This window comes from Schistocerca americana, chromosome 5, assembly GCF_021461395.2.
Source record: "Schistocerca americana isolate TAMUIC-IGC-003095 chromosome 5, iqSchAmer2.1, whole genome shotgun sequence".
Lineage (NCBI taxonomy): Eukaryota > Metazoa > Arthropoda > Insecta > Orthoptera > Acrididae > Schistocerca > Schistocerca americana.
The window spans coordinates 8,692,660-8,836,838 of NC_060123.1; positions in this window are offsets into that span (position 1 = coordinate 8,692,660).

Consider the following 144,179-nt stretch of genomic DNA (forward strand, 5'->3'; position numbering starts at 1 on the left):
CATTACTCGATTTAGAAGGAATAGTCTTAGAACACATAGTATTTCATAGCGACGCAATTTCCGTGTGAATTCGTCAATGAGTGGGAGTGAGGGATGTAGTAAAGAAGGATTAGTGGATCGGAAATGTGATTATCGTATCCCAAAAAAAGATCCTGTTGTTTCCATAGAAACGTTACTCGATTTAGAAGGAAATGTCTTAGAACACATAGTATTTCATTGCGACGCAAGTTCCGTGGATATTCGACAATGAGTGGGAGTGAGGGATGCAGTAAAGAAGGATTAGTGGATCGGAAATGAGATTGTCGAATCCCAAAAGAAAATCCTGTCGTTTCCATAGAAACGTTACTCGATTTAGAAGGAAATGTCTTAGAACACATAGTATGTCATAGCAACGCAATTTCCGTGTGAATTCGTCAATGAGTGGGAGTGAGGGATGCAGTATAGAAGGATTAGTGGATCGGAAATGAGATTGTCGTATCCCAAAAGAAAATCCTGTAGTTTCCATAGAGACGTTACTCGAATTAGAAGGAAATGTCTTAGAACACATAGTATTTCATAGCGACGCATGTTCCGTGTGAATTCGTCAATGAGTGGGAGTGAGGGATGCTGTAAAGAAGGATTAGTGGATCGGAAATGAGATTGTCGTATCCCAAAAGAATATCCTGTCGTTTCCATAGAAACGTTAGTCGATTTAGAAGGAAATGTCTTAGAACACATAGTATTTCATAGCGACGCAATTTCCGTGTGCATTCGTCATTGAGTGGGAGTGAGGGATGCAGTAAAGAAGGATTAGTGGATCGGAAAGGTGGTTGTCGCATCCCAAAAGAAAATCCAGTCGTTTCCATAGAAACGTTACTCGATTTAGAAGGAAATGTCTTAGAACACATAGTATTTCATAGCGACGCACTTTCCGTGTGAATTCATCAATGAGTGGGAGTGAGGGATGCAGTCAAGAAGGATTAGTGGATCGGAAATGTGATTGTCGTATCCCAAAAGAAAATCCTGTCGTTTCCATAGAAACATTACTCGATTTAGAACACATAGTATTTCATAGCGACGCAATTTCCGTGTGAATTCGTCAATGAGTGGGAGTGAGGGATGCAGTAAAGATGGATTAGTGGATCGGAAATGAGATTGTCGTATCGCAAAAGAAAATCCTGTCGTTTCCATAGAAACGTTACTCGATTGAGAAGGAAATGTCTTAGAACACATAGTATTTCATAGCGACGCAATTTTAGTGTGAATTCGTCAATGAGTGGGAGTGAGGGATGCAGTAAAGAAAGATTAGTGGAACGGAAATGAGATTGTCGTATCCCAAAAGAAAATCCTGTCGTTTCCATAGAAACGTTACTCGATTGAGAAGGAAATGTCTTAGAACACATAGTATTTCATAGCGACGCAATTTCCGTGTGAATTCGTCAATGAGTGGGAGTGAGGGATGCAGTATAGAAGGATTAGTGGATGGGAAATGAGATTGTCGTATCCCAAAAGAAAATCCTGTAGTTTCCATAGAAACGTTACTCGATTTAGAAGGAAATGTCTTAGAACCCATAGTATTTCATAGCGACGCAATTTCCGTGTGAATTCGTCAATGAGTGGGAGTGAGGGATGCAGTAAAGAAGGATTAGTGGATCGGAAATGAGATTGTCGTATCCCAAAAGAATATCCTGTCGTTTCCATAGAAACGTTACTCGATTTAGAAGGAAATGTCTTAGCACACATAGTATTTCATAGCGACGGAATTTCCGTGTGAATTCGTCAATGAGTGGGAGTGAGGGATGCAGTAAAGAAGGATTAGTGGATCGGAAATGAGATTGTTGTGTCCCAAAAGAAAATCCTGTCGTTTCCATAGAAACGTTACTCGATTTAGAAGGAAATGTCTTAGAACACATACTATTTCATAGCGACGCAATTTCCGTGTGCATTCGTCAATGAGTGGGAGTGAGGGATGCAGTAAAGAAGGATTAGTGGATCGGAAATGAGATTGTCGTATCCCAAAAGAAAATCCTGTCGTTTCCATAGAAACGTGACTCGATTTAGAAGGAAATGTCTTAGAACACATAGTATTACATAGCGACGCAATTTCCATGTGAATTCAGCAATGAGTGGGAGTGAGGGATGCAGTAATGAAAGATTAGTGGGTCGGAAATGAGATTGTCGTATCCCAAAAGAAAATCCTGTCGTTTCCATAGAAACGTTACTCGATTTAGAAGGAGAAGTCATAGAACCCATAGTATTTCTTAGCGACGCAATTTCCGTGTTAATTCGTCAATGTGAGGGAGCTAGGGAAGCAATATAGAAGGATTAGTGCATCGAGAAGGAGATAATCGTATCGCAAAAGAAAAGCCAGTCGTTTCCATAGAGACGATACTCGATTTAGAATGAGAAGTCATAGAACCCATAGTATTTCATTGCGACGCAATTGCTGTGTTAATTCGTCAATGTGTGGGAGTGAGGGATGCAGTAAAGAAGGATTAGTGGATCGGAAATGTTATTGTCGTATCCCAAAAGAAAATCCTGTCGTTTCCATAGAAACGTTACTCGATTCAGAAGGAAATGCCTTAGAACACATAGTATTTCATAGCGACGCAATTTCCGTGTGAATTCGTCAATGAGTGTGAGTGAGGGACGCAGTAAAGAAGGATTAGTGGATCGGAAATGAGATTGTCGTATCCCAAAAAAAAATTATGTCGTTTCCATAGAAACGTTACTCGATTTAGAAGGAAATGTCTTAGAACACATGGTATTTCATAGCGACGCAATTTCCGTGTGAATTCATCAATGAGTGGGAGTGAGGGATGCAGTCAAGAAGGATTAGTGGATCGTAAATGTGATGTCGTATCCCAAAAGAAAATCCTGTCGTTTCCATAGGAAAGCTACTCGATGTAGATGGAAATGTCTTAGAACACATAGTATTTCATAGCGACGCAATTTCCGTGTGAATTCGTCAATGAGTGGGAGTAAGGGATGCAGTAAAGAAGGATTAGTGGATCGGAAATGAGATTGTCGTATCCCAAAAGAAAATCCTGTCGTTTTCATAGAAACGTTAATCGATTTAGAAGGAAATGTCTTAGAACACATAGTATTTCATACCGACGCAATTTCCGTGTGAATTCGTCAATGTGTGGTAGTGAGGGATGCAGTAAAGAAGGATTAGTGGATCGGAAATGTGATTGTCGCATCCCAAAAGAAAATCCTGTCGTTTCCATAGTAACGTTACTCGATTTAGAAGGAAATGTCTCAGAACACATAGTATTTCATAGCGACGCAATTTCCGTGTGAATTCATCAATGAGTGGGAGTGAGGGATGCAGTCAAGAAGGATTAGTGGATCGGAAATGTGATTGTCGTATCCCAAAAGAAAATCCTGTCGCTTCCATAGAAACATTACTCGATTTAGAAGGAATAGTCTTAGAACACATAGTATTTCATAGTATTTCATAGCGACGCAATTTCCATGTGAATTCAGCAATGAGTGGGAGTGAGGGATGCAGTAAAGAAGGATTAGTGGGTCGGAAATGAGATTGTCGTATCCCAAAAGAAAATCCTGTCGTTTCCATAGAAACGTTACTCGATTTAGAAGGAGAAGTCATAGAACCCATAGAATTTCATAGCGACGCAATTTCCGTGTTAATTCGTCAATGTGAGGGAGCTAGGGAAGCAATATAGAAGGATTAGTGCATCGAGAAGGAGATACTCGTATCGCAAAAGAAAAGCCAGTCGTTTCCATAGAAACAATACTCGATTTAGAAGGAGAAGTCATAGAACCCATAGTATTTCATTGCGACGCAATTGCTGTGTTAATTCGTCAATGTGTGGGAGTGAGGGATGCAGTAAAGAAGGATTAGTGGATCGGAAATGTTATTGTCGTATCCCAAAAGAAAATCCTGTCGTTTCCATAGAAACGTTACTCGATTCAGAAGGAAATGTCTTAGAACACATAGTATTTCATAGCGACGCAATTTCCGTGTGAATTCGTCAATGAGTGGGAGTGAGGGACGCAGTAAAGAAGGATTAGTGGATCGGAAATGAGATTGTCGTATCCCAAAAAAAAATCCTGTCATTTCCATAGAAACTTTACTCGATTTAGAAGGAAATGTCTTAGAACACATAGTATTTCATAGCGACGCAATTTCCGTGTGAATTCATCAATGAGTGGGAGTGAGGGATGCAGTCAAGAAGGATTAGTGGATCGTAAATGTGATTGTGGTATCCCAAAAGAAAATCCTGTCGTTTCCATAGAAACGTTACTCGATTTAGAAGGAAATGTCTTAGAACACATAGTATTTCATAGCGACGGAATTTCCGTGTGAATTCGTCAATGAGTGGGAGTGAGGGATGCAGTAAAGAAGGATTAGTGGATCGGAAATGAGATTGTCGTATCCCAAAAGAAAATCCTGTCGTTTCCATAGAAACGTTACTCGATTTAGAAGGAAATGTCTTAGAACACATAGTATTTCATAGCGACGCAATTTCCGTGTGAAATCGTCAATGAGTGGGAGTGAGGGATGCAGTAAAGAAGGATTAGTGGTTCGGAAAAGAGATTGTCGTATCCCAAAAGAAAATTCTGTCGTTTCCATAGAAACGTTACTCGGTTTAGAAGGAAATGTCTTAGAACACATAGTATTTCATACCGACGCTATTTCCGTGTGAATTCGTCAATGAGTGGAAGTGAGGGATGCAGTATAGAAGGATTAGTGGATCGGAAATGAGATTGTCGTATCCCAAAAGAAAATCCTAACGTTTCCATAGAAACGTTACTCGATAAAGAAGGAGAAGTCATAGTACCCATAGTATTTCATAGCGACGCAATTTCCGTGTTAATTCGTCAATGTGAGGGAGCTAGGGATGCAATAAAGAAGGAATAGTGCATCGAGAAGGAGATACTCGTATCGCAAAAGAAAAGCCAGTCGTTTCCATAGAAACGATACTCGATTTAGAAGGAGAAGTCATAGAACCCATAGTATTTCATTGCGACGCAATTGCTGTGTTAAGTCGTCAATGTGTGGGAGTGAGGGATGCAGTAAAGAAGGAATAGTGGATCGGATATGCGATTGTCGTATCCCAAAAGAAAATCCTGTCGTTTCCACAGAAACGTTACTCGATTTAGAAGGAAATGTCTTAGAACACATAGTATTTCATAAAGGCGCAATTTCCGTATGAATTCGTCAATGAGTGGGAGTGAGGGATGCAGTAAAGAAGGATTAGTGGATCGGAAATGAGATTGTCGTATCCCAAAAGAAAAACCTGTCGTTTCCATAGAAACGTTACTCGATTTAGAAGGAAATGTCTTAGAACAGATAGTATTTCATAGCGACGCAATTTCCGTGTGAATTCGTCAATGAGTGGGAGTGTAGGATGCAGTAAGGAAGGATTAGTGTATCGGAAATGAGATTGTCGTATCCCAAGAGAAAATCCTGTCGTTTCCATAGAAACGTTACTCGATTTAGAAGGAAATGTCTTAGAACACATAGTATTTCATAGCGACGCAATTCGTTAATGAGTGGGAGTGAGGGATGCAGTAAAGAAGGATTAGTGGATCAGAAATGTGATTGTCGTTTCCCAAAAGAAAATCCTGTCGTTTCCATAGAAAAGTTACTCGATTTAGAAGGAAATGTCTTAGAACACATAGTATTTAATAGCGACGCAATTTCCGTGTGAATTCGTCAATGAGTGGGAGTGAGGGATGCAGTAAAGAAGGATTAGTGGATCAGAAATGAGATTGTCGTATCCCAAAAGAAAATCCTGTCGTTTCCATAGAAACGTTACTCGATTTAGAAGGAAATGTCTTAGAACCCATAGTATTTCATAGCGACGCAATTTGCGTGTTAATTCGTCAATATGAGGGAGCTGGGATGCAATAAAGAAGGAATAGTGCATCGAGAAGGAGATACTCGTATCGCAAACGAAAAGCCAGTCGTTTCCATAGAAACGATACTCGATTTAGAAGGAGAAGTCATAGAACCCATAGTATTTGATTGCGACGCAATTGCTGTGTTAATTCGTCATTGTGTGGGAGTGAGGGATGCAGTAAAGAAGGAATAGTGGATCGGATATGTGATTGTCGTATCCCAAAATAAAATCCTGTCGTTTACATAGAAACGTTACTCGATTTAGAAGGAAACGTCTTAGAACACATAGTATTTCATAGCGACGCAATTTCCGTGTGAATTCGTCAATGAGTGGGAGTGAGGGATGCAGTAAAGAAGGATTAGTGGATAAGAAATGAGATTGTCGTATCCCAAAAGAAAATCCTGTCGTTTCCATAGAAACGTTACTCGATTTAGAAGGAGAAGTCATAGTACCCATAGTATTTCATAGCGACGCAATTTCCGTGTTAATTCGTCAATGTGAGGGAGCTAGGGATGCAATAAAGAAGGAATAGTGCATCGAGAAGGAGATACTCGTATCGCAAATAAATATGCCAGTCGTTTCCATAGAAACGATACTCGATTTAGAAGGAGAAGTCATAGAACCCATAGTATTTCATTGCGACGCAATTGCTGTGTTAATTCGTCAATGTGTGGGAGTGAGGGATGCAGTAAAGAAGGAATAGTGGATCGGAAATGTGATTGTCGTATCCCAAAAGGAAATCCTATCGTTTCCATAGAAACGTTACTCGATTTAGAAGGAAACGTCTTAGAACACATAGTATTTCATAGCGACGCAATTTCCGTGTGAATTCGGCAATGTGAGCGAGCTAGGGATGCAATAAAGAAGGAATAGTGCATGGAGAAGGAGATACTCGTATCGCAAAAGAAAAGCCTGTCGTTTCCATAGAAACGATACTCGATTTAGAAGGAGAAGTAATAGAACCCATAGTATTTCATTGCGACGCAATTGCTGTGTTAATTCGTCAATGTGTGGGAGTGAGGGATGCAGTATGGAAGGATTAGTGTATCCGATATAAGATTGTCGTATCCCAAAAGAAAATCCTGTTGTTTCCATAGAAAGGAAGGAAATGTCTTAGAACACGTAGTATTTCATAGCGACGCTATTTCCGTGTGAATTCGTCAATGAGTGGGAGTGAGGGATGCAGTAAAGAAGGATTAGTGGATCGGAAATGAGATTGTCGTATCCCAAAAGAAAATCCTGTCGATTCCATAGAAACGTTACTCGATTTAGAAGGAAATGTCTTAGAACACATAGTATTTCATAGCGACGAAATTTCCGTGTGAATTCGTCAATGAGTGGGAGTGAGGGATGCAGTAAAGAAGGATTAGTGGATCGGAAATGAGATTGTCGTATCCCAAAAGAAAATCCTGTCGCTTCCATAGAAACGTTACTCGATTTAGAAGGAAATGTCGTAGAACACATAGTATTTCATAGCGACGCAATTTCCGTGTGAATTCGTCAATAAGTGGGAGTGTGGGATGCAGCAAAGAAGGATTAGTGGATCGGAAATGAGATTGTCGTATCCCAAAAGAAAATCCTGTCGTTTCCATAGAGACGTTACTCGATTTAGAAGGAAATGTCTTAGAACACTTAGTATTTCATAGCGACGCAATTTCCGTGTGAATTCGTCAATGAGTGGGAGTGAGGGATGCAGTAAAGAAGGATTAGTGAATCGGAAATGAGATTGTCGTATCCCAAAAGAAAATCCTGTCGTTTCCATTTAAACGTTACTCGATTTAGAAGGAAATGTCTTAGAACACATAGTATTTCATAGCGACGCAATTTCCGTGTGAATTCGTCAATAAGTGGGAGTGAGGGATGCAGTATGGAAGGAGTAGTGGATCAGAAATGAGATTGTCGTATCCCAAAAGAAAATCCTGTCGTTTCCATAGAAACGTTACTTGATTTAGAAGGAAATGTCTTAGAACCCATAGTATTTCATAGCGACGCAATTTGCGTGTTAATTCGTCAGTATGAGGAAGCTGGGATGCAATAAAGATGGAATAGTGCATCGAGAAGGAGATACTCGTATCGCAAAAGAAAAGCCAGTCGTTTCCATAGAAACGATACTCGATTTAGAAGGAGAAGTCATAGAACCCGTAGTATTTCATTGCGACGCAATTGCTGTGTTAATTCGTCAATGTGTGGGAGTGAGGGATGCAGTAAAGAAGGAATAGTGGATCGGAAATGTGATTGTCGTATCCCAAAAGAAAATCCTATCGTTTCCATAGAAACGTTACTCGATTTAGAAGGAAACGTCTTAGAACACATAGTATTTCATAGCGACGCAATTTGAGTGTGAATTCGGCAATGAGTGGGAGTGAGGGATGCAGTATAGAAGGAGTAGTGGATCGGAAATGAGATTGTCGTATCCCAAAAGAAAATCCTAACGTTTCCATAGAAACGTTACTCGATAAAGAAGGAAATGTCTTAGAACACATAGTATTTCATAGCGACTCAATTTCTGTGTTAATTCGTCAATGTGAGCGAGATAGGGATGCAATAAAGAAGGAATAGTGCATGGAGAAGGAGATACTCGTATCGCAAAAGAAAAGCCTGTCGTTTCCGTAGAAACGATACTCGATTTAGAAGGAGAAGTAATAGAACCCATAGAATTTCATTGCGACGCAATTGCTGTGTTAATTCGTCAATGTGTGGGAGTGAGGGATGCAGTATGGAAGGATTAGTGTATCCGATATGTGATTGTCGTATCCCAAAAGAAAATCCTGTTGTTTCCATAGAAACGTTACTCGATTTAGAAGGAAATGTCTTAGAACACGTAGTATTTCATAGCGAAGCTATTTCCGTGTGAATTCGTCAATGAGTGGGAGTGAGGGATGCAGTAAAGAAGGATTAGTGGATCGGAAATGAGATTGTCGTATCCCAAAAGAAAATCCTGTCGATTCCATAGAAACGTTACTCGATGTAGAAGGAAATGTCTTAGAACACATAGTATTTCATAGCGACGCAATTTCCGTGTGAATTCGTCAATGAGTGGGAGTGAGGGATGCAGTAAAGAAGGATTAGTGGATAAGAAATGAGATTGTCGTATCCCAAAAGAAAATCCTGTCGTTTCCATAGAAACGTTACTCGATTTAGAAGGAGAAGTCATAGTACCCATAGTATTTCATAGCGACGCAATTTCCGTGTTAATTCGTCAATGTGAGGGAGCTAGGGATGCAATAAAGAAGGATTAGTGGATCGGAAATGAGATTGTCGTATCCCAAAAGAAAATCCTGTCGTTTCCATAGAGACGTTACTCGATTTAGAAGGAAATGTCTTAGAACACTTAGTATTTCATAGCGACGCAATTTCCGTGTGAATTCGTCAATGAGTGGGAGTGAGGGATGCAGTAAAGAAGGATTAGTGGATCGGAAATGAGATTGTCGTATCCCAAAAGCAAATCCTGTCGTTTCCATTTAAACGTTACTCGATTTAGAAGGAAATGTCTTAGAACACATAGTGTTTCATAGCGACGCAATTTCCGTGTGAATTCGTCAATGAGTGGGAGTGAGGGATGCAGTAAAGAAGGATTAGTAGATCGGAAATGAGATTGTCGTATCCCAAAAGAAAATCCTGTCGTTTCCATAGAAACGTTACTCGATTTAGAAGGAATTGTCTTAGAACACATAGTATTTCATAGCGACGCAATTTCCGTGTGAATTCATCAATGAGTGACAGTGAGGGATGCAGTAAAGAAGGATTAGTGGATCGGATATGCGATTGTCGTATCCCAAAAGAAAATCCTGTCGTTTCCATATAAACGTTACTCGATTTAAAAGGAAATGTCTTAGAACACATAGTATTTCATAGCGACGCAATTGCTGTGTTAATTCGTCAATGTGTGGGAGTGAGGGATGCAGTAAAGAAGTAATAGTGGATCGGAAATGTGATTGTCGTATCCCAAAAGAAAATCCTATCGTTTCCATAGAAACGTTACTCGATTTAGAAGGAAACGTCTTAGAACACATAGTATTTCATAGCGACGCAATTTTCGTGTGAATTCGGCAATGAGTGGGAGTGAGGGATGCAGTATAGAAAGATTAGTGGATCGGAAATGAGATTGTCGTATACCAAAAGAAAATCCTAACGTTTCCATAGAAACGTTACTCGATAAAGAAGGAAATGTCTTAGAACCCATAGTATTTCATAGCGACTCAATTTCTGTGTTAATTCGTCAATTTGAGGGAGCTAGGGATGCAATAAAGAAGGAATAGTGCATGGAGAAGGAGATACTCGTATCGCAAAAGAAAAGCCTGTCGTTTCCATAGAAACGATACTCGATTTAGAAGGAGAAGTAATAGAACCCATAGTATTTCATTGCGACGCAATTGCTGTGTTAATTCGTCAATGTGTGGGAGTGAGGGATGCAGTATGGAAGGATTAGTGTATCCGATATGTGACTGTCGTATCCCAAAAGAAAATCCTGTCGTTTCCATAGAAACGTTACTCGATTTAGAAGGAAATGTCTCAGAACACGTAGTATTTCATAGCGACGCTATTTCCGTGTGAATTCGTCAATGAGTGGGAGTGAGGGATGCAGTAAAGAAGGATTAGTGGATCGGAAATTGGATTGTCGTATCCCAAAAGAAAATCCTGTCGATTCCATAGAGACGTTACTCGATTTAGAAGGAAATGTCTTAGAACACATAGTATTTGATAGCCACGAAACTTCCGTGTGAATTCGTCAATGAGTGGGAGTGAGGGATGCAGTAAAGAAGGATTAGTGGATCGGAAATGAGATTTTCGTATCCCAAAAGAAAATCCTGTCGCTTCCATAGAAACGTTACTCGATTTAGAAGGAAATGTCTTAGAACACATAGTATTTCATAGCGACGCAATTTCCGTGTGAATTCGTCAATGAGTGGCAGTGAGGGATGCAGTAAAGAAGGATTAGTAGATCAGAAATGAGATTGTCGTATCCCAAAAGAAAATCCTGTCGTTTCCATAGAAACGTTACTCGATTTAGAAGGAATTGTCTTAGAACACATAGTATTTCATAGCGACGCAATTTCCGTGTGAATTCATCAATGAGTGACAGTGAGGGATGCAGTAAATAATGATTAGTGGATCGGGTATGCGATTGTCGTATCCCAAAAGAAAATCCTGTCGTTTCCATAGAAACGTTAATCGATTTAGAAGGAAATGTCTTAGAACACATAGTATTTCATAGCGACGCAATTTCCGTGGGAATTCGTCAATGAGTGGGAGTGAGGGATGCAGTAAAGAAGGATTAGTGGATCGGAAATGAGTATGTCGTATCCCAAAAGTAAATCCTGTCGTTTTCATAGAAACGTTACTCGATTTAGAAGGAAATGTCTTAGAACACATAGTATTTCATAACGGCGCAATTTCCGTATGAATTCGTCAATGAGTGGGAGTGAGGGATGCGGTAAAGAAGGATTAGTGGATCGGAAATGAGATTGTCGTATCCCAAAAGAAAAACCTGTCGTTTCCATAGAAACGTTACTCGATTTAGAAGGAAATGTCTTAGAACAGATAGTATTTCATAGCGACGCAATTTCCGTGTGTATTCGTCAATGAGTGGGAGTGCAGGATGCAGTAAAGAAGGATTAGTGTATCGGAAATGAGATTGTCGTATCCCAAGAGAAAATCCTGTCGTTTCCATAGAAGCGTTACTCGATTTAGAAGGAAATGTCTTAGAACACATAGTATTTCATAGCGACGCAATTTCCGTGTGAATTCGTCAATGAGTGGGAGTGAGGGATGCAGTAAAGAAGGATTAGTGGATCAGAAATGTGATTGTCGTTTCCCAAAAGAAAATCCTGTCGTTTCCATAGAAAAGTTACTCGATTTAGAAGGAAATGTCTTAGAACACATAGTATTTCATAGCGACGCCATTTCCGTGTGAATTCGTCAATGAGTGGGAGTGAGGGATGCAGTAAAGAAGGATTAGTGGATCAGAAATGAGATTGTCGTATCCCAAAAGAAAATCCTGTCGTTTCCATAGAAACGATACTCGATTTAGAAGGAGAAGTCATAGAACACATAGTATTTCATTGCGACGCAATTGCTGTGTTAATTCGTCATTGTGTGGGAGTGAGGGATGCAGTAAAGAAGGAATAGTGGATCGGAAATGTGATTGTCGTATCCCAAAAGAAAATCCTTTCATTCCCATAGAAACGTTACTCGATTTAGAAGGAAACGTCTTAGAACACATAGTATTTCATAGCGACGCAATTTCCGTGTGAATTCGTCAATGAGTGGGAGTGAGGGATGCAGTATAGAAGGATTAGTGGATCGGAAATGAGATTGTCGTATCCCAAAAGAAAATCCTGTAGTTTCCATAGAAACGTTACTCGATTTAGAAGGAAATGTCTTAGAACCCATAGTATTTCATAGCGACGCAATTTCCGTGTGAATTCGTCAATGAGTGGGAGTGAGGGATGCAGTAAAGAAGGATTAGTGGATCGGAAATGAGATTGTCGTATCCCAAAAGAATATCCTGTCGTTTCCATAGAAACGTTACTCGATTTAGAAGGAAATGTCTTAGCACACATAGTATTTCATAGCGACGGAATTTCCGTGTGAATTCGTCAATGAGTGGGAGTGAGGGATGCAGTAAAGAAGGATTAGTGGATCGGAAATGAGATTGTTGTGTCCCAAAAGAAAATCCTGTCGTTTCCATAGAAACGTTACTCGATTTAGAAGGAAATGTCTTAGAACACATAGTATTTCATAGCGACGCAATTTCCATGTGAATTCAGCAATGAGTGGGAGTGAGGGATGCAGTAAAGAAGGATTAGTGGGTCGGAAATGAGATTGTCGTATCCCAAAAGAAAATCCTGTCGTTTCCATAGAAACGTTACTCGATTTAGAAGGAGAATAGTGCATCGAGATGGAGATACTCGTATCGCAAATAAATATGCCAGTCGTTTCCATAGAAACGATACTCGATTTAGAAGGAGAAGTCATAGAACCCATAGTATTTCATTGCGACGCAATTGCTGTGTTAATTCGTCAATGTGTGGGAGTGAGGGATGCAGTAAAGAAGGAATAGTGGATCGGAAATGTGATTGTCGTATCCCAAAAGGAAATCCTATCGTTTCCATAGAAACGTTACTCGATTTAGAAGGAAACGTCTTAGAACACATAGTATTTCATAGCGACGCAATTTCCGTGTGAATTCGGCAATGTGAGCGAGCTAGGGATGCAATAAAGAAGGAGTAGTGCATGGAGAAGGAGATACTCGTATCGCAAAAGAAAAGCCTGTCGTTTCCATAGAAACGATACTCGATTTAGAAGGAGAAGTAATAGAACCCATAGTATTTCATTGCGACGCAATTGCTGTGTTAATTCGTCAATGTGTGGGAGTGAGGGATGCAGTATGGAAGGATTAGTGTATCCGATATAAGATTGTCGTATCCCAAAAGAAAATCCTGTTGTTTCCATAGAAAGGAAGGAAATGTCTTAGAACACGTAGTATTTCATAGCGACGCTATTTCCGTGTGAATTCGTCAATGAGTGGGAGTGAGGGATGCAGTAAAGAAGGATTAGTGGATCGGAAATGAGATTGTCGTATCCCAAAAGAAAATCCTGTCGATTCCATAGAAACGTTACTCGATTTAGAAGGAAATGTCTTAGAACACATAGTATTTCATAGCGACGAAATTTCCGTGTGAATTCGTCAATGAGTGGGAGTGAGGGATGCAGTAAAGAAGGATTAGTGGATCGGAAATGAGATTGTCGTATCCCAAAAGAAAATCCTGTCGCTTCCATAGAAACGTTACTCGATTTAGAAGGAAATGTCGTAGAACACATAGTATTTCATAGCGACGCAATTTCCGTGTGAATTCGTCAATAAGTGGGAGTGTGGGATGCAGTAAAGAAGGATTAGTGGATCGGAAATGAGATTGTCGTATCCCAAAAGAAAATCCTGTCGTTTCCATAGAGACGTTACTCGATTTAGAAGGAAATGTCTTAGAACACTTAGTATTTCATAGCGACGCAATTTCCGTGTGAATTCGTCAATGAGTGGGAGTGAGGGATGCAGTAAAGAAGGATTAGTGAATCGGAAATGAGATTGTCGTATCCCAAAAGAAAATCCTGTCGTTTCCATTTAAACGTTACTCGATTTAGAAGGAAATGTCTTAGAACACATAGTATTTCATAGCGACGCAATTTCCGTGTGAATTCGTCAATAAGTGGGAGTGAGGGATGCAGTAAAGAAGGATTAGTAGATCGGAAATGAGATTGTCGTATCCCAAAAGAAAATCCTGTCGTTTCCATAGAAACGTTACTCGATTTAGAAGGAATTGTCTTAGAACACATAGTATTTCATAGCGACGCAATTTCCGTGTGAATTCATCAATGAATGACAGTGAGGGATGCAGTAAAGAAGGATTAGTGGATCGGATATGCGATTGTCGTTTCCCAAAAGAAAATCCTGTCATTTCCATAGAAAAGTTACTCGATTTAGAAGGAAATGTCTTAGAACACATAGTATTTAATAGCGACGCAATTTCCGTGTGAATTCGTCAATGAGAGGGAGTGAGGGATGCAGTAAAGAAGGATCAGTGGATCAGAAATGAGATTGTCGTATCCCAAAAGAAAATCCTGTCGTTTCCATAGAAACGTTACTTGATTTAGAAGGAAATGTCTTAGAACCCATAGTATTTCATAGCGACGCAATTTGCGTGTTAATTCGTCAGTATGAGGAAGCTGGGATGCAATAAAGATGGAATAGTGCATCGAGAAGGAGATACTCGTATCGCAAAAGAAAAGCCAGTCGTTTCCATAGAAACGATACTCGATTTAGAAGGAGAAGTCATAGAACCCGTAGTATTTCATTGCGACGCAATTGCTGTGTTAATTCGTCAATGTGTGGGAGTGAGGGATGCAGTAAAGAAGGAATAGTGGATCGGAAATGTGATTGTCGTATCCCAAAAGAAAATCCTATCGTTTCCATAGAAACGTTACTCGATTTAGAAGGAAACGTCTTAGAACACATAGTATTTCATAGCGACGCAATTTGAGTGTGAATTCGGCAATGAGTGGGAGTGAGGGATGCAGTATAGAAGGAGTAGTGGATCGGAAATGAGATTGTCGTATCCCAAAAGAAAATCCTAACGTTTCCATAGAAACGTTACTCGATAAAGAAGGAAATGTCTTAGAACACATAGTATTTCATAGCGACTCAATTTCTGTGTTAATTCGTCAATGTGAGCGAGATAGGGATGCAACAAAGAAGGAATAGTGCATGGAGAAGGAGATACTCGTATCGCAAAAGAAAAGCCTGTCGTTTCCATAGAAACGATACTCGATTTAGAAGGAGAAGTAATAGAACCCATAGAATTTCATTGCGACGCAATTGCTGTGTTAATTCGTCAATGTGTGGGAGTGAGGGATGCAGTATGGAAGGATTAGTGTATCCGATATGTGATTGTCGTATCCCAAAAGAAAATCCTGTTGTTTCCATAGAAACGTTACTCGATTTAGAAGGAAATGTCTTAGAACACGTAGTATTTCATAGCGAAGCTATTTCCGTGTGAATTCGTCAATGAGTGGGAGTGAGGGATGCAGTAAAGAAGGATTAGTGGATCGGAAATGAGATTGTCGTATCCCAGAAGAAAATCCTGTCGATTCCATAGAAACGTTACTCGATGTAGAAGGAAATGTCTTAGAACACATTGTATTTCATAGCGACGAAATTTCCGTGTGAATTCGTCAATGAGTGGGAGTGAGGGATGCAGTAAAGAAGGATTAGTGGATCGGAAATGAGATTGTCGTATCCCAAAAGAAAATCCTGTCGCTTCCATAGAAACGTTACTCAATTTAGAAGGAAATGTCGTAGAACACATAGTATTTCATAGCGACGCAATTTCCGTGTGAATTCGTCAATGAGTGGGAGTGTGGGATGCAGTAAAGAAGGATTAGTGGATCGGAAATGAGATTGTCGTATCCCAAAAGAAAATCCTGTCGTTTCCATAGAGACGTTACTCGATTTAGAAGGAAATGTCTTAGAACACTTAGTATTTCATAGCGACGCAATTTCCGTGTGAATTCGTCAATGAGTGGGAGTGAGGGATGCAGTAAAGGAGGATTAGTGGATCGGAAATGAGATTGTCGTATCCCAAAAGCAAATCCTGTCGTTTCCATTTAAACGTTACTCGATTTAGAAGGAAATGTCTTAGAACACATAGTGTTTCATAGCGACGCAATTTCCGTGTGAATTCGTCAATGAGTGGGAGTGAGGGATGCAGTAAAGAAGGATTAGTAGATCGGAAATGAGATTGTCGTATCCCAAAAGAAAATCCTGTCGTTTCCATAGAAACGTTACTCGATTTAGAAGGAATTGTCTTAGAACACATAGTATTTCATAGCGACGCAATTTCCGTGTGAATTCATCAATGAGTGACAGTGAGGGATGCAGTAAAGAAGGATTAGTGGATCGGATATGCGATTGTCGTATCCCAAAAGAAAATCCTGTAGTTTCCATATAAACGTTACTCGATTTAGAAGGAAATGTCTTAGAACACATAGTATTTCATAGCGACGCAATTGCTGTGTTAATTCGTCAATGTGTGGGAGTGAGGGATGCAGTAAAGAAGTAATAGTGGATCGGAAATGTGATTGTCGTATCCCAAAAGAAAATCCTATCGTTTCCATAGAAACGTTACTCGATTTAGAAGGAAACGTCTTAGAACACATAGTATTTCATAGCGACGCAATTTTCGTGTGAATTCGGCAATGAGTGGGAGTGAGGGATGCAGTATAGAAAGATTAGTGGATCGGAAATGAGATTGTCGTATACCAAAAGAAAATCCTAACGTTTCCATAGAAACGTTACTCGATAAAGAAGGAAATGTCTTAGAACCCATAGTATTTCATAGCGACTCAATTTCTGTGTTAATTCGTCAATGTGAGGGAGCTAGGGATGCAATAAAGAAGGAATAGTGCATGGAGAAGGAGATACTCGTATCGCAAAAGAAAAGCCTGTCGTTTCCATAGAAACGATACTCGATTTAGAAGGAGAAGTAATAGAACCCATAGTATTTCATTGCGACGCAATTGCTGTGTTAATTCGTCAATGTGTGGGAGTGAGGGATGCAGTATGGAAGGATTAGTGTATCCGATATGTGACTGTCGTATCCCAAAAGAAAATCCTGTCGTTTCCATAGAAACGTTACTCGATTTAGAAGGAAATGTCTCAGAACACGTAGAATTTCATAGCGACGCTATTTCCGTGTGAATTCGTCAATGAGTGGGAGTGAGGGATGCAGTAAAGAAGGATTAGTGGATCGGAAATTGGATTGTCGTATCCCAAAAGAAAATCCTGTCGATTCCATAGAGACGTTACTCGATTTAGAAGGAAATGTCTTAGAACACATAGTATTTGATAGCCACGAAACTTCCGTGTGAATTCATCAATGAGTGGGAGTGAGGGATGCAGTAAAGAAGGATTAGTGGATCGGAAATGAGATTGTCGTATCCCAAAAGAAAATCCTGTCGCTTCCATAGAAACGTTACTCGATTTAGAAGGAAATGTCTTAGAACACATAGTATTTCATAGCGACGCAATTTCCGTGTGAATTCGTCAATGAGTGGCAGTGAGGGATGCAGTAAAGAAGGATTAGTAGATCAGAAATGAGATTGTCGTATCCCAAAAGAAAATCCTGTCGTTTCCATAGAAACGTTACTCGATTTAGAAGGAATTGTCTTAGAACACATAGTACTTCATAGCGACGCAATTTCCGTGTGAATTCATCAATGAGTGACAGTGAGGGATGCAGTAAATAATGATTAGTGGATCGGGTATGCGATTGTCGTATCCCAAAAGAAAATCCTGTCGTTTCCATAGAAACGTTACTCGATTTAGAAGGAAATGTCTTAGAACACATAGTATTTCATAGCGACGCAATTTCCGTGGGAATTCGTCAATGAGTGGGAGTGAGGGATGCAGTAAAGAAGGATTAGTGGATCGGAAATGAGTATGTCGTATCCCAAAAGTAAATCCTGTCGTTTTCATGGAAACGTTACTCGATTTAGAAGGAAATGTCTTAGAACACATAGTATTTCATAACGGCGCAATTTCCGTATGAATTCGTCAATGAGTGGGAGTGAGGGATGCAGTAAAGAAGGATTAGTGGATCGGAAATGAGATTGTCGTATCCCAAAAGAAAAACCTGTCGTTTCCATAGAAACGTTACTCGATTTAGAAGGAAATGTCTTAGAACAGATAGTATTTCATAGCGACGCAATTTCCGTGTGAATTCGTCAATGAGTGGGAGTGCAGGATGCAGTAAAGAAGGATTAGTGTATCGGAAATGAGATTGTCGTATCCCAAGAGAAAATCCTGTCGTTTCCATAGAAGCGTTACTCGATTTAGAAGGAAATGTCTTAGAACACATAGTATTTCATAGCGACGCAATTTCCGTGTGAATTCGTCAATGAGTGGGAGTGAGGGATGCAGTAAAGAAGGATTAGTGGATCAGAAATGTGATTGTCGTTTCCCAAAAGAAAATCCTGTCGTTTCCATAGAAAAGTTACTCGATTTAGAAGGAAATGTCTTAGAACACATAGTATTTCATAGCGACGCCATTTCCGTGTGAATTCGTCAATGAGTAGGAGTGAGGGATGCAGTAAAGAAGGATTAGTGGATCAGAAATGAGATTGTCGTATCCCAAAAGAAAATCCTGTCGTTTCCATAGAAACGATACTCGATTTAGAAGGAGAAGTCATAGAACACATAGTATTTCATTGCGACGCAATTGCTGTGTTAATTCGTCATTGTGTGGGAGTGAGGGATGCAGTAAAGAAGGAATAGTGGATCGGAAATGTGATTGTCGTATCCCAAAAGAAAATCCTTTCATTCCCATAGAAACGTTACTCGATTTAGAAGGAAACGTCTTAGAACACATAGTATTTCATAGCGACGCAATTTCCGTGTGAATTCGTCAATGAGTGGGAGTGAGGGATGCAGTAAAGAAGGATTAGTGGATCAGAAATGAGATTGTCGTATCCCAAAGAAAATCCTGTCGTTTCCATAGAAACGTTACTCGATTTAGAAGGAGAAGTCATAGTACCCATAGTATTTCATAGCGACGCAATTTCCGTGTTAATTCGTCAATGTGAGGGAGCTAGGGATGCAATAAAGAAGGAATAGTGCACCGAGAAGGAGATACTCGTATCGCAAAAGAAAAGCCAGTCGTTTCCATAGAAACGATACTCGATTTTGAAGGAGAAGTCATAGAACCCATAGTATTTCATTGCGACGCAATTGCTGTGTTAATTCGTCAATGTGTGGGAGTGAGGGATGCAGTAAAGAAGGAATAGTGGATCGGAAATGTGATTGTCGTATCCCAAAAGAAAATCCTATCGTTTCCATAGAAACGTTACTCGATTTAGAAGGAAACGTCTTAGAACACATAGTATTTCATAGCGACGCAATTTCCGTGTGAATTCGGCAATGAGTGATAGTGAGGGATGCAGTATAGAAGGATTAGTGGATCGGAAACGAGATTGTCGTATCCCAAAAGAAAATCCTAACGTTTCCATAGAAACGTTACTCGATAAAGAAGGAAATGTCTTAGAACCCATAGTATTTCATAGCGACTCAATTTCTGTGTTAATTCGTCAATGTGAGGGAGCTAGGGATGCAATAAAGAAGGAATAGAGCATGGAGAAGGAGTTACTCGTATCGCAAAAGAAAAGCCTGTCGTTTCCATAGAAACGATACTCGATTTAGAAGGAGAAGTAATAGAACCCATAGTATTTCATTGCGACGCAATTGCTGTGTTAATTCATCAATGTGTGGGAGTGAGGGATGCAGTATGGTAGGATTAGTGTATCGGATATGTGATTGTCGTATCCCAAAAGAAAATCCTGTCGTTTCCATAGAAACGTTACTCGATTTAGAAGAAAATGTCTTAGAACACATAGTATTTCATAGCGACGCAATTTCCGTGTGAATTCATCAATGAGTGACAGTGAGGGATGCAGTAAAGAAGGAGTAGTGGATCGGATATGCGATTGTCGTATCCCAAAAGAAAATCCTGTCGTTTCCATAGAAACGTTACTCGATTTAGAAGGAAATGTCTTAGAACACATAGTATTTCATAGCGACGCAATTTCCGTGGGAATTCGTCAATGAGTGGGAGTGAGGGATGCAGTAAAGAAGGATTAGTGGATCGGAAATGAGATTGTCGTATCCCAAAAGAAAATCCTGTCGTTTCCATAGAAACGTTACTCGATTTAGAAGGAAATGTCTTAGAACACATAGTATTTCATAACGGCGCAATTTCCGTATGAATTCGTCAATGAGTGGGAGTGAGGGATGCAGTAAAGAAGGATTAGTGGATCGGAAAAGAGATTGTCGTATCCCAAAAGAAAATCCTGTCGTTTCCATAGAAACGTTACTCGATTTAGAAGGAAATGTCTTAGAACAGATAGTATTTCATAGCGACGCAATTTCCGTGTGAATTCGTCAATGAGTGGGAGTGAGGGATGCAGTAAGGAAGGATTAGTGGATCAGAAATGTGATTGTCGTTTCCCAAAAGAAAATCCTGTCGTTTCCATAGAAACGTTACTCGATTTAGAAGGAAATGTCTTAGAACCCATAGTATATCATAGCGACGCAATTTCCGTGTTAATTCGTCAATGTGAGGGAGCTGGGATGCAATAAAGAAGGAATAGTGCATCGAGAAGGAGATACTCGTATCGCAAAAGAAAAGCCAGTCGTTTCCATAGAAACGATACTCGATTTAGAAGGAGAAGTCATAGAACCCATAGTATTTCATTGCGACGCAATTGCTGTGTTATTTCGTCAATGTGTGGGAGTGAGGGATGCAGTAAAGAAGGAATAGTGGATCGGAAATGTGATGGTCGTATCCCAAAAGAAAATCCTGTCGTTCCCATAGAAACGTTACTCGATTTAGAAGGAAACGTCTTAGAACACATAGTATTTCATAGCGACGCAATTTCCGTGTAAATTCGTCAATGAGTGGGATTGAGGGATGCAGTAAAGAAGGATTAGTAGATCGGAAATGTGATTGTCGTATCCCAAATGAAAATCCTGTCGTTTCCATAGAAACGTTACTCGATTTAGAAGGAGAAGTCATAGAACCCATAGTATTTCATAGCGACTCAATTTCTGTGTTAATTCGTCAATGTGAGGGAGCTAGGGATGCAATAAAGAAGGAATAGTGCAAGGAGAAGGAGATACTCGTATCGCAAAAGAAAAGCCTGTCGTTTCCATAGAAACGATACTCGATTTAGAAGGAGAAGTAATAGAACCCATAGTATTTCATTGCGACGCAATTGCTGTGTTAATTCGTCAATGTGTGGGAGTGAGGGATGCAGTATGGAAGGATTAGTGTATCGGATGTGTGATTGTCGTATCCCAAAAGAAAATCCTGTCGTTTCCATAGAAACGTTACTCGATTTAGTAGAAATGTCTTAGAACACATAGTATTTCATAGCGACGCAATTTCCGTGTGAATTCGTCAATGAGTGGGAGTGAGGGATGCAGTATAGAAGGATTAGTGGATCGGAAATGAGATTGTCGTATCCCAAAAGAAAATCCTAACGTATCCATAGAAACGTTACTCGATATAGAAGGAAATGTCTTAGAACCCATAGTATTTCATAGCGACGCAATTTTCGTGTGAATTCGTCAATGTGTGGGAGTGAGGGATGCAGTAAAGAAGGATTAGTGGATCGGAAATGTGATTGTCGTATCCCAAAAAGAAAATCCTGTCGTTTCCATAGAAACGTTACTCGATTTAGAAGGAAATGTCTTAGAACACATAGTATTTCATAGCGACGAAATTTCCGTGTGAATTCCTCAATGAGTGGGAGTGAGGGATGCAGTAAAGAAGGATTAGTGGATCGGAAATGGGATTGTCGCATCCCAAAAGAAAATCCTGCCGTTTCCATAGAAACTTTACTCGATATAGAAGGAAATGTCTTAGAACACATAGTATTTCATAGCGACGAAATTTCCGTGTGAATTCCTCAATGAGTGGGAGTGAGGGATGCAGTAAAGAAGGATTAGTGGATCGGAAATGTGATTGTCGTATCCCAAAAGAAAATCCTGTCGTTTCCATAGAAAAGTTACTCGATTTAGAAGGAAATGTCTTAGAACACATAGTATTTCATAGCGACGAAATTTCCGTGTGAATTCGTCAATGAGTGGGAGTGAGGGATGCAGTAAAGAAGGCTTAGTGGCTCGGAAATTGGATTGTCGTATCCCAAAAGAAAATACTGTCGTTTCCATAGAAACGTTACTCGATTTAGAAGGAAATGTCTTAGAACACATTGTATTTCATAGCGACGAAATTTCCGTGTGAATTCGTCAATGAGTGGGAGTGAGGGATGCAGTATAGAAGGATTAGTGGATCGGAAATGAGATTGTCGTATCCCAAAAGAAAATCCTAACGTTTCCATAGAAACGTTACTCGATATAGAAGGAAATGTCTTAGAACCCATAGTATTTCATAGCGACGCAATTTTCGTGTGAATTCGTCAATGTGTGGGAGTGACGGATGCAGTAAAGAAGGTTTAGTGGATCGGAAATGTGATTGTCGTATCCCAAAAGAAAATCTTCTCGTTTCCATAGAAACGTAACTCGATTTAGAAGGAGAAGTCATAGATCCCATAGTATTTCATAGCGACTCAATTTCTGTGTTAATTCGTCAATTTGAGGGAGCTAGGGATGCAATAAAAAAGGAATAGTGCATGGAGAAGGAGATACTCGTATCGCAAAAGAAAAGCCTGTCGTTTCCATAGAAACGATACTCGATTTAGAAGGAGAAGTCATAGAACCCATAGTATTTCATTGCGACGCAATTGCTGTGTTAATTCGTCAATGTGTGGGAGTGATCGATGCAGTATGGTAGGATTAGTGTATCGGAAATGTGATTGTCGTATCCCAAAAGAAAATCCTGTCGTTTCCATAGAAACGTTACTCGATTTAGAAGAAAATGTCTTAGAACACATAGTATATCATAGCGACGCAATTTCCGTGTGAATTCGCCGATAAGTGGGAGTGAGGGATGCAGTATAGAAGGATTAGTGGATCGGAAATGAGATTGTCGTATCCCAAAAGAAAATCCTAACGTTCCCATAGAAACGTTACTCGATAAAGAAGGAAATGTCTTAGAACCCATAGTATTTCATAGCGACTAAATTTCTGTGTTAATTCGTCAATGTGAGGGAGCTAGGGATGCAATAAAGAAGGAATAGTTCATGGAGAAGGAGATACTCGTATCGCAAAAGAAAAGCCTGTCTTTTCCATAGAAACGATACTCGATTTAGAAGGAGAAGTAATAGAACCCATAGTATTTCATTGCGACGCAATTGCTGTGTTAATTCGTCAATGTGTGGGAGTGAGGGATGCAGTATGGAAGGATTAGTGTATCGGATATGTGATTGACGTATCCCAAAAGACAATCCTGTCGTTTCCATAGAAACGTTACTCGATTTAGAAGGAAATGTCTTAGAACACATAGTATTTCATAGCGACGCAATTTCCGTGTGAATTCGTCAATGAGTGGGAGTGAGGGATGCAGTAAAGAAGGATTAGTAGTTCGGAAATGAGATTGTCGTATCCCAAAAGAAAATCCTGTCGTTTCCATAGAAACGTTACTCGATTTAGAAGGAATTGTCTTAGAACACATAGTATTTCATAGCGACGCAACTTCCGTGTGAATTCATCAATGAGTGACAGTGAGGGATGCAGTAAAGAAGGATTAGTGGATCGGATATGCGATTGTCGAATCCCAAAAGAAAATCCTGTCGTTTCCATAGAAACGTTACTCGATTTAGAAGGAATTGTCTTAGAACACATAGTATTTCATAGCGACGCAATTTCCGTGTTAATTCGTCAATGTGAGGGAGCTGGGATGCAATAATGAAGGAATAGTGCATCGAGAAGGAGATACTCGTATCGCAAAAGAAAAGCCAGACGTTTCCATAGAAACGATACTCGATTTAGAAGGAGAAGTCATAGAACCCATAGTATTTCATTGCGACGCAATTGCTGTGTTAATTCGTCAATGTGTGGGAGTGAGGGATGCAGTAAAGAAGGAATAGTGGATCGGAAATGTGATTGTCGTATCCCAAAAGAAAATCCTGTCGTTTCCATAGAAACGTTACTCGATTTAGAAGGAAACGTCTTAGAACATGTAGTATTTCATTGCGACGCAATTTCCGTGTGAATTCGTCAATGAGTGGGAGTGAGGGATGCAGTAAAGAAGGATTAGTGGATCGGAAATGTGATTGTCGTATCCCAAAAGAAAATCCTGTCGTTTCCATAGAAACGTTACTCGATTTAGAAGGAAATGTCTTAGAACCCATAGTATTTCATAGCGACGCAATTTCCGTGTTAATCCGTCAATGTGAGGGAGCTGGGTTGCAATAAAGAAGGAATAGTGCATCGAGAAGGAGATACTCGTATCGCAAAAGAAAAGCCAGTCGTTTCCATAGAAACGATACTCGTTTTAGAAGGAGAAGTCATAGAACCCATAGTATTTCATTGCGACGCAATTGCTGTGTTAATTCGTCGATGTGTGGGAGTGAGGGATGCAGTACAGAAGGAATAGTGGATCGGAAATGTGATTGTCGTATCCCAAAAGAAAATCCTGTCGTTTCCATAGAAACGTTACTCGATTTTGAAGGTAATGTCTTAGAACACATAGTATTTCATAGCGGCGCAATGTCCGTATGAATTCGTCAATGAGTGGGAGTAAGGGATGCAGTAAAGAAGGATTAGTGGATCGGAAATGAGATTGTCGTATCCCAAAAGAAAATCCTGTCGTTTCCATAGAAATGTTACTCGATTTAGAAGGAAATGTCTTAGAACACATAGTATTTCATAGCGACGCAATTTCCGTGTGAATTCGTCAATGAGTGGGAGTGAGGGATGCAGTAAAGAAGGATTAGTGGATCGGAAATGAGATTGTCGCATCCCAAAAGAAAATCCTGTCGTTTCCATAGAAACTTTACTCGATATAGAAGGAAATGTCTTAGAACACATAGTATTTCATAGCGACGAAATTTCCGTGTGAATTCCTCAATGAGTGGGAGTGAGGGATGCAGTAAAGAAGGATTAGTGGATCGGAAATGTGATTGTCGTATCCCAAAAGAAAATCCTGTCGTTTCCATAGAAAAGTTACTCGATTTAGAAGGAAATGTCTTAGAACACATAGTATTTCATAGCGACGAAATTTCCGTGTGAATTCGTCAATGAGTGGGAGTGAGGGATGCAGTAAAGAAGGCTTAGTGGCTCGGAAATTGGATTGTCGTATCCCAAAAGAAAATACTGTCGTTTCCATAGAAACGTTACTTGATTTAGAAGGAAATGTCTTAGAACACATTGTATTTCATAGCGACGAAATTTCCGTGTGAATTCGTCAATGAGTGGGAGTGAGGGATGCAGTATAGAAGGATTAGTGGATCGGAAATGAGATTGTCGTATCCCAAAAGAAAATCCTAACGTTTCCATAGAAACGTTACCCGATATAGAAGGAAATGTCTTAGAACCCATAGTATTTCATAGCGACGCAATTTTCGTGTGAATTCGTCAATGTGTGGGAGTGAGGGATGCAGTAAAGAAGGTTTAGTGGATCGGAAATGTGATTGTCGTATCCCAAAAGAAAATCTTCTCTTTTCCATAGAAACGTAACTCGATTTAGAAGGAGAAGTCATAGATCCCATAGTATTTCATAGCGACTCAATTTCTGTGTTAATTCGTCAATTTGAGGGAGCTAGGGATGCAATAAAAAAGGAATAGTGCATGGAGAAGGAGATACTCGTATCGCAAAAGAAAAGCCTGTCGTTTCCATAGAAACGATACTCGATTTAGAAGGAGAAGTCATAGAACCCATAGTATTTCATTGCGACGCAATTGCTGTGTTAATTCGTCAATGTGTGGGAGTGATCGATGCAGTATGGTAGGATTAGTGTATCGGAAATGTGATTGTCGTATCCCAAAAGAAAATCCTGTCGTTTCCATAGAAACGTTACTCGATTTAGAAGAAAATGTCTTAGAACACATAGTATATCATAGCGACGCAATTTCCGTGTGAATTCGCCGATAAGTGGGAGTGAGGGATGCAGTATAGAAGGATTAGTGGATCGGAAATGAGATTGTCGTATCCCAAAAGAAAATCCTAACGTTCCCATGGAGACGTTACTCGATAAAGAAGGAAATGTCTTAGAACCCATAGTATTTCATAGCGACTAAATTTCTGTGTTAATTCGTCAATGTGAGGGAGCTAGGGATGCAATAAAGAAGGAATAGTTCATGGAGAAGGAGATACTCGTATCGCAAAAGAAAAGCCTGTCCTTTCCATAGAAACGATACTCGATTTAGAAGGAGAAGTAATAGAACCCATAGTATTTCATTGCGACGCAATTGCTGTGTTAATTCGTCAATGTGTGGGAGTGAGGGATGCAGTATGGAAGGATTAGTGTATCGGATATGTGATTGACGTATCCCAAAAGACAATCCTGTCGTTTCCATAGAAACGTTACTCGATTTAGAAGGAAATGTCTTAGAACACATAGTATTTCATAGCGACGCAATTTCCGTGTGAATTCGTCAATGAGTGGGAGTGAGGGTTGCAGTAAAGAAGGATTAGTGGATCGGAAATTGGAATGTCGTATCGCAAAAGAAAATCCTGCCGTTTCCATAGAAACGTTACTCGATTTAGAAGGAAATGTCTTAGAACACATAGTATTTCATAGCGACGCAATTTCCGTGTGAATTCGTCAATGAGTGGGAGTGAGGGATGCAGTAAAGAAGGATTAGTAGTTCGGAAATGAGATTGTCGTATCCCAAAAGAAAATCCTGTCGTTTCCATAGAAACGTTACTCGATTTAGAAGGAATTGTCTTAGAACACATAGTATTTCATAGCGACGCAACTTCCGTGTGAATTCATCAATGAGTGACAGTGAGGGATGCAGTAAAGAAGGATTAGTGGATCGGATATGCGATTGTCGAATCCCAAAAGAAAATCCTGTCGTTTCCATAGAAACGTTACTCGATTTAGAAGGAATTGTCTTAGAACACATAGTATTTCATAGCGACGCAATTTCCGTGTTAATTCGTCAATGTGAGGGAGCTGGGATGCAATAATGAAGGAATAGTGCATCGAGAAGGAGATACTCGTATCGCAAAAGAAAAGCCAGACGTTTCCATAGAAACGATACTCGATTTAGAAGGAGAAGTCATAGAACCCATAGTATTTCATTGCGACGCAATTGCTGTGTTAATTCGTCAATGTGTGGGAGTGAGGGATGCAGTAAAGAAGGAATAGTGGATCGGAAATGTGATTGTCGTATCCCAAAAGAAAATCCTGTCGTTTCCATAGAAACGTTACTCGATTTAGAAGGAAACGTCTTAGAACATGTAGTATTTCATAGCGACGCAATTTCCGTGTGAATTCGTCAATGAGTGGGAGTGAGGGATGCAGTAAAGAAGGATTAGTGGATCGGAAATGCGATTGTCGTATCCCAAAAGAAAATCCTGTCGTTTCCATAGAAACGTTACTCGATTTAGAAGGAAATGTCTTAGAACCCATAGTATTTCATAGCGACGCAATTTCCGTGTTAATCCGTCAATGTGAGGGAGCTGGGTTGCAATAAAGAAGGAATAGTGCATCGAGAAGGAGATACTCGTATCGCAAAAGAAAAGCCAGTCGTTTCCATAGAAACGATACTCGTTTTAGAAGGAGAAGTCATAGAACCCATAGTATTTCATTGCGACGCAATTGCTGTGTTAATTCGTCGATGTGTGGGAGTGAGGGATGCAGTACAGAAGGAATAGTGGATCGGAAATGTGATTGTCGTATCCCAAAAGAAAATCCTGTCGTTTCCATAGAAACGTTACTCGATTTTGAAGGTAATGTCTTAGAACACATAGTATTTCATAGCGGCGCAATGTCCGTATGAATTCGTCAATGAGTGGGAGTAAGGGATGCAGTAAAGAAGGATTAGTGGATCGGAAATGAGATTGTCGTATCCCAAAAGAAAATCCTGTCGTTTCCATAGAAATGTTACTCGATTTAGAAGGAAATGTCTTAGAACACATAGTATTTCATAGCGACGCAATTTCCGTGTGAATTCGTCAATGAGTGGGAGTGAGGGATGCAGTAAAGAAGGATTAGTGGATCGGAAATGAGATTGTCGTATCCCAAGAGCAAATCCTGTCGTTTCCATAGAAACGTCACTCGATTTAGTAGGAAATGCCTTAGAACACATAGTATTTCATAGCGACGCAATTTCCGTGTGAATTCGTCAATGTGTGGGTGTGAGGGATGCTGTAAAGAAGGATTAATGGATCACAAATGTGATTGTCGTTTCCCAAAAGAAAATCCTGTCGTTTCCATAGAAACGTTACTCGATTTAGAAGGAAATGTCCTAGAACACATAGTATTTCATAGCGACGCAATTTCCGTGTGAATTCGTCAATGAGTGGGAGTGAGGGATACAGTAAAGAAGGATTAGTGGATCGGAAATGAGATTGTCGTACCCCAAAAGAAAATCCTGTCGTTTTCATAGAAACGTTACTCGATTTAGAAGGAAATGTCTTAGAACACATAGAATTTCATAGCGACGCAATTTCCGTGTGAATTCCTCAATGAGTGGGAGTGAGGGATGCAGTAAAGAAGGATTAGTGGATCGGAAATGAGATTGTCGTATTCCAAAAGAAAATCCTGTCGTTTCCATAGAAATGTTACTCGATTTAGAAGGAAATGTCTTAGAACCCATAGTATTTCATTGCGACACAATTGCTGTGTTAATTCGTCAATGTGCGGGATTGAGGGATGCGGTAAAGATGGATTAGTGGATCGGAAATGTGATTGTCGTATCCCAAAAGAAAATCCTGTCGTTTCCATAGAAACGTTACTCGATTTAGAAGGAAATGTCTTAGAACACATAGTATTTCATAGCGACGCAATTTCCGTGTGAATTCGTCAATGAGTGGGAGTGAGGGATGCAGTAAAGAAGGGTTAGTGGATCGGAAATGAGATTGTCGTATCCCAAAAGAAAATCCTGTCGTTTCCATAGAAACGTTACTCGATTTAGAAGGAAGTGTCTTAGAACACATAGTATTTCATAGCGACGCAATTGGCGTGTGAATTCGTCAATGAGTGGGAGTGAGGGATGCAGTAAAGAAGGATTAGTGGATCGAAAATGAGATTGTCGTATCCCAAAAGAAAATCCTGTCGTTTCCATAGAAACGTTACTCGATTTGGAAGTAAATGTCTTAGAACACATAGTATTTCATAGCGACGCAATTTCCGTGTGAATTCATCAATGAGTGGGAGTGAGGGATGCAGTCGAGAAGGATTAGTGGATCGGAAATGTGATTGTCGTATCCCAAAAGATAATCCTGTCGTTTCCATAGAAACGTTACTCGATTTAGAAGGAAATGTTTAGAACACATAGTATTCCATAGCGACGCAATTTCCGTGTGAATTCGTCAATGAGTTGGAGTAAGGGATGCAGTAAAGAAGGATTAGTGGATCGGAAGTGAGATTGTCGTATCCAAAATAAAAATCCGGTCGTTCCCATAGAAACGCTACTCGATTTAGAAGGAAATGTCTTAGAACACATAGTATTTCATAGCGACGCAATATCCGTGTGAATTCGTCAATGAGTGGGAGTGAGGGATGCAGTAAAGAAGGATTAGTGGATCGGAAATGAGATTGTCGTATCCCAAAAGAAAATCCTGTCGTTTCCATAGAAACGTCACTCGATTTAGCAGGAAATGTCTTAGAACACATAGTATTTCAAAGCGACGCAATTTCCGTGTGAATTCGTGAATGAGTTGGAGTGAGTGTTGCAGTAAAGAAGGATTAGTGGATCGGAAATGTGATTATCGTATCCCAAAAAAAGATCCTGTCGTTTCCATAGAAACGTTACTCGATTTAGAAGGAAATGTCTTAGAACACATAGTATTTCATTCCGACGCAAGTTCCGTGGGAATTCGTCAATGAGTGGGAGTGAGGGATGCAGTAAAGAAGGATTAGTGGATCGGAAATGAGATTGTCGAATCCCAAAAGAAAATCCTGTCGTTTCCATAGAAACGTTACTCGATTTAGAAGGAAATGTCTTAGATCACATAGTATGTCATAGCAACGCAATTTCCGTGTGAATTCATCAATGAGTGGGAGTGAGGGAATCAGTCAAGAAGGATTAGTGGATCGGAATTGAGATTGTCGTATCCCAAAAGAAAATCCTGTCGTTTCCATAGAAACGTTACTCGATTTAGAAGGAAATGTCTTAGAACACATAGTATTTCATAGCGACGCAATTTCCGTGTGAATTCGTCAATGAGTGGGAGTGAGGGATACAGTAAAGAAGGATTAGTGGATCGGAAATGAGATTGTCGTATCCCAAAAGAAAATCCTGTCGTTTCCATAGAAACGTTACTCGATTTAGAAGTAAATGTCTTAGAACACATAGTATTTCATAGCGACGCAGTTTCCGTGTGAATTCGTCAATGAGTGGGAGTGAGGGAAGCAGTTAAGAAGGATTAGTGGATCGGAAATGAGATTGTCGTATCCCAAAAGAAAATCCTGTCGTTTCCATAGAAACGTTACTCGATTTAGAAGGAAATGTCTTAGAACACATAGTATTTCATAGCGACGCAATTTCGGTGTGAATTCCTCAATGAGTGGGAGTGATTGATGCAGTAAAGGAGGATTAGTGGATCGGAAAAGAGATTGTCGTATCCCAAAAGAAAAACCAGTCGTTTCCATAGAAACGTTACTCAATTTAGATGGAAATGTCTTAGAACACATAGTATTTCATAGCGACGCAATTTCCACGTGAATTCGTCAATGAGTGGGTGTGAGGGATGCAGTAAAGAAGGAATAGTGGATCGGAAATGAGATTGTCGTATCCCAAAAGAAAATCCTGTCGTTCCATAGAAACGTTACTCAATTTAGATGGAAATGTCTTAGAACACATAGTATATCATAGGGACGCAATATCCGTGTGAATTCGTCAATGAGTGGGAGTGAGGGATGCAGTAAAGAAGGATTAGTGGATTGGAAATGAGATTGTCGTATCCCAAGGGAAAAACCTGGCGTTTCCATAGAAACGTTACTCGATTTAGAAGGAGAAGTCATAGAACCCATACTATTTCATAGCGACGCAATTTCCGTGTTAAGTCGTCATTGAGTGGGAGTGAGGGATGCAGTAAAGAACGATTAGTGGATCGGAAATGAGATTGTCGTATCCCAAAAGAAAATCCTGTCGTTTCCATAGAAACGTTACTCGATTTAGAAGGAAATGTCTTAGAACACATAGCATTTCATAGCGACGCAATTTCCGTGTGAATTCGTCAATGAGTGGGAGTGAGGGATGCAGTAAAGAAGGATTAGTGGATCGGAAATGAGATTGTCGAATCCCAAAAGAAAATCCTGTCGTTTCCATAGAAACGTTACTCGATTTAGAAGGAAATGTCTTAGAACACATAGTATGTCATAGCAACGCAATTTCCGTGTGAATTCATCAATGAGTGGGAGTGAGGGATGCAGTCAAGAAGGATTAGTGGATCGGAAATGAGATTGTCGTATCCCAAAAGAAAATCCTGTCGTTTCCATAGAAACGATACTCGATTTAGACGGAAATGTCTTAGAACACATAGTATTTCATAGCGACGCAATTTCCGTGTGAATTCGTCAATGAGTAGGAGTGAGGGATGCAGTAAAGTAGGATTAGTGGATCGGAAATGAGATTGTCGTATCCCAAAGGAAAATCCTGTCGTTTCCATAGAAACGTTACTCGATTTAGAAGGAAATGTCTTAGAACACATTGTATTTCATAGCGACGCAATTTCCGTGTGAATTCGTCAATGAGTGGGAGTGAGGGATGCAGTAAAGAAGGATTAGTGGATCGGAAATGAGATTGTCGTATCCCAAAAGAAAATCCTGTCGTTTCCATAGAAACGTTACTCGATTTAGAAGGAAATGTCTTAGAACACATAGTATTTCATAGCGACGCAATTTCCGTGTGAATTCGTCAATGAGTGGGAGTGAGGGATGCAGTAAAGGAGGATTAGTGGATCGGAAATGAGATTGACGTATCCCAAAAGAAAATCCTGTCGTTTCCATAGAAACGATACTCGATTTAGACGGAAATGTCTTAGAACACATAGTATTTCATAGCGACGCAATTTCCGTGTGAATTCGTCAATGAGTGGGAGTGAGGGATGCAGTAAAGTAGGATTAGTGGATTGGAAATGCGATTGTCGTATCCCAAGGGAAAATCCTGTCGTTTCCATAGAAACGTTACTCGATTTAGAAGGAGAAGTCATAGAACCCATAGTATTTCATAGCGACGCAATTTCCGTGTTAATTCGTCATTGAGTGGGAGTGAGGGATGCAGTAAAGAACGATTAGTGGATCGGAAATGAGATTGTCGTATCCCAAAAGAAAATCCTGTCGTTTCCATAGAAACGATACTCGATTTAGACGGAAATGTCTTAGAACACATAGTATTTCATAGCGTCGCAATTTCCGTGTGAATTCGTCAATGAGTGGGAGTGAGGGAAGCAGTAAAGTAGGATTAGTGGATCGGAAATGAGATTGTCGTATCCCAAAGGAAAATCCTGTCGTTTCCATAGAAACGTTACTCGATTTAGAAGGAAATGTCTTATAACACATTGTATTTCATAGCGACGCAATTTCCGTGTGAATTCGTCAAAGAGTGGGTGTGAGGGATGCAGTAAAGAAGGATTTGTGGATCGGCAATGAGATTGTCGTATCCCAAAAGAAAATCCTGTCGTTTCCATAGAAACGTTACTCAATTTAGATGGAAATGTCTCAGAACACATAGTATTTCATAGCGACGCAATTTCCGTGTGAATTCGTCAATGAGTGGGAGTGAGGGATGCAGTAAAGAAGGATTAGTGGATCGGAAATGAGATTGTCGTATCCCAAGAGAAAATCCTGTCGTTTCCATAGGAACGTTACTCTATTTAGAAGGAGAAGTCATAGAACCTATAGTATTTCATAGCGACGCAATTTCCGTGTTAATTCGTCAATGAGTGGGAGTGAGGGATGCAGTAAAGAAGGATTAGTGGATCGGAAACGAGATTGTCGTATCCCAAAAGAAAATCCTGTCGTTTCCATAGAAACGTTACTCGATTTAGAAGGAAATGTGTTAGAACACATAGTATTTCATAGCGACGCAATTTCCGTGTGAATTCGTCAATGAGTGGGAGTGAGGGATGCAGTAAAGAAGGATTAGTGGATCGGAAATGAGATTGTCGTATCCCAAAAGAAAATCCTGTCGTTTCCATAGAAACGTTACTCAATTTAGATGGAAATGTCTTAGAACACATAGTATTTCATAGCGACGCCATTTCCACGTGAATTCGTCAATGAGTGGGTCTGAGGGATGCAGTAAAGAAGGATTAGTGGATCGGAAATGAGATTGTCGTATCCCAAAAGAAAATCCTGTCGTTTCCATAGAAACGTTACTCAATTTCGATGGAAATGTCTTACAACACATAGTATTTCATAGCGACGCAATTTCCGTGTGAATTCGTCAATGAGTGGGAGTAAGGGATGCAGTAAAGAAGGATTAGTGGATTGGAAATGAGATTGTCGTATGCCAAGGGAAAATCCATTCGTTTCCATAGAAACGTTACTCGATTTACAAGGAGAAGTCATAGAACCCATAGTATTTCATAGCGACGCAATTTCCGTGTTAATTCGTCAATGAGTGGGAGTGAGGGATGCAGTAAAGAAGGATTAGTGGATCGGAAATGAGATTGTCGTATTCCAAAAGAAAATCCTGTCGTTTCCATAGATACGTTACTCGATTTAGAAGGAAATGTCTTAGAACACATAGTATTTCATAGCGACGCAATTTCCGTGTGAATTCGTCAATGAGTGGGAGTGAGGGATGCAGTAAAGGAGGATTAGTGGATCGGAAATGAGATTGTCGTATCCCAAAAGAAAATCCTGTCGTTTCCATAGAAACGTTACTCAATTTAGATGGAAATGTCTTAGAACACATATTATTTCATAGCGACGCAATTTCCACGTGAATTCGTCAATGAGTGGGTGTGAGGGATGCAGTAAAGAAGGATTAGTGGATCGGAAATGAGATTGTCGTATCCCAAAAGAAAATCCTGTCGTTTCCATAGAGACGTCACTCAATTTAGATGGAAATGTCTTAGAACACATAGTATTTCATAGCGACGCAATTTCCGTGTGAATTCGTCAATGAGTGGGAGTGAGGGATGCAGTAAAGAAGGATTAGTGGATCGGAAATGAGATTGTCGTATCCCAAGAGAAAATCCTGTCGTTTCCATAGAAACGTTACTCGATTTAGAAGGAGAAGTCATAGAACTCATAGTATTTCATAGCGACGCAATTTCCGTGTTAATTCGTCAATGAGTGGGAGTGAGGGATGCAGTAAAGAAGGATTAGTGGATCGGAAATGAGATTGTCGTATCCCAAAAGAAAATCCTGTCGTTTCCATAGAAACGTTACTCAATTTAGATGGAAATGTCTTAGATCACATAGTATTTCGTAGCGACGCCATTTCCACGTGAATTCGTCAATGAGTGGGTCTGAGGGATGCAGTAAAGAAGGATTAGTGGATCGGAAATGAGATTGTCGTATCCCAAAAGAAAATCCTGTCGTTTCCATAGAAACGTTACTCAATTTCGATGGAAATGTCTTACAACACATAGTATTTCATAGCGACGCAATTTCCGTGTGAATTCGTCAATGAGTGGGAGTGAGGGATGCAGTAAAGAAGGATTAGTGGATTGGAAATGAGATTGTCGTATGCCAAGGGAAAATCCTTTCGTTTCCATAGAAACGTTACTCGATTTACAAGGAGAAGTCATAGAACCCATAGTATTTCATAGCGACGCAATTTCCGTGTGAATTCGTCAATGAGTGGGAGTGAGGGATGCAGTAAAGAAGGATTAGTGGATCGGAAATGAGATTGTCGTATTCCAAAAGAAAATCCTGTCGTTTCCATAGAAACGTTACTCGATTTAGAAGGAAATGTCTTAGAACACATAGTATTTCATAGCGACGCAATTTCCGTGTGAATTCGTCAATGAGTGGGAGTGAGGGATGCAGTAAAGGAGGATTAGTGGATCGGAAATGAGATTGTCGTATCCCAAAAGAAAATCCTGTCGTTTCCATAGAAACGTTACTCAATTTAGATGGAAATGTCTTAGAACACATATTTTTTCATAGCGACGCAATTTCCACGTGAATTCGTCAATGAGTGGGTGTGAGGGATGCAGTAAAGAAGGATTAGTGGATCGGAAATGAGATTGTCGTATCCCAAAAGAAAATCCTGTCGTTTCCATAGAAACGTTACTCAATTTAGATGGAAATGTCTTAGAACACATAGTATTTCATAGCGACGCAATTTCCGTGTGAATTCGTCTATGAGTGGGAGTGAGGGATGCAGTAAAGAAGGATTAGTGGATCGGAAATGAGATTGTCGTATCCCAAGAGAAAATCCTGTCGTTTCCATAGAAACGTTACTCGATTTAGAAGGAGAAGTCATAGAACTCATAGTATTTCATAGCGACGCAATTTCCGTGTTAATTCGTCAATGAGTGGGAGTGAGGGATGCAGTAAAGAAGGATTAGTGGATCGGAAATGAGATTGTCGTATCCCAAAAGAAAATCCTGTCGTTTCCATAGAAACGTTACTCAATTTAGTTGGAAATGTCTTAGAACACTTAGTATTTCATAGCGACGCAATTTCCGTGTGAATTCGTCAATGAGTGGGAGTGAGGGATGCAATAAAGAAGGATTAGTGGATCGGAAATGACATTGTCGTATCCCAAAAGAAAATCCTGTCGTTTCCATAGAAACGTTACTCAATTTAGATGGAAATGTCTTAGAACACATAGTATTTCATAGCGACGCAATTTCCGTGTGAATTCGTCAATGAGTGGGAGTGAGGGATGCAGTAAAGAAGGATTAGTGGATCGGAAATGAGATTGTCGTATCCCAAAAGAAAATCCTGTCGTATCCATAGAAACGTTACTCGATTTAGAAGGAAATGTCTTAGAACACATAGTATTTCATAGCGACGCAATTTCCGTGTGAATTCGTCAATGAGTGGGAGTGAGGGATGCAGTAAAGGAGGATTAGTGGATCGGAAATGAGATTGTCGTATCCCAAAAGAAAATCCTGTCATTTCAATAGAAACGTTACTCAGTTTAGATGGAAATGTCTTAGAACACATAGTATTTCACAGCGACGCAATTTCCGTGTGAATTCGTCAATGAGTGGGAGTGAGGGATGCACTAAAGAAGGATTAGTGGATCGGAAATGAGATTGTCGAATCCCTAAAGAAAATCCTGTCGTTTCCATAGAAACGTTACTCGATTTAGAAGGAAATTTCTTAGAACACATAGTATGTCATAGCAACGCAATTACCGTGTGAATTCATCAATGAGTGGGAGTGAGGAATGCAGTCAAGAAGGATTAGTGGATCGGAGATGAGACTGTCGTATCCCAAAAGAAAATCCTGTCGTTTCCATAGAAACGTTACTCGATTTAGAAGGCAATGTCTTAGAACACATAGTATTTCATAGCGACGCAATTTCCGTGTGAATTCGTCAATGAGTGGGAGTGAGGGATGCATTAAAGAAGGATTAGTGGATCGGAAATGAGATTGTCGTATCCCAAAAGAAAATCCTGTCGTTTCCATAGAAACGTTACTCGATTTAGAAGGAAATGTCTTAGAACACATAGTATTTCATAGCGACGCAATTTTCGTGTGAATTCGTCAATGAGTGGGAGTGAGGGATGCAGTAAAGGAGGATTAGTGGATCGGAAATGAGATTGTCGTATCCCAAAAGAAAATCCTGTCGTTTCCACAGAAACGTTACTCAGTTTAGATGGAAATGTCTTAGAACACATAGTATTTCATAGCGACGCAATTTCCGTGTGAATTCGTCAATGAGTGGGAGTGAGGGATGCAGTAAAGAAGGATTAGTGGATCGGAAATGAGATTGTCGTATCCCAAGAGAAAATCCAGTCGTTTCCATAGAAACGTTACTCGATTTAGAAGGAGAAGTCATAGAACCCATAGTATTTCATAGCGACGCAATTTCCGTGTGAAATCGTCAATGTGTGGGAGTGAGGGATGCAGTAAAGAAGAATAAGTGGATCGGAAATGTGATTGTCGTTTCCCAAAAGAAAATCCTGTCGTTTCCATAGAAATGTTACTCGATTTAGAAGGAAATGTCTTAGAACACATAGTATTTCATAGCGACGCAATTTCCGTGTGAATTCGTCGTGAATGGGAGCGAGGGATGCAGTAAAGAAGGATTAGTGGATCGGAAATGAGATTGTCGTATCCCAAAAGAAAATCCTGTCGTTTCCATAGGAACGTTACTCAATTTAAATGGAAATGTCTTAGAACACATAGTATTTCATAGCGACGCAATTTCCGTGTGAATTCGTCAATGAGTGGGAGTGGGAGATGCAGTAAAGGTGGATTAGTGGATCGGAAATGAGATTGTCGTATCCCAAAAGAAAATCCTGTCGTTTCCATAGAAACGTTACTCAATTTAGATGGAAATGTCTTAGAACACATAGTATTTCATAGCGATGCAATTTCCGTGTGAATTCATCAATGAGTGGGAGTGAGGGATGCAGTAAAGATGGATTAGTGGATTGGAAATGAGATTGTCGTATGCCAAGAGAAAATCCTGTCGTTTCCATAGAAACGTTACTCGATTTAGAAGGAGAAGTCATAGAACCCATAGTATTTCATAGCGACGCAATTTCCGTGTTAATTCGTCAATGAGTGGGAGTGAGGTATGCAGTAAAGAAGGATTAGTGGATCGGAAATGAGATTGTCGTGTCCCAAAAGATAATCCTGTCGTTTCCATAGAAACGTTACTCGATTTAGAAGGAAATGTCTTAGAACACATAGTATTTCATAGCGACGCAATTTCCGTGTGAATTCGTCAATGAGTGGGAGTGAGGGATGCAGTAAAGAAGGATTAGTGGATCGGAAATGAGATTGTCGAATCCCAAAAGAAAATCCTGTCGTTTCCATAGAAACGTTACTCGATTTAGAAGGAAATGTCTTAGAACACATAGTATGTCATAGCAACGCAATTTCCGTGTGAATTCATCAACGAGTGGGAGTGAGGGATGCAGTCAGGAAGGATTAGTGGATCGGAAATGAGATTGTCGTATCCCAAAAGAAAACCCTGTCGTTTCCGTAGAAACGTTACTCGATTTAGAAGGAAATGTCTTAGAACACATAGTATTTCATAGCGACGCAATTTCCGTGTGAATTCGTCAATGAGTGGGAGTGAGGGATGCAGTAAAAAAGGATTAGTGGATCGGAAATGAGATTGTCGTATCCCAAAAGAAAATCCTGTCGTTTCCATAGAAACGTTACTCGATTTGTAAGGAAATGTCTTAGAACACATAGTATTTCATAGCGACGCAATTTCCGTGTGAATTCGTCAATGAGTGGGAGTGAGGGATGCAGTAAAGAAGGATTAGTGAATCGGAAATGAGATTGTCGTATCCCAAAAGAAAATCCTGTCGTTTCCATAGAAACGTTACTCGATTTAGAAGGAAATGTCTTAGAACACATAGTATTTCATAGCGACGCAATTTCCGTGTGAATTCGTCAATTAATGGGAGTGAGGGATGCAGTAAAGGAGGATTAGTGGATCGGAAATGAGATTGTCGTATCCCAAAAGAAAATCCTGTCGTTTCCATAGAAACGTTACTCAATTTAGATGGAAATGTCTTAGAACACATATTATTTCATAGCGACGCAATTTCCACGTGAATTCGTCAGTGAGTGGGTGTGAGGGATGCAGTAAAGAAGGATTAGTGGATCGGAAATGAGATTGTCGTATCCCAAAAGAAAATCCTGTCGTTTCCATAGAAACGTTACTCAATTTAGATGGAAATGTCTCAGAACACATAGTATTTCATAGCGACGCAATTTCCGTGTGAATTCGTCAATGAGTGGGAGTGAGGGATGCAGTAAAGAAGGATTAGTGGATCGGAAATGAGATTGTCGTATCCCAAGAGAAAATCCTGTCGTTTCCATAGAAATGTTACTCGATTTAGAAGGAGAAGTCATAGAACCCATAGTATTTCATAGCGACGCAATTTCCGTGTTAATTCGCCAATGAGTAGGAGTGAGGGATGCAGTAAAGAAGGATTAGTGGATCGGAAATGAGATTGTCGTATCCCAAAAGAAAATCCTGTCGTTTCCATAGAAACGTTACTCGATTAAGAAGGAAATGTCTTAGAACACATAGTATTTCATAGCGACGCAATTTCCGTGTGAATTCGTCAATGAGTGGGAGTGAGGGCTGCAGTAAAGAAGGATTAGTGGATCGGAAATGAGATTGTCGAATCCCAAAAGAAAATCCTGTCGTTTCCATAGAAACGTTACTCAATTTAGTTGGAAATGTCTTAGAACACTTAGTATTTCATAGCGACGCAATTACCGTGTGAATTCGTCAATGAGTGGGAGTGAGGGATGCAGTAAAGAAGGATTAGTGGATCGGAAATTAGATTGTCGTATCCCAAATGAAAATCCTGTCGTTTCCATAGGAACGTTACTCGATGTAGAAGGAGAAGTCATAGAACCCATAGTATTTCATAGCGACGCAATTTCCGTGTTAATTCGTCAATGAGTGGGAGTGAGGGATGCAGTAAAGAAGGATTAGTGGATCGGAAATGAGATTGTCGTATCCCAAAAGATAATCCTGTCGTTTCCATAGAAACGTTACTCGATTTAGAAGGAAATGTCTTAGAACACATAGTATTTCATAGCGACGCAATTTCCGTGTGAATTCGTCAATGAGTGGGAGTGAGGGATGCAGTAAAGAAGGATTAGTGGATCGGAAATGAGATTGTCGAATCCCAAAAGAAAATCCTGTCGTTTCCATAGAAACGTTACTCGATTTAGAAGGAAATGTCTTAGAACACATAGTATGTCATAGCAACGCAATTTCCGTGTGAATTCATCAACGAGTGGGAGTGAGGGATGCAGTCAAGAAGGATTAGTGGATCGGAAATGAGATTGTCGTATCCCAAAAGAAAATCCTGTCGTTTCCGTAGAAACGTCACTCGATTTAGAAGGATATGTCTTAGAACACATAGTATTTCATAGCGACGCAATTTCCGTGTGAATTCGTCAATGAGTGGGAGTGAGGGATGCAGTAAAGAAGGATTAGTGGATCGGAAATGAGATTGTCGAATCCCAAAAGAAAATCCTGTCGTTTCCATAGAAACGTTACTCGATTTAGAATGAAATGTCTTAGAACATATAGTATTTCATAGCGACGCAATTTCCGTGTGAATTCCTCAATGAGTGGGAGTGAGGGATGCAGTAAAGAAGGATTAGTGAATCGGAAATGAGATTGTCGTATCCCAAAAGAAAGTCCTGTCGTTTCCATAGAAACGTTACTCGATTTAGAAGGAAATGTCTTAGAACACATAGTATTTCATAGCGACGCAATTTCCGTGTGAATTCGTCAATTAATGGGAGTGAGGGATGCAGTAAAGGAGGATTAGTGGATCGGAAATGAGATTGTCGTATCCCAAAAGAAAATCCTGTCGTTTCCATAGAAACGTTACTCAATTTAGATGGAAATGTCTTAGAACACATATTATTTCATAGCGACGTAATTTCCACGTGAGTTCGTCAGTGAGTGGGTGTGGGGGATGGAGTAAAGAAGGATTAGTGGATCGGAAATGAGATTGTCGTATCCCAAAAGAAAATCCTGTCGTTTCCATAGAAACGTTACTCAATTTAGATGGAAATGTCTTAGAACACATAGTATTTCATGGCGACGCAATTTCCGTGTGAATTCGTCAATGAGTGGGAGTGAGGGATGCAGTAAAGAAGGATTAGTGGATCGGAAATGAGATTGTCGTATCCCAAGAGAAAATCCTGTCGTTTCCATAGAAACGTTACTCGATTTAGAAGGAGAAGTCATAGAACCCATAGTATTTCATAGCGACGCAATTTCCGTGTTAATTCGTCAATGAGTGGGAGTGAGGGATGCAGTAAAGAAGGATTAGTGGATCGGAAATGAGTTTGTCGTATCCCAAAAGAAAATCCTGTCGTTTCCATAGAAACGTTACTCGATTAAGAAGGAAATGTCTTAGAACACATAGTATTTCATAGCGACGCAATTTCCGTGTGAATTCGTCAATGAGTGGGAGTGAGGGATGCAGTAAAGAAGGATTAGTGGATCGGAAATGAGATTGTCGAATCCCAAAAGAAAATCCTGTCGTTTCCATAGAAACGTTACTCGATTTAGAAGGAAATGTCTTAGAACACATAGTATGTCATAGCAACGCAATTTCCGTGTGCATTCATCAACGAGTGGGAGTGAGGGATGCAGTCAAGAAGGATTAGTGGATCGGAAATGAGATTGTCGTATCCCAAAATAAAATCCTGTCGTTTCCATAGAAACGTTACTCGATTAAGAAGGAAATGTCTTAGAACACATAGTATTTCATAGCGACGCAATTTCCGTGTGAATTCGTCAATGAGTGGGAGTGAGGGATGCAGTAAAGAAGGATTAGTGGATCGGAAATGAGATTGTCGAATCCCAAAAGAAAATCCTGTCGTTTCCATAGAAACGTTACTCGATTTAGAAGGAAATGTCTTAGAACACATAGTATTTCGTAGCGACGCAATTTCCGTATGAATTCGTCAATGAGTGGGAGTGAGGGATGCAGTAAAGAAGGATTAGAGGATCGGAAATGAGATTGTCGTATCCCAAAAGAAAATCCTGTCGTTTCCATAGAAACGTTACTCAATTTAGATGGAAATGTCTTAGAACACATAGTATTTCATAGCGACTCAATTTCCGTGTGAATTCGTCAATGATAGGGAGTGGGGGATGCAGTAAAGAAGGTTTAGTGGATCGGAAATGAGATTGTCGTATCCCAAGAGAAAATCCTGTCGTTTCCATAGAAACGTTACTCGATTTAGAAGGAGAAGTCATAGAACCCATAGTATTTCATAGCGACGCAATTTCCGTGTTAATTCGTCAATGAGTGGGAGTGAGGGATGCAGTAAAGATGGACTAGTGGATCGGAAATGAGATTGTCGTATCCCAAAAGAAAATCCTGTCGTTTCCATAGAAACGTTACTCGATTTAGAAGGAAATGTCTTAGAACACATAGTATTTCACAGCGACGCAATTTCCGTGTGAATTCGTCAATGAGTGGGAGTGGGGGATGCAGTAAAGAAGGATTAGTGGATCGGAAATGAGATTGTCGAATCCCTAAAGAAAATCCTGTCGTTTCCATAGAAACGTTACTCGATTTAGAAGGAAATGTCTTAGAACACATAGTATGTCATAGCAACGCAATTTCCGTGTGAATTCATCAATGAGTGGGAGTGAGGAATGCAGTCAAGAAGGATTAGTGGATCGGAAATGAGATTGTCGTATCCCAAAAGAAAATCCTGTCGTTTCCATAGAAACGTTACTCGATTTAGAAGGAAATGTCTTAGAACTCATAGTATTTCATAGCGACGCAATTTCCGTGTGAATTCGTCAATGAGTGGGAGTGAGGGATGCAGTAAAGAGGGATTAGTGGATCGGAAATGAGATTGTCGTATCCCAAAAGAAAATCCTGTCGTTTCCATAGAAACGTTACTCGATTTAGAAGGAAATGTCTTAGAACACATAGTATTTCATAGCGACGCAATTTCCGTGTGAATTCGTCAAAGAGTGGGAGTGAGGGATGCAGTAAAGGAGGATTAGTGGATCGGAAATGAGATTGTCGTATCCCAAAAGAAAATCCCGTCGTTTCCATAGAAACGTTACTCAGTTTAGATGGAAATGTCTTAGAACACATAGTATTTCATAGCGACGCATATTCCGTGTGAATTCGTCAATGAGTGGGAGTGAGGGATGCAGTAAAGAAGGATTAGTGTATCGGAAATGAGATTGTCGTATCCCAAGAGAAAATCCTGTCGTTACCATAGAAACGTTACTCGATTTAGAAGGAGAAGTCACAGAACCCATAGTATTTAATAGCGACGCAATTTCCGTGTGAAATCGTCAATGTGTGGGAGTGAGGGATGCAGTAAAGAAGAATTAGTGGATCGGAAATGTGATTGTCGTTTCCCAAAAGAAAATCCTGTCGTTTCCATAGAAATGTTACTCGATTCAGAAGGAAATGTCTTAGAACACATAGTATTTCATAGCGACGCAATTTCCGTGTGAATTCGTCAATGAGTGGGAGTGAGGGATCCAGTAGAGAAGGATTAGTGGATCGGAAATGAGATTGTCGTATCCCAAAAGAAATACCTGTCGTTTCCATAGAAACGTTACTCAATTTAGATGGAAATGTCTTAGAACACATAGTATTTCATAGCGTCGCAATTTCCGTGTGAATTCGTCAATGAGTGGGAGTGAGGGATGCAGTAAAGAAGGATTAGTTTGTCGGAAATGAGATTGTCGTATCCCAAAAGAAAATCCTGTCGTTTCCATAGAAACGTTACTCGATTTAGAAGGATATGTCTTAGAACAAATAGTATTTCATAGCGACGCAATTTCCGTGTGAATTCGTCAATGAGTGGGAGTGAGGGATTCAGTAAAGAAGGATTAGTGGATCGGAAATGAGATTGTCGTATCCCAAAAGAAAATCCTGTCGATGCCATAGAAACGTTACTCAATTTAGATGGAAATGTCTTAGAACACATAGTTTTTCATAGCGACGCAATTTCCGTGTGAATTCGTCAATGAGTGGGAGTGAGGGATGCAGTAAAGAAGGATTAGTGGATCGGAAATGAGAATGTCGTATCCCAAAAGATAATCCTGTCGTTTCCATAGAAACGTTACTCAATTTAGATGGAAATGTCTTAGAACACATGGTATTACATAGCGACGCAATTTCCGTGTGAATTCGTCAATGAGTGGGAGTGAGGGATGCAGTAAAGAAGGATTAGTTGATCGGAAATGAGATTGTCGTATCCCAAAAGAAAATCCTGTCGTATCCATAGAAACGTCACTCGATTTAGAAGGAAATGTCTTAGAACACATAGTATTTCATAGCGACGCAATTTCCGTGTGAATTCGTCAATGAGTGGGAGTGAGGGATGCAGTAAAGGAGGATTAGTGGATCGGAAATGAGATTGTCGTATCCCAAAAGAAAATCCTGTCGTTTCCATAGAAACGTTACTCAGTTTAGATGGAAATGTCTTAGAACACATAGTATTTCATAGCGACGCAATTTCCGTGTGAATTCGGCAATGAGTGGGAGTGAGGGATGCAGTAAAGAAGGATTAGTGGATCGGAAATGAGATTGTCGTATCCCAAGAGAAAATCCTGTCGTTTCCATAGAAACGTTACTCGATTTAGAAGGAGAAGTCATAGAACCCATAGTATTTCATAGCGACGCAATTTCCGTGTGAAATCGTCAATGTGTGGGAGTGAGGGATGCAGTAAAGAAGAATTAGTGGATCGGAAATGTGATTGTCGTTTCCCAAAAGAAAATCCTGTCGTTTCCATAGAAACGTCACTCGATTTAGAAGGAAATGTCTTAGAACACATAGTATTTCATAGCGACGCAATTTCCGTGTGAATTCGTCAATGAGTGGGAGTGAGGGATGCAGTAAAGTAGGATTAGTGCATCGGAAATGAGATTGTCGTATCCCAAAAGAAAATCCTGTCGTTTCCATAGAAACGTTACTCGATTTAGAAGGAAATGTCTTAGAACACATAGTATTTCATAGCGACGCAATTTCCGTGTGAATTCGTCAATGAGTGGGAGTGAGGGATGCAGTAAAGAAGGATTAGTGGATCGGAAATGAGATTGTCGTATCCCAAAAGAAAATCCTGTCGTTTCCATAGAAACGTTACTCAATTTAGATGGAAATGTCTTAGAGCACATAGTATTTCATAGCGTCGCAATCGCCGTGTGAATTCGTCAATGAGTGGGAGTGAGGGATGCAGTAAAGAAGGATTAGTGGATCGGAAATGTGATTATCGTATCCCCAAAGAAAATCCTGTCGTTTCCATAGAAACGTTACTCGATTTAGAAGGAAATGTCTTAGAACACATAGTATTTCATAGCGACGCAATTTCCGTGGGAATTCGTCAATGAGTGGGAGTGAGGGATGCAGTAAAGAAGGATTAGTGGATCGGAAATGAGATTGTCGTATGCCAAAAGAAAATCCTGTCGTTTCCATAGAAACGTTATTCGATTTAGAAGGAAATGTCTTAGAACACATAGTATTTCATAGCGACGCAATTTCCGTGTGAATTCGTCAATGAGTGGGAGTGAGGGATGCAGTAAAGAAGGATTAATGGATCGGAAATGAGATTGTCGTATCCCAAAAGAAAATCCCGTCGTTTCCATAGAAACGTTACTCGATTTAGACGGAAATGTCTTAGAACACATAGTATTTCATAGCGACGCAATTTCCGTGTGAATTCGTCAATGAGTGGGAGTGAGGGATGCAGTAAAGAAGGATTATTGGATCGGAAATGAGATTGTCGTATCCCAAATGAAAATCCTGTCGTTTCCATAGAAACGTTACTCGATTTAGAAGGAAATGTCTTAGAACACATAGTATTTCATAGCGACGCAATTTCCGAGTTAATTCGTCAATGAGTGGGAGTGAGGGATGCAGTAAACGAGGATTAGTGGATCGGAAATGAGATTGTCGTATCTCAAAAGAAAATCCTGTCGTTTCCATAGAAACGTTACTCAATTTGGATGGAAATGTCTTAGAACACATAGTATTTGATAGCGACGCAATTTCCACGTGAATTCGTCAATGAGTGGGAGTGAGGGATGCAGTAAAGAAGGATTAGTGGATCGGAAATGAGATTGTCGTATCCCAATAGAAAATCCTCTCGTTTCCATAGAAACGTTACTCAATTTAGATGGAAATGTCTTAGAACACATAGTATTTCATAGCGACGCAATTTCCGTGTGAATTCGTCAATGAAGGGGAGTGAGGGATGCAGTAAAGAAGGATTAGTGGATCGGAAATGAGATTGTCGTATCCCAAGAGAAAATCCTGTCGTTTCCATAGAAACGTTACTCGATTTAGAAGGAGAAGTCATAGAACCCATAGTATTTCATAGCGACGCAATTTCCGTGTGAAATCGTCAATGTGTGGGAGTGAGGGATGCAGTAAAGAAGAATTAGTGGATCGGAAATGTGATTGTCGTTTCCCAAAAGAAAATCCTGTCGTTTCCATAGAAACGTTACTCGATTTAGAAGGAAATGTCATAAAACAGTTAGTATTTCATAGCGGCACAATTTCCGTGTTAATGCGTCAATGAGTGGTAGTGAGGGATGCAGTGAAGAAGGATTAGTGGATCGGAAATGAGATTGTCGTATCCTAAAAGAAAATCCTGTCGTTTCCATAGAAACGTTACTCGATTTAGAAGGAAATGTCTTAGAACACATAGTATTTCATAGCGACGCAATTTCCGTGTGAATTCGTCAATGAGTGGGAGTGAGGGGTGCAGTAAAGAAGGATTAGTGGATCGGAAATGAGATTGTCGTATCCCAAAAGAAAATCCTGTCGTTTCCAAAGAAACGTTACTCAGTTTAGATGGAAATGTCTTAGAACACATAGTATTTCATAGCGACGCAATTTCCGTGTGAATTCGTCAATGAGTGGGAGTGAGGGATGCAGTAAAGAAGGATTAATGGATCGGAAATGAGATTGTCGTATCCCAAAAGAAAATCCTGTCGTTTCCATAGAAACGTTACTCAATTTAGATGGAAATGTCTTAGAACACATAGTATTTCATAGCGACGCATTTTCCGTGTGAATTCGTCAATGAGTGGGAGTGAGGGATGCAGTAAAGAAGGATTAGTGGATCAGAAATGAGATTGTCGTATCCCAAGAGAAAATCCTGTCGTTTCCATAGAAACGTTACTCGATTTAGAAGGAGAAGTCATGGAACCCATAGTATTTAATAGCGACGTAGTTTTCGTGTGAATTCGTCAATGTGTGGGAGTGAGGGATGCAGTAAAGAAGGATTAGTGGATCGGAAATGTGATTGTCGTTTCCCAAAAGAAAATCCTGTCGTTTCCATAGAAACGTTACTCGATTTAGAAGGTAATGTCTTAGAACACATAAAATTTCATAGCGACGCACTTTCTGTGTGATTTCGTCAATGAACGGGAGTGAGGGATGCAGTAAAGAAGGATTAGTGTATCGGAAATGAGATTGTCGTATCCCAAAAGAAAATCCTATCGTTTCCATAGAAATGTTACTCGATTTAGAAGGAAATCTCTTAGAACCCATAGTATTTCATTGCGACGCAACTGCTGTGTTATTTCGGCAATGTGCGGGATTGAGGGATGCAGTAAAGAAGGATTAGTGTATCGGAAATGTGATTGTCGTATCCCAAAAGAAAATCCTGTCGTTTCCATAGAAACGTTACTCGATTTAGAAGGAAATGTCTTAGAACACATAGTATTTCATAGCGACGCAATTTCCGTGTGAATTCGTCAATGAGTGGGAGTGAGGGATGCGGTAAAGAAGGATTAGTGGATCGGAAATGAGATTGTCGTATCCCAAAAGAAAATCCTGTCGTTTCCATAGAAACGTTACTCGATTTAGAAGGAAATGTCTTAGAACATATAGTATTTCATAGCGACGCAATTTCCGCGTGAATTCGTCAATGAGTGGGAGTGAGGGATGCAGTAAAGAAGGATTAGTGGATCGGAAATGAGATTGTCGTATCCCAAAAGAAGATCCTGTCGTTTCCATAGAAACGTTACTCGATTTAGAAGGAAATGCCTTAGAACACATAGTATTTCATAGCGACGCAATTTCCGTGTGAATTCGTCAATGAGTGGGAGTGAGGGATGCAGTAAAGAAGGATTAGTGGATCGGAAATGAGAATGTCGTATCCCAAAAGAAAGTCCTGTCGTTTCCATAGAAACGTTACTCGATTTAGAAGAAAATGTCTTAGAACACGTAGTATTTCATAGCGACGCAATTTCCGTGTGAATTCGTCAATGAGTGGGAGTGAGGGATGCAGTAAAGAAGGATTAGTGGATCGGAAATGAGATTGTCGTATCCCAAAAGAAAATCCTGTCGTTTCCATAGAAACGTTACTCGATTTAGAAGGAAATGTCTTAGAACACATAGTATTTCATAGCGACGCAATTTCCGTGTGAATTCGTCAATGAGTGGGAGTGAGGGATGCAGTCAAGAAGGATTAGTGGATCGGAAATGTGATTGTCGTATCCCAAAAGAAAATCCTCTCGTTTCCATAGAACCGTTACTCGATTTAGAAGGTAATGTCTTAGAACACACAGTATTTCATAGCGACGCAATTTCCGTGTGAATTCATCAATGAGTGGGAGTGAGGGATGCAGTCAAGAAGGATTAGTGGATCGGAAATGTGATTGTCGTATCCCAAAAGAAAATCCTGTAGTTTCCATAGAAACGTTACTCGATTTAGAAGGAAATGTCTTAGAACACATAGTATTTCATGGCGACGCAATTTCCGTGTGAATTCGTCAATGAGTGGGAGTGAGGGATGCAGTAAAGAAGGATTAGTGGATCGGAAATGAGATTGTCGTATCCCAAAAGAAAATCCTGTCGTTTCCATAGAAACATTACTCGATTTAGAAGGAAATGTCTTAGAACATATAGTATTTCATAGCGACGCAATTTCCGCGTGAATTCGTCAATGAGTGGGAGTGAGGGATGCAGTAAAGAAGGATTAGTGGATCGGAAATGAGATTGTCGTATCCCAAAAGAAGATCCTGTCGTTTCCATAGAAACGTTACTCGATTTAGAAGGAAATGCCTTAGAACACATAGTATTTCATAGCGACGCAATTTCCGTGTGAATTCGTCAATGAGTGGGAGTGAGGGATGCAGTAAAGAAGGATTAGTGGATCGGAAATGTGATTGTCGTATCCCAAAAGAAAATCCTGTCGTTTCCATAGAAACGTTACTCGATTTAGAAGGAAATGTCTTAGAACACATAGTATTTCATAGCGACGCAATTTCCGGGTGAATTCGCCAATGAGTGGGAGTGAGGAATGCAGTAAAGAAGGATTAGTGGATCGGAAACGAGATTGTCGTATCCCAAAAGAAAATCCTGTCGTTTCCATAGAAACGGTACTCGATTTAGAAGGAAATGTCTTAGAACACATAGTTTTTCATATCGACGCAATTTCCGTGTGAATTCGTCAATGAGTGGGAGTGAGGGTTGCAGTAAAGAAGGATTAGTGGATCGGAAACGAGATTGTCGTATCCCAAAAGAAAATCCTGTCGTTTCCATAGAAACATTACTCGATTTAGAAGGAAATGTCTTAGAACATATAGTATTTCATAGCGACGCAATTTCCGCGTGAATTCGTCAATGAGTGGGAGTGAGGGATGCAGTAAAGAAGGATTAGTGGATCGGAAATGAGATTGTCGTATCCCAAAAGAAGATCCTGTCGTTTCCATAGAAACGTTACTCAATTTGGATGGAAATGTCTTAGAACACATAGTATTTGATAGCGACGCAATTTCCACGTGAATTCGTCAATGAGTGGGAGTGAGGGATGCAGTAAAGAAGGATTAGTGGATCGGAAATGAGATTGTCGTATCCCAATAGAAAATCCTCTCGTTTCCATAGAAACGTTACTCAATTTAGATGGAAATGTCTTAGAACACATAGTATTTCATAGCGACGCAATTTCCGTGTGAATTCGTCAATGAAGGGGAGTGAGGGATGCAGTAAAGAAGGATTAGTGGATCGGAAATGAGATTGTCGTATCCCAAGAGAAAATCCTGTCGTTTCCATAGAAACGTTACTCGATTTAGAAGGAGAAGTCATAGAACCCATAGTATTTCATAGCGACGCAATTTCCGTGTGAAATCGTCAATGTGTGGGAGTGAGGGATGCAGTAAAGAAGAATTAGTGGATCGGAAATGTGATTGTCGTTTCCCAAAAGAAAATCCTGTCGTTTCCATAGAAACGTTACTCGATTTAGAAGGAAATGTCTTAGAACACATAGTATTTCATAGCGACGCAATTTCCGTGTGAATTCGTCAATGAGTGGGAGTGAGGGATGCAGTAAAGTAGGATTAGTGCATCGGAAATGAGATTGTCGTATCCCAAAAGAAAATCCTGTCGTTTCCATAGAAACGTTACTCGATTTAGAAGGAAATGTCTTAGAACACATAGTATTTCATAGCGACGCAATTTCCGTGTGAATTCGTCAATGAGTGGGAGTGAGGGATGCAGTAAAGGAGGATTAGTGGATCGGAAATGAGATTGTCGTATCCCAAAAGAAAATCCTGTCGTTTCCATAGAAACGTTACTCAATTTAGATGGAAATGTCTTAGAGCACATAGTATTTCATAGCGACGCAATCGCCGTGTGAATTCGTCAATGAGTGGGAGTGAGGGATGCAGTAAAGAAGGATTAGTGGATCGGAAATGTGATTATCGTATCCCAAAAGAAAATCCCGTCGTTTCCATAGAAACGTTACTCGATTTAGAAGGAAATGTCTTAGAACACATAGTATTTCATAGCGACGCAATTTCCGTGGGAATTCGTCAATGAGTGGGAGTGAGGGATGCAGTAAAGAAGGATTAGTGGATCGGAAATGAGATTGTCGTATCCCAATAGAAAATCCTGTCGTTTCCATAGAAACGTTACTCGATTTAGAAGGAAATGTCTTAGAACACGTAGTATGTCAAAGCAACGCAATTTCCGTGTGAATTCATCAATGAGTGGGAGTGAGGGATGCAGTCAAGAAGGATTAGTGGATCGGAAATGAGATTGTCGTATGCCAAAAGAAAATCCTGTCGTTTCCATAGAAACGTTATTCGATTTAGAAGGAAATGTCTTAGAACACACAGTATTTCATAGCGACGCAATTTCCGTGTGAATTCGTCAATGAGTGGGAGTGAGGGATGCAGTAAAGAAGGATTAGTGGATCGGAAATGAGATTGTCGTATCCCAAAAGAAAATCCCGTCGTTTCCATAGAAACGTTACTCGATTTAGACGGAAATGTCTTAGAACACATAGTATTTCATAGCGACGCAATTTCCGTGTGAATTCGTCAATGAGTGGGAGTGAGGGATGCAGTAAAGAAGGATTATTGGATCGGAAATGAGATTGTCGTATCCCAAAAGAAAATCCTGTCGTTTCCATAGAAACGTTACTCGATTTAGAAGGAAATGTCTTAGAACACATAGTATTTCATAGCGACGCAATTTCCGTGTCAATTCGTCAATGAGTGGGAGTGAGGGATGCAGTAAACGAGGATTAGTGGATCGGAAATGAGATTGTCGTATCTCAAAAGAAAATCCTGTCGTTTCCATAGAAACGTTACTCAATTTGGATGGAAATGTCTTAGAACACATAGTATTTGATAGCGACGCAATTTCCACGTGAATTCGTCAATGAGTGGGAGTGAGGGATGCAGTAAAGAAGGATTAGTGGATCGGAAATGAGATTGTCGTATCCCAATAGAAAATCCTCTCGTTTCCATAGAAACGTTACTCAATTTAGATGGAAATGTCTTAGAACACATAGTATTTCATAGCGACGCAATTTCCGTGTGAATTCGTCAATGAAGGGGAGTGAGGGATGCAGTAAAGAAGGATTAGTGGATCGGAAATGAGATTGTCGTATCCCAAGAGAAAATCCTGTCGTTTCCATAGAAACGTTACTCGATTTCGAAGGAGAAGTCATAGAACCCATAGTATTTCATAGCGACGCAATTTCCGTGTGAAATCGTCAATGTGTGGGAGTGAGGGATGCAGTAAAGAAGAATTAGTGGATCGGAAATGTGATTGTCGTTTCCCAAAAGAAAATCCTGTCGTTTCCATAGAAACGTTACTCGATTTAGAAGGAAATGTCATAAAACAGTTAGTATTTCATAGCGGCACAATTTCCGTGTTAATGCGTCAATGAGTGGTAGTGAGGGATGCAGTAAAGAAGGATTAGTGGATCGGAAATGAGATTGTCGTATCCTAAAAGAAAATCCTGTCGTTTCCATAGAAACGTTACTCGATTTAGAAGGAAATGTCTTAGAACACATAGTATTTCATAGCGACGCAATTTCCGTGTGAATTCGTCAATGAGTGGGAGTGAGGGGTGCAGTAAAGAAGGATTAGTGGATCGGAAATGAGATTGTCGTATCCCAAAAGAAAATCCTGTCGTTTCCATAGAAACGTTACTCGATTTAGAAGAAAATGTCTTAGAACACGTAGTATTTCATAGCGACGCAATTTCCGTGTGAATTCGTCAATGAGTGGGAGTGAGGGATGCAGTAAAGAAGGATTAGTGGATCGGAAATGAGATTGTCGTATCCCAAAAGAAAATCTTGTCGTTTCCATAGATACGTTACTGGATTTAGAAGGAAATGTCTTAGAACACGTAGTATTTCATAGCGACGCAATTTCCGTGTGAATTCGTCAATGAGTGGGAGTGAGGGATGCAGTCAAGAAGGATTAGTGGATCGGAAATGTGATTGTCGTATCCCAAAAGAAAATCCTCTCGTTTCCATAGAAACGTTACTCGATTTAGAAGGTAATGTCTTAGAACACACAGTATTTCATAGCGACGCAATTTCCGTGTGAATTCATCAATGAGTGGGAGTGAGGGATGCAGTCAAGAAGGATTAGTGGATCGGAAATGTGATTGTCGTATCCCAAAAGAAAATCCTGTAGTTTCCATAGAAACGTTACTCGATTTAGAAGGAAATGTCTTAGAACACATAGTATTTCATGGCGACGCAATTTCCGTGTGAATTCGTCAATGAGTGGGAGTGAGGGATGCAGTAAAGAAGGATTAGTGGATCGGAAATGAGATTGTCGTATCCCAAAAGAAAATCCTGTCGTTTCCATAGAAACATTACACGATTTAGAAGGAAATGTCTTAGAACACATAGTATTTCATAGCGACGCAATTTCCGCGTGAATTCGTCAATGAGTGGGAGTGAGGGATGCAGTAAAGAAGGATTAGTGGATCGGAAATGAGATTGTCGTATCCCAAAAGAAGATCCTGTCGTTTCCATAGAAACGTTACTCGATTTAGAAGGAAATGCCTTAGAACACATAGTATTTCATAGCGACGCAATTTCCGTGTGAATTCGTCAATGAGTGGGAGTGAGGGATGCAGTAAAGAAGGATTAGTGGATCGGAAATGTGATTGTCGTATCCCAAAAGAAAATCCTGTCGTTTCCATAGAAACGTTACTCGATTTAGAAGGAAATGTCTTAGAACACATAGTATTTCATAGCGACGCAATTTCCGGGTGAATTCGCCAATGAGTGGGAGTGAGGGATGCAGTAAAGAAGGATTAGTGGATCGGAAACGAGATTGTCGTATCCCAAAAGAAAATCCTGTCGTTTCCATAGAAACGGTACTCGATTTAGAAGGAAATGTCTTAGAACACATAGTTTTTCATATCGACGCAATTTCCGTGTGAATTCGTCAATGAGTGGGAGTGAGGGTTGCAGTAAAGAAGGATTAGTGGATCGGAAACGAGATTGTCGTATCCCAAAAGAAAATCCTGTCGTTTCCATAGAAACGTTACTCGATTTAGAAGGTAATGTCTTAGAACACATAAAATTTCATAGCGACGCAATTTCCGTGTGAATTCATCAAAGAGTGGGAGTGAGGGATGCAGTCAAGAAGGATTAGTGGATCGGAAATGAGATTGTCGTATCCCAAAAGAAAATCCTATCGTTTCCATAGAAATGTTACTCGATTTAGAAGGAAATCTCTTAGAACCCATAGTATTTCATTGCGACGCAATTGCTGTGTTAATTCGTCAATGTGCGTGATTGAGGTATGCAGTAAAGAAGAATTAGTGTAGTGGAAATGTGATTGTCGTATCACAAAAGAAAATCCTGTCGTTTCCATAGAAACGTTACTCGATTTAGAAGGAAATGTCTTAGAACACATAGTATTTCATAGCGACGCAATTTCCGTGTGAATTCGTCAATGAGTGGGAGTGAGGGATGCGGTAAAGAAGGATTAGTGGATCGGAAATGAGATTGTCGTATCCCAAAAGAAAATCCTGTCGTTTCCATAGAAACGTTACTCGATTTAGAAGGAAATGTCTTAGAACATATAGTATTTCATAGCGACGCAATTTCCGCGAGAATTCGTCAATGAGTGGGAGTGAGGGATGCAGTAAAGAAGGATTAGTGGATCGGAAATGAGATTGTCGTATCCCAAAAGAAGATCCTGTCGTTTCCATAGAAACGTTACTCGATTTAGAAGGAAATGCCTTAGAACACATAGTATTTCATAGCGACGCAATTTCCGTGTGAATTCGTCAATGAGTGGGAGTGAGGGATGCAGTAAAGAAGGATTAGTGGATCGGAAATGAGAATGTCGTATCCCAAAAGAAAATCCTGTCGTTTCCATAGAAACGTTACTCGATTTAGAAGGAAATGTCTTAGAACACGTAGTATTTCATAGCGACGCAATTTCCGTGTGAATTCGTCAATGAGTGGGTGTGAGGGATGCAGTAAAGAAGGATTAGTGGATCGGAAATGAGATTGTCGTATCCCAAAAGAAAATCCTGTCGTTTCCATAGATACGTTACTCGATTTAGAAGGAAATGTCTTAGAACACATAGTATTTCATGGCGACGCAATTTCCGTGTGAATTCGTCAATGAGTGGGAGTGAGGGATGCAGTCAAGAAGGATTAGTGGATCGGAAATGTGATTGTCGTATCCCAAAAGAAAATCCTCTCGTTTCCATAGAAACGTTTCTCGATTTAGAAGGTAATGTCTTAGAACACACAGTATTTCATAGCGACGCAATTTCCGTGTGAATTCATCAATGAGTGGGAGTGAGGGATGCAGTCAAGAAGGATTAGTGGATCGGAAATGTGATTGTCGTATCCCAAAAGAAAATCCTGTCGTTTCCATAGAAACGTTACTCGATTTAGAATGAAATGTCTTAGAACACATAGTATTTCATAGCGACGCAATTTCCGTGTGAATTCATCAATGAGTGGGAGTGAGGGATGCAGTAAAGAGGGATTAGTAGATCGGAAATGAGATTGTCGTATCCCAAAAGAAAATCCTGTCGTTTCCATAGAAACGTTACTCGATTTAGAAGGAAATGTCTTAGAACACATAGTATTTCATAGCGACGCAATTTCCATCTGAATTCGTCAATGAGTGGGAGTGAGGGATGCAGTAAAGAAGGATTAGTGGATCGGAAATGAGATTGTCGTATCCCAAAAGAAAATCCTGTCGTTTCCATAGAAACGTTACTCGATTTAGAAGGAAATGTCTTAGAACACGTAGTATGTCAAAGCAACGCAATTTCCGTGTGAATTCATCAATGAGTGGGAGTGAGGGATGCAGTCAAGAAGGATTAGTGGATCGGAAATGAGATTGTCGTATGCCAAAAGATAATCCTGTCGTTTCCATAGAAACGTTACTCGATTTAGAAGTAAATGTCTTAGAGCACATAGTATTTCATAGCGACGCAATTTCCGTGTGAATTCGTCAATGAGTGGGAGTGAGGGATGCAGTAAAAAAGGATTAGTGGATCGGAAATGAGATTGTCGTATCCCAAAAGAAAATCCCGTCGTTTCCATAGAAACGTTATTCGATTTAGACGGAAATGTCTTAGAACACATAGTATTTCATAGCGACGCAATTTCCGTGTGAATTCGTCAATGAGTGGGAGTGAGGGATGCAGTAAAGAAGGATTAGTGGATCGGAAATGAGATTGTCGTATCCCAAAAGAAAATCCTGTCGTTTCCATAGAAACGTTACTCGATTTAGAAGGAAATGTCTTAGAACACATAGTATTTCATAGCGACGCAATTTCCGTCTCAATTCGTCAATGAGTGGGAGTGAGGGATGCAGTAAGCGAGGATTAGTGGATCGGAAATGAGATTGTCGTTCTCAAAAGAAAATCCTGTCGTTTCCATAGATACGTTACTCACTTTGGATGGAATTGTCTTAGAACACATAGTATTTGATAGCGACGCAATTTCCACTTGAATTCGTCAATGAGTGGGAGTGAGGGATGCAGTAAAGAAGGAGTAGTGGATCGGAAATGAGATTGTCGTATCCCAAGAGAAAATCCTGTCGTTTCCATAGAAACGTTACTAGATTTAGAAGGAGAAGTCACAGAACCCATAGTATTTCATAGCGACGCAATTTCCGTGTGAAATCGTCAATGTGTGGGAGTGAGGGATGCAGTAAAGAAGAATTAGTGGATCGGAAATGTGATTGTCGTTTCCCAAAAGAAAATCCTGTCGTTTCCATAGAAATGTTACTCGATTTAGAAGGAAATGTCTTAGAACACATAGTATTTCATAGCGACGCAATTTCGGTGTGAATTCGTCAATGAGTGGGAGTGAGGGATGCAGTAAAGAAGGATTAGTGGATCGGAAATGTGATTGTCGTATCCCAAAAGAAAATCCTGTCGTTTCCATAGAAACGTTACTCGATTTAGAAGGAAATGTCTTAGAACACATAGTATTTCATAGCGACGCAATTTCCGTGTGAATTCGTCAATGAGTGGGAGTGAGGGATGCAGTAAAGAAGGATTAGTGGATCGGAAATGTGATTGTCGTTTCCCAAAAGAAAATCCTGTCGTTTCCATAGAAACATTACTCGATGCAGAAGGAAATGTCTTAGAACACATAGTATTTCATAGCGACGCACTTTCTGTGTGATTTCGTCAATGAACGGGAGTGAGGGATGCAGTAAAGAAGGATTAGTGGATCGGAAATGAGATTGTCGTATCCCAAAAGAAAATCCTATCGTTTCCATAGAAATGTTACTCGATTTAGAAGGAAATCTCTTAGAACCCATAGTATTTCATTGCGACGCAACTGCTGTGTTATTTCGGCAATGTGCGGGATTGAGGGATGCAGTAAAGAAGGATTAGTGTATCGGAAATGTGATTGTCGTATCCCAAAAGAAAATCCTGTCGTTTCCATAGAAACGTTACTCGATTTAGAAGGAAATGTCTTAGAACACATAGTATTTCATAGCGACGCAATTTCCGTGTGAATTCGTCAATGAGTGGGAGTGAGGGATGCGGTAAAGAAGGATTAGTGGATCGGAAATGAGATTGTCGTATCCCAAAAGAAAATCCTGTCGTTTCCATAGAAACGTTACTCGATTTAGAAGGAAATGTCTTAGAACATATAGTATTTCATAGCGACGCAATTTCCGCGTGAATTCGTCAATGAGTGGGAGTGAGGGATGCAGTAAAGAAGGATTAGTGGATCGGAAATGAGATTGTCGTATCCCAAAAGAAGATCCTGTCGTTTCCATAGAAACGTTACTCGATTTAGAAGGAAATGCCTTAGAACACATAGTATTTCATAGCGACGCAATTTCCGTGTGAATTCGTCAATGAGTGGGAGTGAGGGATGCAGTAAAGGAGGAATAGTGGATCGGAAATGAGAATGTCGTATCCCAAAAGAAAATCCTGTCGTTTCCATAGAAACGTTACTCGATTTAGAAGGAAATGTCTTAGAACACGTAGTATTTCATAGCGACGCAATTTCCGTGTGAATTCGTCAATGAGTGGGAGTGAGGGATGCAGTAAAGAAGGATTAGTGGATCGGAAATGAGATTGTCGTATCCCAAAAGAAAATCCTGTCGTTTCCATAGATACGTTACTCGATTTAGAAGGAAATGTCTTAGAACACATAGTATTTCATAGCGACGCACTTTCTGTGTGATTTCGTCAATGAACGGGAGTGAGGGATGCAGTAAAGAAGGATTAGTGGATCGGAAATGAGATTGTCGTATCCCAAAAGAAAATCCTATCGTTTCCATAGAAATGTTACTCGATTTAGAAGGAAATCTCTTAGAACCCATAGTATTTCATTGCGACGCAACTGCTGTGTTATTTCGGCAATGTGCGGGATTGAGGGATGCAGTAAAGAAGGATTAGTGTATCGGAAATGTGATTGTCGTATCCCAAAAGAAAATCCTGTCGTTTCCATAGAAACGTTACTCGATTTAGAAGGAAATGTCTTAGAACACATAGTATTTCATAGCGACGCAATTTCCGTGTGAATTCGTCAATGAGTGGGAGTGAGGGATGCGGTAAAGAAGGATTAGTGGATCGGAAATGAGATTGTCGTATCCCAAAAGAAAATCCTGTCGTTTCCATAGAAACGTTACTCGATTTAGAAGGAAATGTCTTAGAACATATAGTATTTCATAGCGACGCAATTTCCGCGTGAATTCGTCAATGAGTGGGAGTGAGGGATGCAGTAAAGAAGGATTAGTGGATCGGAAATGAGATTGTCGTATCCCAAAAGAAGATCCTGTCGTTTCCATAGAAACGTTACTCGATTTAGAAGGAAATGCCTTAGAACACATAGTATTTCATAGCGACGCAATCTCCGTGTGAATTCGTCAATGAGTGGGAGTGGGGGATGCAGTAAAGAAGGATTAGTGGATCGGAAATGAGAATGTCGTATCCCAAAAGAAAATCCTGTCGTTTCCATAGAAACGTTACTCGATTTAGAAGGAAATGTCTTAGAACACGTAGTATTTCATAGCGACGCAATTTCCGTGTGAATTCGTCAATGAGTGGGAGTGAGGGATGCAGTAAAGAAGGATTAGTGGATCGGAAATGAGATTGTCGTATCCCAAAAGAAAATCCTGTCGTTTCCATAGATACGTTACTCGATTTAGAAGGAAATGTCTTAGAACACATAGTATTTCATAGCGACGCAATTTCCGTGTGAATTCGTCAATGAGTGGGAGTGAGGGATGCAGTCAAGAAGGATTAGTGGATCGGAAATGTGATTGTCGTATCCCAAAAGAAAATCCTCTCGTTTCCATAGAAACGTTACTCGATTTAGAAGGTAATGTCTTAGAACACACAGTATTTCATAGCGACGCAATTTCCGTGTGAATTCATCAATGAGTGGGAGTGAGGGATGCAGTCAAGAAGGATTAGTGGATCGGAAATGTGATTGTCGTATCCCAAAAGAAAATCCTGTCGTTTCCATAGATACGTTACTCGATTTAGAAGGAAATGTCTTAGAACACATAGTATTTCATAGCGACGCAATTTCCGTGTGAATTCGTCAATGAGTGGGAGTGAGGGATGCGGTAAAGAAGGATTAGTGGATCGGAAATGAGATTGTCGTATCCCAAAAGAAAATCCTGTCGTTTCCATAGAAACGTTACTCGATTTAGAAGGAAATGTCTTTGAACATATAGTATTTCATAGCGACGCAATTTCCGCGTGAATTCGTCAATGAGTGGGAGTGAGGGATGCAGTAAAGAAGGATTAGTGGATCGGAAATGAGATTGTCGTATCCCAAAAGAAGATCCTGTCGTTTCCATAGAAACGTTACTCGATTTAGAAGGAAATGCCTTAGAACACATAGTATTTCATAGCGACGCAATTTCCGTGTGAATTCGTCAATGAGTGGGAGTGAGGGATGCAGTAAAGAAGGATTAGTGGATCGGAAATGAGAATGTCGTACCCCAAAAGAAAATCCTGTCGTTTCCATAGAAACGTTACTCGATTTAGAAGGAAATGTCTTAGAACACGTAGTATTTCATAGCGACGCAATTTCCGTGTGAATTCGTCAATGAGTGGGAGTGAGGGATGCAGTAAAGAAGGATTAGTGGATCGGAAATGAGATTGTCGTATCCCAAAAGAAAATCCTGTCGTTTCCATAGATACGTTACTCGATTTAGAAGGAAATGTCTTAGAACACATAGTATTTCATAGCGACGCAATTTCCGTGTGAATTCGTCAATGAGTGGGAGTGAGGGATGCAGTCAAGAAGGATTAGTGGATCGGAAATGTGATTGTCGTATCCCAAAAGAAAATCCTCTCGTTTCCATAGAAACGTTACTCGATTTAGAAGGTAATGTCTTAGAACACACAGTATTTCATAGCGACGCAATTTCCGTGTGAATTCATCAATGAGTGGGAGTGAGGGATGCAGTCAAGAAGGATTAGTGGATCGGAAATGTGATTGTCGTATCCCAAAAGAAAATCCTGTCGTTTCCATAGAAACGTTACTCGATTTAGAAGGAAATGTCTTAGAACACATAGTATTTCATAGCGACGCAATTTCCGTGTGAATTCGTCAATGAGTGGGAGTGAGGGATGCAGTAAAGAAGGATTAGTGGATCGGAAATGAGATTGTCGTATCCCAAAAGAAAATCCTGTCGTTTCCATAGAAACATTACTCGATTTAGAAGGAAATGTCTTAGAACATATAGTATTTCATAGCGACGCAATTTCCGCGTGAATTCGTCAATGAGTGGGAGTGAGGGATGCAGTAAAGAAGGATTAGTGGATCGGAAATGAGATTGTCGTATCCCAAAAGAAGATCCTGTCGTTTCCATAGAAACGTTACTCGATTTAGAAGGAAATGCCTCAGAACACATAGTATTTCATAGCGACGCAATTTCCGTGTGAATTCGTCAATGAGTGGGAGTGAGGGATGCAGTAAAGAAGGATTAGTGGATCGGAAATGTGATTGTCGTATCCCAAAAGAAAATCCTGTCGTTTCCATAGAAACGTTACTCGATTTAGAAGGAAATGTCTTAGAACACATAGTATTTCATAGCGACGCAATTTCCGGGTGAATTCGCCAATGAGTGAGAGTGAGGGATGCAGTAAAGAAGGATTAGTGGATCGGAAACGAGATTGTCGTATCCCAAAAGAAAATCCTGTCGTTTCCATAGAAACGGTACTCGATTTAGAAGGAAATGTCTTAGAACACATAGTTTTTCATATCGACGCAATTTCCGTGTGAATTCGTCAATGAGTGGGAGTGAGGGTTGCAGTAAAGAAGGATTAGTGGATCGGAAACGAGATTGTCGTATCCCAAAAGAAAATCCTGTCGTTTCCATAGAAACGTTACTCGATTTAGAAGGTAATGTCTTAGAACACATAAAATTTCATAGCGACGCAATTTCCGTGTGAATTCATCAAAGAGTGGGAGTGAGGGATGCAGTCAAGAAGGATTAGTGGATCGGAAATGAGATTGTCGTATCCCAAAAGAAAATCCTATCGTTTCCATAGAAATGTTACTCGATTTAGAAGGAAATCTCTTAGAACCCATAGTATTTCATTGCGACGCAATTGCTGTGTTAATTCGTCAATGTGCGTGATTGAGGTATGCAGTAAAGAAGGATTAGTGTAGTGGAAATGTGATTGTCGTATCCCAAAAGAAAATCCTGTCGTTTCCATAGAAACGTTACTCGATTTAGAAGGAAATGTCTTAGAACACATAGTATTTCATAGCGACGCAATTTCCGTGTGAATTCGTCAATGAGTGGGAGTGAGGGATGCGGTAAAGAAGGATTAGTGGATCGGAAATGAGATTGTCGTATCCCAAAAGAAAATCCTGTCGTTTCCATAGAAACGTTACTCGATTTAGAAGGAAATGTCTTAGAACATATAGTATTTCATAGCGACGCAATTTCCGCGTGAATTCGTCAATGAGTGGGAGTGAGGGATGCAGTAAAGAAGGATTAGTGGATCGGAAATGAGATTGTCGTATCCCAAAAGAAGATCCTGTCGTTTCCATAGAAACGTTACTCGATTTAGAAGGAAATGCCTTAGAACACATAGTATTTCATAGCGACGCAATTTCCGTGTGAATTCGTCAATGAGTGGGAGTGAGGGATGCAGTAAAGAAGGATTAGTGGATCGGAAATGAGAATGTCGTATCCCAAAAGAAAATCCTGTCGTTTCCATAGAAACGTTACTCGATTTAGAAGGAAATGTCTTAGAACACGTAGTATTTCATAGCGACGCAATTTCCGTGTGAATTCGTCAATGAGTGGGAGTGAGGGATGCAGTAAAGAAGGATTAGTGGATCGGAAATGAGATTGTCGTATCCCAAAAGAAAATCCTGTCGTTTCCATAGATACGTTACTCGATTTAGAAGGAAATGTCTTAGAACACATAGTATTTCATAGCGACGCAATTTCCGTGTGAATTCGTCAATGAGTGGGAGTGAGGGATGCAGTCAAGAAGGATTAGTGGATCGGAAATGTGATTGTCGTATCCCAAAAGAAAATCCTCTCGTTTCCATAGAAACGTTTCTCGATTTAGAAGGTAATGTCTTAGAACACACAGTATTTCATAGCGACGCAATTTCCGTGTGAATTCATCAATGAGTGGGAGTGAGGGTTGCAGTCAAGAAGGATTAGTGGATCGGAAATGTGATTGTCGTATCCCAAAAGAAAATCCTGTCGTTTCCATAGAAACGTTACTCGATTTAGAAGGAAATGTCTTAGAACACATAGTATTTCATAGCGACGCAATTTCCGTGTGAATTCATCAATGAGTGGGAGTGAGGGATGCAGTAAAGAGGGATTAGTAGATCGGAAATGAGATTGTCGTATCCCAAAAGATAACCCTGTCGTTTCCATAGAAACGTTACTCGATTTAGAAGGAAATGTCTTAGAACACATAGTATTTCATAGCGACGCAATTTCCGTGTGAATTCGTCAATGAGTGGGAGTGAGGGATGCAGTAAAGAAGGATTAGTGGATCGGAAATGAGATTGTCGTATCCCAAAAGAAAATCCTGTCGTTTCCATAGAAACGTTACTCGATTTAGAAGGAAATGTCTTAGAACACGTAGTATGTCAAAGCAACGCAATTTCCGTGTGAATTCATCAATGAGTGGGAGTGAGGGATGCAGTCAAGAAGGATTAGTGGATCGGAAATGAGATTGTCGTATGCCAAAAGAAAATCCTGTCGTTTCCATAGAAACGTTACTCGATTTAGAAGTAAATGTCTTAGAACACATAGTATTTCATAGCGACGCAATTTCCGTGTGAATTCGTCAATGAGTGGGAGTGAGGGATGCAGTAAAGAAGGATTAGTGGATCGGAAATGAGATTGTCGTATCCCAAAAGAAAATCCCGTCGTTTCCATAGAAACGTTACTCGATTTAGACGGAAATGTCTTAGAACACATAGTATTTCATAGCGACGCAATTTCCGTGTGAATTCGTCAATGAGTGGAGTGAGGGATGCAGTAAAGAAGGATTAGTGGATCGGAAATGAGATTGTCGTATCCCAAAAGAAAATCCTGTCGTTTCCATAGAAACGTTACTCGATTTAGAAGGAAATGTCTTAGAACACATAGTATTTCATAGCGACGCAATTTCCGTCTCAATTCGTCAATGAGTGGGAGTGAGGGATGCAGTAAACGAGGATTAGTGGATCGGAAATGAGATTGTCGTATCTCAAAAGAAAATCCTGTCGTTTTCATAGAAACGTTACTCGCTTTGGATGGAATTGTCTTAGAACACATAGTATTTGATAGCGACGCAATTTCCACGTGAATTCGTCAATGAGTGGGAGTGAGGGATGCAGTAAAGAAGGATTAGTGGATCGGAAATGAGATTGTCGTATCCCAAGAGAAAATCCTGTCGTTTCCATAGAAACGTTACTCGATTTAGAAGGAGAAGTCACAGAACCCATAGTATTTCATAGCGACGCAATTTCCGTGTGAAATCGTCAACGTGTGGGAGTGAGGGATGCAGTAAAGAAGAATTAGTGGATCGGAAATGTGATTGTCGTTTCCCAAAAGAAAATCCTGTCGTTTCCATAGAAATGTTACTCGATTTAGAAGGAAATGTCTTAGAACACATAGTATTTCATAGCGACGCAATTTCGGTGTGAATTCGTCAATGAGTGGGAGTGAGGGATGCAGTAAAGAAGGATTAGTGGATCGGAAATGAGATTGTCGTATCCCAAAAGAAATACCTGTCGTTTCCATAGAAACTTTACTCAATTTAGATGGAAATGTCTTAGAACACATAGTATTTCATAGCGTCACAATTTCCGTGTGAATTCGTCAATGAGTGGGAGTGAGGGATGCAGTAAAGAAGGATTAGTGGATCGGAAATGAGATTGTCGAATCCCAAAAGAAAATCCTGTCGTTTCCATAGAAACGTTACTCGATTTAGAAGGATATGTCTTAGAACACATAGTATTTCATAGCGACGCAATTTCCGTGTGAATTCGTCAATGAGTGGGAGTGAGGGATTCAGTAAAGAAGGATTCGTGGATCGGAAATGCGATTGTCGTATCCCAAAAGAAAATCCTGTCGATGCCATAGAAACGTTACTCAATTTAGATGGAAATGTCTTAAAACACATAGTATTTCATAGCGACGCAATTTCTGTGTGAATTCGTCAATGAGTGGGAGTGAGGGATGCAGTAAAGAAGGATTAGTGGATCGGAAATGAGAATGTCGTATCCCAAAAGATAATCCTGTCGTTTCCATAGAAACGTTACTCAATTTAGATGGAAATGTCTTAGAACACATAGTATTACATAGCGCCGCACTTTCCGTGTGAATTCGTCAATGAGTGGGAGTGAGGGATGCAGTAAAGAAGGATTAGTGGATCGGAAATGAGATTGTCGTATCCCAAAAGAAAATCCTGTCGTATCCATAGAAACGTTACTCGATTTAGAAGGAAATGTCTTAGAACACATAGTATTTCATAGCGACGCAATTTCCGTGTGAATTCGTCAATGAGTGGGAGTGAGGGATGCAGTAAAGGAGGATTAGTGGATCGGAAATGAGATTGTCGTATCCCAAAAGAAAATCCTGTCGTTTCCATAGAAACGTTACTCAGTTTAGATGGAAATGTCTTAGAACACATAGTATTTCATAGCGACGCAATTTCCGTGTGAATTCGTCAATGAGTGGGAGTGAGGGATGCAGTAAAGAAGGATTAGTGGATCGGAAATGAGATTGTCGTATCCCAAGAGAAAATCCTGTCGTTTCCATAGAAACGTTACTCAATTTAGAAGGAGAAGTCATAGAACCCATAGTATTTCATAGCGACGCAATTTCCGTGTGAAATCGTCAGTGTGTGGGAGTGAGGGATGCAGTAAAGAAGAATTAGTGGATCGGAAATGTGATTGTAGTTTCCCAAAAGAAAATCCTGTCGTTTCCATAGAAACGTTACTCGATTTAGAAGGAAATGTCTTAGAACACATAGTATTTCATAGCGACGCAATTTCCGGGTGAATTCGTCAATGAGTGGGAGTGAGGGATGCAGTAAAGTAGGATTAGTGGATCGGAAATGAGATTGTCGTATCCCAAAAGAAAATCCTGTCGTTTCCATAGAAACGTTACTCGATTTAGAAGGAAATGTCTTGGAACACATAGTATTTCATAGCGACGCAATTTCCGTGTGAATTCGTCAATGAGTGGGAGTGAGGGATGCAGTAAAGAAGGATTAGTCAATCGGAAATGAGATTGTCGTATCCCAAAAGAAAATCCTGTCGTTTCCATAGAAACGGTACTCAATTTAGATGTAAATGTCTTAGAGCACATAGTATTTCATAGCGACGCAATCGCCGTGTGAATTCGTCAATGAGTGGGAGTGAGGGATGCAGTAAAGAAGGATTAGTGGATCGGAAATGTGATTATCGTATCCCAAAAGAAAATCCTGTCGTTTCCATAGAAACGTTACTCGATTTAGAAGGAAATGTCTTAGAACACATAGTATCTCATAGCGACGCAATGTCCGTTGGAATTCGTCAATGAGTGGGAGTGAGGGATGCAGTAAAGAAGGATTAGTGGATCGGAAATGAGATTGTCGTATCCCAAAAGAAATTCCTGTCGTTTCCATAGAAACGTTACTCGATTTAGAAGGAAATGTCTTAGAACACGTAGTATGTCAAAGCAACGCAATTTCCGTGTGAATTCATCAGTGAGTGGGAGTGAGGGATGCAGTCAAGAAGGATTAGTGGATCGGAAAAGAGATTGTCGTATGCCAAAAGAAAATCCTGTCGTTTCCATAGAAACGTTACTCGATTTAGAAGGAAATGTCTTAGAACACATAGTATTTCATAGCGACGCAATTTCCGTGTGAATTCGTCAATGAGTGGGAGTGAGGGATGCAGTAAAGAAGGATTAGTGGATCGGAAATGAGATTGTCGTATCCCAAAAGAAAATCCTGTCGTTTCCATAGAAACGTTACTCGATTTAGAAGGAAATGTCTTAGAACACATAGTATTTCATAGCGACGCAATTTCCGTGTCAATTCGTCAATGAGTGGGAGTGAGGGATGCAGTAAACGAGGATTAGTGGATCGGAAATGAGATTCTCGTATCTCAAAAGAAAATCCTGTCGTTTCCATAGAAACGTTACACAATTTGGATGGAAATGTCTTAGAACACATAGTATTTGATAGCGACGCAATTTCCACGTGAATTCGTCAATGAGTGGGAGTGAGGGATGCAGTAAAGAAGGATTAGTGGATCGGAAATGAGATTGTCGTATCCCAATAGAAAATCCTGTCGTTTCCATAGAAACGTTACTCAATTTAGATGGAAATGTCTTAGAACACATAGTATTTCATAGCGACGCAATTTCCGTGTGAATTCGTCAATGAAGGGGAGTGAGGGATGCAGTAAAGAAGGATTAGTGGATCGGAAATGAGATTGTCGTATCCCAAGAGAAAATCCTGTCGTTTCCATAGAAACGTTACTCGATTTAGAAGGAGAAGTCATAGAACCCATAGTATTTCATAGCGACGCAATTTCCGTGTGAAATCGTCAATGTGTGGGAGTGAGGGATGCAGTAAAGAAGAATTAGTGGATCGGAAATGTGATTGTCGTTTCGCAAAAGAAAATCCTGTCGTTTCCATAGAAACGTTACTCGATTTAGAAGGTAATGTCTTAGAACACATAAAATTTCATAGCGACGCAATTTCCGTGTGAATTCATCAATGAGTGGGAGTGAGGGACGCAGTCAAGAAGGATTAGTGGATCGGAAATGAGATTGTCGTATCCCAAAAGAAAATCCTATCGTTTCCATAGAAATGTTACTCGATTTAGAAGGAAATCTCTTAGAACCCATAGTATTTCATTGCGACGCAATTGCTGTGTTAATTCGTCAGTGTGCGTGATTGAGGTATGCAGTAAAGAAGGATTAGTGTAGTGGAAATGTGATTGTCGTATCCCAAAAGAAAATCCTGTCGTTTACATAGAAACGTTACTCGATTTAGAAGGAAATGTCTTAGAACACATAGTATTTCATAGCGACGCAATTTCCGTGTGAATTCGTCAACGAGTGGGAGTGAGGGATGCGGTAAAGAAGGATTAGTGGATCGGAAATGAGATTGTCGTATCCCAAAAGAAAATCTTGTCGTTTCCATAGAAACGTTACTCGATTTAGAAGGAAATGTCTTAGAACATATAGTATTTCATAGCGACGCAATTTCCGCGTGAATTCGTCAATGAGTGGGAGTGAGGGATGCAGTAAAGAAGGATTAGTGGATCGGAAATGAGATTGTCGTATCCCAAAAGAAGATCCTGTCGTTTCCATAGAAACGTTACTCGATTTAGAAGGAAATGCCTTAGAACACATAGTATTTCATAGCGACGCAATTTCCGTGTGAATTCGTCAATGAGTGGGAGTGAGGGATGCAGTAAAGAAGGATTAGTGGATCGGAAATGAGAATGTCGTATCCCAAAAGAAAATCCTGTCGTTTCCATAGAAACGTTACTCGATTTAGAAGGAAATGTCTTAGAACACGTAGTATTTCATAGCGACGCAATTTCCGTGTGAATTCGTCAATGAGTGGGAGTGAGGGATGCAGTAAAGAAGGATTAGTGGATCGGAAATGAGATTGTCGTATCCCAAAAGAAAATCCTGTCGTTTCCATAGATACGTTACTCGATTTAGAAGGAAATGTCTTAGAACACATAGTATTTCATAGCGACGCAATTTCCGTGTGAATTCATCAATGAGTGGGAGTGAGGGATGCAGTAAAGAAGGATTACTGGATCGGAAATGTGATTGTCGTATCCCAAAAGAAAATCCTGTCGTTTCCATAGAAACGTTACTCGATTTAGAAGGAAATGTCTTAGAACACATAGTATTTCATAGCGACGCACTTTCCGTGTGATTTCGTCAATGAACGGGAGTGAGGGATGCAGTAAAGAAGGATTAGTGGATCGGAAATGAGATTGTCGTATCCCAAGAGAAAATCCTGTCGTATCCATAGAAACGTTACTCGATTTAGAAGGAAATGTCATAGAACCCATAGTATTTAATAGCGACGCAATTTCCGTGTGAATTCGTCAATGAGTGGGAGTGAGGGATGCAGTAAAGAAGGATTAGTGGATCGGAAATGAGATTGTCGTATCCCAAAAGAAAATCCTGTCGTTTCCATAGAAACGTTACTCGATTTAGAAGGAAATGTCTTAGAACAAATAGTATTTCATAGCGACGCAATTTCCGTGTCAATTCGTCAATGAGTGGGAGTGAGGGATGCAGTAAACGAGGATTAGTGGATCGGAAATGAGATTGTCGTATCTCAAAAGAAAATCCTGTCGTTTCCATAGAAACGTTACTCAGTTTGGATGGAAATGTCTTAGAACACATAGTATTTGATAGCGACGCAATTTCCACGTGAATTCGTCAAAGAGTGGGAGTGAGGGATGCAGTAAAGAAGGATTAGTGGATCGGAAATGAGATTGTCGTATCCCAAGAGAAAATCCTGTCGTTTCCATAGAAACGTTACTCGATTTAGAAGGAGAAGTCACAGAACCCATAGTATTTCATAGCGACGCAATTTCCGTGTGAAATCGTCAGTGTGTGGGAGTGAGGGATGCAGTAAAGAAGAATTAGTGGATCGGAAATGTGATTGTCGTTTCCCAAAAGAAAATCCTGTCGTTTCCATAGAAATGTTACTCGATTTAGAAGGAAATGTCTTAGAACACATAGTATTTCATAGCGACGCAATTTCCGTGTGAATTCGTCAATGAGTGGGAGTGAGGGATGCAGTAAAGAAGGATTAGTGGATCGGAAATGAGATTGTCGTATCCCAAAAGAAATACCTGTCGTTTCCATAGAAACGTTACTCAATTTAGATGGAAATGTCTTAGAACACATAGTATTTCATAGCGTCGCAATTTCCGTGTGAATTCGTCAATGAGTGGGAGTGAGGGATGCAGTAAAGAAGGATTAGTGGATCGGAAATGAGATTGTCGTATCCCAAAAGAAAATCCTGTCGTTTCCATAGAAACGTTACTCGATTTAGAAGGAAATGTCTTAGAACACATAGTATTTCATAGCGACGCAATTTCCGTGTGAATTCGTCAATGAGTGGGAGTGAGGGATGCGGTAAAGAAGGATTAGTGGATCGGAAATGAGATTGTCGTATCCCAAAAGAAAATCCTGTCGTTTCCATAGAAACGTAACTCGATTTAGAAGGAAATGTCTTAGAACATATAGTATTTCATAGCGACGCAATTTCCGCGTGAATTCGTCAATGAGTGGGAGTGAGGGATGCAGTAAAGAAGGATTAGTGGATCGGAAATGAGATTGTCGTATCCCAAAAGAAGATCCCGTCGTTTCCATAGAAACGTTACTCGATTTAGAAGGAAATGCCTTAGAACACATAGTATTTCATAGCGACGCACTTTCCGTGTGATTTCGTCAATGAACGGGAGTGAGGGATGCAGTAAAGAAGGATTAGTGGATCGGAAATGAGATTGTCGTATCCCAAGAGAAAATCCTGTCGTTTCCATAGAAACGTTACTCGATTTAGAAGGAAATGTCATAGAACCCATAGTATTTAATAGCGACGCAATTTCCGTGTGAATTCGTCAATGAGTGGGAGTGAGGGATGCAGTAAAGAAGGATTAGTGGATCGGAAATGAGATTGTCGTATCCCAAAAGAAAATCCTGTCGTTTCCATAGAAACGTTACTCGATTTAGAAGGAAATGTCTTAGAACACATAGTATTTCATAGCGACGCAATTTCCGTGTCAATTCGTCAATGAGTGGGAGTGAGGGATGCAGTAAACGAGGATTAGTGGATCGGAAATGAGATTGTCGTATCTCAAAAGAAAATCCTGTCGTTTCCATAGAAACGTTACTCAGTTTGGATGGAAATGTCTTAGAACACATAGTATTTGATAGCGACGCAATTTCCACGTGAATTCGTCAATGAGTGGGAGTGAGGGATGCAGTAAAGAAGGATTAGTGGATCGGAAATGAGATTGTCGTATCCCAAGAGAAAATCCTGTCGTTTCCATAGAAACGTTACTCGATTTAGAAGCAGAAGTCACAGAACCCATAGTATTTCATAGCGACGCAATTTCCGTGTGAAATCGTCAGTGTGTGGGAGTGAGGGATGCAGTAAAGAAGAATTAGTGGATCGGAAATGTGATTGTCGTTTCCCAAAAGAAAATCCTGTCGTTTCCATAGAAATGTTACTCGATTTAGAAGGAAATGTCTTAGAACACATAGTATTTCATAGCGACGCAATTTCCGTGTGAATTCGTCAATGAGTGGGAGTGAGGGATGCAGTAAAGAAGGATTAGTGGATCGGAAATGAGATTGTCGTATCCCAAAAGAAATACCTGTCGTTTCCATAGAAACGTTACTCAATTTAGATGGAAATGTCTTAGAACACATAGTATTTCATAGCGTCGCAATTTCCGTGTGAATTCGTCAATGAGTGGGAGTGAGGGATGCAGTAAAGAAGGATTAGTGGATCGGAAATGAGATTGTCGTATCCCAAAAGAAAATCCTGTCGTTTCCATAGAAACGTTACTCGATTTAGAAGGAAATGTCTTAGAACACATAGTATTTCATAGCGACGCAATTTCCGTGTGAATTCGTCAATGAGTGGGAGTGAGGGATGCGGTAAAGAAGGATTAGTGGATCGGAAATGAGATTGTCGTATCCCAAAAGAAAATCCTGTCGTTTCCATAGAAACGTAACTCGATTTAGAAGGAAATGTCTTAGAACATATAGTATTTCATAGCGACGCAATTTCCGCGTGAATTCGTCAATGAGTGGGAGTGAGGGATGCAGTAAAGAAGGATTAGTGGATCGGAAATGAGATTGTCGTATCCCAAAAGAAGATCCCGTCGTTTCCATAGAAACGTTACTCGATTTAGAAGGAAATGCCTTAGAACACATAGTATTTCTTAGCGACGCAATTTCCGTGTGAATTCGTCAATGAGTGGGAGTGAGGGATGCAGTAAAGAAGGATTAGTGGATCGGAAATGAGAATGTCGTATCCCAAAAGAAAATCCCGTCGTTTCCATAGAAACGTTACTCGATTTAGAAGGAAATGTCTTAGAACACATAGTATTTCATAGCGACGCAATTTCCGTGTGAATTCGTCAATGAGTGGGAGTGAGGGATGCAGTAAAGAAGGATTAGTGGATCGGAAATGAGATTGTCGTATCCCAAAAGAAAATCCTGTCGTTTCCATAGATACGTTACTCGATTTAGAAGGAAATGTCTTAGAACACATAGTATTTCATAGCGACGCAATTTCCGTGTGAATTCGTCAATGAGTGGGAGTGAGGGATGCAGTAAAGAAGGAGTAGTGGATCGGAGATGAGATTGTTGTATCCCAAAAAAAATCCTGTCGTTTCCATAGAAACGTTACTCGATTTAGAAGGAAATGTCTTAAAACACATAGTATTTCATAGCGACGCAATTTCCGTGTGAATTCATCAATGAGTGGGAGTGAGGGATGCAGTAAAGAAGGAGTAGTGGATCGGAAATGAGATTGTCGTATCCCAAAAGAAAATCCTGTCGTTTCCATAGAAACGTTACTCGATGTAGAAGGAAATGTCTTAGAACACATAGTATTTCATAGCGACGCACTTTCCGTGTGATTTCGTTAATGAACGGGAGTGAGGGATGCAGTAAAGAAGGATTAGTGGATCGGAAATGAGATAGTCGTATCCCAAGAGAAAATCCTGTCGTTTCCATAGAAACGTTACTCGATTTAGAAGGAAATGTCATAGAACCCATAGTATTTAATAGCGACGCAATTTCCGTGTGAATTCGTCAATGAGTGGGAGTGAGGGATGCAGTAAAGAAGGATTAGTGGATCGGAAATGAGATTGTCGTATCCCAAAAGAAAATCCTGTCGTTTCCATAGAAACGTTACTCGATTTAGAAGGAAATGTCTTAGAACACATAGTATTTCATAGCGACGCAATTTCCGTGTCAATTCGTCAATGAGTGGGAGTGAGGGATGCAGTAAACGAGGATTAGTGGATCGGAAATGAGATTGTCGTATCTCAATAGAAAATCCTGTCGTTTCCATAGAAACGTTACTCAATTTGGATGGAAATGTCTTAAAACACATAGTATTTGATAGCGACGCAATTTCCACGTGAATTCGTCAATGAGTGGGAGTGAGGGATGCAGTAAAGAAGGATTAGTGGATCGGAAATGAGATTGTCGTATCCCAAGAGAAAATCCTGTCGTTTCCATAGAAACGTTACTCGATTTAGAAGGAGAAGTCACAGAACCCATAGTATTTCATAGCGACGCAATTTCCGTGTGAAATCGTCAATGTGTGGGAGTGAGGGATGCAGTAAAGAAGAATTAGTGGATCGGAAATGTGATTGTCTTTTCCCAAAAGAAAATCCTGTCGTTTCCATAGAAATGTTACTCGATTTAGAAGGAAATGTCTTAGAACACATAGTATTTCATAGCGACGCAATTTCCGTGTGAATTCGTCAATGAGTGGGAGTGAGGGATGCAGTAAAGAAGGATTAGTGGATCGGAAAAGAGATTGTCGTATCCCAAAAGAAATACCTGTCGTTTCCATAGAAACGTTACTCAATTTAGATGGAAATGTCTTAGAACACATAGTATTTCATAGCGTCGCAATTTCCGTGTGAATTCGTCAATGAGTGGGAGTGAGGGATGCAGTAAAGAAGGATTAGTGGATCGGAAATGAGATTGTCGTATCCCAAAAGAAAATCCTGTCGTATCCATAGAAACGTTACTCGATTTAGAAGGAAATGTCTTAGAACACATAGTATTTCATAGCGACGCAATTTCCGTGTGAATTCGTCAATGAGTGGGAGTGAGGGATGCAGTAAAAGAGGATTAGTGGATCGGAAATGAGATTGTCGTATCCCAAAAGAAAATCCTGTCGTTTCCATAGAAACGTTACTCAGTTTAGATGGAAATGTCTTAGAACACAAAGTATTTCATAGCGACGCAATTTCCGTGTGAATTCGTCAATGAGTGGGAGTGAGGGATGCAGTGAAGAAGGATTAGTGGATCGGAAATGAGATTGTCGTATCCCAAGAGAAAATCCTGTCGTTTCCATAGAAACGTTACTCGATTTAGAAGGAGAAGTCATAGAACCCATAGTATTTCATAGCGACGCAATTTCCGTGTGAAATCGTCAATGTGTGGGAGTGAGGGGTGCAGTAAAGAAGAATTAGTGGATCGGAAATGTGATTGTCGTTTCCCAAAAGAAAATCCTGTCGTTTCCATAGAAACGTTACTCGATTTAGAAGGAAATGTCTTAGAACACATAGTATTTCATAGCGACGCAAATTCCGTGTGAATTCGTCAATGAGTGGGAGTGAGGGATGCAGTAAAGTAGGATTAGTGGATCGGAAATGAGATTGTCGTATCCCAAAAGAAAATCCTGTCGTTTCCATAGAAACGTTACTCGATTTAGAAGGAAATGTCTTAGAACACATAGTATTTCATAGCGATGCAATTTCCGTGTGAATTCGTCAATGAGTGGGAGTGAGGGATGCAGTAAAGAAGGATTAGTGGATCGGAAATGAGATTGTCGTATCCCAAAGGAAAATCCTGTCGTTTCCATAGAAACGTTACTCAATTTAGATGGAAATGTCTTAGAGCACATAGTATTTCATAGCGACGCAATCGCCGTGTGAATTCGTCAATGAGTGGGAGTGAGGGATGCAGTAAAGAAGGATTAGTGGATCGGAAATGTGATTATCGTATCCAAAAAGAAAATCCTGTCGTTTCCATAGAAACGTTACTCGATTTAGAAGGAAATGTCTTAGAACACATAGTATTTCATAGCGACGCAATTTCCGTGGGAATTCGTCAATGAGTGGGAGTGAGGGATGCAGTAAAGAAGGATTAGTGGATCGGAAATGAGATTGTCGTATCCCAAAAGAAAATCCTGTCGTATCCATAGAAACGTTACTCGATTTAGAAGGAAATGTCTTAGAACACATAGTATTTCATAGCGACGCAATTTCCGTGTAAATTCGTCAATGAGTGGGAGTGAGGGATGCAGTAAAGGAGGATTAGTGGATCGGAAATGAGATTGTCGTATCCCAAAAGAAAATCCGGTCGTTTCCATAGAAACGTTACTCAGTTTAGATGGAAATGTCTTAGAACACATAGTATTTCATAGCGACGCAATTTCCGTGTGAATTCGTCAATGAGTGGGAGTGAGGGATGCGGTAAAGAAGGATTAGTGGATCGGAAATGAGATTGTCGTATCCCAAGAGAAAATCCTGTCGTTTCCATAGAAACGTTACTCGATTTAGAAGGAGAAGTCATAGAACCCATAGTATTTCATAGCGACGCAATTTCCGTGTGGAATCGTCAATGTGTGGGAGTGAGGGATGCAGTAAAGAAGAATTAGTGGATCGGAAATGTGATTGTCGTTTCCCAAAAGAAAATCCTGTCGTTTCCATAGAAATGTTACTCGATTTAGAAGGAAATCTCTTAGAACCCATAGTATTTCATTGCGACGCAATTGCTGTGTTAATTCGTCAATGTGCGTGATTGAGGTATGCAGTAAAGAAGGATTAGTGTAGTGGAAATGTGATTGTCGTATCCCAATAGAAAATCCTGTCGTTTCCATAGAAACGTTACTCGATTTAGAAGGAAATGTCTTAGAACACATAGTATTTCATAGCGACGCAATTTCCGTGTGAATTCGTCAATGAGTGGGAGTGAGGGATGCGGTAAAGAAGGATTAGTGGATCGGAAATGAGATTGTCGTATCCCAAAAGAAAATCCTGTCGTTTCCATAGAAACGTTACTCGATTTAGAAGGAAATGTCTTAGAACATATAGTATTTCATAGCGACGCAATTTCCGGGGGAATTCGTCAATGAGTGGAAGTGAGGGATGCAGTAAAGAAGGATTAGTGGATCGGAAATGAGATTGTCGTATCCCAAAAGAAGATCCTGTCGTTTCCATAAAAACGTTACTCGATTTAGAAGGAAATGCCTTAGAACACATAGTATTTCATAGCGACGCAATTTCCGTGTGAATTCGTCAATGAGTGGGAGTGAGGGATGCAGTAGAGAAGGATTAGTGGATCGGAAATGAGAATGTCGTATCCCAAAAGAAAATCCTGTCGTTTCCATAGATACGTTACTCGATTTAGAAGGAAATGACTTAGAACACGTAGTATTTCATAGCGACGCAATTTCCGTGTGAATTCGTCAATGAGTGGGAGTGAGGGATGCAGTAAAGAAGGATTAGTGGATCGGAAATGAGATTGTCGTATCCCAATAGAAAATCCTGTCGTTTCCATAGATACGTTACTCGATTTAGAAGGAAATGTCTTAGAACACATAGTATTTCATAGCGACGCAATTTCCGTGTGAATTCGTCAATGAGTGGGAGTGAGGGATGCAGTCAAGAAGGATTAGTGGATCGGAAATGTGATTGTCGTATCCCAAAAGAAACTCCTGTCGTTTCCATAGAAACGTTACCCGATTTAGAAGGTAATGTCTTAGAACACACAGTATTTCATAGCGACGCAATTTCCGTGTGAATTCATCAATGAGTGGGAGTGAGGGATGCAGTCAAGAAGGATTAGTGGATCGGAAATGTGATTGTCGTATCCCAAAAGAAAATCCTGTCGTTTCCATAGAAACGTTACTCGATTTAGAAGGAAATGTCTTAGAACACATAGTATTTCATAGCGACGCAATTTCCGTGTGAATTCATCAATGAGTGGGAGTGAGGGATGCAGTAAAGAAGGATTAGTGGATCGGAAATGTGATTGTCGTATCCCAAAAGAAAATCCTGTCGTTTCCATAGAAACGTTACTCGATTTAGAAGGAAATGTCTTAGAACACATAGTATTTCATAGCGACGCAATTTCCGTGTGAATTCGTCAATGAGTGGGAGTGAGGGATGCAGTAAAGAAGGATTAGTGGATCGGAAATGAGATTGTCGTATCCCAAAAGAAAATCCTGTCGTTTCCATAGAAACGTTACTCAGTTTAGATGGAAATGTCTTAGAACACATAGTATTTCATAGCGACGCAATTTCCGTGTGAATTCGTCAATGAGTGGGAGTGAGGGATGCAGTAAAGAAGGATTAGTGGATCGGAAATGAGATTGTCGTATCCCAAGAGAAAATCCTGTCGTTTCCATAGAAACGTTACTCGATTTAGAAGGAGAAGTCATAGAACCCATAGTATTTCATAGCGACGCAATTTCCGTGTGAAATCGTCAATGTGTGGGAGTGAGGGATGCAGTAAAGAAGAATTAGTGGATCGGAAATGTGATTGTCGTTTCCCAAAAGAAAATCCTGTCGTTTCCATAGAAATGTTACTCGATTTAGAAGGAAATCTCTTAGAATCCATAGTATTTCATTGCGACGCAATTGCTGTGTTAATTCGTCAATGTGCGTGATTGAGGTATGCAGTAAAGAAGGATTAGTGTAGTGGAAATGTGATTGTCGTATCCCAATAGAAAATCCTGTCGTTTCCATAGAAACGTTACTCGATTTAGAAGGAAATGTCTTAGAACACATAGTATTTCATAGCGACGCAATTTCCGTGTGAATTCGTCAATGAGTGGGAGTGAGGGATGCGGTAAAGAAGGATTAGTGGATCGGAAATGAGATTGTCGTATCCCAAAAGAAAATCCTGTCGTTTCCATAGAAACGTTACTCGATTTAGAAGGAAATGTCTTAGAACATATAGTATTTCATAGCGACGCAATTTCCGCGTGAATTCGTCAATGAGTGGGAGTGAGGGATGCAGTAAAGAAGGATTAGTGGATCGGAAATGAGATTGTCGTATCCCAAAAGAAGATCCTGTCGTTTCCATAGAAACGTTACTCGATTTAGAAGGAAATGCCTTAGAACACAAAGTATTTCATAGCGACGCAATTTCCGTGTGAATTCGTCAATGAGTGGGAGTGAGGGATGCAGTAGAGAAGGATTAGTGGATCGGAAATGAGAATGTCGTATCCCAAAAGAAAATCATGTCGTTTCCATAGATACGTTACTCGATTTAGAAGGAAATGTCTTAGAACACGTAGTATTTCATAGCGACGCAATTTCCGTGTGAATTCATCAATGAGTGGGAGTGAGGGATGCAGTCAAGAAGGATTAGTGGATCGGAAATGTGATTGTCGTATCCCAAAAGAAAATCCTGTCGTTTCCATAGAAACGTTACTCGATTTAGAAGGAAATGTCTTAGAACACATAGTATTTCATAGCGACGCAATTTCCGTGTGAATTCATCAATGAGTGGGAGTGAGGGATGCAGTAATGAAGGATTAGTGGATCGGAAATGTGATTGTCGTATCCCAAAAGAAAATCCTGTCGTTTCCATAGAAACGTTACTCGATTTAGAAGGAAATGTCTTAGAACACATAGTATTTCATAGCGACGCAATTTCCGTGTGAATTCGTCAATGAGTGGGAGTGAGGGATGCAGTAAAGAAGGATTAGTGGATCGGAAATGAGATTGTTGTATCCCAAAAAAAATCCTGTCGTTTCCATAGAAACGTTACTCGATTTAGAAGGAAATGTCTTAAAACACATAGTATTTCATAGCGACGCAATTTCCGTGTGAATTCATCAATGAGTGGGAGTGAGGGATGCAGTAAAGAAGGAGTAGTGGATCGGAAATGAGATTGTCGTATCCCAAAGAAAATCCTGTCGTTTCCATAGAAACGTTACTCGATGTAGAAGGAAATGTCTTAGAACACATAGTATTTCATAGCGACGCACTTTCCGTGTGATTTCGTCAATGAACGGGAGTGAGGGATGCAGTAAAGAAGGATTAGTGGATCGGAAATGAGATTGTCGTATCCCAAGAGAAAATCCAGTCGTTTCCATAGAAACGTTACTCGATTTAGAAGGAGAAGTCATAGAACCCATAGTATTTAATAGCGACGCAGTTTCCGTGTGAATTCGTCAATGTGTGGGAGTGGTGGTTGCAGTAAAGAAGGATTAGTGGATCGGAAATGTGATTGTCGTTTCCCAAAAGAAAATCCTGTCGTTTCCATACAAACGTTACTCGATGTAGAAGGAAATGTCTTAGAACACATAGTATTTCATAGCGACGCACTTTCCGTGTGATTTCGTCAATGAACGGGAGTGAGGGATGCAGTAAAGAAGAATTAGTGGATCGGAAATGTGATTGTCGTATCCCAAAAGAAAATCCTATCGTTTCCATAGATATGTTACTCGATTTAGAAGGAAATCTCTTAGAACCCATAGTATTTCATTGCGACGCAATTGCTGTGTTATTTCGTCAATGTGCGGGATTGAGGGATGCAGTAAAGAAGGATTAGTGTATCGGAAATGTGATTGTCGTATCCCAAAAGAAAATCCTGTCGTTTCCATAGAAACGTTACTCGATTTAGAAGGAAATGTCTTAGAACACATAGTATTTCATAGCGACGAAATTTTCGGGTGAATTCGTCAATGAGTGGGAGTGAGGGATGCAGTAAAGAAGGATTAGTGGATCGGAAATGAGATTGTCATATCCCAAAAGAAAATCCTGTCGTTTCCATAGAAATGTTACTCGATTTAGAAGGAAATGTCTTAGAACACGTAGTATGTCAAAGCAACGCAATTTCCGTGTGAATTCATCAATGAGTGGGAGTGAGGGATGCAGTCAAGAAGGATTAGTGGATCGGAAATGAGATTGTCGTATGCCAAAAGAAAATCCTGCCGTTTCCATAGAAACGTTACTCGATTTAGAAGGAAATGTCTTAGAACACATAGTATTTCATAGCGACGCAATTTCCGTGTGAATTCATCAATGAGTGGGAGTGAGGGATGCAGTCAAGAAGGATTAGTGGATCGGAAATGAGATTGTCGTATGCCAAAAGAAAATCCTGCCGTTTCCATAGAAACGTTACTCGATGTAGAAGGAAATGTCTTAGAACACATAGTATTTCATAGCGACGCACTTTCCGTGTGATTTCGTCAATGAACGGGAGTGAGGGATGCAGTAAAGACTGATTAGTGGATCGGAAATGAGATTGTCGTATCCCAAGAGAAAATCCTGTCGTTTCCATAGAAACGTTACTCGATTTAGAAGGAGAAGTCATAGAACCCATAGTATTTAATAGCGACGCAGTTTCCGTGTGAATTCGTCAATGTGTGGGATTGAGGGTTGCAGTAAAGAAGGATTAGTGGATCGGAAATGTGATTGTCGTTTCCCAAAAGAAAATCCTGTCGTTTCCATACAAACGTTACTCGATGTAGAAGGAAATGTCTTAGAACACATAGTATTTCATAGCGACGCACTTTCCGTGTGATTTCGTCAATGAACGGGAGTGAGGGATGCAGTAAAGAAGAATTAGTGGATCGGAAATGTGATTGTCGTATCCCAAAAGAAAATCCTATCGTTTCCATAGATATGTTACTCGATTTAGAAGGAAATCTCTTAGAACCCATAGTATTTCATTGCGACGCAATTGCTGTGTTATTTCGTCAATGTGCGGGATTGAGGGATGCAGTAAAGAAGGATTAGTGTATCGGAAATGTGATTGTCGTATCCCAAAAGAAAATCCTGTCGTTTCCATAGAAACGTTACTCGATTTAGAAGGAAATGTCTTAGAACACGTAGTATGTCAAAGCAACGCAATTTCCGTGTGAATTCATCAATGAGTGGGAGTGAGGGATGCAGTCAAGAAGGATTAGTGGATCGGAAATGAGATTGTCGTATGCCAAAAGAAAATCCTGTCGTTTCCATAGAAACGTTACTCGATTTAGAAGGAAATGTCTTAGAACACATAGTATTTCATAGCGACGCAATTTCCGTGTGAATTCGTCAATGAGTGGGAGTGAGGGATGCAGTAAAGAAGGATTAGTGTATCTGAAATGTGATTGTCGTATCCCAAAAGAAAATCCTATCGTTTCCATAGATATGTTACTCGATTTAGAAGGAAATCTCTTAGAACCCATAGTATTTCATTGCGACGCAATTGCTGTGTTATTTCGTCAATGTGCGGGATTGAGGGATGCAGTAAAGAAGGATTAGTGTATCGGAAATGAGATTGTCGTATGCCAAAAGAAAATCCTGCCGTTTCCATAGAAACGTTACTCGATTTAGAAGGAAATGTCTTAGAACACATAGTATTTCATAGCGACGCAATTTCCGTGTGAATTCATCAATGAGTGGGAGTGAGGGATGCAGTCAAGAAGGATTAGTGGATCGGAAATGAGATTGTCGTATGCCAAAAGAAAATCCTGTCGTTTCCATAGAAACGTTACTCGATTTAGAAGGAAATGTCTTAGAACACATAGTATTTCATAGCGACGCAATTTCCGTGTGAATTCGTCAATGAGTGGGAGTGAGGGATGCAGTAAAGAAGGATTAGTGTATCTGAAATGTGATTGTCGTATCCCAAAAGAAAATCCTGTCGTTTCCATAGAAACGTTACTCGATTTAGAAGGAAATGTCTTAGAACACATAGTATTTCATAGCGACGAAATTTTCGGGTGAATTCGTCAATGAGTGGGAGTGAGGGATGCAGTAAAGAAGGATTAGTGGATCGGAAATGAGATTGTCATATCCCAAAAGAAAATCCTGTCGTTTCCATAGAAATGTTACTCGATTTAGAAGGAAATGTCTTAGAACACGTAGTATGTCAAAGCAACGCAATTTCCGTGTGAATTCATCAATGAGTGGGAGTGAGGGATGCAGTCAAGAAGGATTAGTGGATCGGAAATGAGATTGTCGTATGCCAAAAGAAAATCCTGCCGTTTCCATAGAAACGTTACTCGATTTCGAAGGAAATGTCTTAGAACACATAGTATTTCATAGCGACGCAATTTCCGTGTGAATTCGTCAATGAGTGGAAGTGAGGGATGCAGTAAAGAAGGATTAGTGGATCGGAAATGAGATTGTCGTATCCCAAAAGAAAATCCCGTCGTTTCCATAGAAACGTTACTCGATTTAGACGGAAATGTCTTGGAACACATAGTATTTGATAGCGACGCAATTTCCACATGAATTCGTCAATGAGTGGGAGTGAGGGATGCAGTAAAGAAGGATTAGTGGATCGGAAATGAGATTGTCGTATCCCAAGAGAAAATCCTGTCGTTTCCATAGAAACGTTACTCGATTTAGAAGGAGAAGTCACAGAACCCATAGTATTTCATAGCGACGAAATTTCCGTGTGAAATCGTCAATGTGTGGGAGTGAGGGATGCAGTAAAGAAGAATTAGTGGATCGGAAATGTGATTGTCGTTTCCCAAAAGAAAATCCTGTCGTTTCCATAGAAATGTTACTCGATTTAGAAGGAAATGTCTTAGAACACATAGTATTTCATAGCGAAGCAATTTCCGTGTGAATTCGTCAATGAGTGGGAGTGAGGGATGCAGTAAAGAAGGATTAGTGGATCGGATATGAGATTGTCGTATCCCAAAAGAAATACCTGTCGTTTCCATAGAAACGTTACTCAATTTAGATAGAAATGTCTTAGAACACATAGTATTTCATAGCGTCGCAATTTCCGTGTGAATTCGTCAATGAGTGGGAGTGAGGGATGCAGTAAAGAAGGATTAGTGGATCGGAAATGAGATTGTCGTATCTTAAAAGAAAATCCTGTCGTTTCCATAGAAACGTTACTCGATTTAGAAGGAAATGTCTTAGAACATATAGTATTTCATAGCGACGAAATTTTCGGGTGAATTCGTCAATGAGTGGGAGTGAGGGATGCAGTAAAGAAGGATTAGTGGATCGGAAATGAGATTGTCATATCCCAAAAGAAAATCCTGTCGTTTCCATAGAAATGTTACTCGATTTAGAAGGAAATGTCTTAGAACACGTAGTATGTCAAAGCAACGCAATTTCCGTGTGAAATCGTCAATGTGTGGGAGTGAGGGATGCAGTAAAGAAGAATTAGTGGATCGGAAATGTGATTGTCGTTTCCCAAAAGAAAATCCTGTCGTTTCCATAGAAATGTTACTCGATTTAGAAGGAAATGTCTTAGAACACATAGTATTTCATAGCGAAGCAATTTCCGTGTGAATTCGTCAATGAGTGGGAGTGAGGGATGCAGTAAAGAAGGATTAGTGGATCGGATATGAGATTGTCGTATCCCAAAAGAAATACCTGTCGTTTCCATAGAAACGTTACTCAATTTAGATGGAAATGTCTTAGAACACATAGTATTTCATAGCGTCGCAATTTCCGTGTGAATTCGTCAATGAGTGGGAGTGAGGGATGCAGTAAAGAAGGATTAGTGGATCGGAAATGAGATTGTCGTATCCCAAAAGAAAATCCTGTCGTTTCCATAGAAACGTTACTCGATTTAGAAGGATATGTCTTAGAACACATAGTGTTTCATAGCGACGCAATTTCCGTGTGAATTCGTCAATGAGTGGGAGTGAGGGATGCAGTAAAGAAGGATTAGTGGATCGGAAATGAGAATGTCGTATCCCAAAAGATAATCCTGTCGTTTCCATAGAAACGTTACTCAATTTAGATGGAAATGTCTTAGAACACATAGTATTACATAGCGACGCAATTTCCGTGTGAATTCGTCAATGAGTGGGAGTGAGGGATGCAGTAAAGAAGGATTAGTGGATCGGAAATGAGATTGTCGTATCCCAAAAGAAAATCCTGTCGTTTCCATAGAAACGTTACTCGATTTAGAAGGAAATGTCTTAGAACACATAGTATTTCATAGCGACGCAATTTCCGTGTGAATTCGTCAATGAGTGGGAGTGAGGGATGCAGTAAAGAAGGATTAGTGGATCGGAAATGAGATTGTCGTATCCCAAAAGAAAATCCTGTCGTTTCCATAGAAACGTTACTCAATTTAGATGGAAATGTCTTAGAGCACATAGTATTTCATAGCGACGCAATCGCCGTGTGAATTCGTCAATGAGTGGGAGTGAGGGATGCAGTAAAGAAGGATTAGTGGATCGGAAATGTGATTATCGTATCCCAAAAGAAATTCCTGTCGTTTCCATAGAAACGTTACTCGATTTAGAAGGAAATGTCTTAGAACACATAGTATTTCATAGCGACGCAATTTCCGCGTGAATTCGTCAATGAGTGGGAGTGAGGGATGCAGTAAAGAAGGATTAGTGGATCGGATATGAGATTGTCGTATCCCAAAAGAAAATCCCTTCGTTTCCATAGAAACGTTACTCGATTTAGACGGAAATGTCTTAGAACACATAGTATTTCATAGCGACGCAATTTCCGTGTGAATTCGTCAATGAGTGGGAGTGAGGGATGCAGTAAAGAAGGATTAGTGGATCGGAAATGAGATTGTCGTATCCCAAAAGAAAATCCTGTCGTTTCCATAGAAACGTTACTCGATTTAGAAGGAAATGTCTTAGAACACATAGTATTTCATAGCGACGCAATTTCCGTGTCAATTCGTCAATGAGTGGGAGTGAGGGATGCAGTAAACGAGGATTAGTGGATCGGAAATGAGATTGTCGTATCTCAAAAGAAAATCCTGTCGTTTCCATAGAAACGTTACTCAATTTGGATGGAAATGTCTTAGAACACATAGTATTTGATAGCGACGCAATTTCCACGTGAATTCGTCAATGAGTGGGAGTTAGGGATGCAGTAAAGAAGGATTAGTGGATCGGAAATGAGATTGTCGTATCCCAATAGAAAATCCTGTCGTTTCCATAGAAACGTTACTCAATTTAGATGGAAATGTCTTAGAACACATAGTATTTCATAGCGACGCAATTTCCGTGTGAATTCGTCAATGAAGGGGAGTGAGGGATGCAGTAAAGAAGGATTAGTGGACCGGAAATGAGATTGTCGTATCCCAAGAGAAAATCCAGTCGTTTCCATAGAAACGTTACTCGATTTAGAAGGAGAAGTCATAGAACCCACAGTATTTCATAGCGACGCAATTTCCGTGTGAAATCGTCAATGTGTGGGAGTGAGGGATGCAGTAAAGAAGAATTAGTGGATCGGAAATGTGATTGTCGTTTCCCAAAAGGAAATCCTGTCGTTTCCATAGAAACGTTACTCGATTTAGAAGGAAATGTCATAAAACAGTTAGTATTTCATAGCGGCGCAATTTCCGTGTTAATGCGTCAATGAGTGGTAGTGAGATATGCAGTAAAGAAGGATTAGTGGATCGGAAATGAGATTGTCGTATCCTAAAAGAAAATCCTGTCGTTTCCATAGAAACGTTACTCGATTTAGAAGGAAATGTCTTAGAACACATAGTATTTCATAGCGACGCAATTTCCGTGTGAATTCGTCAATGAGTGGGAGTGAGGGGTGCAGTAAAGAAGGATTAGTGGATCGGAAATGAGATTGTCGTGTCCCAAAAGAAAATCCTGTCGTTTCCAAAGAAACGTTACTCAGTTTAGATGGAAATGTCTTAGAACACATAGTATTTCATAGCGACGCAATTTCCGTGTGAATTCGTCAATGAGTGGGAGTGAGGGATGCAGTAAAGAAGGATTAATGGATCGGAAATGAGATTGTCGTATCCCAAAAGAAAATCCTGTCGTTTCCATAGAAACGTTACTCAATTTAGATGGAAATGTCTTAGAACACATAGTATTTCATAGCGACGCCTTTTCCGTGTGAATTCGTCAATGAGTGGGAGTGAGGGATGCAGTAAAGAAGGATTAGTGGATCAGAAATGAGATTGTCGTATCCCAAGAGAAAATCCTGTCGTTTCCATAGAAACGTTACTCGATTTAGAAGAAGAAGTCATAGAACCCATAGTATTTAATAGCGACGCAGTTTCCGTGTGAATTCGTCAATGTGTGGGAGTGAGGGATGCAGTAAAGAAGGATTAGTGGATCGGAAATGTGATTGTCGTTTCCCAAAAGAAAATCCTGTCGTTTCCATAGAAACGTTACTCGATGTAGAAGGAAATGTCTTAGAACACATAGTATTTCATAGCGACGCACTTTCCGTGTGATTTCGTCAATGAACGGGAGTGAGGGATGCAGCAAAGAAGGATTAGTGGATCGGAAATGAGATTGTCGTATCCCAAAAGAAAATCCAATCGTATCCGTAGAAATGTTACTCGATTTAGAAGGAAATCTCTTAGAACCCATAGTATTTCATTGCGACGCAATTGCTGTGTTATTTCGTCAATGTGCGGGATTGAGGGATGCAGTAAAGAAGGATTAGTGTATCGGAAATGTGAATGTCGTATCCCAAAAGAAAATCCTGTCGTTTCCATAGAAACGTTACTCGATTTAGAAGGAAATGTCTTAGAACACATAGTATTTCATAGCGACGCAATTTCCGTGTGAATTCGTCAATGAGTGGGAGTGAGGGATGCAGTAAAGAAGGATTAGTGGATCGGAAATGAGATTATCGTATCCCAAAAGAAAATCCTATCGTTTCCATAGAAACCTTACTCGATTTAGAAGGAAATGTCTTAGAACATATAGTATTTCATAGCGACGCAATTTCCGCGTGAATTCGTCAATGAGTGGGAGTGAGGGATGCAGTAAAGAAGGATTAGTGGATCGGAAATGAGATTGTCGTATCCCAAAAGAAAATCCTGTCGTTTCCATAGAAACGTTACTCGATTTAGAAGGAAATGCCTTAGAACACATAGTATTTCATAGCGACGCAATTTCCGTGTGAATTCGTCAATGAGTGGGAGTGAGGGATGCAGTAAAGAAGGATTAGTGGATCGGAAATGTGATTGTCGTATCCCAAAAGAAAATCCTGTCGTTTCCGTAGAAACGTTACTCGAATTAGAAGGAAATGTCTTAGAACACATAGTATTTCATAGCGACGCAATTTCCGGGTGAATTCGCCAATGAGTGGGAGTGAGGGATGCAGTAAAGAAGGATTAGTGGATCGGAAATGAGATCGTCGTATCCCAAAAGAAAATCCTGTCGTTTCCATAGAAACGGTACTCGATTTAGAAGGAAATGTCTTAGAACACATAGTATTTCATAGCGACGCAATTTCCGTGTGAATTCGTCAATGAGTGGGAGTGAGGGATGCAGTAAAGAAGGATTAGTGGTTCGGAAATGAGATTGTCGTATCCCAAAAGAAAATCCTGTCGTTTCCATAGAAACGTTACTCGATTTAGAAGGTAATGTCTTAGAACACATAAAATTTCATAGCGACGCAATTTCCGTGTGAATTCATCAATGAGTGGGAGTGAGGGATGCAGTCAAGAAGGATTAGTGGATCGGAAATGAGATTGTCGTATCCCAAAAGAAAATCCTATCGTTTCCATAGAAATGTTACTCGATTTAGAAGGAAATCTCTTAGAACCCATAGTATTTCATTGCGACGCAATTGCTGTGTTAATTCGTCAATGTGCGTGATTGAGGTATGCAGTAAAGAAGGATTAGTGTAGTGGAAATGTGATTGTCGTATCCCAAAAGAAAATCCTGTCGTTTCCATAGAAACGTTACTCGATTTAGAAGGAAATGTCTTAGAACACATAGTATTTCATAGCGACGCAATTTCCGTGTGAATTCGTCAATGAGTGGGAGTGAGGGATGCGGTAAAGAAGGATTAGTGGATCGGAAATGAGATTGTCGTATCCCAAAAGAAAATCCTGTCGTTTCCATAGAAACGTTACTCGATTTAGAAGGAAATGTCTTAGAACATATAGTATTTCATAGCGACGCAATTTCGGCGTGAATTCGTCAATGAGTGGGAGTGAGGGATGCAATAAAGAAGGATTAGTGGATCGGAAATGAGATTGTCGTATCCCAAAAGAAGATCCAGTCGTTTCCATAGAAACGTTACTCGATTTAGAAGGAAATGCCTTAGAACACATAGTATTTCATAGCGACGCAATTTCCGTGTGAATTCGTCAATGAGTGGGAGTGAGGGATGCAGTCAAGAAGGATTAGTGGATCGGAAATGAGAATGTCGTATCCCAAAAGAAAATCCTGTCGTTTCCATAGAAACGTTACTCGATTTAGAAGGAAATGTCTTAGAACACGTAGTATTTCATAGCGACGCAATTTCCGTGTGAATTCGTCAATGAGTGGGAGTGAGGGATGCAGTAAAGAAGGATTAGTGGATCGGAAATGCGATTGTCGTATCCCAAAAGAAAATCCTGTCGTTTCCATAGATACGTTACTCGATTTAGAAGGAAATGTCTTAGAACACATAGTATTTCATAGCGACGCAATTTCCGTGTGAATTCGTCAATGAGTGGGAGTGAGGGATGCAGTCAAGAAGGATTAGTGGATCGGAAATGTGATTGTCGTATCCCAAAAGAAAATCCTGTCGTTTCCATAGAAACGTTACTCGATTTAGAAGGTAATGTCTTAGAACACACAGTATTTCATAGCGACGCAATTTCCGTGTGAATTCATCAATGAGTGGGAGTGAGGGATGCAGTCAAGAAGGATTAGTGGATCGGAAATGTGATTGTCGTATCCCAAAAGAAAATCCTGTCGTTTCCATAGAAACGTTAGTCGATTTAGAAGGAAATGTCTTAGAACACATAGTATTTCATAGCGACGCAATTTCCGTGTGAATTCATCAATGAGTGGGAGTGAGGGATGCAGTAAAGAAGGATTAGTGGATCGGAAATGTGATTGTCGTATCCCAAAAGAAAATCCTGTCGTTTCCATAGAAACGTTACTCGATTTAGAAGGAAATGTCTTAGAACACATAGTATTTCATAGCGACGCAATTTCCGTGTGAATTCGTCAATGAGTGGGAGTGAGGGATGCAGTAAAGAAGGAGTAGTGGATCGGAAATGAGATTGTTGTATCCCAAAAAAAATCCTGTCGTTTCCATAGAAACTTTACTCAATTTAGAAGGAAATGTCTTAAAACACATAGTATTTCATAGCGACGCAATTTCCGTGTGAATTCGTCAATGTGTGGGAGTGAGGGATGCAGTAAAGAAGGATTTTTGGATCGGAAATGAGATTGTCGTATCCCAAAAGAAAATCCTGTCGTTTCCATAGAAACGTTACTCGATTTAGAAGGAAATGTCTTAGAACACATAGTATTTCATAGCGACGCAATTTCCGTGTGTATTCTTCAATGTGTGGGAGTGAGGGATGCAGTAAAGAAGGATTAGTGGATCGGAAATGAGATTGTCGTATCCCAAAAGAAAATCCTGTCGTTTCCATAGAAACGTTACTCGATTTAGAAGGAGAAGTCATAGAACCCATAGTATTTCATAGCGACTCAATTTCTGTGTTAATTCGTCAATGTGAGGGAGCTAGGGATGCAATAAAGAAGGAATAGTGCATCGAGAAGGAGATACTCGTATCGCAAAAGAAAAGCCAGTCGTTTCCATAGAAACGATACTCGATTTAGAAGGAGAAGTCATAGAACCCATAGTATTTCATTGCGACGCAATTTCCGTGTGAATTCGTCAATGTGTGGAAGTGAGGGATGCAGTAAAGGAGGATTAGTGGATCGGAAATGTGATTGTCGTATCCCAAAAGAAAATCCTGTCGTTCCCATAGAAACGTTACTCGATTTAGAAGGAAATGTCTTAGAACACATAGTATTTCATAGCGACGCAATTTCCGTGTGAATTCGTCAATGTGTGGGCGTGAGGGATGCAGCAAAGAAGGATTAGTTGATCGGAAATGTGATTGTCGTAACCCAAAGGAAAATCCTGCCGTTTCCATAGAAACGTTACTCGATTTGGAAGGAAATGTCTTAGAACACATAGTATTTCATAGCGACGCAATTTCCGTGGGAATTCGTCAATGAGTGGGAAAAGAGGGATGCAGTAAAGAAGGATTAGTTAATCGGAAATGAGATTGCCGTATCCCAAAAGAAAATCCTGTCGTTTCCATAGAAACGTTACTCGATTTAGAAAGAAATGTCTTAGAACACATAGTATTTCATAGCGACGCAAATTCCGTGTGAATTCATCAATGAATAGGTGTGAGGGATGCAGTAAAGAAGGATTAGTGGATCGGAAATGTGATTGTCGTATCCCAAAAGAAAATCCTGTCGTTTCCATAGAAACGTTACTCGATTTAGAAGGAAATGTCTTAGAACTCATAGTATTACATAGCGACGCAATTTCCGTGTGAATTCGTCAATGAGTGGCAGTGATGGATGCAGTAAAGAAGGATTATTGGATCGGAAATGAGATTGTCGTATCCCAAAAGAAAATCCTGTCGTTTCCATAGAAACGTTACTCGATTTAAAAGGAAATGTCTTAGAACACATAGTATTTCATAGCGACGCAATTTTCGTGTGAATTCGTCATTGAGTGGGAGTTAGGGATGCAGTAAAGAAGGATTAGTGGATTGGAAATGAGATTGTCGTATCCCAAAAGAAAATCTGGTCGTTTCCATAGAAACGTTACTCGATTTAGAAGGAAATGTCATAGAACACATAGTATTTCATAGCGACGCAATTTCCGTGTGAATTCGTCTATGTGTGGGCGTGAGGGGTGCAGTAAAGACGCAATTCCGTCAATGAGTGGGAGTGAGGGATGCAGTAAAGAAGGAATAGTGCATCGAGAAGGAGATACTCGTATCGCAAAAGAAAAGCCAGTCGTTTCCATAGAAACGTTACTCGATTTAGAAGGAAATGTCTTAGAACACATAGTAGTTCATGGCGACGCAATTTCCGTGTGAATTCGTCGATGAGTGGGAGTGAGTGATGCAGTAAAGAAGGATTAGTGGATCGGAAATGAGATTGTCGTATCCCAAAAGAAAATCCTGTCGTTTCCATAGAAACGTTGCTCGATTTAGAAGGAGAAATCGTAGAACCCATAATATTTCATAGCGACTCAATTTCTGTGTTAATTCGTAAATGTGAGGGTGCTAGGGATGCAATAAAGAAGGAATAGTGCATCGAGAAGGAGATACTCGTATCGCAAAAGAAAAGCCAGTCGTTTCCATAGAAACGATACTCGATTTAGAAGGAGAAGTCATAGAACCCATAGTATTTCATTGCGACGCAATTTCCGTGTGAATTCGTCAATGTGTGGGAGTGAGGGATGCAGTAAAGAAGGATTAGTGGATCGGAAATGTGATTGTCGTATCCCAAAAGAAATTCCTGTCGTTTGGATAGAAACGTTACTCGATTTAGAAGGAAATGTCTTAGAACACATAGTATTTCATAGCGACGCAATTTCCGTGTGAATTCGTCAATGTGTGGGAGTGTGGGATGCAGTAAAGAAGGATTAGTGGATCGGAAATGTGATTGTCGTATCCCAAAGGATAATCCTGTCGTTTCCATAGAAACGTTACTCGATTTAGAAGGAAATGTCTTAGAACGCATAGTATTTCATAGCGACGCAATTTCCGTGTGAATTCGTCAATGAGTGGGACTGATGGATGCAGTAAAGAAGGATTAGTGGATCGGAAATGAAATTGTCGTATCCCAAAAGAAAATCCTGTCGTTTCCATAGAAACGTTACTCGATTTAGAAGGAGAAGTAATAGAAGACATAGTATTTTGTAGCGACACAATTTCTGTGTTAAATCGTCAATGTGAGGGAGCTAGGGATGCAATAAAGAAGGAATAGTGCATCGAGAAGGAGATACTCGTATCGAAAAAGAAAAGCCAGTCGTTTCCATAGAAACGATTCTCGATTTAGAAGGAGAAGTCCTAGAACACATAGTATTTCATAGCGACGCAATTTCCGTGTGAATTCGTCAATGAGTGGGAGTGAGGGATGCAGTAAACAAGGAGTAGTGGATCGGAAATGAGATTGTCGTATCCCAAAAGAAAATCCTGTCGTTTCCATAGGAACGTTACTCGATTTAGGAGGAAATGTCTTAGAACACATAGTATTTCATAGCGACGCAATTTCCGTGTGAATTCGTCAATGAGTGGGAGTGAGTGATGCAGTAAAGAAGGATTAGTGGATCGGAAATGAGATTGTCGTATCCCAAAAGAAAATCCTGTCGTTTCCATAGAAACGTTGCTCGATTTAGAAGGAGAAATCATAGAACCCATAGTATTTCATAGCGACTCAATTTCTGTGTTAATTCGTAAATGTGAGGGAGCTTGGGATGCAATAAAGAAGGAATAGTGCATCGAGAAGGAGATACTCGTATCGCAAAAGAAAAGCCAGTCGTTTCCATAGAAACGATACTCGATTTAGAAGGGAGGTCATAGAACCCATAGTATTTCATTGCGACGCAATTTCCGTGTGAATTCGTCAATGTGTGGGAGTGAGGGATGCAGTAAAGTAGGATTAGTGGATCGGAAATGTGATTGTCGTATCCCAAAAGTAATTCCTGTCGTTTAGATAGAAACGTTACTCGATTTAGAAGGAAATGTCTTAGAACACATAGTATTTCATAGCGACGCAATTTCCGTGTGAATTCGTCAATGTGTGGGAGTGAGGGATGCAGTAAAGAAGGATTAGTGGATCGGAAATGTGATTGTCGTATCCCAAAGGAAAATCCTGTCGTTTCCATAGAAACGTTACTCGATTTGGAAGGAAATGTCTTAGAAAACATAGAATTACATAGCGACGCAATTTCCGTGTGAATTCGTCAATGAGTGGGAGTGAGGGATGCAGTAAAGAAGGATTAGTGGATCGGAAATGAGAGTGTCGTATCCCAAAAGAAAATCCTGTCGTTTCCATAGAAACGTTACTCGATTTAGAGGGAGAAGTAATAGAAGACATAGTATTTTGTAGCGACACAATATCTGTGATAAATCGTCAATGAGAGGGAGCTAGGGATGCAATAAAGAAGGAATAGTGCATCGAGAAGGAGATACTCGTATTGAAATAGAAAAGCCAGTCGTTTCCGTAGAAACGATACTCGATTTAGAAGGAGAAGTAATAGAAGACATAGTATTTTGTAGCGACACAATTTCTGTGTTAAATCGTCAATGTGAGGGAGCTAGGGATGCAGTAAAGAAGGAATAGTGCATCGAGAAGGAGATACTCGTATCGAAAAAGAAAAGCCAGTCGTTTCCATAGAAACGATACTCGATTTAGAAGGAGAAGTCCTAGAACACATAGTATTTCATAGCGACGCAATTTCCGTGTGAATTCGTCAATGAGTGGGAGTGAGGGATGCAGTAAACAAGGAGTAGTGGATCGGAAATGAGATTGTCGTATCCCAAAAGAAAATCCTGTCGTTTCCATAGGAACGTTACTCGATTTAGGAGGAAATGTCTTAGAACACATAGTATTTCATAGCGACGCTATTTCCGTGTGAATTCGTCAATGAGTAGGAGTGAGTGATGCAGTAAAGAAGGATTAGTGGATCGGAAATGAGATTGTCGTATCCCAAAAGAAAATCCTGTCGTTTCCATAGAAACGTTGCTCGATTTAGAAGGAGAAATCATAGTACCCATAGTATTTCATAGCGACTCAATTTCTGTGTTAATTCGTAAATGTGAGGGAGCTTGGGATGCAATAAAGAAGGAATAGTGCATCGAGAAGGAGATACTCGTATCGCAAAAGAAAAGCCAGTCGTTTCCATAGAAACGATACTCGATTTAGAAGGAGAGGTCATAGAACCCATAGTATTTCATTGCGACGCAATTTCCGTGTGAATTCGTCAATGTGTGGGAGTGAGGGATGCAGTAAAGAAGGATTAGTGGATCGGAAATGTGATTGTCGTATCCCAAAAGAAATTCCTGTCGTTTAGATAGAAACGTTACTCGATTTAGAAGGAAATGTCTTAGAACACATAGTATTTCATAGCGACGCAATTTCCGTGTGAATTCGTCAATGTGTGGGAGTGAGGGATGCAGTAAAGAAGGATTAGTGGATCGGAAATGTGATTGTCGTATCCCAAAGGAAAATCCTGTCGTTTCCATAGAAACGTTACTCGATTTAGAAGGAAACGTCTTAGAACACATAGAATTAGATAGCGACACAATTTCCGTGTGAATTCGTCAATGTGTGGGAGTGAGGGATGCAGTAAAGAAGGATTAGTGGATCGGAAATGTGATTGTCGTATCCCAAAGGAAAATCCTGTCGTTTCCATAGAAACGTTACTCGATTTGGAAGGAAATGTCTTAGAAAACATAGAATTACATAGCGACGCAATTTCCGTGTGAATTCGTCAATGAGTGGGAGTGAGGGGTGCAGTAAAGAAGGATTAGTGGATCGGAAATGAGATTGTCGTATCCCAAAAAAAAATCCTGTCGTTTCCATAGAAACGTTACTCGATTTAGAGGGAGAAGTAATAGAAGACATAGTATTTTGTAGCGACACAATTTCTGTGATAAATCGTCAATGTGAGGGAGCTAGGGATGCAATAAAGAAGGAATAGTGCATCGAGAAGGAGATACTCGTATTGAAATAGAAAAGCCAGTCGTTTCCGTAGAAACGATACTCGATTTAGAAGGAGAAGTCTTAGAACACATAGTATTTCATAGCGACGCAATTTCCGTGTGAATTCGTCAATGAGTGGGAGTGAGGGATGCAGTAAAGAAGGATTAGTGGATCGGAAATGTGATTGTCGAATCCCAAAGGAAATTCCTGTCGTTTCCATAGAAACGTTACTCGATTTAGAAGGAAATGTCTTAGAACACATAGTATTTGATAGCGACGCAATTTCCGTGTGAATTCGTCAATGAGTGGGAGTGAGGGATGCAGTAAAGAAGGATTAGTGGATCGGAAATGTGATTGTCGAATCCCAAAAGAAAATCCTGTCGTTTCAATAGAAACGTTACTCGATTTAGAAGGAAATGTCTTAGAACACATAGTATTTGATAGCGACGCAATTTCCGCGTTAATTCGTCAATGAGTGGGAGTGAGGGATGCACTAATGAAGGATTAGTGGATCGGAAATGTGATTGTCGAATCCCAAAAGAAAATCCTGTCGTTTCCATAGAAACGTTACTCGATTTAGAAGGAAATGTCTTAGAACACATAGTATTTGATAGCGACGCAATTACCGTGTGAATTCGTCAATGAGTGGGAGTGAGGGATGCAGTAAAGAAGGATTAGTGGATCGGAAATGAGATTGTCGTATCCCAAAAGAAAATCCTGTCGTTTCCATAGAATCGTTACTCGATTTAGAAGGAGAGGTCATAGAACCCATAGTATTTCATAGCGACGCAATTTCCGTGTGAATTCGTCAATGAGTGGGAGTGAGGGATGCAGTAAAGAAGGATTACTGGATCGGAAATGTGATGGTCGTATCGCAAAAGAAAAGCCAGTCGTTTCCATAGAAACGATACTCGATTTAGAAGGAGAGGTCATAGAACCCATAGTATTTCATAGCGACGCAATTTCCGTGTGAATTCGTCAATGAGTGGGAGTGAGGGATGCAGTAAAGAAGGATTACTGGATCGGAAATGTGATTGTCGTATCCCAAAAGAAAAGCCAGTCGTTTCCATAGAAACGTTACTCGATTTAGAAGGAAATGTCTTAGAACACATAGTATTTCATAGCGACGCAATTTCCGTGTGAATTCGTCAATGTGTGGGGGTGAGGGATGCAGTAAAAAAGGATTAGTGGATCGGAAATGTGATTGTCGTATCCCAAAAGAAATTCCTGTCGTTTTGATAGAAACGTTACTCGATTTAGAAGGAAATGTCTTAGACCACATAGTATTTCATAGCGACGCAATTTCCGTGTGAATTCGTCAATGAGTGGGACTGATGGATGCAGTAAAGAAGGATTAGTGGATCGGAAATTAATTTGTCGTATCCCTAAAGAAAATCATGTCGTTTCCATAGAAACGTTACTCGATTTAGTAGGAGAAGTAATAGAAGACACAATTTCTGTGTTAAATCGTCAATGTGAGGGAGCTAGGGATGCAATAAAGAAGGAATAGTGCATCGAGAAGGAGATACTCGTATCGAAAAAGAAAAGCCAGTCGTTTCCATAGAAACGATTCTCGATTTAGAAGGAGAAGTCCTAGAACACATAGTATTTCATAGCGACGCAATTTCCGTGTGAATTCGTCAATGAGTGGGAGTGAGGGATGCAGTAAACAAGGAGTAGTGGATCGGAAATGAGATTGTCGTATCCCAAAAGAAAATCCTGTCGTTTCCATAGGAACGTTACTCGATTTAGGAGGAAATGTCTTAGAACACAAAGTATTTCATAGCGACGCAATTTCCGTGTGAATTCGTCAATGAGTGGGAGTGAGTGATGCAGTAAAGAAGGATTAGTGGATCGGAAATGAGATTGTCGTATCCCAAAAGAAAATCCTGTCGTTTCCATAGAAACGTTGCTCGATTTAGAAGGAGAAATCATAGAACGCATAGTATTTCATAGCGACTCAATTTCTGTGTTAATTCGTAAATGTGAGGGAGCTTGGGATGCAATAAAGAAGGAATAGTGCATCGAGAAGGAGATACTCGTATCGCAAAAGAAAAGCCAGTCGCTTCCATAGAAACTGTACTCGATTTAGAAGGAGAGGTCATAGAACCCATAGTATTTCATTGCGACGCAATTTCCGTGTGAATTCGTCAATGTGTGGGAGTGAGGGATGCAGTAAAGAAGGATTAGTAGATCGGAAATGTGATTGTCGTATCCCAAAAGAAATTCCTGTTGTTTAGATAGAAACGTTACTCGATTTAGAAGGAAATGTCTTAGAACACATAGTATTTCATAGCGACGCAATTTCCGTGTGAATTCGTCAATGTGTGGGAGTGAGGGATGCAGTAAAGAAGGATTAGTGGATCGGAAATGTGATTGTCGTATCCCAAACAAAAATCCTGTCGTTTCCATAGAAACGTTACTCGATTTAGAAGGAAATGTCTTAGAACACATAGAATTACATAGCGACGCAATTTCCGTGTGAATTCGTCAATGAGTTAGAGTGAGGGATGCAGTAAAGAAGGATTAGTGGATCGGAAATGAGATTGTCGTATCCCAAAAGAAAATCCTGTCGTTTCCATAGAAACGTTACTCGATTTAGAGGGAGAAGTAATAGAAGACATAGTATTTTGTAGCGACAAAATTTCTGTGATAAATCGTCAATGTGAGGGAGCTAGGGATGCAATAAAGAAGGAATAGTGCATCGAGAAGGAGATACTCGTATTGAAATAGAAAAGCCAGTCGTTTCCGTAGAAACGATACTCGATTTAGAAGGAGAAGTCTTAGAACACATAGTATTTCATAGCGACGCAATTTCCGTGTGAATTCGTCAATGAGTGGGAGTGAGGGATGCAGTAAAGAAGGATTAGTGGATCGGAAATGTGATTGTCGAATCCCAAAAGAAAATCCTGTCGTTTCCATAGAAACGTTACTCGATTTAGAAGGAGTTGTCTTAGAACACACAGTATTTGATAGCGACGCAATTTCCGTGTGAATTCGTCAATGAGTGGGTGTGAGGGATGCACTAATGAAGGATTAGTGGATCGGAAATGAGATTGTCGTATCCCCAAAGGAAATCCTGTCGTTTCCACAGAAACGTTGCTCGATTTAGAAGGAGAAGTCATAGAACCCATAGTATCTCATTGCGACTCAATTTCTGTGTTAATTCGTAAATGTGAGGGAGCTAGGGATGCAATAAAGAAGGAATAGTGCATCGAGAAGGAGATACTCGTATCGCAAAAGAAAAGCCAGTCGTTTCCATAGAAACGATACTCGATTTAGAAGGAGAAGTCATAGAACCCATAGTATTTCATTGCGACGTAATTGCTGTGTTAATTCGTCAATGTGTGGGAGTGAGGGATGCAGTAAAGAAGGATAAGTGGATCGGAATTGTGATTGTCGTATCCCAAAAGAAAATCCTGTCGTTTCCATAGAAACGTTACTTGATTTAGAAGGAGATGTCTTAGATCACATAGTATTTCATAGCGACGCAATTTCCGTGTGAATTCGTCAATGAGTGGGACTGATGGATGCAGTAAAGAAGGATTAGTGGATCGGAAATGAAATTGTCGTATCCCAAAAGAAAATCCTGTCGTTTCCATAGAAACGTTACACGATTTAGAAGGAGAAGTAATAGAAGACATAGTATTTTGTAGCAACACAATTTCTGTGTTAAATCGTCAATGTGAGGGAGCTAGGGATGCAATAAAGAAGGAATAGTGCATCGAGAAGGAGATACTCGTATCGAAAAAGAAAAGCCAGTCGTTTCCATAGAAACGATACTCGATTTAGAAGGAGAAGTCCTAGAACACATAGTATTTCATAGCGACGCAATTTCCGTGTGAATTCGTCAATGAGTGGGAGTGAGGGATGCAGTAAACAAGGAGTAGTGGATCGGAAATGAGATTGTCGTATCCCAAAAGTAAATCCTCTCGTTTCCGTAGGAACGTTACTCGATTTAGGAGGAAATGTCTTAGAACACATAGTATTTCATAGCGACGCAATTTCCGTGTGAATTCGTCAATGGGTGGGAGTGAGTGATGCAGTAAAGAAGGATTAGTGGATCGGAAATGAGATTGTCGTATCCCAAAAGAAAATCCTGTCGTTTCCATAGAAACGTTGCTCGATTTAGAAGGAGAAATCATAGAACCCATAATATTTCATAGCGACTCAATTTCTTGTTAATTCGTAAATGTGAGGGAGCTTGGGATGCAATAAAGAAGGAATAGTGCATCGAGAAGGAGATACTCGTATCGCAAAAGAAAAGCCAGTCGTTTCCATAGAAACGATACTCGATTTAGAAGGAGAAGTCATAGAACCCATAGTATTTCATTGCGACGCAATTTCCGTGTGAATTCGTCAATGTGTGGGAGTGAGGGATGCAGTAAAGAAGGATTAGTGGATCGGAAATGTGATTGTCGTATCCCAAAAGAAATTCCTGTCGTTTAGATAGAAACGTTACTCGATTTAGAAGGAAATGTCTTAGAACACATAGTATTTCATAGCGACGCAATTTCCGTGTGAATTCGTCAATGTGTGGGAGTGAGGAATGCAGTAAAGAAGGATTAGTGGATCGGAAATGTGATTGTCGTATCCCAAAGGAAAATCCTGTCGTTTCCATAGAAACGTTACTCGATTTAGAGGGAAATGTCTTAGAACACATAGAATTACATAGCGACGCAATTTTCGTGTGAATTCGTCAATGAGTGGGAGTGAGGGATGCAGTAAAGAAGGATTAGTGGATCGGAAATGAGATTGTCGTATCCCAAAAGAAAATCCTGTCGTTTCCATAGAAACGTTACTCGATTTAGAAGGAGAAGTAATAGAAGACATAGTATTTTGTAGCGACACAATTTCTGTGATAAATCGTCAATGTGAGGGAGCGAGGGATGCAATAAAGAAGGAATAGTGCATCGAGAAGGAGATACTCGTATTGAAATAGAAAAGCCAGTCGTTTCCGTAGAAACGATACTCGATTTAGAAGGAGAAGTCTTAGAACACATAGTATTTCATAGCGACGCAATTTCCGTGTGAATTCGTCAATTAGTGGGAGTGAGGGATGCAGTAAAGAAGGATTAGTGGATCGGAAATGTGATTGTCGAATCCCAAAAGAAAATCCTGTCGTTTCCATAGAAACGTTACTCGATTTAGAAGGAAATGTCTTAGAACACATAGTATTTGATAGCGACGCAATTTCCGTGTGAATTCGTCAATGAGTGGGAGTGAGGGATGCAGTAAAGAAGGATTAGTGGATCGGAAATGTGATTGTCGAATCCCAAAAGAAAATCCTGTCGTTTCCATAGAAACGTTACTCGATTTAGAAGGAAATGTCTTAGAACACATAGTATTTGATAGCGACGCAATTTCCGTGTGAATTTGTCAATGAGTGGGAGTGAGGGATGCACTAATGAAGGATTAGTGGATCGGAAATGTGATTGTCGAATCCCAAAAGAAAATCCTGTCGTTTAGATAGAAACGTTACTCGATTTAGAAGGAAATGTCTTAGAACACATAGTATTTGATAGCGACGCAATTTCCGTGTGAATTCGTCAATGAGTGGGAGTGAGGGATGCACTAATGAAGGATTAGTGGATCGGAAATGTGATTGTCGAATCCCAAAAGAAAATCCTGTCGTTTCCATAGAAACGTTACTCGATTTAGAAGGAAATGTCTTAGAACACATAGTATTTGATAGCGACGCAATTTCCGTGTGAATTCGTCAATGAGTGGGAGTGAGGGATGCAGTAAAGAAGGATTAGTGGATCGGAAATGAGATTGTCGTATCCCAAAAGAAAAGCCAGTCGTTTCCATAGAAACGTTACTCGATTTAGAAGGAAATGTCTTAGAACACATAGTATTTCATAGCGACGCAATTTCCGTGTGAATTCGTCAATGTGTGGGGGTGAGGGATGCAATAAAAAAGGATTAGTGGATCGGAAATGTGATTGTCGTATCCCAAAAGAAATTCCTGTCGTTTAGATAGAAACGTTACTCGATTTAGAAGGAAATGTCTTAGACCACATAGTATTTCATAGCGACGCAATTTCAGTGGGAATTCGTCAATGAGTGGGAGTGAGTGATGCAGTAAAGAAGCATTAGTGGATCGGAAATGAGATTGTCGTATCCCCAAAGGAAATCCTGTCGTTTCCATAGAAACGTTGCTCGATTTAGAAGGAGAAGTCATAGAACCCATAGTATCTCATAGCGACTCAATTTCTGTTTTAATTCGTAAATGTGAGGGAGCTAGGGATGCAATAAAGCAGGAATAGTGCATCGAGAAGGAGATACTCGTATCGCAAAAGAAAAGCCAGTCGTTTCCATAGAAACGATATTCGATTTAGAAGGAGAAGTCATAGAACCCATAGTATTTCATTGCGACGTAATTGGTGTGTTAATTCGTCAATGTGTGGGAGTGAGGGATGCAGTAAAGAAGGATTAGTGGATCGGAATTGTGATTGTCGTATCCCAAAAGAAATTCCTGTCGTTTAGATGGAAACGTTACTCGATTTAGAAGGAAATGTCTTAGAACACATAGTATTTCATAGCGACGCAATTTCCGTGTGAATTCGTCAATGTGTTGGAGTGAGGGATGCAGTAAAGAAGGATTAGTGGATCGGAAATGTGATTGTCGTATCCCAAAGGAAAATCCTGTCGTTTCCATAGAAACGTTACTCGATTTAGAAGGAAATGTCTTAGAACACATAGAATTACATAGCGACGCAATTTCCGTGTGAATTCGTCAATGAGTGGGAGTGAGGGATGCAGTAAAGAAGGATTAGTGGATCGGAAATGAGATTGTCGTATCCCAAAAGAAAATTCTGTCGTTTCCATAGAAACGTTACTCGATTTAGAAGGAGAAGTAATAGAAGACATAGTATTTTGTAGCGACACAATTTCTGTGATAAATCGTCAATGTGAGGAAGCTAGGGATGCAATAAAGAAGGAATAGTGCATCGAGAAGGAGATACTCGTATTGAAATAGAAAAGCCAGTCGTTTCCGTAGAAACGATACTCAATTTAGAAGGAGAAGTCTTAGAACACATAGTATTTCATAGCGACGCAATTTCCGTGTGAATTCGTCAATGAGTGGCAGTGAGGGATGCAGTAAAGAAGGATTAGTGGATCGGAAATGAGATTGTCGTATCCCCAAAGGAAATCCTGTCGTTTCCACAGAAACGTTGCTCGATTTAGAAGGAGAAGTCATAGAACCCATAGTATCTCATAGCGACTCAATTTCTGTGTTAATTCGTAAATGTGAGGGAGCTAGGGATGCAATAAAGAAGGAATAGTGCATCGAGAAGGAGATACTCGTATCGCAAAAGAAAAGCCAGTCGTTTCCATAGAAACGATACTCGATTTAGAAGGAGAAGTCATAGAACCCATAGCATTTCATTGCGACGTAATTGCTGTGTTAATTCGTCAATGTGTGGGAGTGAGGGATGCAGTAAAGAAGGATAAGTGGATCGGAATTGTGATTGTCGTATCCCAAAAGAAAATCCTGTCGTTTCCATAGAAACGTTACTTGATTTAGAAGGAAATGTCTTAGATCACATAGTATTTCATAGCGACGCAATTTCCGTGTGAATTCGTCAATGAGTGGGACTGATGGATGCAGTAAAGAAGGATTAGTGGATCGGAAATGAAATTGTCGTATCCCAAAATAAAATCCTGTCGTTTCCATAGAAATGTTACTCGATTTAGAAGGAGAAGTAATAGAAGACATAGTATTTTGTAGCAACACAATTTCTGTGTTAAATCGTCAATGTGAGGGAGCTAGGGATGCAATAAAGAAGGAATAGTGCATCGAGAAGGAGATACTCGTATCGAAAAAGAAAAGCCAGTCGTTTCCATAGAAACGATACTCGATTTAGAAGGAGAAGTCCTAGAACACATAGTATTTCATAGCGACGCAATTTCCGTGTGAATTCGTCAATGAGTGGGAGTGAGGGATGCAGTAAACAAGGAGTAGTGGATCGGAAATGAGATTGTCGTATCCCAAAAGAAAATCCTGTCGTTTCCATAGAAACGTTGCTCGATTTAGAAGGAGAAATCATAGAACCCATAGTATTTCATAGCGACTCAATTTCTGTGTTAATTCGTAAATGTGAGGGATCTTGGGATGCAATAAAGAAGGAATAGTGCATCGAGAAGGAGATACTCGTATCGCAAAAGAAAAGCCAGTCGTTTCCATAGAAACGATACTCGATTTAGAAGGAGAAGTCATAGAACCCATAGTATTTCATTGCGACGCAATTTCCGTGTGAATTCGTCAATGTGTGGGAGTGAGGGATGCAGTAAAGAAGGATTAGTGGATCGGAAATGTGATTGTCGTATCCCAAAAGAAATTCCTGTCGTTTAGATAGAAACGTTACTCGATTTAGAAGGAAATGTCTTAGAACACATAGTATTTCATAGCGACGCAATTTCCGTGTGAATTCGTCAATGTGTGGGAGTGAGGGATGCAGTAAAGAAGGATTAGTGGATCGGAAATGTGATTGTCGTATCCCAAAGGAAAATCCTGTCGTTTCCATAGAAACGTTACTCGATTTAGAAGGAAATGTCTTAGAACACATAGAATTACATAGCGACGCAATTTTCGTGTGAATTCGTCAATGAGTGGGAGTGAGGGATGCAGTAAAGAAGGATTAGTGGATCGGAAATGAGATTGTCGTATCCCAAAAGAAAATCCTGTCGTTTCCATAGAAACGTTACTCGATTTAGAAGGAGAAGTAATAGAAGACATAGTATTTTGTAGCGACACAATTTCTGTGATAAATCGTCAATGTGAGGGAGCGAGGGATGCAATAAAGAAGGAATAGTGCATCGAGAAGGAGATACTCGTATTGAAATAGAAAAGCCAGTCGTTTCCGTAGAAACGATACTCGATTTAGAAGGCGAAGTCTTAGAACACATAGTACTTGATAGCGACGCAATTTCCGTGTGAATTCGTCAATGAGTGGGAGTGAGGGATGCACTAATGAAGGATTAGTGGATCGGAAATGAGATTGTCGTATCCCAAAAGAAAATCCTGTCGTTCCCATAGAATCGTTACTCGATTTAGATGGAGAGGTCATAGAACCCAAAGTATTTCATAGCGACGCAATTTCCGTGTGAATTCGTCAATGAGTGGGAGAGAGGGATGCAGTAAGGAAGGATTAGTGGATCGGAAATGTGATTGTCGTATCCCAAAAGAAAAGCCAGTCGTTTCCATAGAAACGTTACTCGATTTAGAAGGAAATGTCTTAGAACACATAGTATTTCATAGCGACGCAATTTCCGTGTGAATTCGTCAATGTGTGGGGGTGAGGGATGCAGTAAAAAAGGATTAGTGGATCGGAATTGTGATTGTCGTATCCCAAAAAGAAATTCCTGTCGTTTAGATAGAAACGTTACTCGATTTAGAAGGAAATGTCTTAGAACACATAGTATTTCATAGCGACGCAATTTCCATGTGAATTCGTCAATGAGTGGGAGTGAGGGATGCAGTAAAGAAGGATTAGCGGATCGGAAATGAGATTGTCGTATCCCAAAAGGAAATCCTGTCGTTTCCATAGAAACGTTACTCGATTTAGAAAGAAATGTCTTAGAACACATAGTATTTCATAGCGACGCAATTTCCGTCTGAATTCGTCAATGAGTGGGAGTGAGGGATGCAGTAAAGAAGGATTAGTGGATCGGACTTGAGATTGTCGTATCCCAAAAGAAAATCCTGTCGTTTCAATAGAAACGTTACTCGATTTAGAAGGAAATGTCTTAGAACACATAGTATTTCATAGCGACTTAATTTCCGTGTGAATTCATCAATGAGTGGGAGTGAGGGATGCAGTAAAGAAGGATTAGTGGATCGGAAATGTGATTGTCGTATCCCAAAAGAAAATCCTGTCGTTTCCATAGAAACCTAACTCGATCTTGAAGGAAATGTCTTAGAACACACAGTATTTCATAGCGACGCAATTTCCGTGTGAATTCGTCAATGAGTGGGAGTGAGGGATGCAGTAAAGAAGGATTAGTGGATCAGAAATGAGATTGTCGTATCCCATAAAAAGTCCTGTCGTTTCCATAGAAACGTTACTCGATTTAGAAGGAAATGTCTTTGAACACATAGTATTTCATAGCGACGCAATTTCCGTGTGAATTAGTCAATGAGTGGGAGTGAGGGATGCAGTAAAGAAGGATTAGTGGATCGGAATTGTGATTGTCGTATCCCAAAATAAAATCCTGTCGTTTCCATAGAAACGTTATTTGATTTAGAAGGAAATGTCTCAGATCACATAATATTTCATAGCGACGCAATTTCCGTGTGAATTCGTCATTGAGTGGGACTGATGGATGCAGTAAAGAAGGATTAGTGGATCGGAAATGAAATTGTCGTATCCCAAAATAAAATCCTGTCGTTTCCATAGAAATGTTACTCGATTTAGAAAAAGAAGTAATAGAAGACATAGTTTTTGTAGCGACACAATTTCTGTGTTAAATCGTCAATGTGAGGGAGCTAGGGATGCAATAAAGAAGGAATAGTGCATCGAGAAGGAGATACTCGTATCGAAAAAGAAAAGGCAGTCGTTTCCATAGAAACGACACTCGATTTAGAAGGAGAAGTCCTAGAACACATAGTATTTCATAGCGACGCAATTTCCGTGTGAATTCGTCAATGAGTGGGAGTGAGGGATGCAGTAAAGAAGGATTAGTGGATCGCAAATGAGATTGTCGTATCCCAAAAGAAAATCGAGTAACGTTTCTATGGAAAAGACAGGAGTTTCTTTTGGCATACGACAATCTCATTTCCGATCCACTAATCCTTCTTTACTGCATCCCTCAATCCCACACATTGACGAATTCACACGGAAATTGCGTCGCTATGAAATACTATGTGTTCTATGACTTCTCCTTCTAAATCGAGTAACGTTTCTATGGAAACAAAAGGATTTTCTTTTGGGATACGACAATCTCATTTCCGATCCACTAATCCTTCTTTACTGCATCCCTCACTCCCACACAATGACGAATTCACACGGAAATTGCGTCGCTATGAAATTCTATGTGTTCTAAGACATTTCCTTCTAAATCGAGTAACGTTTCTATGGAAACGACAGGATTTTCTTTTGGGATACGACAATCTCATTTCCGATCCACTAATCCTTCTTTATTGCATCCCTCACTCCCACTCATTGACGAATTCACAAGGAAATTGCGTCGCTATGAAATACTGTGTGTTCTATGACATCTCCTTCTAAATCGAGTAACGTTTCTATGGAAACAAAAGGATTTTCTTTTGGGATACGACAATCTCAATTCCGATCCACTAATCCTTCTTTACTGCATCCCTCACTCCCACACAATGACGAATTCACACGGAAATTGCGTCGCTATGAAATTCTATGTGTTCTAAGACATTTCCTTCTAAATCGAGTAACGTTTCAATGGAAACGACAGGATTTTCTTTTGGGATACGACAATCTCATTTCCGATCCACTAATCCTTCTTTACTGCATCCCTCACTCCCACACATCTACGAATTCACACGGAAATTGCGTCGCTATGAAATACTATGTGTTCTATGACTTCTCCTGCAAAATCGAGTAACGTTTCTATGGAAACGACAGGATTTTCTTTTGGGAAACGACAATCTCATTTCCGATCCCCTAATTCTTCTTCACTGCATCCCTCACTCCCACTTATTGACGAATTCACACGGAAATTGCGTCGCTATGAAATACGATGTGTTCTAAGACAATTCCTTCTAAATAGAGTAACGTTTCTATGGAAACGACAGGATTTTCTTTTGGGATACGACAATCACATATCCGATCCACTAATCCTTCTTTACTGCATCCCTCACTCCCACTCATAACGAATTCACACGGAAATTGCGTCGCTATGAAATAGTATGTGTTCTAAGACATTTCCTTCTAAATCGAGTAACGTTTCTATGGAAACGACAGGATTTACTTTTGGGATACGAATATCTCATTTCCGATCCACTAATCCTTCTTTACTGCATCCCTCACTCCCACTCATTGACGAATTCACACGGAAATTGCGTCGCTATGAAATACTATGGGTTCTATGACTTCTCCTTCTAAATCGAGTAACGTTTCTATGGAAACGACAGGATTTTCTTTTGGGATACGACAATCACATTTTCGATCCACTAATCCTTCTTTACTGCATCCCTCATTCCCACACATTGAAAAATTCACACGGAAATTGCGTCGCTATGAAATACTATGAGTTCTAAGACATTTCCTTCTAAATCGAGTAACGTTTCTATGGAAACGTCAGGATTTTCTTTTGGGATACGACAATCTCATATACGATCCACTAATCCTTCTTTACTGCATCCCTCACTCCCACACATTGACGAATTAACACAGAAATTGAGTCGCTATGAAATACTATGTGTTGTATGACTTCTCCTTGTAAATCGAGTAACGTTTCTATGGAGACGACAGCATTTTCTTTTGGGATACGACAATCTCATTTCCGATCCACTAATCCTTCTTTACTGCTTCCCTCACTTCCACTCATTGACGAATTCACACGGAAATTGCGTCGCTGTGAAATACTATGTGATCTAAGACTTCTCCTTCTAAATCGAGTAACGTTTCTATGGAAACGACAGGATTTTCTTTTGGGACACGACAATCTATTTTCCGATCCACTAGTCCTTCTTTACTGCATCCCTCACTCCCACTCATTGACGAATTCACACGGAAATTGCGTCGCTATGAAATACTATGTGTTCTAAGACATTTCCTTCTAAATCGAGTAACGTTTCTATGGAAACGACAGGATTTTCTTTTGGGATACGACAATCTCATTTCCGATCCACTAATCCTTTTTTACTGCATCCCTCACTCCCACTCATTCACGAATTCACACGGAAATTGCGTCCCTATGAAATACTATGTGTACTAAGACTTCTCCTTCTATATCGAGTATCGTTTCTATGGAAACGACTGTCTTTTCTATTGCGATACGAGTATCTCCTTCTCGATGCACTATTCCTTCTTTATTGCATCCCTAACTCCCTCACATTGACGAATTAACACGGAAATTGCGTCGCTATGAAGTACTGTGTGTTCTAAGACATTTCCTTCTAAATCGAGTAACGTTTCTATGGAAACGATAGGAGTTTCTTTTGGGATACGACAATCTCATTTCCGAACCACTAATCCTTATTTACTGCATTCCTCACTCCCACACGTTGACGAATTCACATGAAAATTGCGTCGCTATGAAATACTATGTATTCTATGACTTCTCCTTCTAAATCGAGTAACGTTTCTATTGAAACGACAGGATTTTCTTTTGGGATACGACAATCACATTACCGATCCACTAATCCTTCTTTACTGCATCCCTCACTCCCACACGTTGACGAATTCACACGGAAATTGCGTCGCTATGAAATACTATGTGTTCTAAGGCATTTCCTTCTAAATCGAGTAACGATTCTATGGAAACGACAGGATTTTCTATTGGGATACCACAATCACATTTTCGATCCGCTAATCCTTCTTTACTGCATCCCTCACTCCCACACGTTGACGAATTCACACGGAAATTGCGTCGCTATGAAATACTATGTGTTCTAAGACTTCTCCTTTTAAATCGAGTATCGTTTCTATGGAAACGACTGGTTTTCTATTGCAATACGAGTATCTAATTCTCGATGCACTATTCCTTCTTTATTGCATCCCTAGCTCCCTCACATTGACGAATTAACACGGAAATTGCGTCGCTATGAAGTACTGTGTGTTCTAAGACATTTCCTTCTAAATCGAGTAACGTTTCTATGGAAAAGACAGGAGTTTCTTTTGGCATACGACAATCTCATTTCCGATCCACTAATCCTTCTTTACTGCATCCCTCAATCCCACACTATGACGAATTCACACGGAAATTGCGTCGCTATGAAATACTATGTGTTCTATGACTTCTCCTTCTAAATCGAGTAAAGTTTCTATGGAAACGACAGGATTTTCTTTTGGGATACGACAATCACGTTTCTGATCCACTAATCCTTCTTTACTGCATCCCTCACTCCCATTCATTGACGAATTCACACGGAAATTGCGTCGCTATGAAATACTATGTGTTTTATGACTTCTCCTTCTACATCAAATAACGTTTCTATGGAAACGACAGCATTTTCTTTAGGGATACGACAATCTCTTTTCCAATCCACTAATCCTTCTTTATTGCATCCCTCACTCCCACTCATTGACGAATTCACAAGGAAATTGCGTCGCTATGAAATACTATGTGTTCTATGACATCTCCTTCTAAATCCAGTAACGTTTCTATGGAACCAAAAGGATTTTCTTTTGGGATACGACAAGCTCATTTCCGATCCACTAATCCTTCTTTACTGCATCCCTCACTCCCACACATTGACGAATTCACACGGAAATTGCGTCGCTATGAAATTCTATGTGTTCTAAGACATTTCCTTCTAAATCGAGTAACGTTTCTATGGAAACGACAGGATTTTCTTTTGGGATACGACAATCTCATTTCCGATCCACTAATCCTTCTTTACTGCATCTCTCACTCCCACACATTGACGAATTCACACGGAAATTGCGTCGCTATGAAATACTATGTGTTCTATGGCTTCTCCTTCAAAATCGAGTAACGTTTCTATGGAAACGACAGGATTTTCTTTTGGGAATCGACAATCTCATTTCCGATCCCCTAATTCTTCTTCACTGCATCCCTCACCCCACTTATTGACGAATTCACACGTAAATTGCGTCGCTATGAAATACTATGTGTTCTAAGACATTCCCTCCTTTATAGAGTAACGTTTCTATGGAAACGACAGGATTTGCTTATGGGATACGACAATCACATATCCGATCCACTAATCCTTCTTTACTGCATCCCTCACTCCCACACATTGAAAAATACACACGGAAATTGCGTCGCTATGAAATAGAATGTGTTCTAAGACATTTCCTTCTAAATCGAGTAACGTCTCTATGGAAACGTCAGGATTTTCTTTTGGGATACGACAATCTCATATACGATCCACTAATCCTTCTTTACTACATCCCTCACTCCCACACATTGTCGAATTAACACAGAAATTGAGTCGCTATGAAATACTATGTGTTGTATGACTTCTCCTTGTAAATCGAGTAACGTTACTATGGAATCGACAGGATTTTCTTTTGGGATACGACAATCTCATTTCCGATCCACTAATCCTTCTTTACTGCTTCCCTCACTCCCACTCATTGACGAATTCACACGGAAATTGCGTCGCTGTGAAATACTATGTGTTCTAAGACTTATCCTTCTAAATCGAGCAACGTTTCTATGGAAACGACAGGATTTTCTTTTGGGACACGACAATCTATTTTCCGATCCACTAATCCTTCTTTACTGCATCCCTCACTCCCACTCATTGACGAATTCACACGGAAATTGCGTCGCTATGAAATACTATGTGTTCTAAGACATTTCCTTCTAAATCGAGTAACGTTTCTATGGAAACGACAGGATTTTCTTTTGGGATACGACAATCTCATTTCCGATCCACTAATCCTTCTTTACTGCATCCCTCACTCCCACTCATTGACGAATTCACACGGAAATTGCGTCGCTATGAAATACTATGTGTTCTAAGACATTTCCTTCTAAATCGAGTAACGTTTCTATGGAAACGACAGGATTTTCTTTTGGGATACGACAATCACATTTCCGATCCACTAATCCTTCTTTATTGCTTCCCTCACTCCCACTCATTGACAATTTCACACGGAAATTGCGTCGCTATGAAATACTATGTGTTCTATGACATTTCCTTCTAAATCGAGTAACGTTTCTATGGAAACGACAGGATTTTCTTTTGGGATACGTAAATCTCATTTCCGATCCACTAATCCTTCCTTACTGCATCCCTCACTCCCACTCATTGACGAATTCACACGGAAATTGCGTCGCTATGAGATACTATGTGTTCTAAGACATTTCCTTCTAAATCGAGTAACGTTTCTATGGAAACGACAGGATTTTCTTTTGGGATACGACAATCACATTTCCGATCCACTAATCCTTCTTTACAGCATCCCTCACTCCCACTCATTGAAGAATTCACACAGAAATTGCGTCGCTATGAAATACTATGTGTTCTAAGACATTTCCTTCTAAATCGAGTAACGTTTCTATGGAAACGACAGGATTTTCTTTTGGGATACGTCAATCACATTTCCGATCCACTAATCCTTCATTACTGCATCCCTCACTCCCACACATTGACGAATTCACACGGAAATTGCGTCGCTATGAAATACTATGTGTTCTAAGACATTTCCTTCTAAATCGAGTAACGTTTCTATGGAAACGACAGGATTTTCTTTTGGAATACGACAATCTCATTTCCGATCCACTAATCCTTCTCTACTGCATCCCTCACTCTCACACATTGACGAATTCACACTGAAATTGCGTCGCTATGAAATACTATGTGTTCTAAGACATTGCCTTCTAAATCGAGTAACGTTTCTATGGAAACGACAGGATTTTCTTTTGGGATACGACAATCTCATTTCCGATCCACTAATCCTTCTTCACTGTATCCCTCACTCCCACACATTGACGAATAAACACGGAAATTGCGTCGCTATGAAATACTATGTGTTCTAAGACATTTCCTTCTAAAGCGAGTAACGTTTCTATGGAAACGACAAGATTTTCTTTTGGGATACGACAATCTCAATTCCGATCCACTAATCCTTCTTTACTGCATCCCTCACTCCCACACATCTACGAATTCACACGGAAATTGCGTCGCTATGAAATACTATGTGTTCTAAGACATTTCCTTCTAAATCGAGTAACGTTTCTATGGAAACGACAGGATTTTTGTTTGGGATACGACAATCTCATTTCCGTTCCATTAATCCTTCTTTACTGCATCCCTCACTCCCACACTTTGACGAATTCACACGGTAATTGCGTCACTATGAAATACTATGTTTTCTAAGACATTTCCTTCTAATTCGAGTAACGTTTCTATGGAAACGACAGGATTTTCTTTTGGGATACGACAATCTCATTTCCGATCCACTAATCCTTCTTTACTGCATCCCTCACCCCACTCATTGACAAATTCAACGGAAATTGCGTCGCTATGAAATACTATGTGTTCTAAGACATTTCCTTCTAAATCGAGTAATGTTTCTATGGAAAAGACAGGATTTTCTTTAGGGATACGACAATCTCATTTCCGATCCACTAATCCTTCTTTACTGCATCCCTCACTCCCACCCATTGACGAATTCACACGGAAATTGCGTCGCTATGAAATACTATGTGTTCTAAGACACTTCCTTCTAAATCGAGTAACGTTTCTATGGACACGACAGCATTTTCTTTTGGGATACGACAATCTCATATCCGATCCACTAATCTATCTTTACTGCATCCCTCACTCCCACACATTGTCGAATTCACACGGAAATTGCGTCGCTATGAAATACTATGTGTTCTAAGACATTTCCTTCTAAATCGAGAAACGTTTCTATGGAAACGACAGGATTTTCTTTTGGGATACGACAATCTCATTTCCGATCCACTAATCCTTCTTTACTGCATCCCTCACTCCCACTCATTGACGAATTCACACGGAAATTGCGTCGCTATGAAATCCTATGTGTTATAAGACATTTCCTTCTAAATCGAGTAACGTTTCTACGGAAACGACAGGAATTTCTTTTGGGATACGACAATCTCATTTCCGATCCACTAATCCTTCCTTACTGCATCCCTCACTCCCACACATTGACGAATTCACACGGAAATTGCGTCGCTATGAAACACTATGTGTTCTAAGACATTTCCTTCTAAATCGAGTAACATTTCTATGGAAACGACAGTATTTTCTATTGGGATACGACAATCTCATTTCCGTTCCACTAATCCTTCTTTACTGCATCCCTCACTCCCACTCATTGACGAATTCACACGGAAATTGCGTCGCTATGAAATACTATGTGTTCTAAGACATTTCCTTATAAATCGAGTAACGTTTCTATGGAAACGACAGGATTTTCTTTTGGGATACGACAATCTCATATCCGATCCACTAATCCTTCTTAACTGCATCCCTCACTCCCACTCATTGACGAATTCACACGGAAATTGCGTCGGTATGAAATACTATGGGTTCTATGACTTCTCCTTCTAAATCGAGTAACGTTTCTATGGAAACGACAGGAATTTCTTTTGGGATACGACAATCTCATTTCCGATCCACTAATCCTTCCTTACTGCATCCCTCACTCCCACACATTGACGAATTCACACGGAAATTGCGTCGCTATGAAATCCTATGTGTTCTCAGACATTTCCTTCTAAATCGAGTAACGTTTCTATGGAAATGACAGGATTTTCTTTTGGGATACGACAATCTCATTTCCGATCCACTAATCCTTCTATACTGCATCCCTCACTCCCACACATTGACGAATTCACACGGTAATTGCGTCACTATGAAATACTATGTTTTCTAAGACATTTCCTTCTAAATCGAGTAACGTTTCTATGGAAACGACAGGATTTTCTTTTGGGATACGACAATCTCATTTCCGATCCACTAATCCTTCTTTACTGCATCCCTCACTCCCACTCATTGACAAATTCAACGGAAATTGCGTCGCTATGAAATACTATGTGTTCTAAGACATTTCCTTCTAAATCGAGTAACGTTTCTATGGAAAAGACAGGATTTTCTTTAGGGACACGACAATCTCATTTCCGATCCACTAATCCTTCTTTACTGCATCCCTCACTCCCACCCATTGACGAATTCACACGGAAATTGCGTCGCTATGAAATACTATGTGTTCTAAGACACTTCCTTCTAAATCGAGTAACGTTTCTATGGAAACGACAGCATTTTCTTTTGGGATACGACAATCTCATATCCGATCCACTAATCTATCTTTACTGCATCCCTCACTCCCACACATTGACGAATTCACACGGAAATTGCGTCGCTATGAAATACTATGTGTTCTAAGACATTTCGTTCTAAATCGAGAAACGTTTCTATGGAAACGACAGGATTTTCTTTTGGGATACGACAATCTCATTTCCGATCCACTAATCCTTCTTTACTGCATCCCTCACTCCCACTCATTGACGAGTTCACACGGAAATTGCGTCGCTATGAAATACTATGTGTTCTAAGACATTTCCTTCTAAATCGAGTAACGTTTCTACGGAAACGACAGGAATTTCTTTTGGGATACGACAATCTCATTTCCGATCCACTAATCTTTCTTTACTGCATCCCTCACTCCCACACATTGACGAATTCACACGGAAATTGCGTCGCTATGAAATCCTATGTGTTCTAAGACATTTCCTTCTAAATCGAGTAACGTTTCTGTGGAAATGACAGGATTTTCTTTTGGGATACGACAATCTCATTTCCGATCCACTAATCCTTCTTTACTGCATCCCTCACTCCCGCACATTGACGAATTCACACGGAAATTGCGACGCTATGAAACACTATGTGTTCTAAGACATTTCATTCTAAATCGAGTAACATTTCTATGGAAACGACAGTATTTTCTTTTGGGATACGACAATCTTATTTCCGTTCCACTAATCCTTCTTTACTGCATCCCTCACTCCCACACATTGACGAATTCACACGGAAATTGCGTCGCTAATAAATCCTATGTGTTCTAAGACATTTCCTTCTAAATCGACTAACGTTTCTATGGAAATGACAGGATTTTCTTTTGGGATACGACAATCTCATTTCCGATCCACTAATCCTTCTTTACTGCATCCCTCACTCCCACACGTTGTCGAATCCACACGCAAATTCCGTCGCTACGAAATACTATGTGTTCTAAGACACTTCCTTCTAAATCGAGTAACGTTTCTATGGAAACGACTGGATTTTCTTTTGGGATACGACAATCACATTTTCGATCCACTTATCCTTCTTTACTGCATCCCTCACCCCCACACACTAACAAAATGACACGGAAATTGCGTCGCTATGAAATACAATGTGTTCTGAGACATTTCCTTCTAAATCGAGTAACGTTTCTATGGAAACGTCAGGTTTTTCTTTTGGGATACGACAATCTCATTTCCGATCCACTAATCCTTCTTTACTGCATCCCTCACTCCCACTCATTAACGAATTAACACGGAAATTGCGTCGCTATGAAACACTATGTGTTCTAAGACGTTTCCTTCTAAATCGAGTAACGTTTCTATGGAAACGACAGGATTTTCTTATGGGATACGACAATCACATTTCCGATCTACTAATCCTTCTTTACTGCATCCCTCACTCCCACTCATTGACGAATTCACACGGGAATTGCGCCGCTATGAAAAACTATGTGTTCTAAGACATTTCCTTCTAAATCGAGTAACGTTTCTATGGAAACGACAGGATTTTCTTTTGGGATATGACAATCTCATTTCCGATCCACTAATCCTTCTTTAATGCATCCCTTACTCCCACTCATTGACGAATTCACACGGAAATTGCGTCGCTATGAAATACTATGTGTTCTAAGACATTTCCTTCTAAATCGAGTAACGTTTCTATGGAAACGACAGGATTTTCTTTTTAGATACGACAATCACATTTCCGATCCACTAATCCTTCTTTACTGCATCCCACACTCCCACACATTGACGAATTCACACGGAAATTGCGTCGCTATGAAATACTATGGGTTCTATGACTTCTCCTTTTAAATCGAGTAACGTGTCTATGGACACGACAGGATTTTCTATTGGGATACGACAATCTCATTTCCGATCCACTAATCCTTCTTTACTGCATCACTCACTCCCACTCATTGACGAATTCACACGGAAATTGCGTCGCTATGAAATACTACGTGTTCTAAGACATTTCCTTCTATATCGAGTAACCTTTCTATGGAATCGACAGGATTTTCTTTTGGGATACGACAATCACATTTCCGATCCACTACTGATTCTCTACTGCATCCCTCACTCCCACTCACTGATGAATTCACACGGAAATAGCGTCGGTATGAAATACTATGTGTTCTAAGACATTTCCTTCTAAATCGAGTAACGTTTCTATGGAAACGACAGGATTTTCTTTTGGGATACGACAATCTCATTTCCGATTCACTAATCCTTCTTTACTGCATCCCTCACTCCCACTCATTGACGAATTCACACGGAAATTGCGTCGCTATGAAGTACTATGTGTTCTAAGACATTTCCTTCTAAATCGAGTAACGTTTCTATGGAAACGACAGGATTTTCTTTTGGGATACGACAATCTCATTTCCGATCCACTAATCCTTCTTTACTGCATCCCTAACTCCCACACATCGACGAATTCACACGGAAATTGCGTCGCTATGAAGTACTATGTGTTCTAAGACATTTCCTTCTAAATCGAGTACCGTTTCAATGGAAACGACAGGATTTTCTTTTGGGATACGACAATCACATTTCCGATCCACTAATCCTTCTTTGATGCATCCCTCACTCCCACACATTGACGAATTCACACGGAAATTGCGTCGCTATGAAATACTATGTGTTCTAAGACATTTCCTTCTAAATCGAATAACGTTTCTATGGAAACGACAGGATTTTATTTTGGGATACGACAATCACAATTCCGATCCACTAATCCTTCTTTACTGCATCCCTCACTCCCACACATTGCCGAATTCACACGGAAATTGCGTCGCTATGAAGTACTATGTGTTCTAAGACATTTCCTTCTAAATCGAGTAACGTTTCTATGGAAACGACAGGATTTTCTTTTGGGATACGACAATCTCATTTCCGATCCACTAATCCTTCTTTACTGCATCCCTAACTCCCACACATCGACGAATTCACACGGAAATTGCGTCGCTATGAAATACAATGGTTTCTATGACTTCTCCTTCTAAATCGAGTAACGTTACTATGGAATCGACAGGATTTTGTTTTGGGATACGACAATCTCATTTCCGATCCACTAATCCTTCTTTACTGCATCCCTCACTCCCACACACTGACGAATTCACACGGAAATTGCGTCGCTATGAAATACTATGCGTTCTAAAACATTTCCTTCTAAATCGAGTAACGTTTCTATGGAAACGACAGGATTTTATTTTGGGATACGACAATAACATTTCCGATCCACTTATCCTTCTTTACTGCATCCCTCACTCCCACACATTGACGAATTCACACGGAAATTGCGTCGCTATAAAATACTATGTGTTCTAAGACATTTCCTTCTAAATCGAGTAACGTTTCTATGGAGACGACAGGATTTTCTTTTGGGATACGACAGTCACATTTCCGATCCACTAATATTTCTTTACTGCATCCCTCACTCCCACACATTGACGAATTCACACGGAAATTGCGTCGCTATGAAATACTATGTGTACTAAGACATTTCCCTCTAAATCGAGTAACGTTTGTATGGAAACGACAGGATTTTCTTTTGGGATACGACAATCACATTTCCGATCCACTAATATCTCTTTACTGCATCCCTCACTCCCACACATTGACGAATTCACACGGAAATTGCGTCGCAATGAAATACTATGTGTTCTAAGACTTCTCCTTCTAAATCGAGTAACGTTTCTATGGAAACGACAGGAATTTTATTAGGGATACGACGATCTCATTTCCGATCCACTAATCCTTCTTTACTGCATCCCTCACTCCCACTCATTGACGAATTCACACGGAAAATGCGTCGCTATGAAATACTATGTGTTCTAAGACATTTCCATCTAAATCGAGTAATGTTTCTATGGAAACGACAGGACTTTCTTATGGGATACGACAATCACATTTCCGATCTACTAATCCTTCTTTACTGCATCCCTCACTCCCACACGTTGACGAATCCACACGGAAATTCCGTCGCTACGAAATACTATGTGTTCTAAGACACTTCCTTCTAAATCGAGTAACGTTTCTATGGAAACGACTGGATTTTCTTTTGGGATACGACAATCACATTTTCGATCCACTTATCCTTCTTTACTGCATCCCTCACCCCCACACACTAACAAAATCACACGGAAATTGCGTCGCTATGAAATACAATGTGTTCTGAGACATTTCCCTCTAAATCGAGTAACGTTTCTATGGAAACGTCAGGTTTTTCTTTTGGGATACGACAATCTCATTTCCGATCCACTAATCCTTCTTTACTGCATCCCTCACTCCCACTCATTAACGAATTAACACGGAAATTGCGTCACTATGAAACACTATGTGTTCTAAGACGTTTCCTTCTAAATCGAGTAACGTTTCTATGGAAACGACAGGACTTTCTTATGGGATACGACAATCACATTTCCGATCTACTAATCCTTCTTTACTGCATCCCTCACTCCCACTCATTGACGAATTCACACGGGAATTGCGCCGCTATGAAAAACTATGTGTTCTAAGACATTTCCTTCTAAATCGAGTAACGTTTCTATGGAAACGACAGGATTTTCTTTTGGGATATGACAATCTCATTTCCGATCCACTAATCCTTCTCTAATGCATCCCTTACTCCCACTCATTGACGAATTCACACGGAAATTGCGTCGCTATGAAATACTATGTGTTCTAAGACATTTCCTTCTAAATCGAGTAACGTTTCTATGGAAACGACAGGATTTTCTTTTGAGATACGACAATCACATTTCCGATCCACTAATCCTTCTTTACTGCATCCCACACTCCCACACATTGACGAATTCACACGGAAATAGCGTCGCTATGAAATACTATGGGTTCTATGACTTCTCCTTTTAAATCGAGTAACGTGTCTATGGACACGACAGGATTTTCTTTTGGGATACGACAATCTCATTTCCGATCCACTAATCCTTCTTTACTGCATCACTCACTCCCACTCATTGACGAATTCACACGGAAATTGCGTCGCTATGAAATACTACGTGTTCTAAGTCATTTCCTTCTATATCGAGTAACCTTTCTATGGAATCGACAGGATTTTCTTTTGGTATACGACAATCACATTTCCGATCCACTACTGATTCTCTACTGCATCCCTCACTCCCACACATTGACGATTTCACACGGAAATTGCGTCGCTATGAAATACTATGTGTTCTAAGACATTTCCCTCGAAATCGAGTGACGTATCTATGGAAACGACAGGATTTTCTTTTGGGATACGACAATCTCATTTCCGATCCACTAATCCTTCTTTACTGGATCCCTCACTCCCACACATTGACGAATTCACACGGAAATTGCGTCGCTATGAAATACAATGTGTTCTGAGACATTTCCCTCTAAATCGAGTAACGTTTCTATGGAAACGTCAGGTTTTTCTTTTGGGATACGACAATCTCATTTCCGATCCACTAATCCTTCTTTACTGCATCCCTCACTCCCACTCATTAACGAATTAACACGGAAATTGCGTCACTATGAAACACTATGTGTTCTAAGACGTTTCCTTCTAAATCGAGTAACGTTTCTATGGAAACGACAGGACTTTCTTATGGGATACGACAATCACATTTCCGATCTACTAATCCTTCTTTACTGCATCCCTCACTCCCACTCATTGACGAATTCACACGGGAATTGCGCCGCTATGAAAAACAATGTGTTCTAAGACATTTCCTTCTAAATCGAGTAACGTTTCTATGGAAACGACCGGATTTTCTTTTGGGATATGACAATCTCATTTCCGATCCACTAATCCTTCTCTAATGCATCCCTTACTCCCACTCATTGACGAATTCACACGGAAATTGCGTCGCTATGAAATACTATGTGTTCTAAGACATTTCCTTCTAAATCGAGTAACGTTTCTATGGAAACGACAGGATTTTCTTTTGAGATACGACAATCACATTTCCGATCCACTAATCCTTCTTTACTGCATCCCACACTCCCACACATTGACGAATTCACACGGAAATAGCGTCGCTATGAAATACTATGGGTTCTATGACTTCTCCTTTTAAATCGAGTAACGTGTCTATGGACACGACAGGATTTTCTTTTGGGATACGACAATCTCATTTCCGATCCACTAATCCTTCTTTACTGCATCACTCACTCCCACTCATTGACGAATTCACACGGAAATTGCGTCGCTATGAAATACTACGTGTTCTAAGACATTTCCTTCTATATCGAGTAACCTTTCTATGGAATCGACAGGATTTTCTTTTGGTATACGACAATCACATTTCCGATCCACTACTGATTCTCTACTGCATCCCTCACTCCCACACATTGACGATTTCACACGGAAATTGCGTCGCTATGAAATACTATGTGTTCTAAGACATTTCCCTCTAAATCGAGTGACGTATCTATGGAAACGACAGGATTTTCTTTTGGGATACGACAATGTCATTTCCGATCCACTAATCCTTCTTTACTGGATCCCTCACTCCCACACATTGACGAATTCACACGGAAATTGCGTCGCTATGAAATACTATGTGATCTAAGACATTTCCTTCTAAATCGAGTAACGTTTCTATGGAAACGACAGGATTTTCTATTGGGTAACGACAATCACATTTCCGATCCACTAATCCTTCTTTACTGCATCCCTGACTTCCACTCATTGACGAATTAACACGGAAATTGCGTCGCTATGAAATACTATGGGTTCTGTGACTTCTCTTTCTAAAACGAGTAACGTTTCTGTGGAAACGACAGGATTTTCTTTTGGGATACGACCATCTCATTTCCGATCCACTAATCCTTCTTTGATGCATCCCTCACTCCCACACATTGACGAATTCACACGGAAATTGCGTCGCTATGAAATACTATGTGTTCTAAGACATTTCCTTCTAAATCGAATAACGTTTCTATGGAAACGACAGGATTTTATTTTGGGATACGACAATCACATTTCCGATCCACTAATCCTTCTTTACTGCATCCCTCACTCCCACTCATTGACGAATTCACACGGAAATTGCGTCGCTATGAAATACTATGTGTTCTAAGACATTTCCTTCTAAATCGAGTACCGTTTCAATGGAAACGACAGGATTTTCTTTTGGGATACGACAATCACATTTCCGATCCACTAATCCTTCTTTGATGCATCCCTCACTCCCACACATTGACGAATTCACACGGAAATTGCGTCGCTATGAAATACTATGTGTTCTAAGACATTTCCTTCTAAATCGAATAACGTTTCTATGGAAACGACAGGATTTTATTTTGGGATACGACAATCACATTTCCGATCCACTAATCCTTCTTTACTGCATCCCTCACTCCCACACATTGACGAATTCACACGGAAATTGCGTCGCTATGAAGTACTATGTATTCTCGACATTTCCTTCTAAATCGAGTAACGTTTCTATGGAAACGACAGGATTTTCTTTTGGGATACGACAATCTCATTTCCGATACACTAATCCTTCTTTACTGCATCCCTCACTCCCACACATCGACGAATTCACACGGAAATTGCGTCGCTATGAAATACAATGGTTTCTATGACTTCTCCTTCTAAATCGAGTAACGTTACTATGGAATCGACAGGATTTTGTTTTGGGATACGACAATCTCCTTTCCGATCCACTAATCCTTCTTTACTGCATCCCTCACTCCCACACACTGACGAATTCACACGGAAATTGCGTCGCTATGAAATACTATGTGTTCTAAGACATTTCCTTCCAAATCGAGTAACGTTTCTATGGAAACGACAGGATTTTCTTTTGGGATACGACAGTCACATTTCCGATCCACTAATATTTCTTTACTGCATCCCTCACTCCCACACATTGACGAATTCACACGGAAATTGCGTCGCTATAAAATACTATGTGTACTAAGACATTTCCTTCTAAATCGAGTAACGTTTCTATGGAAACGACAGGATTTTCTTTTGGGATACGACAATCACATTTCCGATCCACTAATATCTCTTTACTGCATCCCTCACTCCCACACATTGACGAATTCACACGGAAATTGCGTCGCAATGAAATACTATGTGTTCTAAGACTTTTCCTTCTAAATCGAGTAACGTTTCTATGGAAACGACAGGATTTTCTTTTGGGATGCGACAATCTCGTTTCCGATCCACTAATCCTTCTTTAATTCTTCCCTCACTCCCACACATTGACGAATTCACACGGATATTGCGTCGCTATGAAATACTATGTGTTCTAAGACATTTCCTTCTAAATCGAGTAACGTTTCTATGTAAACGAAAGGATTTTCTTTTGCGATACGAGTATCTCCTTCTCGATGCGCTATTCCTTCTTTATTGCATCCCTAGCTCCCTCACTTTGACGAATTAACACAGAAATTAAGTCGCTATGAGATACTATGGGTTCTATAACTTCTCGTTCTAAATCGAGTAACGTTTCTATGGAAACGACAGGATTTTGTTTTGGGATACGACAATCTCATTTCCGATCCACTAATCCATCTTTACTGCATCCCTCACTCTCACACATTGACGAATTCACACGGAAATTGCGTCGCTATGAAATACTATGTGTTCTAAGACATATCCTTCTATATCGAGTAACGTTTCTATGGAGACGACAGGATTTTCTTTTGGGATACGACAATCTCATTTCCGATTTACTAATCCTTCTATACGGCATCCCTCACTCCCACTCATTGACTAATTCACACGGAAATTGCGTCGCTATGAAATACTATGTGTTCTAAGACATTTCCTTCTAAATCGAGTAACGTATCTATGGAAACGACAGGATTTTCTTTTGGGATACGACAATCACATTTCCGATCCACTAATCCTTCTTTACTGCATCCCTTTCTCCCACTCATTGACGAATTCACACGGAAAATGCGTCGCTATGAAATACTATGTGTTCTAAGACATTTCCATCTAAATCGAGTAATGTTTCTATGGAAACGACAGGATTTTCTTTTGGGATACGACAATCTCATTTCCGATCCACTAATCCTTCTTTACTGCATTCGTCACTCCCACACACTGACGAATTCACACGGAAATTGCGTCGCTATGAAATACTATGTGTTCTAAGACATTTCCTTCTAAATCAAGTAACGTTTCTATGGAAACGACAGGATTTTCTCTTGCGATACGAGTATCTCCTTCTCGATGCACTATTCCTTCTTTATTGCATCCCTAGCTCCCTCACATTGACGAATTAACACAGAAATTGAGTCGCTATGAAGTACTATGGGTTCTATGACTTCTCCTTTTAAATCGAGTAACGTTTCTATGGAAACATGGGGATTTTCCTTAGGGATACGACAATCTCATTTCCGATCCACTAATCCTTCTTTACTGCATCCATCGCTCCCACAAATTGACGAAATCACACTGAAATTGCGCCGCTATGAAATACTATGTGTCCTAAGACATTTCCTTATAAATCGAGTAACGTTTCTATGGAAACGACAGGATTTTCTTTTCGGATACGCCGGCCGCGGTGGTCTCGCGGTTCTAGGCGCGCAGTCAGGAACCGTGCGACTGCTACGGTCGCAGGTTCGAATCCTGCCTCGGGCATGGCTGTGTGTGATGTCCTTAGGTTAGTTAGGTTTAAGTAGTTCTAAGTTCTAGGGGACTAATGACCACAGCAGTTGAGTCCCATAGTGCTCAGAGCCATTTGAACCATTTTTTTTTCGGATACGACAATCACATTTCCGATCCACTAATCCTTCTTTACTGCATCCCTCACTCCCACACATTGACGAATTCACACGGAAATTGCGTCGCTATGAAATACTATGTGTTCTAAGGCATTTCCTTCTAAATCGAGTAACGTTTCTATGGAAACGACAGGATTTTTTTTGGGATATGACAATCACATTTCCGATCCACTATTCCTTCTTTACTGTATCCCTCACTCCCACACATCGACGAATTCACACGGAAATTGCGTCGCTATGAACTACTATGGGTTCTATGACTTCTCCTTGTAAATCGAGTTACGTTTCTATGGAAACGACAGGATTTTCTTTTGGGATACGACAGTCTCATTTCCAATCCACTAATCCTTCTTTACTGCATCCCTCACTCCCACTCATTGACGAATTCACAATGAAATTGCGTCGCAATGAAATACTATGTGTTCTAAGACATTTCCTTCTAAATCGAGTAGCGTTTCTATGGAAACGACAGGATTTTCTTTTGGGATACGACAATCACATTTCCGATCCACTAATATTTCTTTACTGAATCCCTCACTCCCACACATTGACGAATTCACAAGGAAATTGCGTCGCTATGAAATACTATGTGTTCTAAGACATTTCCTTCTAAATCGAGTAACGTTTCCATGGAAACGACAGGATTTTCTTTTGGGATACGGCAATCTCATTTCCGATCCACTATTCCTTCTTTACTGCATCCCACACTCCCACTCATTGACGAATTCACACGGAAAATGCGTCGCTATGAAATACTATGTGTTCTAAGACATTTCCATCTAAATCGAGTAACGTTTCTATGGAAACGACAGGATTTTCTTTTGGGATACGACAATCACATTTCCGATCCACTAATCCTTCTTTACTGCATCCCTCACTCCCACTCATTGACGAATTCACACGGAAAATGCGTCGCTATGAAATACTATGTGTTCTAAGACATTTCCATCTAAATCGAGTAACGTTTCTATGGAAACGACAGGATTTTCTTTTGGGATACGACAATCTCATTTCCCATCCACTAATCCTTCTTTACTGCATTCCTCACTCCCACACACTGACGAATTCACACGGAAATTGCGTCGCTATGAAATACTATGTGTTCTAAGACATTTCCTTCTAAATCAAGTAACGTTTCTATGGAAACGACAGGATTTTCTCTTGCGATACGAGTATCTCCTTCTCGATGCACTATTCCTTCTTTATTGCATCCCTAGCTCCCTCACATTGACGAATTAACACAGAAATTGAGTCGCTATGAAGTACTATGGGTTCTATGACTTCTCCTTTTAATTCGAGTAACGTTTCTATGGAAACATGGGGATTTTCCTTAGGGATACGACAATCTCATTTCCGATCCACTAATCCTTCTTTACTGCATCCCTCACTCCCACACATTGACGAATTCACACGGAAATTGCGTCGCTATGAAATACTATGTGTTCTAAGACATTTCCTTCTAAATCTAGTAACGTTTCTATGTAAACGAAAGGATTTTCTTTTGCGATACGAGTATCTCCTTCTCGATGCGCTATTCCTTCTTTATTGCATCCCTAGCTCCCTCACATTGACGAAATCACAATGAAATTGTGTCGCAATGAAATACTATGGGTTCTATGACTTCTCCTTCTAAATCGAGTAACGTTTCTATGGAAACGACAGGATTTTTTTTGGGATACGACAATCTCATTTCCGATTTACTAATCCTTCTATACAGCATCCCTCACTCCCACTCATTGACGAATTCACACGGAAATTGCGTCGCTATGAAATACTATGTGTTCTAAGACATTTCCATCTAAATCGAGTAACGTTTCTATGGAAACAACAGGATTTTCTTTTGGGATACGACAATCTCATTTCCGATCCACTAATCCTTCTTTACTGCATCCCTCATTCCCACACAATGACGAATTAACACGGAAATTGCGTCGCTATGAAATACTATGTGTTCTAAGACATTTCCTTCTAAATCGAGTAACGTTTCTATGGAAACGACAGGATTTTCTTTTGCGATACGAGTATCTCCGTCTCGATGCACTATTCCTTCTTTATTGCATCCCTAGCTCTCTCACATTGACGAATTAACACAGAAATTGAGTCGCTATGAAATACTATGGGTTCTATGACTTCTCCTTCTAAATCGAGTAACGTTTCTATGGAAACGACAGGATTTTCTTTTGGTATACGACAATCTCATTTCCGATCCACTAATCCTTCTTTACTGCATCCCTCACTCCCACTCATTGGCGAATTCACAAGGAAATTGCGTCGCAATGAAATACTATGTGTTCTAAGACTTCTCCTTCTAAATCGAGTAACGTTTCTATGGAAACGACAGGATTTTCTTTTGGGATACAACAATCTCATTTCCGATCCACTAATCCTTCTTTACTGCATCCCTCACTCCCACACATTGACGAATTCACACAGAAATTGCGTCGCTATGATATACTATGTGTTCTAAGACATTACCTTCTAAATCGAGTAACGTTTCTATGGAAACGACAGGATTTTTTTTGGGATATGACAATCACATTTCCGATCCACTATTCCTTCTTTACTGCATCCCTCACTCCCACACATCGACGAATTCACACGGAAATTGCGTCGCTATGAAATACTATGTGTTCTAAGACATTTCCTTCTAAATCGAGTAACGTTTCTATGGAAACGACATGATTTACTTTTGGGTTACGACAATCACATTTCCGATCCACGAATCCTTCTTTGATGCATCCCTCACTCCCACACATTGACGAATTTACACGGAAATTGCATCGCTATGAAATACTTTGGGTTCTATGACTTCTCCTTCTAAATCGAGTAACGTTTCTATGGAAACGACAGGATTTAATTTTGGGATACGACAATCACATTTCCGATCCACTAATCCTTCTTTACTGCATCCCTCACGCCCACACATTGACGAATTCACACGGAAATTGCGTCGCTGTGAAATACTATGTGTTCTAAGACATTTCCATCTAAATCGAGTAACGTTTCTATGGAAACGACAGGATTTTGTTTTGCGATACGAGTATTACCTTCTCGATGCACTACTCCTTTTTTATTGCATCGGTAGCTCCCTCACATTGACGAATTAATACAGTAATTGAGTCGCTATGAATTACTATGTGTTCTATGACTATTCCTTCTAACTCGAGTAACGTTTCTATGGAAACGACAGGATTTTCTTTTGGGATACGACAATCTCATTTCCGATCCACTAAACCTTCTTTACTGCATCCCTCACTCCCACTCATTGACGAATTCACACGGAAATTGCGTCGCTATGAAATACTATGTGTTCTAAGACATTTCCTTCTAAGTCGAGTAACGTTTCTATGGAAACGACAGGATTTTCTTTTAGGATACGACAATCTCATTTCCGATCCACTAATCCTTCTTTACTGCATCCCTCACTCCCACACATTGACGAACTCACACGGAAATTGCGTCGCTGTGAAATACTATGCGTTCTAAGACATTTCTATCTAAATCGAGTAACGTTTCTATGGAAACGACAGGATTTTCTTTTGGGAAACGACAATCTCATTTCCGATCCACTATTCCTTCTTTACTGCATCCCTCACTCCCACACATTGACGAATTCACACGGAAATTACGTCGCTATTAAATACTATGTGTTCTAAGACATTTCCTTCTAAATCGAGTAACGTTTCTATGGAAACAACAGGATTTTCTTTTGGGATACGACAATCTCATTTCCAATCCACTAATCCTTCATTACTGCATCCCTCACTCCCACACATTGACGAATTCACACGGAAATTGCGTCGCTATGAAATACTATGTGTTCCAAGACATTTACTTCTAAATCGAGTAACGTTTCTATGGAAACGACAGGATTTTCTTTTGGGATACGACAATCACATTTCCGATCCACTAATCCTTCTTTACTGCATCCCTCACTCCCACTCATTGACGAAATCACACGGAAATTGCGTCGCTATGAAATACTATGTGTTCTAAGACATTTCCTTATAAATGGAGTAACGTTTCTATGGAAACGACAGGATTTTCTTTTGGGATACGACAATCACATTTCCGATCCTCTAATCCTTCTTTGATGCATCCCTCACTCCCACACATTGACGAATTCACACGGAAATTGCGTCGCTATGAAATACTTTGGGTTCTACGACTTCTCCTTCTAAATCGAGTAACGTTTCTATGGAAACGACAGGATTATATTTTGGGATACGACAATCACATTTCCGATCCACTAATCCTTCTTTACTGCATCCCTCACTCCCACACATTGACGAACTCACACGGAAATTGCGTCGCTATGAAATACTATGTGTTCTAAGACATTTCCTTCTAAATCGAGTAACGTTTCTATGGAAACGACAGGATTTTCTTTTGGGATACGGCAATTTCATTTCCGATCCACTAATCCTTCTTTACTGCATCCCTCACTCCCACACATCGACGAATTCACACGGAAGTTGCGTCGCTATGAAATACTATGTGTTCTAAGACATTTCCTTCTAAATCGAGTAACGTTTCTATGGAAACGACAGGATTTTCTTTTGGGATACGACAATCTCATTTCCGATCCACTAAACCTTCTTTACTGCATCCCTCACTCCCACTCATTGACGAATTCACACGGAAATTGCGTCGCTATGAAATACTATGTGTTCTAAGACATTTCCTTCTAAATCTAGTAACGTTTCTATGGAAGCGACATGATTTTCTTTTGGGTTACGACAATCACACTTTCGATCCACTAATCCTTCTTTGATGCATCCCTCACTCCCACACATTGACGAATTTACACGGAAATTGCATCGCTATGAAATACTTTGGGTTCTATGACTTCTCCTTCTAAATCGAGTAACGTTTCTATGGAAACGACAGGATTTAATTTTGGGATACGACAATCACATTTCCGATCCACTAATCCTTCTTTACTGCATCCCTTACTCCCACACATTGACGAATTCACACGGAAATTGCGTCGCTATGAAATACTATGTGTTCTAAGACATTTCCTTCTAAATCGAGTAACGTTTCTCTGGAAACGACAGGATTTTCTTTTGGGATACGACAATCACATTTCCGATCCACTAATCCTTCTTTACTGCATCCCTCACTCCCACACGTTGACGAATTCACACGGAAATTGCGTCGCTATGAAATACTATGTTTTCTAAGACATTTTCTTCTAAATCGAGGAACGTTTCTATGGAAACGACAGGATTTTCTTTTGGGATACGACAATCACAATTCCGATTCACTAATATTTCTTTACTGCATCCCTCACTCGCACTCATTGACAAATTTACACGGAAATTGGGTCGCTATGAAATACTATGTGTTCTAAGACATTTCCTTCTAAATCGAGTAACGTTTCTATGGAAACGACAGGATCTTCTTTTGGGATACGACAATCTCATTTCCGATCCACTATTCCTTCTTTACTGCATCCCTCACTCCCACTCATTGACGAATTCACACGGAAATTGCGTAGCTATGAAATACTATGGGTTCTACGACTTCTCCTTCTGAGTCGAGTAACGTTTCTATGGAAACGACAGGATTTTCTTTTGTGATACGAGTATCTCCTCCTCGATGCGCTATTCCTTCTTTATTGCATCCCTAGCTCCCTCACATTGACGAATTAACACAGAAATTGGGTCGCTATGAAATACTATGGTTTCTATGACGTCTCCTTCTCAATCGAGTAACGTTTCTATGGAAACGACAGGATTTTCTTTTGGGATACGACAATCTCATTTCCGATCCACTAATCCTTCTTTACTGCATCCCTCACTCCCACACATTGACGAACTCACACGGAAATTGCGTCGCTATGAATTACTATGTGTTCTAAGACATTTCCTTCTAAATCGAGTAACGTTTCTATGGAAACGACAGGATTTTCTTTTGGGATACGGCAATTTCATTTCCGATCCACTAATCCTTCTTTACTGCATCCCTCACTCCCACACATCGACGAATTCACACGGAAATTGCGTCGCTATGAAATACTATGTGTTCTAAGACATTTCCTTCTAAATCGAGTAACGTTTCTATGGAAACGACAGGATTTTGTTTTGGGATACGACAATCTCATTTCCGATCCACTAAACCTTCTTTACTGCATCCCTCACTCCCACTCATTGACGAATTCACACGGAAATTGCGTCGCTATGAAATACTATGTGTTCTAAGACATTTCCTTCTAAATCGAGTAACGTTTCTATGGAAACGACATGATTTTCTTTTGGGTTACGACAATCACATTTTCGATCCACTAATCCTTCTTTGATGCATCCCTCACTCCCACACATTGACGAATTTACACGGAAATTGCATCGCTATGAAATACTTTGGGTTCTATGACTTCTCCTTCTAAATTGAGTAACGTTTCTATGGAAACGACAGGATTTAATTTTGGGTTACGACAATCACATTTCCGATCCGCTAATCCTTCTTTACTGCATCCCTCACTCCCACACATTGACGAATTCACACGGAAATTGCGTCGCTATGAAATACTATGTGTTCTAAGACATTTCCTTCTAAATCGAGTAACGTTTCTATGGAAACGACAGGATCTTCTTTTGGGATACGACAATCTCATTTCCGATCCACTATTCCTTCTTTACTGCATCCCTCACTCCCACTCATTGACGAATTCACACGGAAATTGCGTAGCTATGAAATACTATGGGTTCTACGACTTCTCCTTCTAAGTCGAGTAACGTTTCTATGGAAACGACAGGATTTTCTTTTGTGATACGAGTATCTCCTCCTCGATGCGCTATTCCTTCTTTATTGCATCCCTAGCTCCCTCACATTGACGAATTAACACTGAAATTGGGTCGCTATGAAATACTATGGTTTCTATGACTTCTCCTTCTCAATCGAGTAACGTTTCTATGGAAACGACAGGATTTTCTTTTGGGATACGACAATCTCATTTCCGATCCACTAATCCTTCTTCACTGCATCCCTCACTCCCACACATTGACGAACTCACACGGAAATTGCGTCGCTATGAAATACTATGTGTTCTAAGACATTTCCTTCTAAATCGAGTAACGTTTCTATGGAAACGACAGGATTTTCTTTTGGGATACGACAATCTCATTTCCGATCCACTAATCCTTCTTTACTGCATCCCTCACTCCCACACATCGACGAATTCACACGGAAATTGCGTCGCTATGAAGTACTATGTGTTCTAAGACATTCCCTTCTAAATCGAGTAACGTTTCTATGGAAACGTCCGGATTTTCTTTTGGGATACGACAATCACATTTCCGATCCACTAATCCTTCTTTACTGCATCCCTCACTCCCACTCATTGACGAATTCACACGGAAATTGCGTCGCAATGAAATACTATGGTTTCTATGACTCCTCCTTCTAAATCGAGTAACGTTTCTATGGAAACGACAGGATTTTCTGCTGGGGTACGACAATCTCATTTCCGATCCACTAATCCTTCTTTACTGCATCCCACACTCCCACACATTGACGAATTCACACGGAAATTGCGTCGCTGTGAAATACTATGTGTTCTAAGACATTTCCATCTAAATCGAGTAACGTTTCTATGGAAACGACGGGATTTTGTTTTGCGATATGAGTATTTCCTTCTCGATGCACTACTCCTTCTTTATTGCATCAGTAGCTCCATCACATTGACGAATTAATACAGAAATTGAGTCGCTATGAATTACTATGGGTTCTATGACTTTTCCTTCTAACTCGAGTAACGTATCTATGGAAACGACAGGATTTTCTTTTGGGATACGACAATCTCATTTCCGATCCACTAATCCTTCTTTACTGCATTCCTCACTCCCACTCATTGACGAATTCACACGGAAATTGCATCGCTATGAAATACTATGTGTTCTAAGACATTTCCTTATAAATCGAGTAACGTTTCTATGGAAACGACATGATTTTCTTTTGGGATACGACAATCACATTTCCGATCCACAAATCCTTCTTTGATGCATCCCTCACTCCCACACATTGACGAATTCACACGGAAATTGCGTCGCTATGAAATACTTTGGGTTCTATGACTTCTCCTTCTAAATCGAGTAACGATTCTATGGAAACGACAGCATTTCCTTTTGGGATACGACAATCTCATTTCCGATCCACTAATCCTTCTTTACTGCATCCCTCACTCCCACACACTGACGATTTCACATGGAAATTTCGTCGCTATGTAATTCTATGTGTTCTAAGACATTTCCTTCTAAATCGAGTAGCGTTTCTATGGATACGACAGGATTTTCTTTTGCGATACGAGTATCTCCATCTTGATGCAATATTCCTTCTTTATTGCATCCCTAGCTCCCTCACATTGACGAATTAACACAGAAATTGAGTCGCTATGAAATACTATGGGCTCTATGACTTCTCCTTCTAAATCGAGTAACGTTTCTATGGAAACTACAGGATTTTCTTTTGTGATACGACAATTTCATTTCCGATCCACTAATCGTTCCTTACTGCATCCCTCACTCCCACTCATTGACGAATACACACGGAAATTGCGTCGCTATGAAATACTATGTGTTCTAAGACATTTCCTTCTAAATCGAGTAACGTTTCTATGGAAACGACAGTATGTTCCTTTGGGTTACGACAATCACATTCCTTATCCACTAATCCTTATTTACTGCATCCCTCACTCCCACTCATTGATGAATTCACAAGGAAAATGCGTCGCTATGAAATACTATGGTTTCTATGACTTCTCCTTCTAAATCGAGGAACGTTTCTATGGAAACGACAGGATTTTCTTTTGGGATACGACAATGACATTTCCGATCCACTAATATTTCTTTACTGCATCCCTCACTCCCACTCATTGACAAATTCACTCGGAAATTGGGTCGCTACGAAATACTACGTGTTCTAAGACATTTCCTTCTATATCGAGTAACGTTTCTATGGAGACGACAGGATTTTTTTTTCGGATACGACAATCTCATTTCCGATCCACTAATCCGTCTTTACAGCATCCCTCACTCCCACTCATTGACGAATTCACACGGAAATTGCGTCGCTATGAAATACTATGTGTTCTAAGACATTTCCTTCTAAATCGAGTAACATTTCTATGGAAACGACAGGATTTTCTTTTGCGATACGAGTATCTCCTTCTCGATGAGCTATTCCTTCTTTATTGCATCCCTAGCTCCCTCACATCGACGAATTAACACAGAAATTGAGTCGCTATGAAATACTATGGGTTCTATGACTTCTCCTTCTAAATCGAGTAACGTCTCTATGGAAACGACAGGATTTTCTTTTGGGATACGACAATCTCATTTCCGATCCACTAATCCTTCTTTACTGCATCCCTCACTCCCACACATCGACGAATTCACACGGAAATTGCGTCGCTATGAAATACTATGGGTTCTATGACTTCTCCTTCTACATCGAGGAACGTTACTATGGAAACGACCGGATTTTCTTTTGGGATATGACAATCTCATTTCCGATCCACTAATCCTTCTTTACTGCATCCCTCACTCCCACACATTGACGAATTCACACGGAAATTGCGTCGCTATGAAATACTATGTGTTCTAAGACATTTCCTTCTAAATCGAGTAACGTTTCCATGGAAACGACAGGATTTCCTTTTGGGATACGACAATCTCATTTCCGATCCACTAATCCTTCTTTACTGCATCCCTCACTCCCACACGTTGACAAATTCACACGGAAATTGGGTCGCTATGAAATACTATGTGTTCTAAGACATTTCCTTCTAAATCGAGTAAAGTTTCTATGGAAACGATAGGATTTTCTTATGGGATACGACAATCACATTACCGATCCACTAATCCTTCTTTACTGCATCCCTCACTCCCACACATTGACGAATTCACACGGACATTGCGTCGCTATGAAATACTATGTGTTCTAAGACATTTCCTTCTAAATCGAGTAACGTTTCTATGGAAACGACAGGATGTTCTTTTGGGTTACGACAATCACATTTCTTATCCACTAATCCTTCTTTACTGCATCCCTCACTCCCACTCATTGACGAATTCACAAGGAAAATGCGTCGCTATGAAATACTATGGGTTCTATGACTTCTCCTTCTAAATCGAGTAACGTTTCTATGGAAACGACAGGATTTTCTTTTGGGATACGACAATCTCATTTCCGATCCACTAATCCTTCTTTACTGCATCCCTCACTCCCACTCATTGACGAATTCACACTGAAATTGCGTCGCTATGAAATACTGTGTGTTCTAAGAGATTTCCTTCCAAATCGACTAACGTTTTTATGGAAACGACAGGATTTTCTTTTGGGATACGACAATCTCATTTCCGATCCATTATTCCTTCTTTACTGCATCCCTCACTCCCACTCATTGACGAATTCACACGGAAATTGCGTCGCTAAGAAATACTATGTGTTCTAAGACATTTCCTTCTAAATCGAGTAACGTTTCTATGCAAACGACAGGATTTTCTTTTGGGATACGACAAAGTCATTTCCGATTCACTAATCCTTCTTTACTGCATCCCTCACTCCCACACATCGACGAATTCACACGGAAATTGCGTCGCTATGAAATACTATGGTTTCTATGACTTCTCCTTCTAAATCGAGGAACGTTACTATGGGAACGACAGGATTTTCTTTTGGGATACGACAATCTCATATCCGATCCACTAATCCTTCTTTACTGCATCCCTCACTCCCACACATTGACGAATTCACACGGAAATTGCGTCGCTATGAAATACTATGTGTTCTAAGACATTTCCTTCTAAATCGAGTAACGTTTCTATGGAAACCACAGGATTTTCTTTTGGGATACGACAATCACATTACCGATCCACTAATCCTTCTTTACTGCACCTCTCACTCCCACACGTTGACGAATTCACACGGAAATTGCGTCGCTATGAAATACTATGTTTTCTAAGACATTTCCTTCTAAATCGAGTAACGTTTCTATGGAAACGACAGGATTTTCTTTTGGTTTACGACAATCACATTTCCGATCCACTAATCCTTCTTTACCGCATCCCTCACTCCCACACATTGACGAATTCACACGGAAATTGCGTCGCTATGAAATACTATGTGTTCTAAGACATTTCCTTCTAAATCGAGCAACGTTTCTATGGAAACGACAGGATTTTCTTTTGGGATACGACAATCACATTACCGATCCACTAATCCTTCTTTACTGCATCCCTCACTCCCACACGTTGACGAATTCACACGGAAATTGCGTCGCTATGAAATACTATGTGTTCTAAGACATTTTATTCTATATCGAGTAACGTTTCTGTGGAGACGACAGGATTTTCTTTTGGGATACGACAATCTCATTTCCGATCCACTAATCCTTCTTTACTGCATCCCTCACTCCCACTGATTGACGAATTCACGCGGAAATTGCGACGCTATGAAATACTATGTGATCTAAGACATTTCCTTCTAAATCGAGTAACGTTTCTATGGAAACGACAGGATGTTCTTTTGGGTTACGACAATCACATTTCTTATCCACTAATCCTTCTTTACTGCATCCCTCACTCCCACTCATTGACGAATTCACAAGGAAATTACGTCGCTATGAAATACTATGGGTTCTATGACTTCTCCTTCTAAATCGAGTGACGATACTATGGAAACGACAGGATTTTCTTTTGGGATACGACAATCTCATTTCCGATCCACTAATCCTTCTTTACAGCATCCCTCAAACCACTCATTGACGAATTCACACGGAAATTGCGTCGCTATGAAATACTATGTGTTCTAAGACATTTCCTTCTAAATCGAGTAACGTTTCTATGGAAACGACAGGATGTTCCTTTGGGTTACGACAATCACATTCCTTATCCACTAATCCTTATTTACTGCATCCCTCACTCCCACCCATTGATGAATTCACAAGGAAAATGCGTCGCTATGAAATACTATGGGTTCTATGACTTCTCCTTCTAAATCGAGTGACTTTTCTATGGAAACGACAGGATTTTCTTTTGGGATACGACAATCACATTAACGATCCACTAATCCTTCTTTACTGCATCCCTCACTCCCACACGTTGACGAATTCACACGGATATTGCGTCGATATGAAATACTACGTGTTCTAAGACATTTCCTTCTATATCGAGTAACGTTTCTATGGAGACGACAGGATTTTTTTTCGGATACGACAATCTCATTTCCGATCCACTAATCCGTCTTTACAGCATCCCTCACTCCCACTCATTGACGAATTCACACGGAAATTGCGTCGCTATGAAATACTATGTGTTCTAAGACATTTCCTTCTAAATCGAGTAACATTTCTATGGAAACGACAGGATTTTCTTTTGCGATACGAGTATCTCCTTCTCGATGCACTATTCCTTCTTTATTGCATCCCTAGCTCCCTCACATCGACGAATTAACACAGAAATTTAGTCGCTATGAAATACTATGGGTTCTATGACTTCTCCTTCTAAATCGAGTAACGTCTCTATGGAAACGATAGGATTTTCTTTTGGGATACGACAATCTCATTTCCGATCCACTAATCCTTCTTTACTGCATCCCTCACTCCCACACATCGACGAATTCACACGGAAATTGCGTCGCTATGAAATACTCTTTGTTCTATGACTTCTCCTTCTAAATCGAGTAACGTTTCTATGGAAACGACAGGATGTTCTTTTGGGTTACGACAATCACATTTCTTATCCACTAATCCTTCTTTACTGCATCCCTCACTCCCACTCATTGACGAATTCACAAGGAAAATGCGTCGCTATGAAATACTATGGGTTCTATGACTTCTCCTTCTAAATCGAGTAACGTTTCTATGGAAACGACAGGATTTTCTTTTGGGATACGACAATCTCATTTCCGATCCACTAATCCTTCTTTACAGCATCCCTCACTCCCACTCATTGACGAATTCACACGGAAATTGCGTCGCTATGAAATACTATGTGTTCTAAGACATTTCCTTCTAAATCGAGTAACGTTTCCATGGAAACGACAGGATTTCCTTTTTGGATACGACAATCTCATTTCCGATCCACTAATCCTTCTTTACTGCATCCCTCACTCCCACACGTTGACGAATTCACACGGATATTGCGTCGCTATGAAATACTATGTTTTCTAAGACATTTCCTTCTAAATCGAGTAACGTTTCTATGGAAACGACAGGATTTTCTTTTGGGATACGACAATCTCATTTCCGATCCACTATTCCTTCTTTACTGCATCCCTCACTCCCACTCATTGACGAATTCACACGGAAATTGCGTCGCTAAGAAATACTATGTGTTCTAAGACATTTCCTTCTAAATCGAGTAACGTTTCTATGCAAACGACAGGATTTTCTTTTGGGATACGACAATCTCATTTCCGATCCACTAATCCTTCTTTACAGCATCGATCACTCCCACTCATTGACGAATTCACACGGAAATTGCGTCGCTATGAAATACTATGTGTTCTAAGACATTTCCTTCTAAATCGAGTAACGTTTCTATGTAAACGACAGGATTTTCTTTTGCGATACGAGTATCTCCTTCTCGATGAGCTATTCCTTCTTTATTGCATCCCTCGCTCCCTCACATTGACGAATTAACACAGAAATTGAGTCGCTATGTAGTACTATCGGTTCTATGACTTCTTCTTCTAAATCGAGTAACGTCTCTATGGAAACGACAGGATTTTCTTTTGGGATACGACAATCTCATTTCCGATCCACTAATCCTTCTTTACTGCATCCCTCACTCCCTCACATCGACGAATTCACACGGAAATTACGTCGCTATGAAATACTATGGGTTCTATGACTTCTCTTTCTAAATCGAGGAACGTTACTATGGAAACGACAGGATTTTCTTTTGGGATACGACAATCTCATTTCCGATCCACTAATCCTTCTTTACTGCATCCCTCACTCCCACACATTGACGAATTCACACGGAAATTGCGTCGCTATGAAATACTATGTGTTCTAAGACATTTCCTTCTAAATCGAGTAACGTTTCTATGTAAACGACAGGATTTTCTTTTGCGATACGAGTATCTCCTTCTCGATGAGCTATTCCTTCTTTATTGCATCCCTAGCTCCCTCACATTGGCGAATTAACACAGAAATTGAGTCGCTATGAAATACTATGGGTTCTATGACTTCTCCTTCTAAATCGAGTAAGGTTTCTATGGAAACGACAGGATTTTATTTTAGGATACGACAATCTCATCTCCGATCCACTAATCCTTCTTTACTGCATCCCTCACTCTCACACATTGACGAATTCACACGGAAATTGCGTCGCAATGAAATACTACGTGTTCTAAGACATTTGCTTCTATATCGAGTAACGTTTCAATGGAGACGACAGGATTTTCTTTCGGATACGACAATCTCATTTCCGATCCACTAATCCTTCTTTACAGCATCCCTCACTCCCACTCATTGACGAATTCACACTGAAATTGCGTCGCTATGAAATTCTATGTGTTCTAAGACATTTCCTTCTAAATCGAGTAACGTTTCTATGTAAACGACAGGATTTTCTTTTGCGATACGAGTATCTCCTTCTCGATGAGCTATTCCTTCTTTATTGCATCCCTAGCTCCCTCACTTTGACGAATTAACACAGAAATTGAGTCGCTATGAAATACTATGGGTTCCATGACTTCTCCTTCTAAATCGAGTAACGTTTCTATGGAAACGACAGGACTTTCTTTTGGGATACGACAATCTCATTTCCGATCCACTAATCCTTCTTTACTGCATCCCTCACTCCCACACATCGACGAATTCACACGGAAATTGCGTCGCTATGAAATACTATGGGTTCTATGACCTCTCCTTCTAAATTGAGGAACGTTACTATGGAAACGACAGGATTTTCTTTTGGGATACGACAATCTCAATTCCGATCCACTATTCCTTCTTTACTGCATCCCTCACTCCCACTCATTGACGAATTCACACGGAAATTGCGTCGCTAAGAAATGCTATGTGTTCTAAGACATTTCCTTCTAAATCGAGTAACGTTTCTATGCAAACGACAGGATTTTCTTTTGGGATACGACAAACTCATTTCCGATCCACTAATCCTTCTTTACTGCATCCCTCACTCCCACACATCGACGAATTCACACGGAAATTGCGTCGCTATGAAATACTATGGTTTCTATGACTTCTCCTTCTAAATCGAGGAACGTTACTATGGAAACGACAGGATTTTCTTTTGGGATACGACAATCTCATTTCCGATCCACTAATCCTTCTTTACTGCATCCCTCATCCCACTCATTGACGAATTCACAAGGAAATTGCATCGCAATTAAATACTATGTGTTCTAAGACTTCTCCTTCTAAATCGAGTAACGTTTATATGGAAACGACAGGATTTTCTTGTGGGATACGACAATCTCATTTCCGATCCACTAATCCTTCTTTACTGCATCCCACACTCCCACACATTGACGAATTCACACGGAAATTGCGTCGCTGTGAAATACTATGAGTTCTAAGACATTTCCATCTAAATCGAGTAACGTTTCTATGGAAACGAAAAGGATTTTCTTTTGCGATACGAGTATCTCCTTCTCAATGCACTATTCCTTCTTTATTCCATCCCTAGCTCCCTCACATTGACGAATTAATACAGAAATTGAGTCGCTATGAAATACTATGGGTTCTATGACTTTTCCTTCTAACTCGAGTAACGTTTCTATGGAAACGACAGGATTTTCTTTTAGGATATGACAATCTCATTTCCGATCCACTAATCCTTCTTTACTGCATCCCTCACTCCCACACATTGACGAATTCACACGGAAATTGCGTCGCTATGAAATACTATGTGTTCTAAGACATTTCTTTCTAAATCGAGTAACGTTTCTATGGGAACGTCAGGATTTTCTTTTGGGATACGACAATCTCATTTCCGATCCACTACTCCTACTTTACTGCATCCCTCACTCCCACAGATTGACGAATTCACACGGAAATTGCGTCGCTATGAAATACTATGTGTTCTAAGACATTTCCTTCTAAATCGAGTAACGTTTCCATGGAAACGACAGGATTTCCTTTTTGGATACGACAATCTCATTTCCGATCCACTAATCCTTCTTTACTGCATCCCTCACTCCCACACGTTGACGAATTCACACGGATATTGCGTCGCTATGAAATACTATGTTTTCTAAGACATTTCCTTCTAAATCGAGTAACGTTTCTATGGAAACGACAGGATTTTCTTTTGGGATACGACAATCTCATTTCCGATCCACTATTCCTTCTTTACTGCATCCCTCACTCCCACTCATTGACGAATTCACACGGAAATTGCGTCGCTAAGAAATACTATGTGTTCTAAGACATTTCCTTCTAAATCGAGTAACGTTTCTATGCAAACGACAGGATTTTCTTTTGGGATACGACAATCTCATTTCCGATCCACTAATCCTTCTTTACAGCATCGATCACTCCCACTCATTGACGAATTCACACGGAAATTGCGTCGCTATGAAATACTATGTGTTCTAAGACATTTCCTTCTAAATCGAGTAACGTTTCTATGTAAACGACAGGATTTTCTTTTGCGATACGAGTATCTCCTTCTCGATGAGCTATTCCTTCTTTATTGCATCCCTCGCTCCCTCACATTGACGAATTAACACAGAAATTGAGTCGCTATGTAGTACTATCGGTTCTATGACTTCTTCTTCTAAATCGAGTAACGTCTCTATGGAAACGACAGGATTTTCTTTTGGGATACGACAATCTCATTTCCGATCCACTAATCCTTCTTTACTGCATCCCTCACTCCCTCACATCGACGAATTCACACGGAAATTACGTCGCTATGAAATACTATGGGTTCTATGACTTCTCTTTCTAAATCGAGGAACGTTACTATGGAAACGACAGGATTTTCTTTTGGGATACGACAATCTCATTTCCGATCCACTAATCCTTCTTTACTGCATCCCTCACTCCCACACATTGACGAATTCACACGGAAATTGCGTCGCTATGAAATACTATGTGTTCTAAGACATTTCCTTCTAAATCGAGTAACGTTTCTATGTAAACGACAGGATTTTCTTTTGCGATACGAGTATCTCCTTCTCGATGAGCTATTCCTTCTTTATTGCATCCCTAGCTCCCTCACATTGGCGAATTAACACAGAAATTGAGTCGCTATGAAATACTATGGGTTCTATGACTTCTCCTTCTAAATCGAGTAAGGTTTCTATGGAAACGACAGGATTTTATTTTAGGATACGACAATCTCATCTCCGATCCACTAATCCTTCTTTACTGCATCCCTCACTCTCACACATTGACGAATTCACACGGAAATTGCGTCGCAATGAAATACTACGTGTTCTAAGACATTTGCTTCTATATCGAGTAACGTTTCAATGGAGACGACAGGATTTTCTTTCGGATACGACAATCTCATTTCCGATCCACTAATCCTTCTTTACAGCATCCCTCACTCCCACTCATTGACGAATTCACACTGAAATTGCGTCGCTATGAAATTCTATGTGTTCTAAGACATTTCCTTCTAAATCGAGTAACGTTTCTATGTAAACGACAGGATTTTCTTTTGCGATACGAGTATCTCCTTCTCGATGAGCTATTCCTTCTTTATTGCATCCCTAGCTCCCTCACTTTGACGAATTAACACAGAAATTGAGTCGCTATGAAATACTATGGGTTCCATGACTTCTCCTTCTAAATCGAGTAACGTTTCTATGGAAACGACAGGACTTTCTTTTGGGATACGACAATCTCATTTCCGATCCACTAATCCTTCTTTACTGCATCCCTCACTCCCACACATCGACGAATTCACACGGAAATTGCGTCGCTATGAAATACTATGGGTTCTATGACCTCTCCTTCTAAATTGAGGAACGTTACTATGGAAACGACAGGATTTTCTTTTGGGATACGACAATCTCAATTCCGATCCACTATTCCTTCTTTACTGCATCCCTCACTCCCACTCATTGACGAATTCACACGGAAATTGCGTCGCTAAGAAATGCTATGTGTTCTAAGACATTTCCTTCTAAATCGAGTAACGTTTCTATGCAAACGACAGGATTTTCTTTTGGGATACGACAAACTCATTTCCGATCCACTAATCCTTCTTTACTGCATCCCTCACTCCCACACATCGACGAATTCACACGGAAATTGCGTCGCTATGAAATACTATGGTTTCTATGACTTCTCCTTCTAAATCGAGGAACGTTACTATGGAAACGACAGGATTTTCTTTTGGGATACGACAATCTCATTTCCGATCCACTAATCCTTCTTTACTGCATCCCTCATCCCACTCATTGACGAATTCACAAGGAAATTGCTTCGCAATTAAATACTATGTGTTCTAAGACTTCTCCTTCTAAATCGAGTAACGTTTATATGGAAACGACAGGATTTTCTTGTGGGATACGACAATCTCATTTCCGATCCACTAATCCTTCTTTACTGCATCCCACACTCCCACACATTGACGAATTCACACGGAAATTGCGTCGCTGTGAAATACTATGAGTTCTAAGACATTTCCATCTAAATCGAGTAACGTTTCTATGGAAACGAAAAGGATTTTCTTTTGCGATACGAGTATCTCCTTCTCAATGCACTATTCCTTCTTTATTCCATCCCTAGCTCCCTCACATTGACGAATTAATACAGAAATTGAGTCGCTATGAAATACTATGGGTTCTATGACTTTTCCTTCTAACTCGAGTAACGTTTCTATGGAAACGACAGGATTTTCTTTTAGGATATGACAATCTCATTTCCGATCCACTAATCCTTCTTTACTGCATCCCTCACTCCCACACATTGACGAATTCACACGGAAATTGCGTCGCTATGAAATACTATGTGTTCTAAGACATTTCTTTCTAAATCGAGTAACGTTTCTATGGGAACGTCAGGATTTTCTTTTGAGATACGACAATCTCATTTCCGATCCACTACTCCTACTTTACTGCATCCCTCACTCCCACAGATTGACGAATTCACACGGAAATTGCGTCGCTATGAAATACTATGTGTTCTAAGACATTTCCATCTAAATCGAGTAACGTTTCTGTGGAAACGACACGATTTTCTTTTGGGATACGACAATCTCATTTCCCATCCACTAATCCTTCTTTACTGCATCCCTTACTCCCACACTTTGACGTATTCACACGGAACTTGTGTCGCTAAGAAATACTATGTGTTCTAAGACAGTTCCTTCTAAATCGAGTAACGTTTCTATGGAAACGACAGGATTTTCTTTTGCGATACGAGTATCTCCTTCTCGATGCACTATTCCTTCTTTATTGCATCCCTAGCTCCCTCACATTGACGAATTAACACAGAAATTGAGTCGCTATGAAATACTATGGGTTCCATGACTTCTCCTTCTAAATCGAGTAACGTTTCTATGGAAACGACAGGATTTCCATTTGGGATACGACAATCTCATTTCCGATCCACTAATCCTTCTTTACTGCATCCCTCACTCCCACACATTGACGAATTCACACGGAAATTGCGTCGCTATGAAATACTATGTATCTAAGACATTTCCTTCTAAATCGAGTAACGTATCTATGGAAACGAAAGCATTTTCTTTTGGGATACGACAATCACATTTCCGACCCACTAATCCTTCTTTACTGCATCCCTCACACCCACACATTGACGAATTCACACGGAAATTGCGTCGCTATGAAATACTAAGTGTTCTAAGACATTTCGTTCTAAATCGAGAAACGTTTCTATGGAAACGAAAGGATTTTCTTTTGCGATACGAGTATCTCCTTCTCGATGAGCTATTCCTTCTTTATTGCATCCCTCGCTCCCCCACATTGACGAATTAACACAGAAATTGAGTCGCTATGTAATACTATCGGTTCTATGACTTCTTCTTCTAAATCGAGTACCGTCTCTATGGAAACGACAGGATTTTCTTTTGGGATACGACAATCTCATTTCCGATCCACTAATCCTTCTTTACTGCATCCCTCACTCCCTCACATCGACGATTTCACACGGAAATTACGTCGCTATGAAATACTATGGGTTCTATGACTTCTCTTTCTAAATCGAGGAACGTTACTATGGAAACGACAGGATTTTCTTTTGGGATACGACAATCTCATTTCCGATCCACTAATCCTTCTTTACTGCATCCCTCACTCCCACACATTGACGAATTCACACGGAAATTGCGTCGCTATGAAATACTATGTGTTCTAAGACATTTCCTTCTAAATCGAGTAACGTTTCTATGTAAACGACAGGATTTTCTTTTGCGATACGAGTATCTCCTTCTCGATGAGCTACTCCTTCTTTATTGCATCCCTAGCTCCCTCACATTGGCGAATTAACACAGAAATTGAGTCGCTATGAAATACTATGGGTTCTATGACTTCTCCTTCTAAATCGAGTAAGGTTTCTATGGAAACGACAGGATTTTATTTTAGGATACGACAATCTCATCTCCGATCCACTAATCCTTCTTTACTGCATCCCTCACTCTCACACATTGACGAATTCACACGGAAATTGCGTCGCAATGAAATACTACGTGTTCTAAGACATTTGCTTCTATATCGAGTAACGTTTCAATGGAGACGACAGGATTTTCTTTCGGATACGACAATCTCATTTCCGATCCACTAATCCTTCTTTACAGCATCCCTCACTCCCACTCATTGACGAATTCACACTGAAATTGCGTCGCTATGAAATTCTATGTGTTCTAAGACATTTCCTTCTAAATCGAGTAACGTATCTGTGGAAACGACAGGACTTTCTTTTGGGATACGACAATCTCATTTCCGATCCACTAATCCTTCTTTACTGCATCCCTCACTCACACACATCGACGAATTCACACGGAAATTGCGTCGCTATGAAATACTATGGGTTCTATGACCTCTCCTTCTAAATTGAGGAACGTTACTGTGGAAACGACAGGATTTTCTTTTGGGATACGACAATCTCAATTCCGATCCACTATTCCTTCTTTACTGCATCCCTCACCCCCACTCATTGACGAATTCACACGGAAATTGCGTCGCTAAGAAATGCTATGTGTTCTAAGACAATTCCTGCTAAATCGAGTAACGTTTCTATGCAAACGACAGGATTTTCTTTTGGGATACGACAAACTCATTTCCGATCCACTAATCCTTCTTTACTGCATCCCTCACTCCCACACATCGACGAATTCACACGGAAATTGCGTCGCTATGAAATACTATGGGTTCTATGACCTCTCCTTCTAAATTGAGGAACGTTACTATGGAAACGACAGGATTTTCTTTTGGGATGCGACAATCTCATTTCCGATCCACTAATCCTTCTTTACTGCATCCCTCATCTAACTCATTAACGAATTCACAAGGAAATTGCGTCGCAATTAAATACTATGTGTTCTAAGACTTCTCCTTCTAAATCGAGTAACGTTTATATGGAAACGACAGGATTTTCTTGTGGGATACGACAATCTCATTTCCGATCCACTAAACCTTCTTTACTGCATCCCACACTCCCACACATTGACGAATTCACACGGAAATTGCGTCGCTGTGAAATACTATGTGTTCAAAGACATTTCCATCTAAATCGAGTAACGTTTCTATGGAAACGACTGGATTTTCTCTTGCGATACGAGTATCTCCTTCTCAATGCACTATTCCTTCTTTATTGCATCCCTAGCTCCCTCACATTGACGAATTAATTCAGAAATTGAGTCGCTATGAAATACTATGGGTTCTATGACTATTCCTTCTAACTCGAGTAACGTTTCTATGGAAACGACAGGATTTTCTTTTGGGATATGACAATCTCATTTCCGATCCCCTAATCCTTCTTTACTGCATCCCTCACTCCCACACATTGACAAATTCACAGGGAAATTGCGTCGCTATGAAATACTATGGGTTCTAAGACATTTCTTTGTAAATCGAGTAACGTTTCTATGGGAACGTCAGGATTCTCTTTTGGGATACGACAATCTCATTTCCGATCCACTACTCCTACTTTACTGCATCCCTCACTCCCACACATTGACGAATTCACACGGAAATTGCGTCGCTATGAAATACTATGTGTTCTAAGACATTTCCATCTAAATCGAGTAGCGTTTCTATGGAAACGACACGATTTTCTTTTGGGATACGACAATCTCATTTCCCATCCACTAATCCTTCTTTACTGCTTCCCTTACTCCCACACATTGACGTATTCACACGGAACTTGTGTCGCTAAGAAATACTATGTGTTCTAAGACAGTTCCTTCTAAATCGAGTAACGTTTCTATGGAAACGACAGGATTTTCTTTTGCGATACGAGTATCTCCTTCTCGATGCACTATTCCTTCTTTATTGCATCCCTAGCTCCCTCACAATGACGAATTAACACAGAAATTGAGTCGCTATGAAAT